This window comes from Callithrix jacchus, chromosome 13 (assembly GCF_049354715.1).
Source record: "Callithrix jacchus isolate 240 chromosome 13, calJac240_pri, whole genome shotgun sequence".
NCBI classification, from domain to species: domain Eukaryota; kingdom Metazoa; phylum Chordata; class Mammalia; order Primates; family Cebidae; genus Callithrix; species Callithrix jacchus.
Window position 1 is genome coordinate 74,763,630 of NC_133514.1, and position 144,179 is coordinate 74,907,808.

Genomic DNA, 144,179 nt, shown 5'->3' on the forward strand with positions numbered 1-144,179 from the left:
GCATTCCTTGGTTTATGGCCCCTTCTTATAGGAACCCTTGTAATCATATTAGGTTACCCAAAAAAATCCAAGATTATCTCCCCAGCTCATGATCCTTAATTTAATCACATATACAAAATCCCTCTTATCATGTAAGGTAACATGTTCACAGGTTATGAGAATTCACATGTGGACAGCTTTGAGGGCAATTACTTAGCCTACAAAAGCATAAATGTATTGATTAATTCAAGCTACATTAATTGAGCACCTACTCTGTTCCAGATGCTGGAACTATAAAGGTGTATGAAGACATAGGGCCTGTTGGCAAGGAACATTCTTAGCAATGGAAAGAATGAAAGGAAGAAAAAAAGAAAGAGAGAAAAAGGGAGGGGGGGAGGGAGCGAGGAAGGAAGGAAGGAAGGAAGGAAGGAAGGAAGGAAGGAAGGAAGGACGGGAAGGAAGGGAGGGATTCTTGCTTTTATTAATATCTAATAAAAAGTAAGGAAAATAAACTAGATGATTATAAAGTTCCCTTCCTGATTTGTGATTTCATGATTGCTACTCAATTTGTTCCCCCAATGAGATTAGTGATTAAAATACTTAGCTTCTGGGCCTGGAAGAAAAAAATTATATTTACTCCCAGGAAATGACTTTTAAAAGAAGTTTTAAGTAAGTCATTACTAAAACTCATTAGTAAAAAATTACTCCATCATTTCCCCCAATGAGTCCTAATATGCATTTGGATAGCTTTTATTTCCTTATTAAAATATACTATAAAATTAATGCCATATTCTTTTCACTTATAAGCAATGAAGCCCTTCAGGTTGCAGACAGAAAAGTCAATCCGTGTGTGTGTTTAAAACTTTAATACCCCTCAGCTCCCTTTGCATGGCTTCAAAGTGCTCCAGTGTATGGGTAAACAGAGATTATTCAACCAATCCTCTCTGGATAGACATTCAAGTGCTTCCAATATTTTGCTAAACAATGCCTCCACACACTAGAACATATGTTGTTTTATGTCTATAGACATGTTTCTTTAGGGTACATGCCTCAAAGAAGACTTCTGGGACAAAAGGTAAATGCTTTAGTAATTTTGTTGGATATTGCCAACTTTCCCTCTACAGACAAGGTGAAAATACCAGGCAATGAATGACCAGCAATGTATGACAGTTCCAGACTCTCCACAGCCTCATCAACAGTGTTTGTGAAACATTTGGATTTTTGCCAATCTGACAGGTCAGAATTGATACTTGCGAGTAATTTAAATCTGCTTCTCTCTTACTGTAAGTGGAGTTGGTCATCTTTCATACAAGACCATTAACCTCTTTTTAAATTAAATTCTTAATTGAGATGATTGTGGGTTCACATGCAGTTGTAAGAAATAATATAGAGAGATCCTGGGTACCCTTTACCTAGTCCTCCTCCTCATCTCGTAAAATTACAGTAGGATGTCACAACCATGATTGACACTGACACAGTCAAGATACAGAGTAGATCCTGATCTTTCTTTTTATGACATTTTTATGTACATTGAATAAGATGGGGTAAATTCAATTTACTTCTCCCAGTAATGACAAAAAAACAAAAAAAACTTATACCCTATACAAAACGCATAGGTAGCCTACCAGAAGACTCTGAAAGGTGCAATGAAGTAAGCACACTTGGAGGAACAACCCAGCTGGGACCTCCTGGAGTTTCTTCCAGCCTCAATACCCCAGCCTGGGTGCTAGAGACATCTGCACCCCAGAAATGCCAATAAGGCAGACTTTTAAAAATTCCCCCATGAAAACATGCTGTAAGTATAAGAACATAGAAAAGAGCAGCCCTTTTTAAAATACAGATATATAAAGTTCTGGGATACATGTACAGAACATGCAGATTTGTTACGCAGGTACACATGTGCCATGGTAATCTGCTGCACCTATCAACCCATCATCTAGGTTTTAAGCTTGCATGCATTAGGTATTTGTTCTAATGCTCTAATGATGTTTCCCTGTGTCCATGTGTTTGCATTCAACTTTCACTTATGAGAACATGCAGTGTTTGGTTTTCTGTTCTTGTGTTAGCTAAGAATGATGGTTTCCAGCTTCATCCATATCCCTGCAAAGGACATAAACTCATTATTATGGCTGCATAGTATTCCATGGTATATATGTACCACATTTTCTTTATCCAGTCTATCATTGATGGGCATTTGGATTGGTTCTGAGTCTTTGCTATTGTAAATAGTGAAGAGTAGCCCTTTTAACCATACCTGTCTGCTCTCCAGTGCAGATCCAGGAAAGAAGCTATGCCCTTCCTCTGCCCCAACCTGAAGTGCTGTGGACGACCTGTTTCCCACTCTGTCTGTGGTAACTAGATGAGGCCCCTTCCTTATACAGCCCAAGGTAGAACTCAGGAAACTTTCCTTCTTTTATAGGACCTGTCCAAGAGTTTTGCCCAATTTTCCATCAGGTTTACAAGTAGGTTATAAAATACTTAAAGGAAAAGGGGGTTGGCCCTTTTGAGAAGCCCATGGCAAGAATCACCCTTTCTTGGTTATGGACTACTTGAAAAAAAACTATCTCATTTACCCCCATCCCCCCAGCGCTAAGCACAATGCCGAGACATAGTGTGTTAATAAATGACAAAAAATTATTGGTGTTGGATGGAATAAAGGCAAGGTACCCGAGTTGCCAAACAGGCTAAAAGACTGCATAATCACCTTATGCAAAATGCCATTTATACCAAGGTCAAGGGAAAAGAGAGTAAAATAAAAGGGAATTCTAGTTACCATAGTGACCCTGTTCTGCTGGAACAAAAACACTCAATGGGATTTAACAAGGACTCCCGGAAAATTAATAGCCATCATGACTGTTCCTGATTCTGACAAAGATGGTGGTGGAAGAGAAGAAGGGAGAAGGAAAAGCAGGCAACAGAGGGGTGGAGGGCGAGAACTGTGTAAAGAACGTCTCATAATCCCTGGAAATTAGCTAGATACATTGTTAAAACTACCTCAGATGAAAACTATGCTCCAGAGATAAAGTGGCACCTTCTCTTTGATAAGCCAAACAGGTGCTTTCACAATCTGCTCTCACACTCTTTCATCGAAATATTAGGATCACATAATACTGTATATTTTGTGGGATGGGCAACTTCACTTTCCATGATTTTTTAAAAAACAAAAATAATCTTGGCAATGAATTTTTTGCTATTTTTTTCTCTTACAGACTAACCTCTATTAACTTTTTGACTTGGAAGATCCCTTTGAATATTAAAAATATATTGAGTATAAAAGAGCCGGGCTCTCTATTCAGATATATTCACAGGTGTGTCACACATTTTGACAATGGCCCTTAACAGTCATAATGAAGGCACTGATGCTACCTAACGTAATCCAGTAAATATGAGGTATATGTTTGAATAGAACAGTAATTTAGAATGCTGTTTAGTTCTTCCCTAATTAGATGGCAAAGTGTTCCCTTGACAGACTAATTCATTCATTGAGCTAGCAGTCTTCGGGAGGAAAGAACATTTGTTAATCAAACACATGCAACAGTGTAGGCCATGCTTTTAATACGGTTTAGGTACTGTGAGCAGAGGTGAAAGAAGTGGCAAATTGGTTGGCCAGAGAAGACTTCTTTCTCTGGAAACTTTCCTTCTTTAATGGGAAAGAGGAGCTTATTGAGTCAAAGAGGTATGTAGGACAGGCTCAGTGGCTTCCACCTGTAATCCTAGCACTTTGGGAGGCTGAGGCAGTTGATCACTTGAGCTCAAGAGTTCAAGACCAGCCTGGGCAAACAGTGAAACTCCTTCCCTACAAAAAGTCCAAAAATTAGCTGGGTGTGGTGGCATGTGCCTGTAATCCCAACTACTTAGGAGGCTGAGGCAGGAGAATTGCTTGAACTTAGGAGGTAGAGGTTGCAGTGAGCCAAGATCGTGCGACTGCACTCCAGCCTGGGCAAGAGAGCCAGATCCTCTTTCAAAAAAAAAAAAAAAAAACACAACACAACACCATGTAGATCCTCTGGTGGAAAGACAGGAAAGACTGTGTACAAAGGCAAAGGGTAAAACACAGGCCTTTTGGAGCAGCTCATACATGGCCAAGAAATGGAAAAGATGGTCCAAGAATAAGAGGCGAGGTATCTGTCCCACAGAGACAAGGAGAATTCAGATCATGAAGGGCCTGGTATGAGAAGCAAAAATACTTGACCTCATCTGTAGGGGGTGGGAAGACCCAAAAAGATTCTCAGCAATGTGGTATTTCAAAAGAAACAATTTCTGTGGCAATATGGAAAACAGCATCAAAGAAGATATATCCTTGCAGTGAGAAAAGATGGAGTGAGGTAGGCAGATCACTTGAGTCCAGGAGTTTGAGTGCATCTTGGGCAATATGTTAAGACCCTATCTCAAAAAAAAAAAAAAAAAAAGATTGGGAAGGTTTGGGCAGTTGAAGAAACAAAAGACCCAGATGGACTGAAGACAGAATTAAGAGATAATATTGACTGTGTGGAGGAGAAAAGGGGAGGATGATGACTCAGATTCATGCCTTGACTTACTAAAGGGGTGGGAACACAGGAAAAGACTAGGTTTTGAAGAGGGATTTGATATATTTGGCTAAGGACCTGGTGAATTTTAAGTTTCTGTGAACAAACAGGTTGGGATGACCAATAAACTGATAATGGGTCAGATGTTACTAATTCCAAGCTGGAGATAAAGGCTTGGGAACATCCTGTATATGCCTAGTGGGTCCATGGAGTTAAAGCTCTAGAAGTACAAGAGATTGCCTGCTGCATATGGCTATTTGATTAAAATTTAACAATATCAAAAATCAAGTTTCTTACCCTTACTACTGACCTCTTAAGTGCGTGAGAGCCACATGTAACTAGTGACTACTATATCGGACAGCATGGACATTGAACATCTTCATCATTGCAAAACATTCTATTGGACACTATTAAAAGTAAGTATTGTTCCAAAGAGGGAGAGAATGGAAGGCAGAGGAAGGAACTTCCAAGGACACTGCAGATATGTGTGAAATGCCAAGCCCAAAAGCCAAGGTAGGAGAGAGACAGCAGGGACTCAGACACATCGGGGACATTTGACTTCCTCCGGTATGATACTGAGAGAAGCTCTGAGTTACTGAATGCCTTCCATGAACTACATATTGTAATGTGTGCCTTCCATGTCATCTATCTAAAAATCACACAACCCTGTGAGGAAAGGGACCCTGATTCCTATTTGCTATATTTCTTATGACTATTAGACAAATTTTAATTGTACACTTTCGCCAGTTTTACTAACTGTTCACATACATCATCACATATAGGGTAATCACTGACTTCATTTTCTAGTTCAATTCAAGAATGCAGTACCATTCTTTAAATATAAGAATGTGCATGAAAGAAAAGCCTGGTAATCTAAAGCTGAAAAACTGACTCAATATGAGCCAAGTTTTTGTTCACTGTGTCAGGCACTGTGCTAAATGCTCTACTAGGGTTAGCTTATTTTTAATCATTTCAATTTTCCTCGGATAGAACATCATCCTCAATTGAGAACAGGAAACTGAGGACAAGACAGATTTGAAAATTTGTTACTGTTTCACAGATAATGGCAGAGCCCTGAACTCAAACTCCGATCAGTCTAAGTTATAAGTAAATATTCCATGGTATTTGCTTATAATCCCCACCTTCCGCAGAGCCCACCTTATGCAAAATCCTTAAGCAAATTTTTAAGGTCTATTGCAGAAGAACAATTATTTCAACAATGCTTTTGAAGTATATGTTTGCAGCTGAGAAATATGTATGGAGAAAAGCTGCTTCTACAAAGATGCTCAATTAGTGAAACAGACAACCAACATTTGCAAAGCACAGAAATAAGCCCCTCATTTGGTGGCATGTGGTTCTTCAGGTGTTTCCGCTACATCAGTTTTACACACAGAAGATGTAAACACCTTGAGGGTAGGTAATATCTGATACCTTTCAAGATCCTCCAGAGCACACACTTAAGATTATATTAGCAAGGGCATGCAATCAAAAGCTGTTAGGGAAATGTTTTGAGAAAGACGCAAGTTCTATTTTTCACACCGTATTTTGTTTCTTTTCATTGTATAGTTGAGTGGTAAATCACTTTTCTGAAGTCAGTTAAATCAAGAGCTATACAGTACATGCTCCTTAAGAACAGCCTTCTCTAAATAAAATTTTGGTCCAGAATATACCCACATCCTTAAATCCTTGTCTAAAGATAGCACAAAAAGTGTTATAATGTGTTTGTCTGTGTGTGTATATATGATATATATCAAGGATATATAAGATCAAATCTATAAAATATTTAGAATACACACACACATATATATATGATCATTAAATGGAGTTATGTTTTTACCAGAGGACACATTAGTACCACAGTGGGGCAGACTAAGCTGACTAAATTTCACGGCTTTAAATGATTATGATTTAATGACTGATTTTAGTTATGACATGCAGTAACAATATCCCTATAGATCTTATTATACATAAAGTAATTACAACGCATTTCACAAATAGTAAGTTGATAAAACTCATGCTCTCACAATCTGGTCTCAAATACAAATCTAGTCCTTAAATATTTTTGAGATTTGGCTCTTTGCCTTAAAAATCTGTATTACCTGATACCTGAAAAACAAGCAGTAAATTGAGCACAGCACACCAGCTTAGTTTATTGAAGTTGTGCAGGGAGAAGAAAATTGAAGCTAAAAATGAATTATTAAATATTTATCTTGATATAATAGATTACTAATTGTTGTACTAATGAAAAATACTTAAATATTACTTTTTGAGATAAAAGGAATAAGGTGTTCTCCAAATGTATTTAAGCTGTGGTTACCTTAGGCTTATATAGCAACCCTAATGTCAACCAAAATAGTCATCAATAATTAAAAATTTAGGATAACAAACAAAAAAAAACCAGATAACAAAAAAGTTCCTGAGAAGAAAATAACTACATCTTCACACAAATTCTTTAGAACATTATATTTCATAAAAGACAATGATAAAAAAGTACAAACATTTCCATGAGAAGCAAAAAAAGAAGTGGGAATACAAGAAATTACTAGCATTTATTTCAGTGCATTTATATAGAAGCCTTTCATCTAAATAAGTAAAATAATCTTAAGTACACTTCCTCTTTCTGATAAATACTATGACCATTTCAGTTCTCTCGACAGGCATACTTGCAAATCCAAGACGATAAATCTATAGTAGTATTTATTTGAAAAATACATAAAGAAATACATCAAAGACAAGCAAAGGCCAAATAAAATGACACAATATCTGCTTTCACTTGTAGGAAGCCTCCAGAAAGAGAATATTGTATTGGACATTCTTCCATTTTGTTTTAAAATAGGTATAAGTATCTTGGCTGGGAAAGGGGTATATAATCAAGTTTTTAAAACATAACTGCATTTACTTAATATTATAGTCTTCTTACTGAATACCTCGTCACAAAAACAAAAATCTAAATGTAGATTTTTAAAATACTCATAAAACCCTAGTTTTGGCAAATAATTAACTATCTCCATGGTGAATTAGATATAACGTCATAGCAAATGCGCACTCTTCCCCTTTTGTTCTCTACAGACAGGCTCATTAATCATTACTTCCTTCTGTAGTTGAAAAGCACCATGTAATTTTCCCAGTTAGTGCCATAGGGACCTCGTATTAGCCCCAGGTCCACATATACAGGTTTCTTGACTTCGAGACTAGGAAATACAACAGATAAGTTATCGGAGGATGTCTTCATAATTTCAGAAAGATCTCAATTTGCTTGATTTCATTTGTTTAGAAATGAATAATACTCTTTCCATAGACATACCTAGCATTGCACGGATATGGAAAAAGCAATCAATATATGCTCATTAATAAATCCTCGAAACATAATATAAAGAAGATAGTTTGCATTTGCAATGTATTTGTTAATCTTTATGTAATAGATTTACTGTCATACAATGGAGATAACTGGGCACAGCTCTGTCAATCTTACAGAAACACATTAAGGTCACTGTTTATAGGCAAAAATAATTTTAGGTCTACACTAAAAAAGCAAACCAAACAAACAGCAAACTAGTGAGGGTTTTCACAGGATAACAAACCATATTCAAAACGGAAAAAAAGCAAAATGTTTATATCTCACTCCTGAAACAAAAATTAACATCAGACTTAAGAAAATAAGGCAGATACTAGTAGTACTAAATTTCCTTGAAACTGTAAAATGCATATAAAAATAAAAAGATACCAATGTGGACAGCTCCACATTAAAAAGAGAAAACAGTGTTTCCTTTATAGTAAGACTCAGAAACAGTCCTAATTTTCCCCACCACTATTTCGGTATTATTGGGTTAATTATGCCCCTATCATATTAGTGATCTACAAATGTTAACATTCCCAGTTTGACTTTTAAAACTATATTAGTAATAGACACAAGAAAATGAACCGATACACAAATAAGGTACAAATATTGTAATTTTCAGAAAGTTTGATTTTTCATTATTGAGTACCATAAAAGATAAATATTTTGGAAATATTTCTAATAAATAAATATGAAAATATTTTGTTGGGTATCATAACAGAGAAGCTATCCATTTTCTCAAAGTGTATAAGAATTTCAATTATTTTATAATTTATTTTGTGGTCATTTGTATTATCAATATTGCCATTCAAAGTAAAACTTATAATCTGAGATAAATAACCATAGTTCTGTTTCAGGTAAACAATCTTTGAGGCAAACATTATACAAACATGTCTCACATATAGATTCCTACTGCTGTTGAAGAGTCATTTTATTTTCTTATTTTAAATTTGTGAAAATATCAAGATATTTTAAAGAATCTTTATAATTGCTAATTTTCAAAAAAGAATACTGTTTGGCTTTGCTGTGGAAAACTTCATCCAAAATTAAGATATGTACTTGGTATCAGGTAGTAAGACCTTTTTCAGAGAACTGTCATATGAAGATAACTGGACAAAGCCCTGACACTCATGGAAACATACAAGATACTACATATAGAAGACATTATAGTATCAGTGCACTTAATAACTGACCATGTATTTTAAGATTATTATATTATACTTTTAGAAAGGAAATTTTAGTAATTAACACCAGATATATAATCTCTTAAAAGTGAAAAAAATATATATATAGTTCACTAACATTCAAGGGTCCCCTCCAAAAGCGAAATTCTATGTCTGACAACTAAACTTAAAATTTGCTTTTATCTGCTAAGTATTTATCTTCATAAAAATAGAACATTTAATTCTTATCTAATAGTATAATTCATTTGTATATTATAAGCACTATTGGGTTTTCTTCCATAGATCATTCTTTTAAAAAAAAACTGACTTGACTTCTTTTTAAATGAAGATACATTTTTTGGCTCTTCTAAACTGGAAATAATAAAAGTGCTGTTCACTGTGAATTTAAAAAAAATACACAGTATAAACACACAACCTTGGAAACATTTTTTGAGGCACAAAATCCCTGACACACCAGAGGTACATGAAAGACATTTAACATAAAGAAGTCCTTTATATCATGACACATCACAACTTTTAAGATTTTCTTGGTAATACTCATGCAATATGCATAAACAATATGGTTGTGATTTCTAGCAAAATCAGACGAGATTGCAAGCAAGGAAAAACATAGGTAATCCTGGTAGGAAGAAAAGCTGTTGAAGTCCTTTCTTCTTTCTCTTTAAAGCCTAAGAAAGCTGTGACTTCTTCCACACAAAAGGCTGAGGTCTAAAGCTCAAAACTAGTATAACAGTTTACTGTATTAGTTGGCTGTCAATTATTGACAGTTCCTTCATTTCACACAAGGGTTAACCTTTGTTTAGTGGCATAAATTTAGTGAGGTTTCTTTCATGCAAATAAAAAATGTCTATAAAAGTCCAATAAAGATATAACGAATTACATGCAAAATTGCAACGCATCTTATTTTTTAACAATTTGCACACATTAATTTGTATCACATATATACAAAATATGTTTAAATGGAAATAAAAGCATTCTCTTGAATTAAATTATAGATTTTAGTATAAAAATTTTCTCTTCGTAGGGAGCTCTCTTAACTTCCAATCTTAAGGAGTGGCTTCTGGTTTCTGCGGTGCTCACCTTGGGGGTATGTGTCAGAGCAGGGAGGACGGGTGAGAGAAGGGTGACTGTATATAGTCCCACTCTGTAAACATTGAGGACAGATGGCTCTTCTCAGAAAAAAGGGCACTGTGACACAGCCAATCATGGACCTCCACTAAGAGTGCATTCCAAATTTATGATCCAGCATTGTGGTCTATATTGCCAGGAGAGCCACTTCTTTTAATAGTCTTCAATTGGAGCTAACTCTGGCATGAGGTTTACAGATATGTTTGTATACAACCTATCAACCAGTATTTTTGGCCTATATATTAAATTGTTCAACCCATCGATGTACTGACGCTCCTTGGAATACCTTAGTAGTTTATACCTAGAGTTTTAGAGGAAAAAAACAAAAAAGTAACAGAAACATGTTCAAAAAGGCAAATTGATCAGGACTGTGTTCAAGGTCATTTTAAATTAAAGCAGCTAATGCTCTTTACAATTTCTGGTTCTTGTGCATAATTTAAGAATATTTAAACTCTTATTCTAAATTAGCAATTTTACTACTCAAAAAATGCCACCTGAAAAAATTATTTTGCACTTTTACAATTAGACATCTTTAATAAATAAAATGTTATGCTTTAAATAGCTAACCGGGCTCTTTAAGGTAAATATGTATATTTATTAATACATATATATGTATATCTCTTCAAAACAAGCACCAAAAATGCTTCCTTCTGTAATGATTCCCTTCAGCAAAAAAATACTTTCCTTCCATTATGAAAATTCTCTTCAGCAGCTTGTTTGGGATTCAACCCATTTTTATTTACCTTGGTATCTGAAGATGACATTCAACTTACCGTCCTAAAAACTGGACTTCACCTCTATGGTGATGAGGAATTGACTTGTATTTTCCTAAGTCTCCCTCTGGTCTGGTTACATTATATCCAGCATAGTGAACTCTATAATACCATATGTGGAAATGAAAATATAAAGAAATAAAATATGAAAATGGGTTATGTGAGTTCAATTTTAAAACACAAAAGAATGATTCAGTCCAGAGTTCCCCAACCCCTGGGCTACAAACCAGTATAGGTCCATGGCCTGTTAAAAACTGGGCCACACAGCAGGAGGTGAGTGAGAATTACTGCCTGAGCTCTGCCTCCTGTCACATCAGCGGTGGCATTAGATTCTCATAGGAGGATGAACCCTATTATGAACTGCACACGTGAGGGATCTAGGTTGTATGCTCCTTCTGAGAATCTAATGCCTGATGATCTGAGGTGGAACAGTTTTATCCCAAAACCACCATCCTGGGTCCATGGAAAAATTATCTTCCAGGAAACTGGTCTCTGGTGCCAAAAAAGTTGGGGCCCACTGCTCTAATCTATATGCTGCCGATAATTTCAGAAAGCAGTCTTAACTAAAAAAAAAAAGGAGACACAGAAAACAGGGTTTATAAACCTCAAACATTTCCCATCCCAAATAATCTTTTCTTGGAATACATAAATACTATAGTTTACCTAATAGAAATAAAATTTATAAAAATTCTATTAGTTAACAATTTGTACCTCAACATACCTGTTCCAAAGGTCATCATCTTCTCCTCCCCATCCCCAGAAGGCATTAGGAAAACCATTGATCTTTCTAAATTGTTCCACTGTCAGCCCACTTACACCACCAAAAAACTCTTTATATGGAAGACTAGAAAAGAAAGATACAGTATTCTAAAAATAAAATCATACTAGTTTGCCATGTGAAATGAAGTCTGTAGTCCTTCATTTGCTTTGCAAAATATGCCCTTATATTCTATACAGATAATTATATTAGAAAATGTAAAGTATACTGAGAAACAAAAGATTTTTATGAAATGAAATTACATGCACTAATGAAACAAGTGCATGTAAATACGTTATGTTAAACATAAAGCACTTATGGTAACTGGAATTTAATATTTAGTATACAAATAAGGCTTAAAATAAAACCTGTAAGGCTCAAAACCCAGTGCCCCAAAACTGTGTATTTTCACAACAAAAGTAAACATGATTAAATATATTAATAACGATCAATGCATGTCAGACGTTCCTAAACGAGTAACATTTTAAAAATTAACTGAATAATAAATGCATTATTTATTATATAGAGCAGGATAAGTATCAATTACAAGAGACAGTAGCATTTAATTTTCTAGCTGTCTACTTTTATAATGATCTTATCTGTTGGGATTATACTCTCAAAACACTCATGGATATTTACAAATATATTCATTTTCAATGCACTGATATTTATTAAAATAACTATATTTTTATTTGGATTTTATTTTCCTTATCCTTCCCTAACTCATACTCCAAGGAATTTGTCAAATGAAACAATGTTTTAAAACTTTTCTAAACTGTATTTTTACTTTGCTAAATTGTTCGATCGATATAGACTGGCTTTCTGATGTTTAGGCAGCGTCCCTAGACCTGCCGCCCTGAATACATTCCTGTGGCCTGAAACATGCCCGTTGGGAGCAGATGCTGGAGCAGAGAAAACATGACCATGCACAGCACCCAAAAATCAAGCAGAGGGAAACATAGCTGCGATCACAGCAAAGCTGTCTCAGAGGAGGAACCTTTTTGTTAGACTCGCCTCACACACTGTGAGAAGGACGTACTGCTTGCCAGCTGGGTTCTCCTGTGGCACACAGACCAGGGAAGAGTAGCTCCTTCATGGAAGCCTAGGGTTGTAGAAGAAAGCAGTCTTGGCCTCGCCCTAGGTCAAAGGTACTTCAAGACAATAACAGTGACCCTGATCCTAAAGCCAACCATATTCTCTCCTGAAACCTCTCAAGGCTCACACTTGGGAGCTTAGTGTTCTGGTATTATAATTAGACTGGCTGGGGGTTCCATAGGGCCAATAAGTGTTCTCGGCACCATGTACCCTCACATCAGATGGATTATTCTTGCCCAGCCTAGTAGTTTAGGAGAAATATGAAATTGTTAGATAGGGAAACATGAATAAATGTGTGTGTGTGTTTACTGACATGTATAAATCAGCAAGCATGTCAATTCCATTTACTAAGTGGAAATAATCAATTGTACCATACAAAGAATGGAAAGTTAGTAGGTAAAGTGAAAGTATAACAAACTAAAGAACAGAAAACAAAATCCAACAAGTAAAACTCCTGCAGTGTTTATCTTACACTGTCCAAAGTGGGAAATACACCAAACCTGGGGGGGTGGATCTGAGTTCTCTGGTCAGCAGGTGTCAGTGTGGCCACCACTGTGGGGCAGGGATGCTTCACCAGGCTTCATCCCACAGCTGATGTCTAAGCACTATGCAGCCTACACCTTGATCTACTGCCATTCTCCCTGAGCTGCATTCTAATTTCTACACAAACGTCCAAGATGCCCTCCCAATTCAGGGATTAATCTAGATGGATACGAATACAGCTGACCCTTGAACAACACAGGTTTGAGCTGCACAAGTCCACTGATATACAATTTTTTTCAATAGAAGTTACACTGAATGTTCCTGTCCTGCCTCCTTTCCATCTCCAACTCTTTCACCTTGCCACCCTTGAGACAAGAACAACTCCTCCTTTTTCTCAGCCTACTCCACATGAGGACGACGAGGATGAAGATCTTTAGGATGATCCACTTCCACTTAATGGACAATACATATATTTTCCCTTCCTTATGATTTTAACATCTTCTCTCTAGCTTACTTTATGGTAAGAATATGGTATATAATACATTAAGTACGTGTTACTCAATTGTTTATATTACTGGTAAGGCTCTTGGCTAACAGCAGGCTATAAGTAGTTAAGCTTTTGGGGAATCAAAAGTTATACTTTTTGATTTTCAACTGTATTCCAGCGGGGGTGGAAGTTACCACTCTAACCCCTGCATTGTTCAAAGGTCAACTGTATTTTGTTCATTAGAAAGTGCTACTTTCAAGTATATCAAATTAATTTAGAATTCTTAGTTTATGTGATCTTTACAATTTTTCTTTTTAGTGAAAATCGGTTACCTTGGGATCTAATTTGATTCCATCAAACTGACCAAAATCAAGTTTCCAGAAGTGGTAAGAATCAGATTGTGAACCTTGATGGCCTTCTTCAAGGTAACCCTATACTCAGAGTTCAGATACAGAGGTAAAAAAGGAAAAAGTTTTCTAATGATAACAATGACCAGGAAAAAAAGGAAGAAGGAAGAAAGGAGGAGGAAGGAAGGAAGGGAAGAAAGGGAAGGAGGGGAGGAGACGGGAGGGGAGGAGAGGGGGTAGGAGAGGTGGGGGAAGGAAGGGAGTGGGGAGGGGGAAGAAGAAAGCAAGCATTCTTTTCTTGCTTTTGTCAGACTTTTTGCTTCTCTCTACTCTGTAGACAAGCACCATGCAAAACTGTAACATAAGCAACACCTTCCTGCCCAAAGCAACAAACAGCTTTCTTTTCTCTCCACTCCCATTAGCCAATGAAAACTGTGATCCTTTCCCAGGATTACACCTGCAATCTTTCATGTCCTTTTAAGTTACTATCTCAGCTCCGATAACTGTTCACATTTTAAATTATCTCCAATTAGAGAAGGAAAAGATTTGTTTTTTTATTAAAGGGCAGGTCAAGAGTGCATAGTTTAGGAAGACAATAAATAGCAGAAGAGAGGGCTTTGTGGCCCTCCAAACCATCACTAGAGGAGAGCAGGCAGGAGTCACGATGAGTTATGTACCTACAAACCCAGCAGGCACAGAGCATATATGATCTCACAACAGATCTATGGATGGCATCTATTATCCCAGTGAACAAGGTGTATACCTTCAGAGATGCAAGTGACTTACCTATAAGTCCTGGAGCTATAAGCGTGAGAACCCAAGTTTAAATCTGTGTGTGCTTGACCACAGAAACCAGGTTTTTTCCACCACACCACATTCAAACCTCTGTGTAAGGAAGCACACAGAGGAACGAAAAGCTACTCTGTATACTGACTCCCCAGGAGGACGTGATGAAGTTAAAGATGATATTCTTGGGATTCTTGAGTTCTCTCAGATTTAGGGATATAAAGCTGCTATCATTTCAATGCTATGACTGTGCAATTATATTGTACAGTATCAGGAACAGTGCATACTACTTACATATACATATATTTATCCAGCTTTGCAGCAAAATGACGTGGCATTTCTCCACATCCGTAATAGTTCCGGTCATTTTCAGGTAGATGATCCACATCGTGGAAGATTACACAGTCCCAGATACTGTCTTTCATGGCCTCTTTGAAGCCCACATTGAAGAGCATCGCACGATTAAAAGGTTGTGTGCCAGTCTTCATGGAGCAGACCCAGAAAAAAAAATAGAAAGGTACTCACACTTCATCATCTGACTTTTTTCTATTATTTTTCAAACCTGTTGCATCATGGTCAAATGATTACAATAATTAGACCCAAATCAAACAGACAAGTAATAAACATACCTTAAGATTTTCAAATACACTGTTTAAATTTACTTACTATATTATTTTATAATAACAGAAGAACACACTTAGTGTCTAGCCCATTGGTACATCAGCACATTTATATAATTTATATTTCTGCCGTACTTGAAATACATCAGTATATAGATTATTTGTGCCAAGAAAAGAAGAGTGATTAAAAATAATATAGGTTTTATTTTTTTAGTGGAGCTTTCCATATGCTGTCAATACTAAGAGAAGAAAACTAGAAATGACCCAACAGTGACCCTTCTCAAGTACCAACACCAGGGAAGTTTAACTTTGTATTATCAATGCTTATAATAAATTCCAAGAACATTTTAGAGAAAAAAACGATTGGAACTTATTACAAAAAGCCCTGCTTTCTTTATTACAAGCATTTTCCTTTATTGTTACAGAAAATGCATTAAAGTATGTGGGCAATAAATAGTTTCTATTATTATTGCTTATGATTAAGGGCATTATTTAAGGGACCAAAAAAAAATAGAATTTTATTATACAGAACCCAACTCCCTAAATTACAACCATTTCCCTTTATCAGTGAACATAAATTAAGGTGCACTGGCAATAAAAAAAAGGAAAAAAAACCTTCATTCTGCATCTAAAGAAAATTAAGGAACATTTACCAATGTCTTAGCAACATCTGTCAAAACCATTCTAAAATATAAAACAAAAAAAAGGATTACAACAGAAGTGAATGAGACACACGTTTTAGTCATCATCAGAGTTCTCCCTCAAGCGTGAAAATGACTAATTTGTATTCCTTGGCCTTGCACTAACTTGAGGTAATAGAAATCACCTTATTTTTTACAGCCTCTTTTTTCACCAATGAAATACAAATAAAAGGGAGTTAAATTATAATGTTATGACTAGTACATCAACATCAGCTTTAACAAAGCTACTTTCCTTTAAGGTTTTAAAAATTATTTTTATTAAACATGGACATAATACTCAAGGCTTATAACAGAAATAAGAAGTTCCATATCTAATCCATCTCCATCCCCCAAGAGCAATACATTTCAACTCTTCCAGTTTATTCTGGTATTTATGTATGTATTTTGAGCAAATGAGAGTTCTGGTATTTCCTGCTTCTTTGACTTTAGACACTGTCTCTTGACTTCTTATCCTGGTAGTGGAGGAGTTAAACCACCATACCTCCTGCTCCTACCGCTATTCTCCCAATACAGTTTTATCATAATTTTTGGTTAAATCAAGAGTTTACATTATTAGGACTATGTAAATATTTAATATTTCTTCAGTGCTGAGTAAATGGATTGTTTTCTTTCATAAACTGGGATTAACTACAGTTTTCCATATAACTATTATTACTTTATATAAAAGGCCCAAGAAATATGCCCTACACCTATTAATAATTGGTATAATCATTCAAACACAGCAAATCACCTATCAATTCCTTCTCCAGCTCTCAAGCCAAACTCTCCCTTGCCCTTTCCAGACCATGTGTGAATATCTCCTGGGTCTTCTTCATTTCCTAAATCACACATGTCTTTTCCTTGGCTTTCTTAATTTGCTGAGGCACATTCTTCAGGAGCTTCCTTAGACCAATGAAAATATGTTTTAGCCAAGGAATGACTGAAAATGCCATTAGTCTACTTTGACATTTGTCATTTTGACTGGGGAAAAAAATCCAGAAAAAAAATTGCCCAGTATCGCTGAGAGCGTTCATAGGTTTCTGGTTCATAATCATTTGTCATTTTTCCTAGAATTCCAAGTAATCTAGAACCTCTGTAATATCTTCTCTTTTCTGTTCATATTCTAAAATTTTAACAGGTTTCATAGCAGATTTGTATCTTATTCATGTGCGCATGCGGGGCCCCTTTAAAGATTTATGTCTTCACTTTTAGGAAATTTTCTCTGTCTTTTTTTGATCATTTTTCTCTCACTCCCCTCAGGATTTTTTCGGCTATATTCTTTACAATACCCTTGATTAGTGGAATGCTGTTAATTATCTACAGATGTGTAATAAATCATAGCAAAACTTAGGAGCTTAAAAAAAGCAATAGTCCTAGCCTGGGCAACATGGTGAAACCCCAACTCTACAAAAAATACAAAAATTAGCCAGGCATGGTGGCATGTGCCAGTAGTCCCAGATATTCAGGAGGTTGAGGTGGGAAGACAGCCTAAATGAGCCCAGGAGGTCGAGGCTGCAGTGAGTTGAGATTGTACCACTGTACTCCAGCCTCGAAAACAGAGAAAGACCCTGTCAAACAAACAAATAAATCATTTATCATGCTGATGGCTTCTGGGGAGAGGGAATGCTGGGAGCAGAGTGGAGATGCCTCATCTCTGCTCCATTAAGTCCAGGGCCTCAGCTGGAAGACTGGAAGGCTAGGCAGCTGGACACGCTGGAAGGCTTGACTTTGGGCAGGAGGATCCACTTCAAAGATGACTCACATACATGGCTATGAGATGGTGCTGGCAAGTCAGCTCCTCTCCACAGGGCTGTTTGGGTGTCTGTATGACAGGGGACCTGGCTTCCCAAGAGCAACTGATCCAGAGATCAAGGCAGAAGCAGCAAGGTCTTTTATGACCTAGCCTCAAAAGCCATGTACTGTTCCTCCCACAGTATGTGGCTCCCCATGCAAAGCAGTCCTTATACACTGTGGGAAAAGACTATACCGGGTCTGATTACAAGGAGGCAAAGACCCCTTGAGGTGGCCACCTTGAGGTGATTACTCCCATGACATACTCTTTGATAGATTCTCTTTTCTTAGCATTGGTTCTATTTCGGAAAGTTAAGTTTTTCTGCCAGCCATTCTACTGAAAGTTTTGTTTTAGTTATTTTCATCTTTCACTAACTTTGTTATTCTCTGATTATTCTTCGTGATGTACTACTTTTGTTCCATAGATTATCTTTCCTTCCCTCACTGTAGATCCTAATTATAAGTCTTTGTTCTTTCCTTTTTGGTTTTTGAAGATTTCCTCTGCTTCCTCCATTGTCTGTGTTTTCTACACTTGCTTTTTTGCTTGGATTTGTCTTATCCTGCGGAGGCTTTCTTCAAATATCTGGAGATTCTTGACTTGCCCATTCATGTTTGAGAATAAAACGCTCATATGCACCTGCCAGGGCATACAATGGGGGTGTGGCTCACTTCTTTGGTGACCCGCTACTCAAACCTCTAGGGGGAGCAGGCAGATGGGCAACGTGTGGGGCTCTGACCCCATGGCAGTGTCTAGGGTGAATGTTCATAGCTGAAGCCCCAGTGGGCATGTGTTACATACAGTATGCTCTTTCAGTTTAACCACCTGTAGGCGGCTTGTGTTTATCAGCTCAGTTATACTCTCTGCCTTATCACAAAGACAGAGGGCTTTCTGTATCCTGGGTTCTTGCCTTGGTATACTGGAAGAATCGGATTCACATGGGTGCTTGGAGAATGAGTGCAAGGTTTTACTGAGTGGAAGTAGCTCTCAGCAGATGGATGTGAGCCAGAAGGCAGATGGAGTGGGAAGGTGGTTTTCCCCTGGAATTGGGCGGCTCAGTAACTGGGCTCTCCTCCAACCACCCCAGCCAAACTTTGTGTTGTTCCACAGGTCGATGGCCTGCTGGCATGTGCTGGTGCCTGTGGTATCTCTTCCACCAGTGTGTTCTTCTCAACGTCCATCCGCTTGTGTCTCTTCCTGCTACAATCTCAGGGCTTTTATAGCCACAGGATGGGGGCATGGTGGGCCAGGGTGGTCTTGGGAAATGCAACATTTGGGCCCAAAAACAGAAATGCCTGTCCTCACTCAGGTCCATGGGACAAGCCCGGGGGTAGAGGTATTGCCAGGGACCCACCATTCTCTACCAAGCAGTTCCCTGCCCACCTCCTTCAGGAGAATATGTATGCCTGGGGGTCCCTAAGGCCAGCATGCAGACTTACTTAATCCCCCTGGTTTTAGGCCCTTCAACACAGCTGCATCAGTACCCTCAAGAGCTTCCTGCTACACTTTTTCCAGAGGATAAACTGGGAAACATTTCTACAAGATACAACAGAGTAATCACCTGGCAATACAAACAAAGATGAGCAACTGGGAATGAGTGTTTTGTAGTCAAACTTTTAAACAATCTCCTTACTTTAGTGCAGTGCTTCAGCCTACCTTCTGTGACAGCACTGAGACAGAGGTGTGTCCAACAAATTGATTCTAGTCTTGTCACATCGCCCTCTACAAGCACATGGGTTTGCACATCCTCTGTTCTGCTAGGCGTCAGCACTCCATCTGCTTCCTGACTTAACAGAAACGTGTGAAAATCTCTCACCCACTACTCACTGTCCTTGAGGTTTAGCAACTTTTCAAAAGTCTTTTTCTTTCACTCTCATTTTAGGAGTTTGTAAAGAAGCAGTGAACCTATGTCCATCCTCCATATTTAACCAGGATTCCTGAGCTGCTCTTCAACTGCTTAGCACTCCCTGGGTACCCGCCTAGCAGAAAAATTACTTCTCTATTTCAAATATGGTGAAGATGTTTCTAGCTCAAAAATCTCACTCTATCAAACACATGGTCCTGAATTAGTATTGCTCAAGGCTGAGATTCAGACTTTAAAGGTTTGAAAATAAATACACAGACCTTGGTTATTTTGCAAAGATTGCTTCATCACACACACCAACTAACTGGTGCTGAACTCTCAGGATAATATGCCTTTAAAAACAGAGACAGCTCTCTCACCTCCCAATACATTATGGGGAATTGAAGTTTACACAAAGGAAACTAGCACTTTCCTAGATGAGTAAAACTGATCTAATCTATAACTACAGCTATCATCAAAGTAGATAAAAATTTTCAGTTGTTAAGTAAAAAAGTCACATTTCACGGTATAGACTGTTACATTCAAAAGTACATAAGGCACAAAACTTAAATGATTTATACACAGAGAAGTATGCTTGTTATATTAAATACCAAGCATTTCCAGGGAGAAAAAGCAGAGGTAAAAAGCTAGGAGAAACTTAAAAAAAAAAAGGCAGATTTAGAATAAAGGAACTGGAGAAACTAAAATCATTTTACGAATAAAAATTTGAGTATTTTCCAAAAATCAGCCAGGCACGATGGCAGGTGCCTGTAATCCCAGCTACTCGGGAGGCTGAGGCAGAAGAATCACTTGAACCCAGAAGACAGGTTGCAGTGAGCCAAGATCACGCTATCGCACTCTAGCTTGGGTGACAGAGGGAGACTCATCTCAAAAAAGTTTTTTGAGTACTTTCTACCAAAAGAAAAGATAAAAGTTTCTAATAATACAAGTCAGGCCACTTTGTCTATCATTTATACTGTTACTTATCTATTGAAAACTAGGGAAATAAAGCCTAGCTGACTTTTTAGTAGAAACTGACAAGCAGTCAATGGAATGCTGAGACCAAAAACAGACCTGCATACATATGACATGTATATATTAAGTGATTTTCAACAAAGGTGCCAAAGCAATTCAATGGTGAAAACAGTCTTTTCAACAAGTGGTAACGAATCAACTAAACAAAACTTTACCCTTGGCCCATATCATATCTAAAAATTAACTCAATGAATTAGCCTAAGTGGAAGAGCTAAAACTATAAAGCTTCTGGAAGAAAGAGAAAATCATAGAGAACAATTTTTCAAATATAATACAAAAAGCACAAGTATAAAAACAAGAATAAATTGACTTCATCAAAATTTAAAACTTGTTTTTCAAAAAACAGTCAAGAAAATAAAAAGGCAAGCCACAGACTATAAGATATTTGCGAAACTTATGTCTTACAAAAGACTTGTATTTAAAATACATAAAGAACTCTTACAACTCAGTAAAACAAAGACAACCCAATTAAAAAATGAACAAAAGATATGAACAGAAACTTCACCGAAGAAGGTATGTGGGTAGCAAATAAGCGCATGAAAAGATGATCGATGTTAGTCATCAGGGAAATAAGATTCTACTACAGACCCACTAAAATGGCTAAAATTAAAAAAGACTGACCATACCAAGTGCCGGCAATGATGTAAAGCAATTGGAAAGGTCAGTATACATTAAGAGAAAATCACCATCTATCACATACACTTAAATGTGAAATGTGAGGTGACAATACCAAAGTGGTACAAGCTGGCATGGAGAACTGGTTTTCAAGTATTATTTCGAGGACCTTTTTTAGGTTTCCAAAACATCACGCTATCCATGTTTAAAATAATGTAGCAAATTAAATTCTTTCTTTATAGTTGCACTTTTATAGTCTTTAAACAAAGACTGACTACAAAAAGTAAGTCTGGGTCATTTCACCTCCATTTGAATTAACTATGTTAAAGAATCACGACCTATTCAGCTTTATAGCACCTGTTCAGAAACAAAACAAATAAGATTTTTTTGACAATATTTTAAAATTCCACTTTCCACCTGGTTATCTCTTCTAAAAGAATCACAGAACTTGGGCATCACATAGTTTAGTCTTCCATGCAATGTAAGCTTATTTTTTTTTTGACCTGTCAGTTCACTGGATTCATATTTATTGACTTACCAACTATAGAGTTGGGTCTATACCCTGCAACAAAAACAGTCAAGGTTCCCTACCAAGAGAGATGACTTTGAAAATGAAAAACTGAAAACAGGACAGAAAATGTTTAATGTATACTACTTTTTGTTTTTAGGTTTACTACCCAGCTCTCATTCAGGTGCCCCAATTACTTAACAAAGTTAACACAATATTGATTTTCAGGGATTGCCAGCAACTACCCCATAGTACAAAGAATCCTCCATTGAGAATTACCTATGCTTTGCTATTACATTAAAAAAAAGAAAAAAACTTTCCTTCCTTTTCTGTAGTAAAGTTCATGGGTCATAAACTGGAATGTCTTTTCAAATTAAACACTGCAAATGCAACTGAGGTAACTGTAGGGTGCTTCGGTATAATTTAGAAAAGAACTTTGAATTGCACCAGTTATGAGTCCAGATGTCTGTACATGAGTCTAAATGCTGACAAATAGCCTAAATTACAAAATAAGCAGTTTCTCAATTAAATGAAATTTACAGATGTTTTCAAAAATAAAGAGCATAAGCCTAATGAAAACATAAAAAGGAATAATACAAGTCAAAGACACATTTAATCCCATAAGGTAAATATCAGCTATAAAGTTATTTTTAAAACCATAGATTGACAATCCAATTTTTAGAATGTCATTCAAATATAACGAGCTATCATACTAAAGTGAAACATGATTGCCAATTAACTCATTTGACCAAATTACAATTATTATAAGAAATATATAGGCCTAATCCAAAATGTAACTTCATCCAACTATAAAACTAAGAATTTGAGTTATCTTATTAATCCTAAACATGTTTAACCATATCTAAGAGTTTAGATTCTAGTATACTTAGTGACACCTATGATAAATATTCTCACCTGTTCAATGACATAAAAGGCAAATTCCAGTCTTTGTTTCTGGAGCATTGGAATCAGATGTAAGAAAAAAATTGGAAGATGTTCATGGCGATTACGGAAAGGAATGAGAACTGCCACCTTTAAAACAAAATAGTCATGTATGTAAATAAATAGAGTAGCACATCTTAGAGGTAAGGATAAAAATTAACCCTTGAAAACTTCTGATGGTTTTAAAGCCACATCCTTATGAACTTTCTCACCACAGATACAACAGTAAGCACACACGGAGAAAGCCCTTGCTGCATGCTGCTATGGTCTTATAAAGCTCAGAGGTAGAAGGAGCTCTGAAGGTTGTTCTAAGGATTGTGGTCTTTGACCCGTGAACACCATAAGAAACTATAGAAGGATTCTGAAAAGAGTGATAAATCAGATGTAGTGACTGCAAAGACTACTTTGGTGGCAATATGGAGAGCAGACTGGAGAAGACCAAAAATTGACTCCAGGAGCTGGTTGGGCAATTAATACAGTTGTTGAGAAAAGAGGTAATGGTAGCTTAAACTAAGAGGAAGATAAAGGAAAAGAGAAGTACATGGGTTTTCAACACATGTAAGAGGTAAGCTAGCAGGATATGGTTATCAACTGGGCATGAAAAGTAAGGGAGGGGAATGTATCATAAGAGTAACTTCTCGGTTTTAGAGTAGATCCTAAATAATAACTTTCCAGATTTTAAATTGAATTTAAAAGACATTTCACTTGAATATCTACTATCTTATACATGGTTTCTCTGTCCTAGATATATTTTTCAGAAATATAATAGAAACCAAAGTTTTCACACATGTATTCCAGCCACAGCATACAAAAAACCTCAATCATACATGATATTGGCCCAAAATAAAGGTGAAGTATGATAATATAATATTTTTCATTTAATCAAAATGCAGAATTAAGTTTCTGATAAATTTTTAAAATTTACTTCAGTGGTAGGATAATATTCAGTTTAAAATGAAATTGGTAACATACCATAACAAGAAAAGATGATGTAAGCAGCACAGAAATTTGTCTTTTATGAACCAAAGAAATTCGTTCTCATCCAAAAAGTAAAAGAAAAAAACACATACATGGAAATGAAAATCGTTTCTTAGTATATTAATCTTTCTTCTAATATGAAATTAAAAACCTAATGGGGCCGGGCGCGGTGGCTCACACCTGTACTCCCAGCACTTTGGGAGGCTGAGGCAGGCAGATCACAAGATCAGGAGTTCAAGACCAGACTGGCCAACATGGTGAAATCCCATCTCTACTAAAAAAATACAAAAATTAGCTGGGCATGGTGACTCGTGCCTGTAATCCCATCTACTTGGGAGGCTGAGGTAGAAGAACTGCTTGAACTGGGACCCAGGAGGTGGAGGTTGCAGTGAGCCAAGATGGCACCACTGCACTCCAGCCTGGGCTACAGAGCAAGACTCCATCTCAAAAAAAAAACAACCTAATGGAACTCTCAAATCCAAACTTAAAAACACCATTTATATAAAACGTTTTAATGTAATACTAGAATAAATGAATGATCATCAGTCATCACTAATTCAAATCCTCTATTTCTTGGATCCAAACTTTGTCATACAATCTAGGCCTCCTTACAATTTAGATTTTGCCCTTGAAAAAGCTAAACTGGTTTCTAAATTACTTTTCTCAGCAACTTCCTAGCTAAGCTGCTTTTATTATTATTGCAAATTTTCTAATAAAATTGAAATTAAAACAAGTTTTCTACAGATCATAAATTCCAAAATGATTAGATTTTCAAAAAAAAAAAAAAAAAACCACAACAGTGAAAGTATATCTAACCAAAATACCTCTGTGTTACTCTATAATTTGGATTTTTTAAATATACAATCTAAACTGGTTGTAACAGAATATTGTGAAAGATTAAATCTATGATTTACTAAAATTTTACCTATACCAAATAAAGTTTATTAATAAATGAATGCAAATAATTGAGAATTAATAAGCTTTGCACCTAATCCTTTTAAAATCAGGACATGACATTAGGTATCATCAACAGAAAATAATATTTACCCATGTATTTTACATTACCAGGATCACAGACGGGAGAAATGTTTAAATTATTTAAAGTTTCACTTACAAAGAGAACAAAAGATGGTTTAGTAAAATTGAAGATATCTGAACTATGAACTCCACCATTCATTTTTCTTTAATGCTGATGGAATACCAAAAAAAAACAGACAATGGCTGCTATGAGGCTGATGTTTTCATGATTATATTAATTACTGCATATCTATCTGGTAAGTGGTAGGAACTAAAGAGGTCTGGTGCCCCTGCCAGCCCAACTTTGGGTCCCGTTCCTGTTTGGTTTTCCCATAAGGTCTCCCTTGGCTCAGGAGCCTGAGGACCATGAGGCTATCCCAGCAATACCAACCCAACACCCAAGACCTCTTTCTTGCCCTCATGCAATGGCTGCTAACTATGCTGGAACTATATACTGAGGGAGACATTGGTATTCAGTGCCAATGGCTGGCATATTCAAGTAATTCCCAAACCAAAACAACTGCCAAATCAGCTCAGGGGCCCCTAGGTTTACTTTTAGGATGGGAAAGTGCTATGAAAAGTAAAAGGAACAAACGGGGTTAGATGGTGAGTACATATCGCACCACTGACCTTATCTAAGGCATATCCATGTGATACCATGTAGCTTAATAAGTCAAGCCTGCTCTTCTTGATTTTGCATTTGGCCACATGTCAATAAGCTGTAAAAGCAGTTAAGACCAATTATAGATATTTGAGGGAAGAAATTATTAAATGGCTGCAGAGTCCTGATTAAAGACAGTGCGTATTAATTAAAGACAATTAGATTGAGTGATGAGCTGAACATATAAGGATAAAGTTCTAGCTCCTAATCATCTCTTCAATGAAGTATTTAAATATCAAGAGTTCTTTTTTTTTAATCTTACAAAGAAACTGGCAAGGTAATAAAAGAAAGAAATTACCAGTGTCTTGGCAAATTCAAATAAGCTAACCTAACGTGTTAATAGCAAATAGATGTCTAAATTTTCATGGGAGGGTTATTAAAGATTGTGAATACGTGACAAATCTAAAGCAAAGATTTTTATTAAAAGAAAGCTAAGCAATATCTTAAAAATTCAGCTGGCTCATCCCTTCTTGTGTCTATGAAAGAATGTTCTCCATAGTTTACAGTTTTTTGTCTAGAAAAGATCTGTGTTCTGTGATCATTTATTTTAAGGCTTAATAGCCTGTTTCAGATCATTCATTCTTCTCTGTGCCCTAATTTGCTGTTTGAGCCACTCTCTTGTTGATATACCTCCAGTGGAGATGGAGAACATCTTGTCATAATCTTCTGATAAAACAACACTTCATCTTCCCGAATCTCTCCTCACCACCTCTTGCTCACGCAAAATTATTCCATTCAGTTTGCTCCTACTTTAAAACCACAAATCTTGCTGAACGTATTCACCATTTTGTCCCTTGCTTATTTTTTCATATATACACCATGAGGAGATAATCAAGAAAAATGTTTATCACATCAATTTCTCCCACCAAGTTTCTGTCCTACTTTCAAATTTTCAGCACACCACCAACTACAGTGTCCCTAAATGACATGGCTTTAGACTCAGTAACCTTAAGGTGAATCTAGCTATCTGCCACTGAGTAAGTAGAAGCTAGTAAGCTCTTGTTCTCCTCCAGTGTTTTTAGTTCCATCTTCCTATTCCTCCTCATTTCCAGCACCTACAGAAGCAGTTCTCAAACTGGAGGCACTTGGTTAAAAATGCAAGTTCTTGTTCCTTCCTACCAAAAGAATCAGAATGTTTGAGGAGTGAGTTCAAGAATCTGCATTTTTTTTCTTCTACAGATGGAATCTCATTCTATAGCCCAGGCTGGAGTGCAGTGGTGTGATCATAACTCACTGCAGCCTCAAACTCCTAGGCTCAAGTGATCCTTCCACCTCAGTCTCCCAAAGCACTGGGATTACAGATATGAACTACCACACATAGCCAAAAATCAGCATTTTTACCATATGCCTCAAGTAGTTCTGAAACAGGGGCCAGAACTCATCTTTGAGGTACACTGGACTAAACTCCAGGCCTCTGGGTAGACAAAAGCATCAAGCATCTGCCTGGTTCTTGAAGCCTGGAAGTTATAGACCAAAGTTGTTCATCAAGCCCTCCATCTGAAATCTGAATGGAAAGGCAATGTCACAGGTGAACAATTCACTTTTAATGACCTGCAAAGTATCCTCATGTTCTTCTTTAGATATATGCTTGCCCCATAAGGTGTCCAATCTGTGCAGAAATCTTCCACTCAAACCTGCAGCACTCACAGATACTGAGGAATTACTGAAATTACCAGTTTTGAAAGAGATCTCAGTTCTAATTAATTTGCCATCAACTAACTTCACTGGTATTTTTTCTCACTTAAAAAAGGGGCCTCAAATATTAACAATCAAGTTGACGACAAATGTTTAACATAAATCTAGTTATTTCTTATTTCCCTCTCTCTCTTCACTGTTCCAATATGAGAATGGAATATTATCAGTAAGCAGGCAGAGACAGGCAAGGGGAGAAACTATTTACTAAATATTTAGTGAGTTGATAGTTATATAATATTCATATGAGTATAGTTCACCTCTGAATAATCTCCAAAATTCCTCTCATACCTTTAGTTGTATAATTCTGAACTAGAGAGTATATTCTGAGAAGGATTTGCTAAAAATTGAAATAAAATCAGTATTATCATATAGTTCCTAAATAAGTTAATTTATTTTTATTTTTATTTTGAGACAGAGTCTTGCTTTTTGCCCAGGCTGGAGTGCAGTGGGGCAATCTCAGCTCACTGCAGCCTCAACCTCCTGGGTTCAAGCAAATCTCTTGCCTCAGCCTCCTGAGTAGCTGGGATTACAGGCATGTGCCACCATGCCCAGCTAATTTTTGTATTTTTAGTAGAGATGAAGTTTCACCATGTTGTCCAGGCTGTCTCAAACTCTTGGCCTCAAGTGACCTGCCCAACTCAGCCTCCCAAAGTGCTGGGAATACAGGCGTGAGCCACTGTGCCCAGCCAAAATAAGCTAATTTTTAGATCCCTGAATTAGTTTTCCAGGAAATCCTTTCAATACTGTTACCTACTGAGTCATATGTAGTTTATAGTCAGTTTACTAATATCCCTAAATAGGAACTACTCATGTGATACAACTGTCTCCTGGAAAATGAGAAGAAAACAAACAAAAAAATTTTAAATCCATCTGGTATAGATGACCGGAAACAGGACAAGTATACTTCACTTTTCCTATCCCAAACTGTTCCACTAGTATGCCACCCAGAGCACACCTGAGCAGTGTGCTACATCCTGTACAAACATCTGTCTAAGCATCAACCACCATGCTATGCCATAGCCTCGGTGACTGAGTGTGCTTCTTTTTCCATTAACATTCAACATACACAATCAGCACCCAACTGTTAAAAATAATTTATCTGCCCAGGCTATTTTTAAAGGGTAGAACGTATGTAAATTGGGCTGCATTTCACAAAGACACAAATGTGAGGAAAATCAATCAAGAAATATGAAGAGATTCATTTATTAAATGAATCCCAAAGCACTGGGATTACAGATATGAACTACCACACATAGCCAAAAATCAGCATTTTTTATTAAATGAATCTGATCTGGGAAACAGCATAAAGCAATTATAAAATAAAATGTTTTGCTAAAATTGGTACTGGAATCCATTTAAGTAGCTTCACAACTTGCTCAAGGCAATAAGAAAGCTGAACATTTAGTGAATCATTTGTGACAAGGCCAAAAAGGCTTTTATTTACCTTATAAAGTCAGTTCAACAAAACTGTGTTTAGTGCTTACCTTACACAAGACAATGCACTCTGTGTTGGGAATACAAATATAAATAATACACATCTTCAAACACAAAGAGTTCATGATAGAGTCAGAGGGTCTTTTTCATGAGTTTAACAGCATATGATTTTCCTTCCTACTAGTGATTTTTTTGTGGGGGTGGTTAACATACAAATATTCTAGAAGCATACTGTTTTAAAAGGGAAAACTGAAACTGTTTCCAGATCAAGGCTACATCACGATCCTTTAGGAAATAACATTTAATCAGTTGTAATTTTCATTTGAATTACATAAATGCTATTTCTTACTCAAGTGTAATGATATTAGATAAATATGCACTTATTAATCAATTTCCTAGTTTTGAGGGCAAGTCTGGTTTAAATTATGGCTTTCAATTTTTTTTAAAGCAGCAGAGACAGACCCACCCCCTTAGTTTTTCAACTAACTAACTGAATAGAACTCTGATAAAAGACTGAAAGCTTAGGCTGTGCCTTCCAAAGCTGAGAAGAGCCCAAAGTCCAACCTTTCAAGTCCAACAGTGATCTCTGAGCAGTCTCTTTAGAATCTTGGATGCTGAGAAACAGAGCTTGAAGACCCCAATGCCAGCCAGACCAAACTGAAAATCAGGATATTAATATCCTGCCAGTTAGTTCTCACAATTCCAGAAATTGGTGACGCTATGCCTGCAGGTGTCAGTAGTCATTAGGGACAGCTGCAGGAGACAGGGAACTCACAGCCTCTCTTCCAGACAGAATAGAACAACAAAAAAAATCTATTTTCCAAGCCAAACTCAAGTCACGTATTTATTACCAGGAACTCAAAGATAACGAACCGAGCACCTATTTTGTATATACACAGGTGCATTTACAGTCTTCACACATAACACTTAAATCACATTTGAATTATAAATAGTAAACATTAAAGACAAAATTTTGATGTTTTAAATGTATTAAGACTTAAAGAGATTTGTCTCTGTATTTTGAATCAAGCACATTCTTTTCTCAAATGCGCAGTAATGGTTAAATTGCTTATGAAAAGAATTTACCTCACCTTCCATCTGGGTTTACAGTCTTTTGGCCTCCAATGACCCCCTGGCTCGATATCTAAATCCTTGGAGAAGAGCTGATGAATTTCATCAAAACTGACTTCACTTACATTGACATTGAGGAATCCTCCTACAAATTCAAAATGTGAAGAACTGTTTTAATATTTTTTGCCTCAAAGATCTAGTAAAACAAATAATCAGCAGGGTGATGGCATAACTAGTTGCCAGGACAATACAGTTTATTCCTGCTACCACCACAAAATTATGAATAGCACCCCTTTCACTTTTAGTTTCAATGATAATATACATGGTCACCCTACTATGTTCGGTAATCAGCCAAAGAAATCAAATTCTTTTTTAAGTAAACCTTTGCTTTTGGGTAATACATTGAATAATTTAATATTCTTTGGAAAATGTTTGCATGTCATTGTAACATTGCAATATAACAACTATTCAAGTATTTTAATACCACTTTTAGTTTTCATATTTTCAACACAGGGGACACAACAGCACAGTACTTAAGAATGAAATAAGCAATCAGATTGACTAGGAACCAACTCCTAGCTTCTCTTGGGAAAATTATTTAACTTCTCTGTGCCACAGCTTCCTCTTCTGTAAAAGGGACAGTGATGCCTGCCTCCCAAGGTGGTTGTATCCACTTGATGAAATTATCTGTGTGAAGGATCACATGCAGTGTCAGGCATTAGGTACAATCAACAAATGTTAACTACTATTACTGTTACCTACTGACATTTCTTAAGAGGGAATTTGCAAACAATTCAAAGCATTGATTCTGAACACTTAACATATATCAGGCCCCTTGGCATACAAAACTGAAAAAGCACTTCTAAGATATTTCTAATAGGAACTCATTCTCCAAATTAACAAATATATGACATTACTGGAGGTGTTTTTACTAGTAGTAAACTAGTAGACTAGTATACATTAGAAATAATGTATACCATTGAAACAGGAATGAATCTTGGCTGGAAAACCACTTCCACTAACCCTAAAACAGAACTAAAAATCAGGAAGCCTCTGTATCTCCCCCTGATTTAAAATAGCTGCATGATCACTAACATCCCTATCTTCAATGATTTCACTGTTAGAGAGAAAAGAATGTAGAAAGCTATTGAAGCAAAACTACAGATCATCTTTTAGCAGTTTTAATGTCATTTGTTAACTTCCAAATAGGTACAAATTGCTCTGGAGCACCCTCCAGTCAAATTCTTCTCTCTGACCTCATCTCATAAAATACCAACGAACAAATGTTGAGGTTTCCATTTCGAGTCTTCTGAATTTCATGTGGCCACAATTTCACATAAAAAACACTCAGTTCCTCTCTAGAGGGCCTCTTTCCTCCTGCTATTCTGTATTTCAGGAGTTTTCACAATGGTCTCTCTTCCTGTCCCCACTTCTTCCTAACCAGGCAGAGCTGTCAGTAGCCTCCAGAGGCATGCTAGAGAGTATTTTACATCGAAATGCCTGCTTCACAGAATAAGTTAGGAAAAAAACTGCAATTTTCTAATGCCTGCCTGCTCTACTGACAACATTTGTGGTCTTTTATAACCACTCAGCCTTCAGTGTGACAAGATACGCATAAACTAGCTAATCTTAGAAAGGTCAGATTTATCCAAAAGCAAGAGAAACCTATGAATTTGCAGAGAAAGAGTAAGTAAAATGGAAGATTGATCAGTCAACCTAAGTACAGACTATCATGACTCAGCTGACAAAGAACAGAATCTAACATTGTAATCAAATAAAATTTACACAAATAAATCTGATACATTTAATAGTATGCATGATTGCTAAAATGATAGTAATTAGGCTAAATAATAAGCAGTTCATATAAGTAACTGAAGCTGACATTCTTTCTGCACTGTTAAACCAAATTTTTTGTCTTTTTTCCAGCTTTATTGCTTCAACAGCTGTAATCATCATTATTGTCAGCAGTTTTCTCCAGCATCATTTGCAGTTTAATTTCCATCTCTAACGCATATGTGCTGGCAAGAGACAGGCTTTATTTCTTTCCCTCAATAAAGAGGGCTTCCTCTGTCCATCACATATTAGGATACCCATGCTCGAGGTATCCTAAGTTCACACTCCTTGGTCTGTGCACTCCCACCTCATCCACACCTTTCAGAGTCCATCAGCAGCTTTCCTATGTGCTTGTTGCCCTTTGCTCTGAAATCCTAATAACGTGCTGATTGAAAGCCATAGATTGACCTGGTGGAATGCTCCCCATGATAATAGGAACATCGCTATACTAGGGAGTGTGGGCAGCCAGGCCTCCCAGGACAGGTATTGTCACCACTGGGAACAGCGAAAGTGTGATCAGAGACAGGAAGAACAAACACTCATCACTGGGGTGGAGTGGTATTAGGGAGAAAATCGGATACATAGGAAGGGAAGGGAAAGGGGCATGTAATAAAAAGAGTGGCCGGGAAGAAGTACCCTGTAGATAAACTAACGGTGGTGTGCCTTCCAAATCATCCTCAAGAAGGACCTCTCTCAGGGATCCTGTGGTTGGAGGAGGGAGGACTCGGGCTCTCCCAACACAATCACTTTCGTGGTTTTTGCGTACTCTTTTGTCCCCTTTAGGTTTCACTCAAGAAAGCCTTCCACTGCTTTACCAACAAAACAAAAAGCATCAGAAAACCTGCTATGAATGATGCCAGGAGAGGAAGCCTCCTTCTTGTAAAGAAGGAAGCCATCAACTTGGCCAGCCTCCTTTATTTCACTTGCTGAGCTTTCAAGGGCAGCTGAAGAGATCCACTGAACTCCACAGAGAGCCAGTCTTCACTCTCCCCTGTGCTGAATCTGAGATTTTTTTGTTGTTGTTCTTAATCCCAGATATGACAGTATAAATCTGAGATATTTAAATGGTACAAGTGGTTTCTTTCCCAGTTAAAGATCAGAAAATAAATATAGACTGAAATCCATTTACCCAGCAATGCAATAATTTACCAAATACTGAATTTCACTATTTTGAAGGTGGTGCTGGGGTCAGAAAGGAAAGAGCAGGAGAATTGAGTGTCTAAAGAATGGAGGGGCTGCCAAGTACCTAGAGGGTCAAGGTGAAGGACAGGGAACTCAAGTCACCTGGAAGCTACCTTTCAGTCGTGTGTGCCAAACTGCTTCTGTCATGTGTGAGAGTAACTTAGTTGCACCATTGGTTATGTAGGACATTTACTATAATTTCCTAATGCTGAATTTGCAAGATACAGCAATGCTGCCCATCTGGGAAAGCTAGGCACGCATGGGCCCAAACAAGGGGCTTACCGTGCCACGGATGATAATGTACATGGCATGATTTAGGATTTTGTTTTTTCAATTAAAATATAATTCTTAAAATAACAAATATTCAAAACATATGAATTATCTATATTTATATGTTTCTAACATTTCAAGTAAAATTTAAGGCATATAATCTCCAGAGAGAGAACTGTTTGCTCTATAAATCAATAATTTTAAATGACTATTTCATTTTGTTTGGAGTCTATATCTATTTTTTGGTATCTAAAACCTAATTCTAGATATGTTGGCTTTTGTCTGTTTTACCCTCAGGGTTTTAAATGTGCACACCTCAAAGCTCTGATGACAGTGTCAGAGAAAGACCTGAATTTCCCCTAGAAAGGTCCCTTAAGGCAAATTCCTCTCCAAAGCTGGAAAAGCATTTTTATGATAAGATGGGACATTCCCTCCCCCATCCTCTGTGCTGCCTTCTGAATACAGCTCTGAGGCTGAACAGTTATGAGTCATCCAGCTATTGGTCACCTCCTGTCCTTTCTGAAGTTAACACCAGACATTTGCCTATGTCAAATGCTTTACTTAAGCTTCTAGAATTTTACAACCTCTGCTTAACAAACTATTTCTTACTCAAGTGTATTCTTGAAGCAACCAAACCTAAGCATTCTAAACATAAGACAGAGCATTAGTCACACATCCCCACTGCCAAAGGCAATGCCTGGACATTGAATGAATGAATGAAAGAATGAGTAGGAAGATTCCTGTCTCGTCCCTGTTTCCACCTTCCTGCATTTCTACTCCCAGGCTCCATCAGGTGCTAACATATTTCTTTAGGACATTTATGCAAAACTATGCATCCAACAAAGGCCTAATATCCAGAATCTATAAGGAATTTAAACAATTCAACAAGCAAAAACAAATAACTCCATTTAAAAATGAGCAAAAGATAAGAAATTCTTAAAAGGAAACATTCAAGTGGCCAACAAACATATTAAAAAATGCTTCAAATAACTCATCATCAGAGAAATGCATATTAAAACCACGATAAGATACCATCAAATACCAATAGGAAAAGCCATTATTAAAAAGTCAAAAAACAACAGAAGACAAGGAGACACATAGACTGTTGGTGGGAATGTAAGTTAGTTGAGCCCCTGTGGAAACCAGTTTAGAGATTTCTCAAAAAACATAAACCAGATCTACCGTTTGACCCAACAATCCTATTACTGTGTAAATATCCAAAAGAAAATAAATCATTGTACCAAAAAGACATGCACTCTTATGTTCATTGCAGCAATATTCACAATAGTGAATTCATAGTGACACCCAGCTCTGTGTCCAGAACCTCAATCACAGTCACCTAAAAATGACTGGCTTTCAACTCTGACACTGTGCCCTTTCATTAAAGCCTCCTTCCCTTTCACCTTCCACCATCCTCCTCCCACAAAAGTCCCTCTTCAATTTCACAGAGACTTGAAGTCCTCTCTGCTGTCTCCACATTTTCCTCTATCTGGCCTCTGTATAAAATGGTTTGCTAATTTTAGTGTGTGCCTAAGAATTACCAGCTGTGCTTGTTTAAAATGCAGGTGACCGACCACATCATCAAAGTTTGTGTCAGCTGAATGTGGGTCAGTTGGGTCAATTGACCCAAAAGTGACAGTTTGGGTCAAGTTTACGGCCACTGGGTTTACCCAAACACATTTCAGCAGCTTAAACTACCCACCATTGAGGAAAAGCTAGAACCCACTCTCCAAACCCCTCTAGCAGGTAGGAGTGCTCATGTGACCAAACGTACCTGTAGAATGGAAACAGTAGCAAACAACGTAAGGACAAGGGTACTTTGCAAAACTATCTTTCAAGTAAAAGTGGTGGCAGAAGCTTCTAGCTTTATGGAACCAAAAAGTGGCACTTCCGGTTCCCAGACCTGAGCAATCCTGGTAGGAGGTGTGAGCCCAGACAAGTAAAAGGAGATGCTTCGAAGTGGTCTGAGTCTTGATCTGGCTGCTCAATCTCTCAACCTAATTCTCTAGACACCCAGGTTGTCTCTGGGCTAATATATTTTCATGAATTCTTTTTTCTCTTATATTAGATAAAGTATATTTTACAGTTTGCAACCAAGAACGCTGACTTTCGCAAACAGTCTAGGGTTTAGCTCAACCTTCACCCAATCACAGTACCTACACATCCACAAACACCTTATCCACCACCCCTCAACCTGCCACACCTGGGCTACAGGTCCCAGCCTCGGAGCAGCAATTACCCATGCTCCAATTCTCTACCTAATAAACAGCACTGAAGAAAGCACATAAGCATATAGATTAATACCATCACTTAAGTAGCAATACCTAACATGCTGCCTCAAGCACAATAAGCTTTCAGCAAAAACAAGTGTCACTTTTTTTTTGTATTGTGACTCCACCAGGATGGGGCAGGGGCTCTCCAGGCTAATCTGTTAGTCGCCTTTTATTTATAATTGGTTGACTCCACTTTTCATTGCCTACAACAAGTTTTTTAATACTTACTCCTCCCGTTCAAGCTGCTCAGTCCTTCCTGGCCATCCCCTCAGGGACATGCAGCCTCCTGCTTTACCAGGGAAACAGTAGCAGCAGGCACAAGTGTCTCCACCTCATCTCCCAATGAACCGAGGGCTTCCTCAGGGGAGGAGGGGTTCCTCAGGCTTTCCACACTCACTCTTCAACCTGAGGCATTGTCTCCTTTCACTTTCTAACCTGGCTCTGTGGAGACCTCCTTTGTGCTTCTCCTTCATCCTGCCCAGCTCTCTTCTCTCCATCCTTTCTTTCCATGATGCCTACAACAGGCTCGAGTCCATCTCTTCTTAAAGAGCTTTTCTGTTACCCCCACCTCCTCCAGCTCTTTTACCCCATTCTCCTTCCCTTTGCGCCAAACTTCTTTCACCTGTGGTCATCACACACATCTGACTCACTTCTCAGGACAGTCTACTTTGCTTCTTTCCCAACCGCTTTACTGAAATCGGGCTTGCTGGGGTCTCCATCCATTTTTTGCACCAATTAATGGCCCTTTCATGGTCCCTCACTCTCCCTGCTGTCTGGAGGTGTGTGACAAGACAAAGCAGTCTCTTTCTGGGATGTGCTCCTCCCTGGCCCCCCAGACACCACCCTCTGGCTTCTCTAGGTTCCTGTCTCGCTTTCTTCTGTGAACTGCCATTCACCCCACAAGTACAGATCTTCTCAGGGACTCACTCTCAGCCTTCTTCCCATCTCACTTCCTCCAATCTTCAGTCCACATCGGACTCCAAGTTAACCCTCCTGAACTTCAAACAAAACAGCCCGAACGTAACTCATTCACTTCCCCATCTTCCAAATGTGATGTTTACCCTGTACACTTCAGTTCATGGTCACCAAGTCAGAAACCTGGAAATTAACCCTCACTCCTCAATTAGTCACCACATCTGGCCAATGGCACCCAATAGGTCATTTTTTGTGCCTCCTCCTCTCTCCAACGCCACCGCCTTGGCACATGCCTTGTCGTTTCCTCTCGGCTCCCTGCAGCAAGCTCCTCATTGGTCTCCTGGCCATCCCAGTATTTCTCCATTCTCACCCATTTTTCAGCTTCTCATCTGAATAACCTTCCTAAAATACAATCCTAGTCCATCATTCACCTGACTAAAGCCTTCGATGGTTCTCCATTTCCCTAAAGCAGTGAGGTTTTTTATTTTTGCTTTTGGCTTTTTTTTTGCCCCTAGACTCTTTGAAAATCATGCACTCTTATCTGTGAGAAATGCACACAGGCTCATAAATCAACCCTCTGCATATAAGCTCACAGGCTCTGCTCCCGCCGAAGCTCACCTCACGGATGCCAAGGAATGATGGAACCCACAAGGCTCTCGGATTCCTCAGTCCTTTACACAAGACCCTTCTGGCCGGCTTCATTTCCCATACATATCACTTACACACCCTCTCTGGGCAGAGCTGACCACTATCCAGTACGGGAATACACACAGTCTCCTCGTGCTGATGCTGTTCTCAGCTATCTTGTAAGACCCAGTTCTAATGACGCATCTCTCTGACACTGTCCTTCCCCTTCCAGAATAAACTGCTGTTTGCCTTTTGTCACAGTCATAACCTTTTCATAACATGCCTTTTCCAAGTGTGTTCCCTGCTCCGAGGTGCCACACACATGACCATGTTCAGCTTTCCCTTTCCCTTGCCTGCTTCTATGAACAACACTGGGCCCACTGCATAGCAGCTGTCGTCCATCAATGACTTGTTGACTCTAAAATGGCTCCCATCTCATTTTTTTTTACGATAAACATATGTATAATGGTTACATTAGCATTACTTGAGTTTTGCTGAAGTTTGTTTATCTTTTCCTTTTTTGCTGATTTTCATTTGAATTATTTAAATTCACCTCAAAAATTCCTTGAAGCTTTTGTTATATTCATAAGGTTAGCAACTATAGAAACTATTAGAGTTAAACCATAAAGGGAACTATTCCACAAATAGTAAGAACAGAATATATAAGGTCACTGCAAATGCATTCTATTTGAATAAGAATTAAAAGATAGGAAAACTAAAGGTAAGTCTATTTTCAGTCTAATGCAGAGTATGCAATTGACATTTTCCATTTCTACCTCACTCATACAAATGAAAATCAAAACATCCACACTAAGCACTTATTAATTTTTAGCCTTCAACAAGGTGAAACTTCTATTTTACTTTGTTAGCACAAAGAATCTTACATAAATCCAATAAAGCTGAATGTGGATTTGCTCTTTGGAGAATCTGTAAATACTAACAAGGAAGAAGTATTCACTCATACTCTTCATATAAAAAAATACACATTAAAATAGATTTCATAGTGTAATTAGCCACTATTGAATATGAAACACTGCTGAAATGTATGAAACACATTTTATCTGAATTCCAATTTGAAAAATTCACTTCATTTTTACAGAAATCCAGTGCCAGTGTTTCCATTGCTATACTAGGTAAAAATCAAAGAGGTTTATAACAGGATAATCAAATACACTCATGTTAAGCTTTAACTTCACGTTTAGTGACTGTAAGTAAATATCACTCATACTTGAATGGTTTTCATCCAAGTAGATCTAATTCTTACACAAATCCCTTCTAATTATTATTTGGGAAAGACTCATATTCAATTTATTTGTGTGACTATCATAATAAGATTTTATACTTGTGCATTTTATCACATTGTTCTCTATTATCAATGAAAACTACCTTTTTAAGTAAAAAAATTTAAGGATGCATAGCTTAGAGTAAAACTTCCAAATTCCATACATCTCTCCTAGGTGTCTCATTCCCTTGACCACTCTAAAGTCCAGCTCTATTATTCAAAGAAGTAGAGAGAAGGAAAGGGAGAATCAAATTAATGCCTCTCAAACTTCAAGCACTGTGCTTCATTCAATCCTTTCCACATTCTGCAGGTGACATCAGAATCCCAGGTTTTACAGACAGGTACACTAAGTCTTCACTTTGTGGAGGTCACAGGACTAGTGAAGTGCTCTGTTGGGCAGCTCATGCAAGGCTCTCTCCGCAGAAGTCTCGTTATGTTGGCTGCACCCCTGGCTCCTTTCTAAAGCCTTATCTGTATGTGGCTGTATTTTCTACCAAATCACCCTACCACCATGGCCAGTACTAACTGGGCACAGGATTGGGGCAGGACCCAAAGTTGGCAACCCATGAGAGGACCTGCTGTGAAAAGATGACTGGCCACACCAGTATGATTCTCTCTTACAAAAGAATGCAAGGATCCCAGGGAAGCAGGAAGAAGGGGCAGTAGCACTGAGGCCCTTCCCCATCCCCTGGTGAAAAGGCAGTGCACAGCGGCCACACATGACGCAATCTCTCAAGCGCCATGACAAAGAAGGTACAATGGGCTGTAGGGCTGAAGGAGAAGAGTACCAGCATGAGGAACTGGCAGACACATGCTTTGAAATAGAGTTTAATTAGTACTCATAAAGCACTAATTAAAGAAAATGGCAACTAAACCAAGAACAGAAAGATTTCCTGAAACTATAAACCTTGAATATGCAAATTATGAAAATGAAATTATTGTAATCAATATTTCAACAGAACATTACCCAGTGGTTTCAGCATTATACAGATAAAAATACTCATTTTTAGGAAAACAAGGCTGCAGTAACAAAGTAACAGTAGCCACAAAAATCACTGAGTTTATATCAATTTATATACACCAATATAAATTGGTATAGCTGCTGCTTTATTATGGTACAGGAAAGAGACAGTAAGATTAGAATAACCTGAAAAAATTTTTTTAATACCAGGGCCCAGGCCTACTACTCTGGATCAGCAGGTCTCAAGACATGGTCCGAGGCTCTGTGGCAGCAACATCACCTTGTGGGACCTGTTAGAAATGTAGATTCTCAGGCCCACTCCAGACCTGCTGAGTCTGAAACTCTGAAAGCAGGACCAGCAATTTGACAAGACAATCCAGATGATTCTGAGGTACCCTCAAGTCTGAAAGCCACAGCCTTAGATGATCTTAAAAGGTCAATATTTCTTTTTATTATTGATATATAATATCTATCAACAATAAACTAAGACAAATCCTACATATATGATAGGCAGAAGCTGATTTCCTCAATTAAAAAAGCTCATGTAAAGAATACAAAATACAGATACAAAATACATCAGAATGTGGATAAAAATGCAATTCAAAAAGATGTTTATTTAAATATTTAATTATCTCAAATCCAAGATACAAACTTATATGTACAAAGTATGCTTAAAAATCATGAGGCAGGGGTAGAAGACATACAAAAAGAATGCCAAAATAATACCTGTGTGACTTCTGAGTGTCGAGAGTACAGCATAGTTTTTTTTTTTAAATAATGATAATGTATTATCTTCATAATTTAAAAACTATATAAAGTACAGTAGCTTTATCATTACCACACATTACACATAAAGGTTAAAAACAAAATAGTAAAATCATTAGAAGGAAATAAATGATCCTCAGGGTACGAAAAGCTTTTAAGACCAAAAAAAGGCAAAACCAGTTAAGTAAAGTGATTAAAACATTTGAAATCATAATTTTAAACTTCCATAAAATAAAAGACAAAACGAGAAACCCAGGAATGTGAAAAGATGCTTATGAAACACACAGCAGACAAAAGGCCACCGCCAGAATATAAAGAATTCCTAGAGATCAATACCAATACCAAATAACCAACCAGGAACTGATAAAGCCCATGATGCAGCAAGTCACAGAGAGAAAATTTAAAATCACAAACACGGAAAACTCACTCAAATCCACCAGTAATGAGGGAAGTGAAAATGGAAACAATAAGAAACCATTTGTTAATCTTTCAGATTAGCAAGAATTTAAAAGTCCATCAATGTCAAAGTGGTACATTCATGCTTGGATGTTAGGGATATAAATTGGTATAGCTGCTTTTGAGAGCAATTGACAAAACCTGGAAAAACTGAGCCAACCTACCCAGCAATTCCACCATGAGCCATCAACCCTGAAGTACACATACATATATGCAAAGGAAAACCCACACTCTGTTGTTCTTTATACCAAATATATATATACATAAATTTTTGTTGTTGTAGCTATTTTGTGATAGCAAAAAAGTTGAAACAACCTAAATGTAAATCAATGGGGAAACAGGTAAATGAGATGTGATGCATTTATACAAAGACATACTACACAGTCATATTTAAGGGAAATAAATTAGGTCTATATGTAATAACATAGGCAGTTCTCAAGAAAGCATATGAAAAAGCAAGTTATAAAAATGAAAGGTACGGTATAAGACCAATTTACATAAATACCCCTTCGAAAGAATATCTATTTTCTATAGAAACATCTACGTAAAAAACAATTTCCATAACCTGTAAAAATACACAGCAAACTCTCAGTGGAAGTAAGGTTACTTCTGAGGAAGAAATGGAGAGCCAGCATTGGAGAAAGTGATCAAAAAGGACTGGCTTAATCAGGAACATTTTAACATATTCAAAAGGAGACTACAGATTAGTTACTCTCTTAAACACTGTTTTAAAAGAATTTGGACATAAGTAAATCAAAGTATTAGTTTTTAAAACTTGGTGGGAGAAGTATGGGTATTTGTCATTTTCCCCTTAGTATTTTTCTTTAGCTTTTCAATCATCTCCCTTCAAAAAGCACTTTGCCAAAAAAAAAAAAAAAATTCAAATAACATGCTGTGTAATATGAACATTAGCACCCACAGTAATGACCTGATCCTGATGTGCTCATATCATGTGGTTTTTATGACTGTACAACACAAGTAAACAGTTAAGTCACAATTAGATGACGACTTACGCATGTAAGGCAGTTTTTCTGGACAGGGGAGGTATGGTAAATACGTGAAGTTTTCCGGAAGATACGTTGTTGTTTGAACAAGATAATCACTTGAATTATTGCCTTCAGGATAATCTTGGAGAGAGAGAAAAGAGTTACAAAAAAAAAAATGCCTTTTGCTTTGTCCCTGGAATGAAATATGTCACTGTCTCTGTGAGAAAACAACAACATACAATCTACAGAAGTACTTCAAATCAATTATCTTTAAAGAACTAGAGAATAGCAAACTGCTGCTGAGAACAGACCTCTCAGCACAATTTCCAGGAGATATCTAGAGAGCAGTACACCCTTATCCTTGCACACAGACATAGCAGTCCCATTTGCAACCACATGAGAACACCTGCTCCCATCCCTCCCCTGGCTGAGCTAGATCTAAAGGGAATGTGAAAGTATACGGAATCCCCTCCACTATGGCACAGCTAAGGGTATTCCAAACCGCCACATGCTGTTACTAGCATCCACAGAGCAGAGGGGTGGGAGTAATGTTTTCTTACCACCTCACCCTGTAGAAATGAGATTTACCCACTCAACTTACTTTTGTAATACAGCTTATTTTAAACCTTTAAATTAGTCATTCCCAGCCTGTGGGCTGCAGCCCCGTGGGAACCCTAGAGCTATTATTACATTAGGTCCATTATCTTTAGAGTCAGCAAGATAAACTGCACAAAGGGCACCAAAGTCAAATGTCTGAGTTCAAATCCTTGCTCCAACGCACAGTAGCTGTATGATACAGGGCAGGACACGAAGTAGGCATCGCTTCCCATCTATGCCTACTTCATACTGTCATTTTTAAACTTCAATAAAAGGAAATGTGTAAAACACAGAGAACAATCCCAGGCCCAGATAAATAGTTAATAATTGTAGCTATAAGTGATTAGAGATGAGCACCTGACCCATGAGACAGTCACAGACTTGGGATTTTTGAACATGGAACCAGAAAGATCACATTTCAGTCCCTTTCTGGAGCAAAGTTCTGAGATACAAATCTAGGAACCATGACAGGCAGGTTTCCTGTTTTGTAGGGAAGCTGGCCTAAGAGAATGACATCAACATGCATGAGTAAGAAATGAGAGATGCAAACAGTTCATTAAACTACTGTCTGTCTCCTGGATCTGTCTGTCTCTGTACCACAGAGAGTGAAACTCAAGCAGACACTTTAGGAAAATGTAAAGATATCCTTTGAATCTTGAGTAATCTACTCCAATGAAAGAGAGTGTAAAAGCTAAACCCTCTGACCCACAGGCAAGTAACAGAATCCTGCAAATTAGATACAAAGTATGTGAGAGGAGCCAAAGAAACTAAGCATCTCCCCTGCACACCTTTACCTCACATCAATACTCAGTCATCATCACAATGGAGTTGGTGGGGATGCAGCATGGGAGCCAGGTCTCTTCATGGCAGAGACCCAGGCCACCTGCAAGCCTGTCAAATGAAAGAGGCCCTACCATGGCTGTTAAGCAGAGGGTGTTGGGGATGGACAAAGGTTCCAGGCTGGGTACCAAGGAGGAAACAGAAGCCACAAGGTCCAATTCCAAAGAACTACATGGAAACCCCAGTTTTGAATTTCACAGGGCATCAGTAAGGCGTTAAGGTAAATGCATTCCCAGAAAACCCCAACATAATAGAGACCAACGATGGTACAACTGCTAAAGCCTATTCTACCAGGAAGTGGGAAAGCCCCAGTTTGACAATTCTCCCCAATGTCTCTCCCTGGAGGAGTGATGGAATGCCCTTCACAAGGAAAACCCTCCAAATGACAAGGGGAGGAGAAATTCAGTGGACAATTAATTGTTTTGTATGCCAAGTGATACACCAAGACCACAGACACTGCTCTGGTAGCCCATGCTCAGTGTATTCCCCATGTGTCTGAAACATTTAAAAATATGAAGCAAAAGCAAGCATAAGGAAGTCCAATAAAGTTCCGATTCTTTTCCTTTAATTTTTTTTTTTTTTTGAGACAGGATCTTGCTCTGTCATACAGGCTGGAGTACAGAGCTGTGATCACAGCTCATTGCAGCACTGACTTCCTGGGCTCAAGTGATCCTCCTAACTCAGCCTCCCAATTATTAATAGCTGGAACTACAGGCATGCACTACCACAGCCAGCTAAGTTTGTAGTTTTTTGTAGAAACAGAGCCTTGCCATGTTGCCTAGGCTGGTCTCCAACTCCAGGGCTCAAGCAATCCTCCTGCCTCAACCTCTCAAAGTGTTGGGATTACAGGCATAAGTCACCACACCTGGCTTGATTCTTCACTTAAGATGTTTTTAATATATATATATCTAGATATGTGTCACATTTCAAGTTTTTTTTTTTTTTTTTTTAAAAAAAGGTTTCCTTTTTATGGGGACTCCTACTTTGCTAGTGGCAGGAGGGAGTGCAACCAGCATGAATTGGGTTTCTGTTCTTCCCAACAAAACTGCTTAAGATTACTATTGTTATGAGTTTTGTTACAATGTCTAGTCAAATTCTTTGATTTATAACTTAAAGTTGCATATTTATCTTCAATATTCCTGGAAAGGAAGATAAGACATTCTTATTTGAGAGAAACAGTAAAAGAAAAAAACAAACAAAAAGAATTCTTAAAAATAAGTTTGCCAAAATTTTAAAAATCAAATCAAAGCACTGTAATAAAGTCAGAGCAATCTCCCAGAAAGATAGAAAGCAAATAAAAAGAATTGGAAAGCAAGAGAGAAATGATAATACATAATAGGAGTTCCAAACAGAAAGAAAAATAGCAAGAAGAAAAATTATCAAAGAAATAATATAAAAACATTTTGGAGAATTGAAGGATAAGACATTCCATATTGATAGGACTGTCTGCTCCCAGCAAGAGAAGAAAAGCAAAGCTCCAAGATGCTCTTTGTAAAATTTAACAATACAAAAAAGATCCCAAAAGTCTCCAGAAAGAAAAAACTGGTCCATGAACAGTAACTGCAACCAGGATGTTCAACAGACTTCTCAAAAGCAGCACTGGAAGAGAGAAAACAATGGCACAGGAATTTTGGAAACCCCCCCTTAGTGTGGTCAACTCACGTGCCTAAGGAGCTCAGGCAAAATCAGTGACAGACTAAGGCGGCTCCACAAATTGGGGGAAAAAAAGAGTTAACAAGTAACATCAACAAAAATAAACAGATCTACAAAACAAACATAATTACAACTAGACTCAGGAAAACAAACAAACCATTATCTACACACTCTTTTAACAACATCAACAATATTGATTTGTACTTAAATTGTGACACAATTATACTGGGGATAAAAATAGGTAAAACTGGGTGAGGCTATACTATGAAATGTCTTTCTTCCATAACAAGAGTAGTTAAAATTGATAAATCAAGAAACAGCATGATAGAAACATAAAGATAAATACATAATAAACTGTTAGTTCTCTGAGGACTGGAACTCAGAGAGGAGTGAACTAGGAGACTGTTATTATACTCTTTTCTACTCTTAAGATATCAAAAGTTCTACTTAAAAATGCAAGAAAGTTATTTAGTTTGTTTTTCAATATGAATAAATGAGCAGTTAAAACAATAAATACAGAATGGCAAGTTCTTCACAAATTAGCTAATATGCGCTCTCTCTCTCTCTCTCTCTCTCACACACACACACACACACACACACACACAGAGTTCATATGATAGCTTTTGTTGCACATACCACCATAAAGAAAAGATGAGCTAGCTATATAGAGATGATAATTTTTCTGAATCTCTTCAATTTTTATTAAGAATATACTATACACTACACAGTCACAGGAATGAGACAACAAATAAGGTTGTCCTTGGATGTTCAACTATGATATAACAATATTTTAAAATACAAAAAAAATAAAATGAGTAAGTTTGTCCCTGGGGGTCATCTTCCTTGAGGTGTTCCAAGGCTCATTTTCTTATAATCCTGAAGCAGAAAAATATTTACATTTTCATGCAATACTCAAATAATTTGTTGACATCATGCATTAACTTTAAGAGTATTTTCCCTGTAATCCCAGCACTTTGGGAGGCCGAGGCGGGTGGATCACAAGGTCAAGAGATCGAGACCATTCTGGTCAACATGGTGAAACCCCGTCTCTACTAAAAATACAAAAAATTAGCTGGGCACGGTGGCGTGTGCCTGTAATCCCAGCTACTCAGGAGGCTGAGGCAGGAGAATTGCCTGAACCCAGGAGGCGGAGGTTGCGGTGAGCCGAGATCGCGCCATTGCACTCCAGCCTGGGTGAAAAGAGCGAAACTCCGTCTCAAAAAAAAAAAAAAAAAAGAGTATTTTCTTATTCTGCATAATTTATTAATTCTTATAATTAATGTTTGGGCTCCTTCTCTTAGCCACATGCTATAATTCTTTAAACCCACATCCAACTCACAGAAGTGCTTGGCTCTCTAGACATTTTACAAAACAATTAACTCCTTCTGGGGAGTCAGATGGCAACAGGAGGGCCAGAGAGAATTCTTCCAGTTTTTATTTTAGTGCTAAAATGGCTGAATCACAAAAATACACATTCCATCACTTTTATCAGTTTTTAAAGAACCAAATTTTTTAAGTGCCTTCAAGTTATGCAATATCATTATATTCATCTGATTGAATACAAAGTTTTAGAGCTAAACATGTGCTGTTCTTGGCCATACTGTAAGGAGTTCAACTCACTGCCAGACTTAGAAAAACACCTCCACACTCCCTGAGTACTCTGTCCAGTGGTATCTGTGTCTTCCCAATGTATTATGCATATATAGTATATCCACCACCCCGGCCACTACTCTGAATATCTTTTAATTGAAATCAAATTGTCTTCAATTTCTAGCACCTAATAAAGTACCTACAACACAGTAGGAACATACTGTAAATAAATACCTCACAAATGATAATACAGTCAATAATTAATCTTTTGGAGATGATACCATAATAAACCCACAAAATCACTGTTCCTACAAAAGTGGTTAGGTAAGCAATGGTCCATCATGTATAACCACTGTTTTCAAAGTCAGGAACCATTTAAAAGGTTGTGCATGACAGATGCATTTGAGATCCACCACAACTGCTATAAAAGGTAGACATTATTTCATCTAATGAATGGATAAAAATAAAATGAGCTCTAGGCCCCTTGCTTTCTTCCTCCCTTCCAGAAACACAACCAAAGAAAAGGGAAACAAAGAATGAAAACTGCCAGATGGATCCCCTACTAATTCTCACTGGACCTTATCACCTAAAGGAGAAGGAGAACAGGACCAAAGAACACCCTTTAATGGCTTTATTTTCCTGCTAAACAGCAGCTTAAAACAGGTGTTAGAAACCAAGGAGAGTTCTAGTCTGTTTCCCACTAACTTGACTTGTCAGTTCGGCATTGTCTGGGCAACTCACTTCATGTATCCATCGAAGAGGAAGCTTGCTGGATTATTTCCAACAAACCTATCCACTCTAACATTGCATGGCCCTTATCTGCTTCAGTAATTAGGTGAATTCACTGAATACATCTTGTTTTCATAATTTGACTGGGCTCTGTGGGCTACATGGCACCATTTGATTATGAAAGTATATGATTTCTTTACAAAAATAGTATACATCTATTTATATTTGATGCCACAGACAGGTATTAAAAACCCCTTTTGAAAATCAAATGTGCTCATAACTATCACAACCTATTTATCATTTAGTGTTAAATTTTAAATGAGCCACTGCATATTAATCAATTCTCCTCTAGAGCTCAGTTCTTTTTGGACACCTTATAGGCCATTATCTTCTTCTTTGGAGATTATATCTATAGAAGTCTATGTAGAAATAACCAGTTGCATTATAAATAACTATTTATGTTTCCATTTCTCCCAGATGCCAAGAGATTCTCATATAAAGGGAAACTGTTTTTCTTAATATTGTGTCTCCAGTAGCTGGTTAAATATACTAACTATAATTATTATTCAGTAAATGTTGGCTAAATGAACATGGCAGAGCCTCATTGCTCACTCAAACTCCATTTTTTCCTTTCCCCTTAGGTAACCCTAGTTTCACTAAAGTTCCAGCATACCCAGGTCAAAGACTGTATTTCCCGGTGTTATCGCATGTGGGCATGCACTTAAGTTCTAGCCAATTAAATGGATGAGGAAATACTGTGTGGGACCTCTGGGAAGGCTCCAGAAAAGGGGGTACCTTATTTGTTCTTCTTTGCTCTCCCTTTCCTCCTTCCTACTGACCCAAGTTCAAACACAAAGATGGTGCTGAAGCAGCCATCTTAGACTATGAGTTCATCGAGCTACATGACAGACAGCAGAAAATGAAAAGTATGTGATGACTTACTTTAAGGAGTCTCCACATCAGCCACATATATCTAGCTTGCAGAGTTCTTTCACATGAGAACAGAAAGCCTCACATGTTTACCCCACCACAGACAGGTCTCTCTTACATCCAAACCCAATTCCTAATGTATACAATGACTGTTTCCTGAGAACAGTTTTACCATCAGTAAAGGAACCCTATGAAAAGTTTTCAAAGGTTCATAAAAGTAAGCAAACTTTAATCAAAGTATGCATTGGTTCTTTGGTCTTTATTGAAACTATAACTTGGTGAGAGAAAGGATTTCTCTGGTCTTTTTGTTTGTTTGTTTGTTTTTGTTTTCGTTGCAGGGTACGATAGGAAAACACTGTCTTGCCCAGGTAATTATTCCTCCTAATCAAGCTCAACATCCGCACATATCCTTTATTCATTCTCCAGGAAAAACAACCTGATATGCACAAATTTTTATCATTCACACAAATACACCAATTCAAAGATGTTTATTTCCTTTCAGCTGAAAAAACTTTCAGTCAACATTTTTACAATCAACTTATTCAACCAACACAAATCCTACAGAAGCTTCTAAAAGGTTTAAATTTCTAAAATTGACCTACTATTCAGAAGACTCATTCATCCTAAAGAACAGTTAACGAGACTTTTACTGTAGTATTAAAACATCAACTATGTTGAGACAGTCCTTCTAAAAAAAATTCCCTCAAGGTTAAAAAATTAAAATAAAACAAGAGTGTTTTGATTTGTGACATCATAAACATTTTAGGCAAATGACTAGAATGGATTTTATAAAAGCACATGTGCTATTAAATTGATATCAATATGTCACAGTCTTAAATATTTAGAAGGGTCTAAAACTACTACCCGCCTTGACATACCTGTAAGAAAGAATACCTACAGTTGGAAAACAGACTTCTCTTAGTAGAACGTGTAGGTTTACAGTGACACAAGGAAGAATTATTAATACAAATTAAATCTTTAATTTTAACTGTTCAAAATGAGACCATAAAGAGTGCGAAAACTGAAAACCCCACTGAATCCCTTAAAGTAACACCTAATAATACTTTGGGATACACTGTGGCAAAACTGCCATAAAAGAGCTTTAACATTCTTCCACAGTAGTTAAATCTATTTACATCGATTCTGCCATCATTAAATCATTTATTCAGCCTATTAGATTTTAGCATCCTGGGATTCTAATGGAGATTCTATTTCCAGGTAACATTTTACAAAGACAATAGCAGCTACCAATTTCCAATTTTATAAAATTTCTCCTTTAGCTCATTAAAAAGGCCATAAAACTATTAACGATCTTCTATAATTAAAAACAACTATTTTCTAGACCTAGTTGGAAAAACAACTTAGGAACTAGAATGAACATAGAGATGGTAGTATGGCTCATGAAGATGAATAAATTATTCTCTGGTTAATTTCTCTTAAATACAATATATGAACTGAAAATGTTGAAGCAGCTTTCTATATTTTAATTTGTTTGTAAGAATTAAGAATCTGCACCAAACCCCATCACTTTTGTGACCACACCTTCATATATCCTAAAATAGGTAACAGTCTTGATTTGAACAGTAAAATAATCTACCAGGATACTTAGGGGAAGATACCTTCATGTTTAACAGGAAGTTACCTGAAGGCAAAACAGACTGTAAAATATTTGGCTGACTGCTTTACGACAAGGGGTTAAGCAGAAAGTAGTCTTACCTGTACCGTTGAGCGTACTGTTTTTATTCGTGTATAGTCTGATCATATGACCTATTGTTTTCACATTTTCTCTCAACATTATACCTCGAGCTTGTACCATAAAGAGATATGTGTTGGCTACAAAAGAAAAATAGAGAAAGAATGTCATAGCTCAGTAAGCTTTTTTTATTTAATAAAATAATATTCAGATTTGGTGAAGTGCCCAATAAATATAAACCAACTCAATCAGCACATTCAAAAGGAAGATAGAAATATAAAATATTGCCTACTATAAAAACTTACAAAAACTGATTTTTAAAAACAAAACAAAAAAATAATGTGGAAATATCTGTCAAATAGAATGAAACTAACTGAACAAAGTGTCATAATGAACCCCGACATCCATAAGTGATTTTCTACTATAAAATATACTTAGATATTTCAAAAAGGCATTTTATTACAAGTACTCAATCCTACAGTTATAAAATTCAGGTTATATATTAATTTCTTCATACCAAAAACTTCACAAAGGCTAGGATTCCTTATAAATCCCATAATATCTAGTATGAATAAAGATCTTGCAATGGTCCTGAAAATTCTTGCATGTGTTTGCAGGGAAGAGTGATCTAGGATCAGTATCTGTTTGGGTCATTTCTAAGAGTTAAAGTTTTACACTCCCTTTCAATCACAATTCTATCTACCAGGATCACTAAAAGCAAACAAAATCAAAATCAATGTGCATTTTTAAAGTGAGTCAATTTAATTCTTCACAGTAAGTGCTTCAAAAATAGTCTCCTAATTTCTTCTGCTGGGAGAAACTGGTAAATTAACAAAGATCACAAAAATCCCTAACTTTTGAGATGTCCAGACTCCCCAGAGGCACGGAACTAAGTTTGAAACTCCTTTCCTGGTCCCAGTTCTGTTAGTGCTATGCATAACTTTGTACAGCTCCCTGGATCTCAGTTTCCTCATTTTCACAAGGCAGATGTGCAAGTAGTGCACCCTTCTTTAAAGCCTCTAAACACACAGCCAGCAAATCATAAACTCCATTCAGATGAGAGGCAGCAACTCGCTACCATGGCAAAAGCAAGAAACTGCAAGTCTCAGTTAATGACTCAATTTTAAGATAAGCTGTCTCTGAACACAGACAGTAATGACACTCTCGAAAGATGAATGCTGAATAAAAAAATTAAGAATGCTGACTAATTTTCTGAGTCCTGCTCTACTTTCTCAAGATGGAACAGCGGGATGAGAGAAATATAATGTTTACTACCCTCTTTTCCACTTTTTATGTAAATGTAAACTTGCTCAAAGTACATATGAGCACAGCATAAATAAAACTACTAGAGAAGCAGAGTAAAATAAAACTTCTTTCAACTTCAATCCAGAAAAAAGAGAGAAACAGAAATCCAGGTTTCACATAAGCTTTACAGATGTCATTTTTAAGAGCATGTCTACAGGCTTTCTAAAAAGTAGTCCTATGATTATATTTAACTTGCTGACGTGTGAATTTACTATACTGGGCTACAAATACAACACATTTTCACATTTTTGTACTTAAGTGGACTTTAAAAGAATGAAGAACACAGTCATAAAAAAGAAAAAAATCATGTGCTTTGCCACAGCATAGATGCAGCTGGAGGCCATTATCCTAAGCAAATTAATGCAGGCACAGAAAACCAACTACCGCATGTTCTCACTTGTAAGTGGGAGCTAGACACTGGGTACTCATGAACATAAAGGTGGTAATGACAGAATCTGGGGACTACCAGAAGAGGGAGGGACAAAGCAGGGCATAAGTCTAAAAACTACCTATCAGGTACCATGCTCACTACCGAGGTGACAGGGTCAATCTCACCCCAAACCTCAGCATCATGCAATATACCCATGTAACAAAGCTGTACGTGCATGCCCTGCATCTAAAATAGAAGTTGAATATTTTAAAATAAATAAATAGGCCATATAGGGAAACACTTATTCATACAATTTATTTAATATATATTCATAAGTAAGGTTTGTGGGTTTTTGGCCATCTCTGGTTTTGTTCTTAATGTTACTTTCATAAAATAGACTATACACATTACAATCATTTTCTGAACTCTGAAATAACTGATGTAGTGTGGCAGATATTAAATCCTTAAAAGTCTGAACTGACCTCTCATAACAACTCATCTAAAAGTTGTAATGTCAGGGTGTGGTGGCTCAGGCCTGTAATCCCAGCATTTTGGGAGGCCAAAATCCCAACTGTAATCCCAACTATTCAGGAGGCGAAGGCTGGAGAAACACTTAAACCCAGGAGGTGGAGGTTACAGTGAGCCAGAATTGTGCCATTGCCCTCCAGCCTGAGCAACAGAGCAAGACTATCTAAAAAAAAGCTGTAATCAGACACCTGTTCCAATTCCTCTCTGTTCATGTATTCAATTTGTTGATTTGTTGAATGCCTGCCCTCTGCCAGAAATTGTATTAGATGTATTTCAGTTTCGACTTATTCTTGATTCAATTTGGAGTAATTATTTTGTCCCAGAGATTCAACAGTTTGAGATATTCAAATGAGGTAAAGCCGTGCATGATCTCATATAATTTTTGAATCTCCTCTACTTTTGATTTTTAATTGTGTTTTCTCCCTTTACTTTTCTATTTAAAATTTGAAAATAAACATGTCATCCTTGAGCAGGGGCCATGCTAATCTTCTCTGCATTGTTCCCATTTTAGTATATTTGCTGCCAGAGCAAGTATTCCTTTTTCTTTTTGATAAGACGTGTCATATTTGTATATTCCATTGCTTATATTTAAATAATTTGTCTTGAATATCTCAATTCTGTTTTCCTCTATTTTTAAATTTATTAGTTCCTGACCTCATTCTTATATGTTTAGACTTTTCTTTTTCTAATTTCTTAATCCATTTTCATTTTTTAATAATGAAAATATCTACAACAATAAATTTATCTTTGATAATTATGAAAAACAATGGAAAAAAGAGATGATGAGAAAAAAGAAAACTAAAAGAACAGCCAAGCAAAAATGTAGAAAAATGTTCAACAAAAGACAAGCTAACATTAACAACTCTGAAATGAAGATCCAAAGTTCAACTGAAATGATGTGGGTGGGGCAGCATCACACAGATCACTAACACCACCTGGTTTGCAGCACCTTGGATTATTCAACCCTAAAGTTAAAATGAAATTTGTTGTCAATAATACGAACGTCTTATATTTGTGCTACATCAGACTGTAAAAAGCAAATCTGCCACAAAGTAGTAGAACTCAGCCTAAGTCAAAAAACTTGGACTTCCAGAACTGATCCTGGCCTAAGAAACAAGATGCTAAGTAGAAGCATTCTATGCTTTATTGTGTTTCCCAGAAAATTTTTTTAGATTATGTAACTTGTAGGTAACAAAACTGTTAAGGAAAAAAGGGATTTTTTTTTTTTTGGAATGAGGGTCTCACTCTGTCATCCAGGTTGGAGCTCTATCTTGGCTCACCGCCACCTCCGCCTCCTAGGCTCAAGCAATCCTCCCATCTCAGACAGGCATGGTCTCCTTGTCTACTCTCATCTTACTACTCATAAGTAGCTGCAACTACAGGCAACTGCCACTATGCCCACCTAATTTTTTTATAGAGATGAGGTTTCTCCATGTTGCCCAGGCTGGTCTTTAACTCTTGAGCTCAGGCAATCCACCTGTCTTGGCCTCTCAAAGTGGTGAGATTACAGGTGTGAGCCACTGCACCTGGCCTTAAAAATGATTTTTTGTGGTACCTCTAACAAAGGTGATTTATCAAAAGAGTGCATATACTATTCAACAGATGAATGAGGACTGAAATTAAGAAAAGCTAGATACCAGTTTCTCCAAACAGAAAATCTGTTCATTTATTTCAAATCATTTACAGCTAATTGAGTTACATTCCTCAGGTTAATGGTCCTCATGGGTTTAATCCCTAAAGATCAGAACCCATTAGGGAATGAAATTGTATTTAGAGAGTGGTTAACAGGAAGAAAGTGCTATGTCAAAGTGTTGCAAGATGCACTAAACCAGCACAAGAATGGATCCAACTGTCTGCTTTCCAAATAGAAGACTATGTTAACCCAAACCCAAAACTTGCTTATTAGTAGTAGCATAAAACGTAATGTCTTATTCACTAGTCCTCTGGGTAGAGAAAATCCTTGTCTAAAATTTCTATTCCAATTTATAAGAAACTTCATTTCAGAAAACAAATAGGGACACCTACTATTGCTTAAAGCCATGCTGTTGTGTTCTCTAATTTCATTTTCTATTAGACTCTGCATTGTGAGATATAAATCAAACCTATTTACCCGTTCTGCTTCCCAGGGGGTAAAAAAAAAATCTCAAAAAAAATTTTTTAAAGAATAAAACCTATCTTCAACAGTTTATGAAAGTTTCTAGGCCAGCAGTTCTATCCTGAGTTTGTGAGGCAGGAGATTTATGAACTTGTCTAATTCTCCAGTTAAGAAAATTAAGAGACACATTTGCTATAAAACTGTGCCTCCCAGCCCCTTTCCACATCCAGCTTTGCTCACTGACAGTGCTGTAAGGATTCAAGACAAGGAAACCATGCCTCTCTGCAGGGATCTAGAACTGTCGCCTGGGCTTTGCAGGACACCAACGCAGCATCCCTGTGATCCTGACATCTCTGTTCCTAGCTGCTATGACATGCTGCCACAGTTTCCAGGTCTCTTAACAAAAGTCAAGTGAATAAAGGATTTTGAAAGGGAGAGGATGATGCTGGTCAGGCAATCTGAGATGCGGTTATAATGTAGGACTGAAGCTAAAAGGGGGCTAGAAATACAATTTGGGGAAATAATAAATGTAAAAGGTATAACTATCGTGATAAATTTCCAGAGAAAAAATTATCCAAAAGGGAGATGAGAAGATGAACACCTGATGTATGAAGACAGACAACAAACAGGCAGAACAAAGATAAAAGACCCCGAAGTGAATTAATCTCAGCTTGAGCCCAGTGAAAAAGCTAATGGACTAAAGAAGAGGGAGAGGTCAACTATGTCAACTGCTGCAGATGCTAAGGAGAAAGACTTAAAAACAGCTTTAAAAATTCAGCATATTCTCTTTGTCAGGCATACTTTACTTATACTAACCTATTTAATCCTGACAAGCAACTCTTAAAGGTAGGTACTATTATTCCCATTTTACAGATAAAGAAATTGAAGCATGGAGTTGAATAACTTGCCACAGGTCACACAGTTGTTGGTAAGTGGTAGAGCCAGAATTCAACCCCCAGCAGTCTGGCTCCAGCAAGCTAGCCCTTGACCATCAACCATTTAGCCTCTTTAAAAAGCCAATAGGAGATCACTGTAAGCCTTCAAGAGAGCAGCTTCAGGAAGCAATGGAAACAAAAGGAAAACAGTAAAGATTTCGGTGGATACTAACAAAGTGAAAGCAGCAAGTTTCGGAAAAGGAAAATAAGCGATTAGCAAGGTCAGGGGAAGGTTTTCTGGAAGAGGGCCCTGAGCATGCCTGCAGCCCGAGTGGAAGAAAGAGTGAATAATTTAAGGCACTAAAAGAACAACAGAAAGGAGGGAAATCCCTTTTATTGGCAGGAAAGTTTAAGCAGAGGCTCTGAGGTGCACAAAGGCAGTGCACAGCCAGGGAATGACAATCCACCTTGAGTGGAGATGGGTAGTAACAGAAGTTAGGAAAGTCCAAGTGGATGGAGAGAACAAGAGGTCACTGTGAGGATGAGACATAACTTTTAACAGAGGTGAGAAAGTTCCATAAGTGGAAGGTTAGGGAGGCTGTGATCTGCAGAGGTGCAAGGCAGAGCAGGCCACAACTATGCTGACACCCAAGGCATGGCCAGGCAGAGTGAGGACGAAAGACAAGAGCTGGACATCCTGGTGGTCAACAATGAGGACAGAGATGGGGGACAAAGTGGAGGAGAACATTCAGAATTGAGCACTGACTGCCGAAATCTTCCAGGAATATAGAATCTTGGCGGGCATAGGTTGCTGATGAGCAGGAGATGAATTAACATTTACTAAGTGCTGACTTTGGTCAGGTCCTGAGCTACAGTCCACATATAAATAAATGTAAGTACACATAACACAATTATACTTCATTTAATTCTTACAACCACCTGGAGTTGGTTAAATGGAAATTCCCAAAAAGGTATGCCCACATCCTAATTCCCAGAACTTGTGAATGTGACACTTGGAACGGGGTCTTTGCAGATGTAATTAAACTAAGGATTTTGAGACGAAGAGATCATCTTGGATTACCCAGGTAACCCCTAATTCCAATGGCAAGTATTCTTCTAAGAGAAAGGCAGAGGGAGATTTCACACACCATCACACACACACACACACACACACACACACACACACGAAGGCAATGTGAAGACAGCGGCAGTGATGTGGCCACCAGCCAACACCAGGCACCTGAAGCTGAAAGTGGCAAGGAAGGATTTTCCCCAGAGCCCCAACTGTCCTGCCAACACCTTAATTTCAGACTTCTGGTCTCCATAACTCAAAAAATACACTTGGGGTTTCAAGCTGATGTGTGGGAGTGTGTTATGTTGACCCTAAGAAAATAACACACCACCCCATGACAGGTACAACTTTCTCCATGAGAAGATGAGAAAACAAACTCGGAAGAAAGTTAACATAGGTAGAATTAAGAACTCAGGATTCAAGCACAAGCCTGAGTGACTCCGAGGGGAAGGGATTTGGAAGAAATATTGGTTCAAGGTGACAGAGGACAGGTAGGGATAAGAAAAAATAAATCTTCATTGTTTATTGAAGATTTGAGGGAAACTATAAGTGATAGTTATGAGATATAAAAGTTATGAGGGAAACTATGAGCAATAAACCAGATTTCCTTTAATACAAAAAGGAGAAAGCCAGAAAGGATCCTTAAAAGTTACAGAGGAGAAAATGATTTCCCGTATTATCTACAGAACCCAGGAAACAATACAGACAAAGTAAAAATCTTAATATATACTCAGTATTAACTACAGACATGTGGATCAGGTTATCTCCAAAAATTTCTAATAATTCACAATAATCTAAATATCTGTTTCAGATGCTGAAAAATTGTCTTCTTTCCACATCTAGCCTCTTGTTCAATAAATCCCCAAGAATTACGCATCCATGTGGGTAAAGGAAAATATGTTATCTTCAGTTACAATGGTGTAAACCCCAAGGTTAGGCCAGATTACATATGACATATTATTCATACTAAACCTAGGACTAAGGAAGGTATTACTTGGATTAAAATTTAAAAATCACAAATGTCAAGGCTGTGCCAGGCTGTTTTCTTAAAAAAAGAAAACAAAAATCTTTTATGTCAAAGTGCTTATTTGTGTAACCATAGTGACAATAATTCAAAACCAGGTATGGACTCAAGGAAATCTGCAATGCAATTATTACTAACCTGTAATATCCTTCCCTCTACTTTTCAAGTTATGAGCTGACTAATGAATACAGAGCCTGCAAGAATTCTGTGTTCAGAGTCCCATTTTATCAAACAATAAATACAATGATCACACACAGATCTATTTCGGCTCTTACCTAACAACTCAACAACTCAAGCTTTGCAGATGCAAACACTAAAAATTAACAAGTAATTCTTTTTTTTTTTTTTGAGACGGAGTTTCGCTCTTGATACCCAGGCTGGAGTGCAATGGCGCCATCTTGGCTCAGCGCAACCTCCACCTCCTGGGTTCAAGCAATTCTCCTGCCTCAGCCTCCTGAGTAGCTGGGATTACAGGCACGTGCCACCATGCCCAGCTAACTTTTTGTATTTTTAGTAGAGACGGGGTTTCACCATATTGACCAGGATGGTCTCGATCTCTTGACCTCGTGATCCACCCACCTCGGCCTCCCAAAGTTCTGGGATTCAGATGTCTTTATAACTTCTACTCCGCATTTTAACAATTTTAAGTTATTTTTGGAGATTATTTGTGTTTGAACACTGATCAAGGTTAAACATTTTTAAATAAAAACTGACTTTTCCAATGATCTTACTAAAAATGTTCAGGGGGGAAACATGTTTATCCACCTGTGTTTATTGAGTGTCTACTGTTTACCAAGCAATGTCAAAATTTAAGGGGCCATTTGGCTCCCTCTGTAAAGAACCAAGATCCACAAACTGCCTAAAACATTAGAAAGACTTTTGCAACAACCAGATCATTAGTTCAGCCTACTTTAACCCTAGTTGATAATTTGAAAAGTAGACTCTGAACCTAGTGATAAGAAAACACTATCTAACAAAAGATAACTTTCAGCCCTGTCATTTGCTAACGTACCACATAATTCACTTAAAATTACTATCTAGGTTTTTTAAAGCATGACAGGAGCCCTATGAGAGTTATGAACCACACTGGGGAAAGTAGAATCAGGAGGAAATGAGGAAATCAGGGAAGGAAGAATGCAAGCAATTAAACAGATCTTCCAAATCTAATCAGGAACCTCACTTAATAACATTACAGACTAAAAGACCAAGCCATAAATAAGCAGGCCCAGGAAACATTGTAAGATTGTTGAAAATTAGTGATATCAGAGTATTTAAGTGTATATATATGTATATATACACACACATATATTACTTATATATCTACATACACATGAGTATATAAGAAATCTGTCAAAATGAGAAAAATTGAAATGTGAACTATTTGAACATGTTTTATAATCATCTCCAATTTCCTTGTGTTTTCACAATTAAAATACCTTTCAGAATTCCAATTTGGTATTCATGAAAGGAAAATGAGCCTAAAACAAGAATCAGAGAAGGGAACCGGGTAGGAAATGAATTTCAGTGACTTCCAAAGCTTATTTTCAAATCAGTAAACAAGGCATCTTTTAATTCTCTACCTTTGGTCTCTCAATTCAAATGAAAATAATGTCCAACTTCTATTCCTATGAGTCAAACTGAAAACTGCACTATAATTAGAAGTCATAATTTCTGAGTAATTATCAGGAAGGCAATATATGTAACAAGATCTCAGTAAAATCATATTAACACTAGTCTCAAATATATAAAAACAGGCCATAGTATTCAATCAAGATATCATTTTATAGTAACAAACTTCATATAGCTACTTAACTATACTACTGTAAAGATATTATAAAAAGACTTTTCTAGCCAAATGCTAGGAAATGTTTTGAAATTACTTCCACTGGGTAACTTATAATGCTATACAGTTTAATAAGTTTTATTGGTCTTAAGTGAATTATGATGTATCTTTCTAATAATTAAAAACACTAAATAACAAATTTAGGATGACCTAGGACTCAACCACCTAGTCACTGCAGACTCAAAGGAACACACTTTCCTGTTTGGCATAAATAATGTATCTGCCCATTTCTCTTCTGAAAAGTTGCTTCACCATGATAGCCATCTCTACTGCCAGTAAAACATGATGTTATTAACAAGTTAATCAGGTTTTCAATAAGATTAGTTCTATGAAATATTAGTTCTATGAAATGATGCAAGATAATCAATTTAGAAAAGTATGTAGCACTATTTTTTCCCAACCATTTGGGGTATTTTTCAGAAACATCATTCCCAATGTGCAGAATCATCTGGGTATGTGTTAAAAATGAATCAGAATCTCCCATGGTAAGACCTGGGAAATAAGCTTATTAAACCCTTTCACCTCAAATAACTCTTAAAAACATATTTGAAAACTAGACATAACCTCTGTAACAAGTAAAATAGTAGACCCTTCCAAATCAGTTTAACTTAAATATATCTTCTTTTACATAGCTTTTGAATATACAATTCATTTAGACATAGGATTATGTGTGTTTCATGTTTAATGAACATGTAACACAACAATTTGGTGAAGCCAAAGACTTTCACTAATTCAAGTAATTAACTATAAAAACAAAGATGCAAGCAAAAATCCGTATTTATTATACTTCCAGAGGAAAAAAATAAAAATTAAGATTTGAAATTACTAAGTATATTTTCCTAAACATTTTGCTGTGCTTCACAGCCAAAAATATAGCTAGTGACATAAACATCCTTTAAGGTAACTCCTATTTCAAAGGAGGAGGGATACTGCTGTATCTTAAACCAAACTTAGGTAAATTCTGCTATGATCAAAACCAATTATGTCCACAGGCAGTCTGACGGTGAAACATAGCAAATCAAACTGGCCCAATACAAGACATAAAGGCTGAAGAAAAACAGAATTGGAGTGCTACCTGAAAGTTTCCAATGGGCCCAAGACATGAGGTAAAAATATCTAATTATAATTGGAGTAAATGCTTAATTTTCCAAAGGCATATAAAAGACATACAGGTATCCTTGGAAAACCTACTCCCAAATCTTCACTTGAATCGATCTTCAATTTGAATCACTGTATTATTTGTATATTATTCTGTTATTATCCTGAAAAAAGGCAGAATTTGATCAAATATGCCTTTTAAACATTAAATCACTGCATCCTTCAAGAATTAAAAAGGAAAAACCAAACAGATTCAGAGGGACAAGGGGGAAAGGATAAAAAAGGAAAGGAAAGAGGTGGGGACAGCCTGCTCTGCTTATGCTGGCAAAAAAAAAAAAAAGTGGTGACAAAAGCCAGCTTGGTCCAAGGCAGCCAAAAAAATGAACTAGAAAAAGAATGCTGCAAACACACAGGCCTGAGGAACTCCCAAGGGCGACCTAAGAAACCCATGCTCTGGAAAAATCACCTCCCACACATCTCACCTCAGCCTCCCCTCCCACCTCCACATTTCTACTTAAGACAAACATGAAAGGCAGGTTTGAAAGGGAAAAGTAGTCACAAAAGACAGTGTGGGTGCGAGGACAGGTGGAGGAGCAGGTCTGCCCCTTTGCAAGGTAAGCCAGGGTGCTGCAGTCTAAGCACACAGTGTAAACACAGCCCTGAGCAACAGAGTGTAAGGGAATCCAAGAGGTCTGTCCAGGCTCCCAAGGAAAGCACCCTTGCCAGGGTAATCACAGCCATAACAGACAGTCATCTACCTCACCTGACAATGTTTAAGGAAAGGAGCACTTGTAAGGCCACTTATTTCACTGATTGAAGGTCAGAAGATTGGTTTTTTTTCCCTTTACAATAAGCCTAAACTCTGCCTCATTGTCATTACCCTCACTGCTAACTTAAGCTATCCAAAAAATGTTTTGTCACTCATCTATACAGTATTCCTTCAAACTGAAAAAGAGAGAACTCATATTATTTCTCCCAAATCTTCGATTTTCCAGGGCAAAAATGATCAGTTCCTCCAACTCAGGCACAGTAGAATGAGTTAGGAATCCTAAGGTGTACATTTTAGCTCTTCCAACAATAATGTGTGACACTTTAGGCAGTGGCCATCTTCCTTCTCTCATTTCACAAACAAGGCTAACCCTACTGGCAGGGGGTGGGGTGTGGCAGGGAAGACGTAGATCTCCAAATATGGACAAGGCAGTGGATTCTGCTCCTGGGGCTGCTCTGCCCATAGCTATGGCTCCAGAAACACCAACGCTTCTGTGCCCAAGCTTCCCCTGGCTTTGGGCCCCTGGTCAGAGGAACAAATCCATGGGCTCTGAGGGTGAGAGGAAGAGCCACAGCTAGAACACCAGAGATGAGGCCCAGAAGGACAAGTGCCCTAAGAAGCCTTGCAGGATAACCCGCAAGAAACAGGCTTTCCACAAGATGGGTTAGGAATTTAACTACTGTGGATGACACTGCCTCAATATGAAAATGCATTCTGTTCCCAACCAAATTACAAACAGTATTTGGAATACCTATTACATATGGATACTGCAAACCTATGTTAGAAGTTTCTCTTCTAAGAAAAGTAAACACAGACATGGCTATTTTTATCTTTAATAAACTTTAAGGCAGTAATGATAAGCACTGCTGCAGAAAAAACACATCACTGCCTCATTCTGCCACGTTAACAAACCTAAAATGTATTCATAAAAGGAAGGCTAAAGTGGAAAACAGCAGTTAGCATTGCCAGATTTCAATGAATCAAGTTTCTCTTCAATATTACCTAATTTCCCACAAGACCATAGGATTTGGATTAGTGTACACTGAAAAGACACAGCTGAGTTACATATGCTACTCAGGAATGGCAATCTGACTGTGGAAACAATCTCTAGGAAGGCCAAATCATCTCTTGAGGGTGGAATAGACCTACTGACTCTTTTGTAACAAAGGCTAGTGAGTGAGAAGGGTAGCAATTCTCATGGGATACTTTCAAACTATACTTGGTCTTGAAGCTCTGTATTCCAATTTAATCCCTGTGATACCATGTTTCAGAGTAAGTAACACGGTGAGTCACTTCCAATTGCAGAAGTGAGTTTTATTACTCAGGTGTGTTGGAGGATAAGTAAATCCCATTCACCTACATGATGAAGACAACCAAATCTCTCTCCTGGGTTGCAAGCCCTTACTTTAATCTGCCTACCTACTGATTCTTCCTGGATATCACAGAGGGATCCCAACTTGATTTTTCTAAAATCAAAATAGTTCCCTAAAAACGTGCCTTTCTATACTCCCTATTAGTAGCTACCTGATTGTCTAAGCTAGAATCCAAGCCTCATCTTAAAACTTTCCCTGTTTCTTCAAACCCACTATTCCCATCTATTCAACTCTGCCCTGATGCAACTACCAACCTCGACAGTTCTAATCTTCTATTGCCTATTGCCCCGTATAACCCATCCCTCATACTAGAAGGTCACTCTAAAACAATGGACTGCATCATTTTCAAAACTTGACATTTCCTGCTACTCACAGGACAAAAAAAACATGGGAACATGTGGCCAGTAAGGGAGGCCTGGGGAAAAGAGTTGCCCAATATCATGGCCCAAATCCAAACTCCTGAAATGGGTCATGTAGATCGGAACACTGGGTGTTCTGGGCACTAAGTGAAAGACCTTTGAAACAAAATCAGACTATAACAGCTCCAAAGAACATGGTCAGGCCCAGTTGCCTGGGCAGAAGGCTAAAGGGCTATGATAAGAAACCTGCAGGGCAACTAGCCAGCTTCTGTGCTAGCCCAGGAAGAACTCCAGCCAAAATGGCAGAGGGACCCTGAGCAAAGGACCTACGACACCTCTCCCAACATACATGCTTGCACACAGACCCCACACCTTGACCACACATTACCATCACCTCCACCATTCCCAGCTGAGCACACACCCCAAGGAGGCCCAAATAACAAAGCACCTGCCAGATTAATTCCTCCAAGGGCCCAGAGGAAGTCAGACCAAAGTGGCCCCATCAGATTTCACCTCTACCCAGGGAACAAAACAGCATGTCAGTGTGTATAGGAAAGGTCAGGACTTCTGGTGAGCCAAATGGACAGTGAAATCCCCACTCCCAGGGAAGTTATGCAATCTCCTCCCATTACACTGCCCTACTGATAAAGGCACTATCAATTTATTTTGTAATCATAGACAGCTTTGATAAAGCTGTGTGAACAAAAATCAGTCTCTCTCTGCCAGGAATTTTCGAGACCTCAAGCACCTGAACACCAGGGCTGGGCACTGGAGCCCCAGAGACCTTCCATAACCCAGCCTATGTGCCACTAAGCAGTAGCTGGATGGAACTACTCCCATTTTCTAAAATCTTTCTTTGCTTATGCTGCTCTCTCTGACTAGGATCCGTTTGTTAAGGCCAGATAAATCTTATGTATCCAGTTTCAACCACTTTCTCCTCTGGAAATCCTTAACCAGCCCTCACTCCCCACCACATGCCTTCCGTTTTATGGAGCTCATACCATTGTACTATGAGGGAAGAAACTGAGTCTTAGTCATCTGTCTTCCATACCTCATATAATCCATAGCCTCTCTTGGGTGGACCACTCTTATTTGCTGAATGAACTTAAAAGTCAGCTCATATTTGATATGACAGCAAGAAAATGAAGTTATATTGGAAGTTACATGGAAAGAGGTTTCCTATTAAGTGCAATTCTATTCTCAATCCAGCCAAGCCAAAACAACTGCACTCATCTTTTTGCAATTATGCCCAAAGGTAGACAGAGAACAAGAAACAATTTATGGCTCCAGCCTCTAATGGATAGCCTAGAGCAATTTGTCCATGGACTTCCTATGGTGTGGTGAGAGGGCAGGTGTCTGCCATCCAGTTTCTCTGAGTACTAAGGTTTACAATGTAAAGACTATCCCTGTGTTTCCTATATCCATTAGACACTTCAAGAAAAATGTTTCCTTGAAAATAATGAGCTTTGAACTCACTGTAGTTGAAGACTCAAATAGTCCAGAAATGCTGAGCAACATCTGAAAACATTGGAAACTAAACAGATTATGCTGCCTACAACTGTGTGGGGTATTTGCTCAGGATGGCAAAGAGGAGGAACTGAAGTGATGGAAGATCTGCCTGGGAAGAAGGCTCAGGACAGAAAAGTAGGAAAACAGAATTAAAGTCTACCAAACAGGTTGCTATGGTAGGATTAATAGGAACGTCTTAACAGAGGAGATTTGAATCGTTTATTTAGGGCACATAAAAATTACTCACACAACATACATTTTAGTCCTAAACACATTTTGCCCCAATATGTAATTCAGGCTAACTTATGAATTATTTTCTTGAAGTTATTATTTCAAGAAAAATCTATGTACATTGAATAAAACTAGTTATAAGAACCTAACGACTTTTGGATATGCCTCATAAATAAGCAATCTGTGACGAAATAGGAAGTATGCATGAAACATTTCTGCTGCATACTAAAGCACTGATTGCTGCAGCAGGAGCTCAACAGGCCTCATTTTTCACGGAACATCATCCTTACTTGAAAGAACAACTGAAAAACTATGGTTATTGAGACTTGTGTACCTGACCTACATTTTCTCAAAAATGAGCAAAGTGAGCCTGACACACCAAGAAAAACTGACAGTATTTGTTGCCAATGATAAAATTCAAACTTTCAAGCGAAAATTTGAATTTTGGAAAACTGCTTCCCAATAAAGATACACAAGATTTAAAAAGAGGTTTTTTTTTTTTTCTTTTTTGGCTAAACCCTGGTACAGGGTTTTGGAAATAGATTCAGCTTGACAAGTTCACAGCGTTTTTGGTTTGCACCCTTCTAACTGGTTTTAATAACTTCTTTTATTATCATTTATATTGCCTACAAAAACAGAGTAGGTTAAGCCATGTCAATCTAATTGCCTAAAATACATTTGCCAAAATTTTTACATTGTATTTTGACTGTTCTATGGCAAACATTAAGCCACTGTATTTTGACTGTTCTATGGCAAACATTAAGCATTTGAAGAAAAATCTATCAGTATTTCATACAAATCAAATTAAGAATCTACAAATAATATACTGACACACTAACTTCAAAAAAAAAAGGATGACTAGAATTTTGATTTCCTTTGGTTAGCTTTTTGAGTAACATAACTTCAACATGTTACTCATAATACTAAGAAAGTGGGAAAATTGTTATCTAAGTGTGAAAAACAACTTTTTTTCACCAAAATCTTTCAAAGTTAAATCCCTGGTAAAATAACATATCCCAAAGACATCCAACTTTTGAAGAGTTACTTGAGAAAGTAAAACAATGCTATAGAATGACGAGTTAATGTATAAGACTCCAAAATGGCAAAAAATAAAGCCCTTGTTGAATATCTTAGATAATATCAAATCCACTAAGCTACCACTGTCATTAGGTACAGGCTTCAAAGGGTAGGTTTTTATGACGTTTTATTTCTGGCCTAAAGGAAAACTGCAATAATGTTAAAATATTCTTCAAACTTTACCCTACAACTTCTACTTGAGGATACATCAACGTTTCAACAATCCATTTCTTCTCAAACATCATCACCTGGTTTATACATCTCACTGAACCCCAAAATTTATTAAAGAAAAAATCTCATAGTAATTTTAAGAAATGAAGCAGTCTGGATGAGGTTTCCATCTTCCCTCCCTGCTGCAATTCATTACAATAATCTACTACACTCAAGACAATGGACTGATAATTCCATCACACAATTCTGCGAGTGTTTTCACTCTGTAAGGGGCATTACATTTGTAGCTAACTCGGCACAAACAGCACTGGTTCAAATGACTATTCGTGTGTAAGGAGAAACGAGAGAAGATGCTCACTGTTAGTAAGTAATTGAACATTAAATACACAGTAGCTAGAAAAAACTCAGAAAAAGTTTTGGAAATATGACGTATTTTAATATTCATGTGAAGTTCCTATTTCTCATTCCCTAGAATTAATGCCGCATTGGCTCCTTTTCAGCAAAATGGGGAAGAGGAATTAGTATATTCAATAAACAAGTTAATTCAAGTAGATTTTACAAAAGTGTGTTTTGCACCAAAGGCCAAAAAATGATACAACAAACAGGTTAACAGTTTAATCTACAAGTCACCTTAATAATGGTTATTTTAATCACTATTTTCTCAGAAGTCATCCTAACAAGTAGCAAAGGCAACCTACCCTTGAAAATCAGACCCAAGCAACTAAAATAATAATGAGGCATTGTTTTTACAAGACAACTCATCACCTTAAAATTCCCGAAGTATGGCACAAATGTCCACTGACCCCATTCTAAAAAAGCGCCACAAGACCCTAGAATACATACACTGTCGGACTCAATCAGATTCCCTGCTGTTGGCTCCTCCATATTTTTACAACCAGTTCTTATACCCGAGGGTGTTTGAATAAAACTACAATTAAGCACTGAGTTTAGGCTTAAAGACAACATTAAATGGATAAAGTTGTCATGAACACTCAAAGCGACTAGGGCATTCCAGGCCATCACACTAATTTTTGCTATGTCTACTTAATGCAATCTTTTAAGATATTAACAAACATACATTAACCAAATGCATGCATTAACAAAACTCACATACCAAAGCCATGCTCTAAAGCAGTTTGACACGTCTAAAATAACATTTCAAACTGAACACTTTTCTGCGGGCCCCTGTTTAAACAGCTTCCGAATCCCAGAAGTAACATCCTTAACAGCCTGCGCTGCCTGTGATGTGACCAGGGTAAGCGAGGGTGTGTCTCGGTGCTTACCGATACCCGGAGCCACATAGATGAAGTACAGACAAGACGAAGAGAGGGAGAAGAAGAAGATGAAGGCGAGAAGGGAGCGATTGGAAACCCGCATCATCCGCCTGAGCATAGACATCTTCTCTTCCCAGCAAGCAGCCCAGGCTGCGCTCTTAGGCCGGACTCGGGGCCACTGTCCAGGCCCTAAACTTCCATAAATGTGCTGAGAACCCCGACACTGCAGCGGGGTCCACGCGGGGAGGCTCTGGAGACAGGGACCGAGCGGAAAGGAGGCAATGGGAAGGAGCTGATGGAATGAATGGGAGGCCGGAGAGTCGGGGGAGGGGAGGCGCGGAGGCCAAGGAGGGAAGAGGTGGAGCGGGGAAAGGGGACGGGGGAATCCAAGGAGGCCTGGGAAGGGCAAGGAGGCGCGTTTTCTCCGCCAGGCAGCGGCGGGAGGAGGGGCTGCAGGTGCGGAGAGGCGCGGGCTGCGCGCCGCGGCGCCCCTGCGGAGAGGGGGCAGCCAACTGCAGCACGCCCGGCTCCGCTGCCCGCGCCCGGTGGGATCCAGCCGCGAAGTCCCGCGCTCAGGGTCCCGGCCGCCCGCGTCCTCTCCGCAGGCCTGCGCCGCTTCCTGCTCCCGGCCGCGGCGTCTCGTGCCTGCGCGGGGCTAGCGTGGGCGCCGGGGCCGCAACCGGCGCGCGCGACGCGAGGGGGCCAGCGGGGGCCCTGGGGGCCGAGGAGCTGGGCGCTCGCCTGCACTGAGCCTCCTCCTCCTCATGCCGCGCCGGGCCCCGGCGCCCCACGGCCGCCGCGGGAGCTGAGCGCAGGCCAGGGCGGCGTCCCAGCCAGCGGCGAACGCGCTCCGACTGCGGCCGCCGCCAGCTGCCTGCCCGGCCGCAAGGGCGGCAGCGGCATTACCGCCGCTCGCCTGGGGTGAGGCGCCCGCGCCAGGCCCGCGGACACCAGGCGATGGGCGACCGGGCGACGCGCGCTGCGGGCGGAGCCTGGGAGCCCGAAGAGCAGGAGGCCGAGCGCCCTCGGAGCAGCGTCTGGTTGGAGAAAGAGGCGGACGTGAAAGGGCGGGGGAGCCGCAGAGGAAAACCGGGACCGGCAGGCGCGCCAGGAGACCCCCGCGGGCTCCGCGCGCTCGCTCGGAACTCGGCAGGCGGCGCTGCGCTGGGCCGGAGAAAACCAGGAGGCCCCCGCCCTCCTCGCGCCCGAAACACCGCGCGTCCTGATAGGCCGGCGCCGAGCAGCCCCCTCCCCGCGCAGGCCGCACCGCGGCCCCGCCGCCTCCTGCGTCACCGCCGCCCCCGCCCGCCCGGGGACCCCGCAGTGGCCGCGCGGCTGGGGGCTGAGGGACGCCTTGCGAGCCCGCATACATTCTGCCCTGCGGGTACATGATGAAGGATGATGTACCTGAAAGGGAAAGGGCATCTCCAAAAGGGGACTTCGCGGGTGGTATTTCCTTCCAAAATCCTCCCTCCGGGAAAAAGGTATATTTCCGACCTGGATTAATGCATCCTCCCGAATCACCCCCTTCTTGTAAGAAACAGTGTCAGGATGTGGCCCGGGCCTATGTGCATCTCTTATACTCGGACTTGCCTTCACCGCTGAAGGTGAATCCTGGGTCGTCCTGGCTGTATTCAGGCAGGGCTGAGAAGACTTCTGGGCAGCGGATTAGGCCCTTGAGGGCGTCAGCCCCGTCTAGCTTCGGTAGGCAAACGATAGGGTGGCTTCATCCACCTCCTAGGCCGTGGTCTACCCTTTGTTCAAATGTTTCTTCCTGCTAGCTGAATTTGTCCAGGTCCTTAGCTATATCACATTGGTCAAACGTGTGTGCGCAGGTGTTTCTTTTTCAACTAATCAGGAAGTGGCGGGATGCCCTACTGCCATTATTTGCTCAGTATTTCCAGATGGAACTGTCGTTGATAGCCAATAAATTTGGCCCGTTATCAGGATGTCCATGCCCTAGATCATCATTGAGCTGGTGCTATGCAATGTGGAGCCTGAAACACCTACTTTGTAAGCCCAAGCCTTTCATTAATATTAGCTGTGAGACCTGTGGAAACTAGTACTTTGTGTGAGCCTGTTTTCTCCACCCTCAAGCAGTAGATAGAATACCCCCTCGCAAGGCTGTGAGATTAAATGGGTAACTGTGTGTAATGCTAAGCATGGTGTCTGGTAAGAGATTCTCTTATATCCCATTAGTTCACTAGGTGGAATCACCAAGTTCAGATTCATTGTTTAATATTTTGTTTGTTGGAGTACTTACAAGTTACTCAACTTCTCTGGCTGATTCATCTTTTTTAATGCGAAAGGTAATGACACTATTTTGTATCATTTTTAGATGCTTAAGGGAAATTCGAAATGCAAAGTGGAACAACATTGAATAACAGGAAACTCACTTGTAAAATAAAGAAAAACAAAACCTATGCTAGCCACGCAAGTCCATGAATGCTGAGGAAGCAAAAATTATGGTATTCCTCTCTCCAATCTCACTGACTTTCATTTCTCTTTATTTGCATCAGTTCAGCTGGTTGTTTATAAATCTAATGCTACCATACCACTAGTCAAAAGAGAGTTCCATATCTTTGCTGACCTAGTGGTAGACGGTTCTTCTCAGGCAAGGTTGACTTTTTCTTATTTTCTTTTTTTGAGACGCAGTCTCGCTCAGTCACTAGGCTGGAGTACAGTGTCATAATCTCAGCTCACTGCAACCTCTGTCTCCCAGGTTCAAGCTATTCTTCTGCCTCAGCCTTCCAAGTAGCTGGAACTACAAGCATGTGCCACCGCGCCCAGCTAATTTTGTATTTTTGGTACAAACGGGGCTTCACCATGTTGGCCAGGATCCACCTGTCTGGGCCTCCCAGAGTGCTGGGATTACAGGCGTCAGCCACCGCACGTGGTCAAGGTTGGCTTTTTCAAAGGAAAGCTTACTATAAAACTGAGAGAGAAGTGTTAACATTATAGAATTTGATGATTCATCTTTTTTAAAGAAATCTGGAGACTGTACAGATGAACCTAGCTGGCATAGATGACTGCCATCCATATCTCTCCTGATTTTAACCCTATCTCTTGATTTATCTTGTTCAGCAAGTGCCCCCATGGTACTTGTTAAGACTGATTGGCTCTCCTCAGGAGTAGATTTCATCTGTTGTACCAGAAAACAAGCCTAGTCGGTGCAGCCATTATTGCTAGGATTAAATTAAATGAATGAATGCCTGTAAAGAGCATGGGAGAGGCTGGTACATGGTAAGTACTATTAGAGTACTTGTAAAATTTATTTTTAGAAATCTCTCCTTTAGGTCACTCTCTGCCCACAGTAACAAATGATGGTTGTCTCTTTCTGTTTAAACACCAACTTTCCTAGTGGGTCACCCATTAAGTCTGTCTCTAATAGTCTGAGGGATGCCTCAGGGTCTCAGCTTATGTTTAAAACAGAGATAGATTAAATACTCAGTGCACAAGAAATGCTAACTGAGCCTTTCCAAACCCACAATACCAACTAATACTTCCTCAGGAGCCAAGTAAGCCCCATAACAAGAATGACCTTTCAGAAATCTAAGTCTGTTTTTTAATGCCATCAAAAAGACCTTAATCCTACAATAGTAAGACATAACTTACAACAGTAAGACAGAAATAAATTTTATTTAATGGCTTTGTTCTAAATTTATTACCACCAAGTATTCCTTTAATTCTGTCCACTGGAGACACCATGCTCTTAAGTATTTGGGCATCAAACTGAATAAATGAAGTCATAATTAATGGTTTTCTAGTTGTATTAATAAGAAGTATACACAGAGATTGCAATTAAAACAAAAAAGGAAAATATACTTGTTAATGAGATGGACGACATTTTGCTTGGTCTGTGCTGTCTGAATGAGGGTGAACAATATACACTGTTTTGAATTTGCTCACAAGCATGGTAAAATAAAAATATCTAATTTTTTTCTGTTAATTGGGGGGGAAGAAATGAAAGAAAATAGCATATAGGATCTCACTTTTAAGGTAACTAAAGATTCAGATCTTTGTGTTACAATTACCAATTAAAAACAGTAATTATGTCTGTTTAAATGTATGGTCTCAGCATCTGAGACCCAGCTAAAGAAAATTATTAGTTTTATGAATTATGCTTATACAATTGTATTTGTATTTATATAATTGTAGATCATATAAAAGACATTGGCATGATTCATAAAATGGAATATTTATATACATATAGAGTATATACATATATATGTATATATAAAATTCCAAAATGTTGTGGTACAGATGCTTCTCATAAATAAAAATTTGTGTGATGAATATGGTCAGATCTCTGCTGAGAAAAAAGATATTGGTCCCTGTATCTTATTTAGATTATATAAAAGAAATTTTAAATAAGTCTTTCACTTAAGAACAAATATCACTGTAAAGCCAAATTTTAATACTTCTCTATATATGAAATGATATAGAATGGATGATAATTCTGTATTGTAGTTAAACTTTTAAAAGAAAACCACTGTAGTGGTAGCAGCCCTACTTCAGCATTTGACCCAAATTTCTTACTAATCTCAAAGTGCCTGAACTCTTTTATCTTAGATCCAAGATCATTCTTTCATATCATACAAATGTCCTAGCATTTTCAAGCCTGTCAATCACTTTGATATCATTTTCACAACATCCCTTTGGGTTTGGTATGGTAAATATTATGTTTTTTTGAGCTGGGGAAACTAAGGTGCAGGAGGTAAAACACCTGGCCTGAGGCCACATAGTATAAAGGTAGCAGAGCTGGAAAGAAAGCCAAGATGCTATCAGCCTAGTTCAGTGAACTTCCTACAAACCACACCAGCGCTTATCTTCACACAGATTGCTTTGCCTATCAGGCTAAGTATATTATTCATGTGTTTTTTCATTTCTTAAGAAATAAATATATGTAATCCATCTTTCAAACTTTCTTTACCAATTTTGCCTTAGACATCTCTGTGAAGAAACTGTATAAAATGTACTACATGGTACATAAAGTAAAGGTCCCACTATGTGGTCCTTGCCTGTCATCAGTTGGTAAGTCAAAATGAGAAAAGGGATGGTGTTAGCTTTATTCATTCTTTTTCTCACCTTAATGCTAGGTTTATTCAATAGATTGCTGGTTTTGCCTGATAGGGAATCTGAGCTGCCAACTAAAAGCCACTAACTGCCCTCAGACTCAAGGCCAGCAAATCCTAGGCTGACTGGAAAAAGAAGCCAGTCCAACAGAAATGAGAATTTGTTCAGAATACTAGGGTTGGAAGGTGGGAGGGCAGACAATGAGAAGCAAAGACAGAAGATTGAGAGTTAGTCCAAGGTGGGCAGATCACGAGGTCAAGAGATCAAGACCATCCTGGCCAATATGATGTAACCCTGTATCTACTAAAAATACAAAAATTAGCTAGTCATGGTGGTGGGTACCTGTAGTCCCAGCTACTTGGGAGGCTAAGGCAGGAGAATCACTTAAACCCAGGAGACGGAGGTTGCAGTGCACTGTACTCCAGCCTGACAACTGAGCAAGACTCTGGCTCAAAAAAAAAAAAGAGTCCAGTCACAGAACATGGTGCCCAGTACCTTCCATGGTAAAGGATGATACTTAAGCACTCACCAGCATAAATAGAAGAGGCTGGGCCAGGCACAGTGGCTCATGCCTGTAATCCCAGCACTTTTGGAGGCTGAGGTGGGCAGATCACGAGGTCAGGAGTTCAAGACCAGCCTGGACAATACGGTGAAAATGTGCTTCTACTAACAGTATAAAAAATTAGCCAGGCGTGGCAGTCACGCCTGTAGTCTCAGCTACTCAGGAGGCTGAGGCAGGAGAATCACTTGAACCCAGGAGGCAGAGGTTGCAGTGAGCTGAGATCGTGCCACTGCACTCTAGCCTGGACAACAGAATGAGACTCCATCTCAAAAAAAGAAAGAAAGAAAAAAGGCTGCCTTCACCTGCCTGAGGCTTCAGCTGTCTGGGTCCCAGGCAGCCCCCTGAAAGTTGTGGGAAATCAATCTTGGCATGTATATAACCCAGACACACAGGACACCTTAGGTATTGTGCACACCAGCTGGGCAACTCAGTCCTACAGAGAAAGTTCATAAACTTGGCTATTGAACAGACAACACAATATCCATAATACTAGATCTTCCTTGAATTCTCCGCAGTGTTACTCCTAAGAATCTCAAGAGATACCTTTCTTGTTGACACATGTATCTTTATTAAAAGGAAAAAAGAACTATTACTTGACAGGGTTCAAAAGAATTAACATTATGGCCAAAATAGCCTACCTTCAGTCATTTAATGTTTTGACATTTTGTGTTTGTTTTATTGAGATGGACTCTCACTCTGTTGCACAGGCTAGAGTACAATGGCATGATCTTGGCTCACTGCAACCTCTGCCTCCCAGGTTCAAGTGATTCTCCTGCCTCAGCCTCCAGAGTAGCCAGGATTATAGGCGCCCACCTCCAGCTAATTTTTGTATTTTTAGTAGAGACTTGGTTTCACCATGTTGGCCAGGCTGGTCTCAAACTCCTTAACTCAGGTGATCTGCCCGCCTCGTCCTTCCAAAGTGCTGGGATTACAGGTGTGAGCCACCATGCCTGGCCCCCAGTCATTTAATGTTTTAAAAGTCATTTTCTTACTATAGAGCTATAAAAAAGAATGTGCTTATGTCCTTTGCAGGGACATGGATGAAGCTGGAAGCCATCATTCTCAGCAAACTAACACAGGAACAGAAAACCAAACACCATGTGTTCTCACTCATAAGTGGGAGATGAACGATGAGAACACATGGAGGGGAACATCGTACACTGGGGCCTGTTGGGGAGTTGGTGGGCAAGGAGAGGGAGAGCATTAGGACGAATACCTAACACATTCAGGGCTTAAAATCTAGATGATGGATTGATGAGTACAGCAAACCACCATGGCATATGTATACCTATGTAACAAACCTGCACATTCTGCACATGTATCCCAGAATTTAAAGTAAATTTTTTAAAAAAGTCATTTTCTGAACATGATTCCATCTTGATGATATACATTACTATCCTAGAACCTAGTATAAAAACAGAGCAATAAATAATTATTGAATGAATGGATTAACAGTCTTAACCTCTTAATTTTATACACACACACACACACACACACACACACACATATATTCCTCTGAGTTTTGCGTAATGAAATACAAGTTAGTTCACCTTAACTCATCCAGAGCATATTATCAGAACAGCCATCTTCATAGGCAAATGACTCACAAAAGATAAAATATATAGATGACAGGTAGTATACTATGCAAGTGTTCTTTTATCAAGACTCTTTTATACCTTGTAGCCAACAGAAACGATTCAACAAATGTAATTATGATACAGAGTATAACTTTTAATGAAGGATATTTTTAGACCATTTTCTATTCATTTATTATCATATTTAATGTCATAAGGCTCATAAAATTTTCTCAGTCTGTTCTTTTAGTGACAATCATTCTGGGGGAAAATTTCTAAGCTTTAATGGGTTAATATTGAATTAGGAAACAGGATTCGCATAAATTTGATAAAGGATTTCAGTGTTTCTGTGTCTGAAAAAGGAATTCTGGAATAGCAAAGTCCTCTCTTAAGCTAAAATCCACAAGTTTATGGTCACAGGAATGATTTAAGTTACTGTAAAAAATAAGAAAAGTATATCAGAGCTAGTCAAAAGAGATAAAGAAACCAACCCTTTCAGTCTGCAAAGTATTAGTAATACCAATTCACCATGACTAATAAGAAATGCCCAGAAACAGAAGCACCTGGCAACATTAAGCAAATTACTAACATAGTTGAACATGTTAAGCCAAAGAAAAAAATATAGTATCTTTTTAAAAAAATAATTATATAAATATTCTAAATATCTATTATCCTATTATTTGTTAATAAACTTTGCTTTTCAATTTGAGCCAATAATAAATTGAACTAGCAGGACGGGTACGGTGGCTCAAGCCTGTAATCCCAGCACTTTGGGAGGCCGAAGCGGGTGGATCACAAGGTCAAAAGATCGAGACCATCCTGGTCAACATGGTGAAACCCCGTCTCTACCAAAAATACAAAAAATTAGCTTGGCATGGTGGCACGTGCCTGTAGTCTCAGCTACTCAGGAGGCTGAGGCAGGAGAATTGCCTGAACCCAGGAGGCGGAGGTTGTGGTTAGCCGAGATCGCGCCATTGCACTCCAGCCTGGGTAACAAGAGTGAAACTCCGTCTCAAAAAATAAATAAATAAATAAATAAATTGAACTAGCATAAACGTGCACATGTGCATGCATTTCTGTTGGTTATATATTTAGTAGTGAGAATTGCAGGTTTTCTGATGGGTGTCTACTGGGATATAAGAGATGCTGGTAAACACTTTCTCAAACTGGTTATACCTATTTATGCCTCTACCAGTGGCATTTAAAAGTTCAAGTTGCTCGCATTCTCATCAGCACTTTCTATAGTCAACCCAATTTTACTATCAGCATTCAGGTAGAATGTAGTGATGTCTCATTTTGGTTTTGATTTGCACCTTTCTAAGAGCTAATGGGATTGGTAATTTTCATACTTTTTTTGGCATACGTTGTCTTTTGTAAAGACTAGGAAGCATTTGAAACAATTAAACAATTTCTGATGTTAAAACACTTCATAAAATAGGGATAAGAGGATGTGTTCTTATTTTGTAAGGAGCTATCTTTTTAATTTTTTTAAATGGATTTTCACTCTTGTTGTCCAGGCTGGAGTGCAGTGACATGATCTCGGCTCGCCCCAACCTCTGCCTCCCAGGTTCAAGCGATTCTCCTGCCTAAGCCTCCAGAGTAGCTGGGATTACAGGCATGCACCACCACACCTGGCTAAGATTTTGTATTTTTAGTAGAGACAGGGTTTCTCCATGTTAGTCAGGCTGGTCTTGACTCCTGATCTCAGGTGATCTGCCTGCCTCAGCCTCCCAAAATGCTGGGATTATAGGCGTGACACACCATGCCGGCTAAAGAGCTATCTTAAACAAGTTGCATCAACATCAAAATATAGAATCATCTCCATTCAAATAACAGAAAAGACACAATTGGTAAGAATTGGCTAATGCATGTAATGAGAAAATTAGAGGTAAAAGTAAGGGAAAGAAAGTTATAATAATTATTGTTATTTGTAGGTTATGCTATTACCTCAAAAATAGTGTTCACTAGAAATCTCGTTAGAGTTAACAGGAGAGATTGATGCATAGTCAATCAAGAAGCATATGGACACTTACCCAGTTTAGCATGGGGATACATTCCTAGATGTTAGGGTTCTAACTGAACTTATTTATGGGATCTCGTGTTCCTGTGGAAATGTAGTATAGACATTGTACTTAAGTGATTGCTCGATCCTCAGTTTTAAGCAATGTTTATAATGTCCTTCAAAATGTCAAAGACTTCTACCAGTCTCCTAATTTTCTTTATTCTCTTCTTCCTCAAATATTTCCTAAAAGCATCACACATTGGCAGAACATGTGTGTCCTCAGCTACCTGTTGATTTTCTGCCCTTGTTGGTACCATAACTTTGGAAGTCAATGCATATAAAAATGATTTATTAGAACTCAAGATAAAAACTGGAAAGAGAGGCTCAGGCAGAGAACACGAAAACACAACACACACTGTGGAACCACTCCGCTCAGGACAGTTTCGACTTTGCTTATTGCTTGTGTACACCAGTACATCACTGGTGGAACATATGATGGCACTTAATGCATGGAGAAAAGTCCTATTAACAGACTATCAGAGATAAATATGTAAGTACCTGTTACATATGCAGCATATTCTACTTTTTAAAGTATCATAAAGACAAACAGCAAATGGGAGATATGACATACCCAATTATATTATAAAATTAATAAAATATTTTAGCTTACTTCATACAAATGTTAACATGAGATCATATAATAACAACAAAAAGATCTCAAGTGCAGTAGCAACAAAATATACATAATACCGATAAATAAACTGAAAAGGAAATGTACAAAACTAATGTGAAGAAAAAACATCAATAAAGTGAAGACAAAAAAGAAGGCTTGAAAAGGAAAAGGACTGGCTGGGTACAGTGGCTTATGATTGTAATCCTAGCACTTAGGGAGGCTGAGGCAGGAGGATTGCTTGAGCCCAGGAGTACAAGACCAGCCTGGGCAATATAGTGGGACCCCCTCTCTATAAAAAAAATGCAAAAATTACCCAAGCATGGTAGTACACGCCTGTAGTCCCAGCTACTCAGGAGGCTGAGGTGGGAGGATCACTTGAGCCCAGGAGGTCGAGGTTGCAACGAGCTGTGATCATGCCACTCTAGCCTGGGAGACAGAGTGAGACCATGTCTCAAAAAAAGAGAAGAAAAAGCCAGGTGTGGTGGCACACACTTGTAATCTCAGCTATTCAGGAGACTGAGGCAAGAGAATCGCTTGATCTGGGGAGGCAGAGATCACAGTGAGCCGAGTTCATGCCATTGTACTCCAGCCTGGGCAGTAGAGTGCCTTTCTTTAAATAAATAAATAATGAAAAGGATAGGAAATTCAATATTATAAAGATGTGAATTCTTCCTAAATGTAACCATGAATGTTGGAGAGTAACCAAAATAGAAAATTACAATTACTTATCTTAAAATAGATAGTTTAAGGCACCACAGTAAGCATGCCTCCATGGCAAGAGACAATACCCTTACTATAACAATATTTACAATTATGACCAATTAGGTTTCCACTCACAGTTCAACAGCCAATCAGCTGAGAGACAAAGTGTTGTAGCAAGGAAAGTGACTTTTAGAAAGCCAGTTAGGTCAGGCACGGTGGCTCACACCTGTAATCCCAACACTTCGGGAGGTTGAGACAAGTGGATCACTGGAGCCCAGGAGTTAGAGACCAGCCTTGGCAACATGGCAAAACACAATCTCTACTAAAAAATACAAAAATTAGCTGGGCATGGTGGTGGACACCTGTAGTCCCAACCACTCAGAAGGCTGAGGTGGGAGGATCATCACCTGAGCACAGTAGGTAGAGGCTATAGTGAACTGAGATTGTGCCGCTGCATTCCAGCCTGGGCAATGGAGTGAGACCCTGTCCCCCCTGGGAAAAAAGAGAGACAAGATGGCAGGCAGACTAATGTCCTAAAGAACCATCATAAGTTAATAGAAATCTCAGGCTTCCTTAAGGTTGGGGGAATGGGGAAGAGGGAAAGGTTTGAGGTACAGAGGTGACCAATGATCACAGACATCTGGATGGCAGCGAGGACTGGAGGTGAGGGTGAAACCTTGTCCTTCCCCCTGGAAGTCCTTAACATAACATTGTTACTTGTGTGTACACCCTCATTACCTCTTCAGATTAGTTTAGGGGGAACTATTATCATCCTTGCTTTAAAGTTTAACTACAAACTAAATTCCTCCCATAGTTAGCTTGGCCTATGAGCAGCGGAAAGCAAAAGCAGTTAACCTAAAAATATCACATGGATGAGAGGGTTAGGAACAAAATGGAGTTAGTCATGCTAAGCCTCCTTTTCACTGTTATATTGTTAGCTTGGTATAGAAATGTAGGTTGTTGGGTTTTTCCCCCAACCTTTGAAGATATTATTTAATTGTCTTATGGTATCTATGGTTGCTATTTGTCTCATTATCATTCTTTTGTAGATAATTTCTATCACTATTACAGGTTTTTTCCCTGATGTTCTGTGGTTTCAGTATCTTATTTCTCATTAATGTGTTTTCATTTATCCTGGTAAAGACTCGGTTACAGTGTCTTTCTTAAAGTCTGGGAAGTTCTCAGCCATTAGTCCTCTGAATATTGCTTTCCACTCATTCTCTCTATGAAGAGGCTCCTTCAGGGATTCTATTTGGCATTTGTTGGATCTTCCCATTCTCTGCCTGTTGGTTGCCTTCTCTTTTAATTTTTTCATTTTTTCATCTCTGTATACTTCATTCTTGTTAGATTCTAAGCTATATATTTAATTCAATTATGACCTCACTTTTCTCTTCTTGTTTTTGACGATTTCAAGGTCTTTACAATGGAAAGGAGGCTTCCCTCTTAAATACTCAGTTTACCATCTTACAAGAAGTTGAAATCTTAAATCAACAGGCTCAAAGAACACAAGATTGGTCAGGTGCAGTAGCTCACACCTGTAATCACAGCACTTCACTTTGGGAGGCTAAGTGGGTAGATCACTTAAGGTTAGGAGTTCAAGACCAGCCTAGACAACATGGTGAAACTGTCTCTACTGAAAATACAAAACAATTAGCCAGGCATGGTGGTGTGCACCAGTAATCCCAGCTACAGGAAGGCTGAGGCAGGAGAATCACTTAAACCCAGAAGTTGGAGGTTGCAATGAGCCAAGATCGCCCCACTGCACTCCAGCCTGGGCAACAGAGCAAGACTCCATCGAAAAGAAAGGAAAGAAAGAAAGAAAGAAAGAAAGAAAGAAAGAAAGAAAGAAAGAAAGAAAGAAAGAAAGAAAGGAAGGAAAGAAAGAAAGAAAGAAAGAAAGAAAGAAAGGGAAGGAAGGAAGGAAGGAAGGAAGGAAGGAAGGAAGGAAGGAAGGAAGGAAGGAGAAAGGAAGGAAGGAAGGAAGGGAGGAAGGGAGGAAGGGAAAGAAGGAAGGAAGGAAGGAAGGAAGGAAGGAAGGGAAAGGAAGGAGAAAGAGAGAGAGAGAGAAAGAAAGAAAGAAAGAAAGAAAGAGAAAAAGAACACAACATGTCCCAAGAAAAAAATAATATATATTGATTACCACCAATCAATATACTCAATAAATAGCAGAAAGGAAAGCATCTTAAGGGCATCCAAACAAAAATGGTCAGCTCATTAAAAAGAAAAAGTAAAGTCAGGTACAGTGGCTCATGCCTGTAATCTCAGCACTTTGGGAGGCCAGGGCAGGTGGATCACCTGAGGTCAGGAGTTCAAGACCAGCCTGGCCAACATGGTGGAACCCTGTCTCTACTAAAATACAAAAATTAGCCAAGTGTGATGATGCATGCCTCTAGTGCCAGCTACTTGGGAGGCTGAGGCACAAAAATCACTTGACCCCAGGAGGTAGAGGTTGCAGTGAGCCAAGATGGTGCCACTGTAACCTGGGTGACAGAGCAAGACTCTGTCTCAAAAAAAAGTAATTCTTTTCTGGCCTTAATGGCTCAGACTTCTCTATAGGAACATTGAGTTCTACAATCATTTTCAAAAGTAGTCATCAGGGAAAGAAAACACCATGTAATAATTTTAGACCCACACATCTGGTTGCTTAGAATAAAGGCAATAGACAGATAACATTTTTTATCTTTTTTCTTTTTCTTTTCTTGAGACAGAGTCTTGCCTGGTCATCCAGGCTGGAATGCAGTGGCTTACTGCAGCCATCACCTCCTGGGTTCAAGATTCTCCTGCCCCTGCCTCCCAAGTAGCTGGGATTATGCCACCATGCCTGGCTAAATTTTTGTATCTTTAATAGAGACGGGGTTTCACCATGTTGGCCAGGCTCGTCTCAAATTCCAGACCTCATGATCCACCTGCTTCGGCCTCCCAAAGTGCTGGGATTACAAGCATGAGCCAACTGTACCCGGCCCAGACAGATACTATCAAACGTGAAAGAAATCAGGAAATATACTTCCCATGAGTCTCTTCTTGAAAAAACCTGCTATACAAGAACTTCTGCTCTCAAAGTGCTGAAGGAGAAACAATGGTGAAGGGAATAATGGTGACCATTGGGTCAATAGAAATTTAGGATAAACAAAAACTGAACAATTAGGTTATTGTATAATAACTGTAATGACTGAACTCACTAAAATTGGGAAGAGGAAGCAAAGAGAAAGGCAGTAGTTATGTAAGGTTATTTGTTTCCTTATCTATCATAGAGGAAAGAAAAGGAATTTGTTTAAAGCTTATTAGTCAAGTTATAGAGGTCTAATGTGTTTGAAAATAAAGAGGAAATTACTAAAGTAATTCTTTAACCTAGCAAAATCAGATGGTGGGAAAGAAGGGAGTTTATATAAAGATCCAAAACAGGCAAAACTAATATACAGATTATTTTTGTCAGGGTACTAACTGGGAGAGGGCAAGAAAGTATCTTCTGGGATCCTGGTGGTCACACATAAAGAATCATCAATCTTTACACATAAGAGGTGTGTCCTTTACTATATGTATATTACAACTCAACACATGTTTTTAATTCAAAGGAGCTCTTAAAAATTGTTCAGCAAAACTAAAGAAATGAAAAAATAGAACAGTAGAAGAAATATAATTTATTATTCTTAATCTAAGAAAGCCATGTAGACATGAATAATATATAGAGGAAGCAAATGATATAATTAAGCATGTTGATCTAACTAAAATATATGTGAAACTTCATACTCTGTGAAAGAGAATATACTTTTGCTTCAAGTGCTTATGGGAAATTTATAAAATTGACCATATTTTAGACTACAAGGATGGTCTTTGGTGTCATAAGATCAGTGGTGTGTGTATCAACCTGGATCTCTGAGTGACCATATGGAGCACACCCATTTGTAGCAATAATCCACATTGCCATAGAGTCTGAGGGAGAACTTGACCTTCATTTTATTAATCAACTGATAGTTCAGGCATAGCATAGCCTATGACAACTAATAAATTAGATTAACAAAAACAATGGAACAAAAAAGAAATTCCCCAGTGTTGGAGGTGGGGCCTGGTGAGAGGTGATTCGATTATAGAGGCAGAGTTCTCATGAATGATTTAGCACCATCTCCTCAGTGCTGTTCTTGTGTTAGTGAGTGAGTGAATTATCACAAGATCTGGTTGTTTTAAAAGTGTGTAGCTCCCCTCTTCCTCTCTCTTGCTCCTGCTCTGGCCGTGTAAGACATTCCTGGTTCTCCTTCACCTTCCATCATGATTGTAAATCTCCTGAGGCCTCCTAGAAGCAGAAGCTACTGTGCTTCTGTACAGCCTGCAAAACAAAACAGTGAGCCAATTAAACTTCTTTTCTTTATAAATTACTTAGTCTCAGATATTTCTTTATAGCAGTGCAAGAACAAACTAATACATATACAAAAGTGGTGTTTTTTCAAGTCATGGAGAAACATAAGAATAGTCATTAAGTGGAGAAGGAACAATGCTAACATCAGGGAGAAACTAGACCTGCTTAATTTTTTATACCAAAAATGTCCACAGTTCAATGTTTAAACATAAAAACGTAAAAAATAAAATAGTTAAAATACTAGGTAAAGTGTGAATCTTTCTATTGTCTCAGAATGGGGAAGGTCTTGATAACAAAGAAAATAAATGATTAATAAATGCTACTATACAAAATTTAAGTTTTCTTTATTGGAAGTGTTTCAAAAGTAAAGTTATAAATCAATGCAATATGAAAATAAAAATTTGAAATGCATGAGAGAAAAAGAATTAATTTCCTTATTATTTAAAAAAGCACTTATATAAGAAGAATATATTACATAATATTTTGAAAAGCACTTACATAAGAGAAATAGAGAAACGAGCTTCTCAGGGGAAATAATCATTATAAGTATATGGAAAGTTGTTACGAATCTTAAATTTGAATATGCAAATTGAAATGGCAAAAAGATACCTTCTTGCACCTATTGGTCTGGCAGATAATACACTATACTGGCAAGACACTGTCAATGGCAGTATAGACTAATGCAAGCCTCTAAGTGGCACACTTGTCAGTATTTATTAATATTTTAAATACAAATACTCTTTGGCATAGCAATTACTATTTTTAAAAATTATCCTGCAGTTAATACTTACACATATGTGCAAAGACACAAACACGGGGATCTATGTTTGCAGTAAAGTTATACATAGTATGACCGGAAACAAACTATTTGCCACCAATAAGGGACTGGGTAAATAAATTACATCAGTGGAAGTGGAAATTATGCTTATAAAGGCCTCAGGTTGATTGCATGCAAGTTGATATGGCCTGACAGCTAAGCTCCAGAAAATCATACATGTGGTGCTCTGCTTTGTATTTTTGGGATTCCCTCAAGGCAGCATATAGCACAGTCATGCTGGATGATCTGAGTTTTAAAAGGAGACTGTTTATAAGTTCCGGGTCGGGTGCAGAGAAACCTCTAGAGAGAGGATGAAGCACTGTAACCACAAAAAGGCCTAAACAGGTGAAGGAAAGGCACAAATAGCATACATGGAAGAGAAGAGTCACCAGAGAGAGCCACAGTGGGATCTCAGGAAGCCAGGCCAAGGCCCCACCTCTCTTCTCCTCTCATCTTCCAACGTGAAGCCCACAGTGCAGGAGCCTGAGGATGCATCTAAGAGGAACTCTGAGTGAGGAAGAAAAGGTCAAAAGTGGATATACAGCGGAAATGGGAGGTACACAGCACAATACTTTTCAAAACATGAGGATATAAACACACTTATGTACCCAGGAAACTGGCACAAAGATACCTTTGAGGAAGAACCATGAGAATTTGGGCATTTGCAGTATGGGGTGGGAGAAAATCACACTTTCTCTGCATTCTCTGTGGAAAGTTTTAAAATCTTATGCCTGCATTATTCTTTTGATTTAAAAAAATTAGCTTGTGGCAGAATTTCTTTTAGAGGAAAAACTCTTTGGTTTAGCAAAACATCTTGATAGTCATCCTAGCTGAAGAAAAGGAGTTCTGAAAAGCAAAGGAGCAAGGAAAAGAGGGAAAAAATTCTCTCTTCATAAGAATGGGCAGAAAGTGAAAAAAGTGAAAAATTTGAGGAGAGATACAAGGGCTCAGAAAATACTGGGTAGCTGGGGCCTGAGGAGAAAAAAAAATACAAGAATGACACAGATTTCTAAGGACAAGCTTTCTCAGTTTTATATTATGCCTATCCTTCAGAAAAGCCAGCCACATCCACTGCCTTGTTTATGGTATGTGGCTAGGATCAGTGGGAGAAATTAATGGAATAGGGACTCTGCTTCCTGTTTTGGATTGTTTTAGGACTGAGAATCAAGAAGAACTACTGTTAGAACAATATGAAAGAAATTTCATCCTCAACCAGAAATTGGGACAGAACCTGACTTCAGAAAACATAAGCCCCTAGAAAGTCTTCAGCAGTAGAAGAGAGATGCAGATTTTCACCATATCTGAGGTTGGAGGTTCGGCCAGTATTAGGAAAAGACTGAGTCTAAATAGCTGGTGCTTTGAGCATGCCGGGGGAGCCGTGTGATATATACAGAATTAAGGCAGAACCAAACAAATGCATTCAAGGACAGATATGACTCAGCTGTTTCCACAAATGTCTAAGAATCCATATGGAGAAATACCTAAAGCTCTGAGCTCAAGTATTTTGCATTGCTTCTTTTGCACATATATTAGCAGGGGTAAGAGGTTTAATATTATTGTGAAAGTTAATAGTCAGTGCTTTATGATTCAGAAGAGGCTAACCATCACACTGTCTTTGATCCCAATAAATCCAGGATTTTAACCCTTTTTTGTTATCTCCAATTTCCACAAAACCAACATTAATGACAATAGCAAAAACTGAATGTGAAAAATTAGTCTTGTAAGTTTTGCAATAAATGTGAAAACATCAAGTACCTATAATAATAATAATTTTATAATTAGTTACAAATCTGAAGAGGACTTCAAGATATCTAGAAATGATAGAACTGGTTAGGCAAAACCAATATCTTTTTATGAAAGAATATGAGATTTTTCTTTCTTTTTTTTTTTGAGACAGAGTGTCACTCTGTCGCCCAGGCCAGCATGACCTCAGCTCACTGCTACCTTTGCCTCCTAGGTTCAAGCGATTCTCCTGCCTCAGCCTCCTGAGAAGCTGGGATTACAGGAATGCGCCATCACACACCCAGCTAAACTTTTTTGTATTTTTAGTAGAGATGGTGTTTCACCATGTTGGCCAGGCTGATCTCGAATTCCTGACCTCAGGTGATCCTCCTGCCTCAGCCTTCCAAAATGCTGAGATTACCAGCATGCGCCACCACGCCCAGCCAAGATCTTTCTCATATCAAAGATCTGCATCTATTTTTAGTACAACGTTTGTCATACCATTTTCCAAATATATGAAATCTCTGATACACTGTCAGGTATTTGGGCTTGTTTTTCTAAAAGTAATGATGGGTTGCATTTTTAGAAGATTACCATATGTAGGGTTTTGCTCTCTCCTCATCAACAATACATACTTGTGAATTAACCAGTTGGTTTAAGGATGCTAGCAATGGCCATGGAAGTGTTTTTTTCATATTAAAGTTAAACAACCTACATACAATAGGCTCATTTGTACAATACATACAACCACCAACCAGAGGAAGTGGTTCAGAGTCTTAGGAAAATGAAAAGACTCACATGGTTAATGAGTAATTTACAGTTTGAGAGATATATGTAGAGCAATGTACATAGGCATACGAAGTTAAATATTTATTGATATAATCATATTAATATTCCATCTACCTACCAAAAGAATTTTACCTAATTTATAATTTTTTTTAAAAATCACAGACACAATATAATGCCAAATCAGGCAGAAGGAAACAACACAGAGAAACATACATTACCTCTACTATTCTGTCCTTTTTCTCCTTTCATGGGAGTGACCACACTGCAGAGTGTCTGGGAAATTATTTACCTTGCAAATAAAATTATAGACAACTTTTTCCAAACTTTTCACTCAGGGACTCAAAATTATTAACCATGTCCCATCTGTGAGAAAAGGTAAATTGATTTTTAAGTGTCTGTCTGTTTTGTTTGGTTTTTTTTACATTTAATGCCATGTAGAAAAACTGAACCTATTCTCCCTCTCCAATAAAATATTCACTCACTCTTCCGGTCCAAGGTACCTCGGGAACCGCGGCTTAGGTGCAGACATGGCCAAGTCCAAGAACCACACCACACACAACCAGTCCCGAAAATGGCACAGAAGTGGTATCAAGAAACCCCAATCACAAAGATACGAATCTCTCAAGGGGGTGGCCCCCAAGTTCCTGAGGAACATGCGCTTTGCCAAGAAGCACAACAAGAAGGGCCTAAAGAAGATGCAGGCCAACAATGCCAAGGCCATGAGTGCACATGCCGAGGCCATCAAGGCCCTCGTAAAGCCCAAGGAGGTTAAGCCCAAGATCCCAGAGTGTCAGCCACAAGCTCGATCGACTTGCCTACATTGCCCACCACAAGCTTGGGAAGCGTGCTAGTGCACGCATTGCCAAGGGGCTCAGGCTCTGCCCGCCAAAGGTCAAGGCCAAGACCCAGGCTGCAGCTCCAGCTTCAGTTCCAGCTCAGGCTCTCAAAGGTGCCCAGGCCCCTACAAAGGCTTCAGAGTAGATATCTCTGTCTGCCAACATGAGGCCAGAAGGACTGGTGCGACTCCCCCGGGACTGCCATCTGCATGGGGCTGGGGTCCTCCTGTGCTATTTGTACAAATAAACCTGAGGCAGGAAAAAAAAATATTCACTCATGTTCCAAGATACTCCAGTGTTAGTATGTAGTAATATATTTCAGGAGTGCCTGTGATGCAAACAGCGTATCTCTCCAGAAAGTGATCATTTTATTCTTTCTCTTACGAAAGCTAGTGAACTAACCTCACTACAAGTTGTGGCTTTTGCCACAAAACAGGTAGGCAGTAAATTTTGTTTTCTTTCCTGTTCTAGATGAAGAAGTTAATTTACAAGATAAGTTAAACATGCGCTATCTGTAATTTAGAATGGTTGAAAAGAGTAAGCTCAAGGAGAAGATGAATAAAACATTTTTACAGTGGTAAATTATTTAAAGTGTTAATTAATTTAATCCTCATCAGAAGCTTCCCTGACCTTGTCATTTAAGGACAGAAGCTCCTAGGCTGTTTCTTATTTTAACACTCCCCCTCGATACGTTATGCATGCTTCATAATTGATTCAATATAAAAATTCAAAACTGGAGCTATAGTGGGCGGAAAATGGAAGTCCCTAACACCACTGTAGAACACTGGCTCCATATTCTTTCTGATATTATACATACATACACACATTTTCACAATATGCTATAATTGCAGGTATATGTTATATGATATATATTACAAAATAAATGAAATAATCTTAAAATTATAATTCTTTCACTTGACCTTTTCACTCAACATATTATGGACATTCACCAATGTCAATTCATATAGATCTACATTATCCTTTTGGTGGCTGCATAGTATTCCTTTGCATGAATTTATCATAATATAATTTGGTGTGTACTTAGCAGACTTCAGTCTGCATTATGATCACCTATGAAGTTTGGTCATTCTCCTCTTGCCAATGTCCAGCTTGTGCAGAAGGTCTGGCATGAGGCTCAAACATTCATATATTTAGGAGTGTCTTCTAACCAATGGAACAAATAAAAATAAATAAAATATAAAAATTAAAATTAAAAAATAGGAGTGTTTAGAGGAGACTCTGAAACACACCAAATATTGAGAACTACTTATTTAATGACTTTGTTGTTGATAGGCATTTCGTTTCTTTCTAATTTTTAAAAACACAGCACTAGGGATAGACAAGGTAGCTCACACCTATAATCCCAGGACTTTGGGAGGCCGAGGCAGGCAGATCACTTGAGACCAGGAGTTCAAGACCAGCCTAACCAACATGGTGAACTCCCATCTTTACTAAAAATGTAAAAATTGGCCAGGCATGGTGGTGAGTGCCTGTAGTCCCAGCTACTCACAAGCCTGAGGCAGAATAATTGCTTGAACCCGAGAGGCAGAGGTTGCAGTGAGCCCAGATCATGCCATTGCACTCCAGCCTGGGAGATGAGCAAGACACCATCTAAAAATAATAATAATAATAAACAAAACAAAACAAAAACACTAGAATAATATTGACACCTGAAAATAGAAAAAATAGCTGGGAAGGAGAAATTATATTTTTCTCTCTTCCCTTTATTTCTTTCCACCTTTCTTCCTGTTTCCCTCCCAGAGTCTGAATTTTCTATTTCTTCTCATTCCATGGAAGGAAAAGTAAAACATTAGATAGTTCTGAGAAGAAAATTAGAAAAATGTAAAATGGTGACAGCAATGGGGGAGAGAGGTCATCCTCAGGTTTTGGAATAAGTGAATGAAAAAGGATGAGGCCAGGTTTCTCATTCTAGGTGCGCCATTAGGAAACAGGAATGCCAACTTTCATTTCATCAGGGCTTCTATCTATGTACTTGATTTTCACAATTGTTGCAAATTTAAGCAATAGAGGTGAATGGAGGAAGCACTAGACTTTAATGCTCTCTCCTTCACTCTCTGGCTATGTGACCTTTGATATGTCAGCCTCTCTGTGCATCAGTTTCCTTGTCTGTAAAATGTGTGAGCTGGTTAATCTACAGTCCTTTCAGTTCTGTCATTCTTTAATTCCATGAAAGAACAATTTGTTTCATTTTGTAACCAACCCCATTTCAGAAAAAGAACTTTTTTAAAATTCTCATTTATTTATTTTTAGAGATGTGGTCTTACTATGTGGCCCAGGCTGGTCTCAAACTCATGACCTCAAGCAATCCTCCCTCTTCAGCCTCCCAAGTAGCTGGGATTACAGGCATGTGCCACCTCACCTGACTTAATGCTAATTTTAAAACCCATGGGTATTAGAGTATGTGACAACGAGCATTCTTCAACCCATATATATATATATATGTATGGCCTATTCTCTTGGCACTCTGTGTTTCAGTAAAACATACGGTATCTGATGTACCTTGGATGAGAAAGGTTACAGTAGGATATATATTTATACACATATCCTTCCATGTGATCCTTTGTCGATTGCATGAAGGTTTTCATACATCAGTGGAAATCACTCTGCAAAGACTAATAAGTGAGAAAATGATGCTCTAAGATATCGACAATTTAAAACAATTTCCAGCAAATAGAAAATTTAGGCTAAAACTCAAAGACTGTAGTCAGGGACTTTTCATCTTTCAGAAATAGGAAGTGCAGCTGAGTGTGGTGGCGCACGCCTGTAATCCCAGCACTTTGGGAAGCCAAGGTGGGCAGATCACCTGAGGTCAGGAATTCAAGACCAGCCTGGACAACATGGTGGAATCCCCATCTCTACTAAAATTACAAAAAAGTAGCTCAGCGTGGTGGCACCACCTGTAATCCCAGCTACTTGGGAGGCTGAAACAGAAGAATTGCTTGAACCAGGGAAGCAGAGGTTTCAGTGAACCAAGATTGTGCCATTGCACTCCAACCTAGATGGCAGGGAGGGAATTTGTCTCAAATAAATAAATAAGAAAAAAAGAAATAAGAAGTGTGTTCATGAGAACTATGCTTTTCTGATTAAGACAATCATCTGGTAAGAATAAACCCAAGCCACACAATTATGAAATGAAAGTCTGCCTAGGCTAAAATAGACACCAAGTAAGTGACAAATACTTGAATAACAGTGAACCATAAACTGATATAAATAAGAAATTCAGCAATTGGCTGATATCAGCTAGGAGACTTCTGCCTAATGTCTTACCATGACTCCTCTTATAGTGGGTTAAATGGCAGCCTCCCCAAAAATATGTTCGCCTTGAACTTGTGGATATTACTTAATTTGAAAAGAAAAAAGGTCTTTAGAGATGTAATCTGCAATTTAGAGTAGCCCCATATCCAATGTCAACTGTCTTTATATCAGAGAAGGCAGTGTGAAGACAGAGGCAGAGACTGAATGATGCACCACAAGCCCAGCAGTGCCAAGGACTGCCAGCAGCCACCAGAAATGAGAAGAGAGGCCTGGGCTGGGTACTCCCTCATAGCCACCAGAGGGAACCAACCTGCACACACCTTGATTTGAGACTTCTGGAATTCTGGCCTCCAGAAACATGAGAGAATAAATTCCTGTTTTAAACTATCCAACTGTGGTAATTTGCCCTGGTAGCCCCAGAAAAATAATACACCTCTTTAAAAATATAGTTTCCAAAAATACTAACCTACTCAGTTTCCTGAGCAAACTACACACACACACACACACACACACACACACACACACACACATTATAATCCCCAAATCTTTTAGGGATTAGGTGATCTTGGCCTAAATCCTATTTCTATGACCTATGACGGTCAAAACCCTCCTCCATGTGTCCTGTAAATTTCCACACATACTTCCTCATGGTTGGAGCTGCCACACTGAGTTGTACAGACTCTCTGGCTAGAAGACCTTCTGTGGTACACAGTTTGCAATCTACCAGCACTCTACCCTCAAAGCTATGCACCTGCCATGGGGAGACAATGCCTGTTTTTCACCCAAAGGTACCACTGTGTCCCAAAGAGGTGTCTCTTAAAAATTTGTACAAAAATGGCATGTCAACAGCAGTGGTTCTCCCTGTCCACTCTCTTGCCACTGATCCTTGCCAAAGCTCTCCCAGGACTGGTATCCACAAATAATTCTTTTATTTTTAGTTTTTAAATTGTTATTTTAGGTTCAGGGTACATGTACAGGTTGATTACCCAGGTAAATTCATGTCAGAGGGGTTTGTGGTATAGATTATTTTGTCACCCAGGTACTAACTTTGTAACCAATGGTTATTTTTTCTGATTCTCTCCCTCCTCCTGCCCTTCATCCTCAAGTAGACCCCAGTGTCCCCTCTTTATGTCCATGTGTTCTCATCATTTAGCTCCCACTCATAAGCGAGAACATGCAGTATTTGATTTTCTGTTCCTGCATTAGTTTGCTAAGGATAATGCACAAATAATTTTTTTTCAGTTACTGTAGTTCTAGGAGCACAAGTAATTCTTAAACCTAGTGAGATTACTAGAGGTTGCACAGAAATTCCATCACATACCATACAATTTCACCATCATGTTCAGTTTTCCATTCATGTTCTCTCCTTTCCAATGTCCTGAAATTCTTACACCTGACTTTGCTACTAATGTAAGTCATACCATCAACTCTGTCTGTGCACCACATTCTGGAGAATAAAATTTTCCCCATCTTCTTTCACTATTTTAAGTCTCAGAGCCTTTAAACATGCTGGCTCCTTATCCCTTTGTCAGAAATGAACTCTTGTCTATTTATCTTTCAAACACTATTTCAAAATGAAAGAAATTGAATTATTAAAAAGTAAAGATTGTTCAAAACCAAACTCACCAGTCAGTGTCTATCTCTCACAGATGAGCCTCTGCTCTCTCCTATCTCTCCCCAGCTGGATGGGAGCTCTTTAAATGCTCAGCCCTGACTACTGCTCCTCCCACCCCGCATTTAATCACACACTCAAATGTTTGTTTTCTAAGCACTTTTCTCATAATCAAATATCCTAAGAGGATTAGAGTCAAATGGCTATAATCAAGTTTAAATTCCTGTCATTTTCCGAAAATTGATAACATTAAAAGTCTGAACAATTCTGCTGGCTACCACTCTTTCTAATGACTTAGACACAGGCTAGAGAGGAGTCTTTCTTTTCTACATGAGATTTTGGCAGTAGTTTGGGGTTGCCCCTGGTTTTTGCACTTCTACTGGAACATCATTTTTTTTTTTTTTTTTCAGACAGGGTCTCACTCTGTCGTCCAGGCTGGAGTGCAGTGGCGTGATCGTGGCTCACTGCAACCTCCACTTCCTGGGTTCAAGCAATTCTCCTGCCTCAGCCTCCAGAGTAGCTGGGATTACAGGCACCTGCCACCACGCCCAGCTTATTTTTGTACTTTTAGTAGAGACAGGGTTTCACCATGTTGGGCAGGCCAGTCTCAAACTCCTGACCTCAAATAATCTGCCTGCCTGATCCACCTACCTCAGCCTCCCAAAGTGCTGGGATTACAGGGATGAGCCACTGCACCTGACCCACTAGGACACCTTCTTTCCTCTTGCTTTGCTTTGTAGTATCTTTCAGCAAGAACATTTTCGTTTCTTCCTTCCTAATCCTTTGGTTGTGCTCACATTTACATTCATTGCCCTATTTTTCAAGGCTCTTGGTGCTTTATGCACCCTCTGAATTTGATTTCTTTTGCCATTTCTGGTTCCTTTCCAATTCCAAATTAAGAATGCCGCTAAGCAGCAAACATCATCTTGACAAGCTCAAAATGCAATCTATTTCTACATGGTTTATTAGATTGTGACCAATGAGATTAACCCAGAAATCATATAAAAACAATCTTTTATTCCTTGTGTATAGGCTGCAGCAATTTATTTTCAATCTATTTTTTAAAAGCGTGTTTTCTTTACACTGTTTGGTTCTTACCAGTTTCTTTCCAAAAGTGACATTCTTGTCTAAATATAAAAATTATTAATGGGCCAGGCACAATGGCTTATGCTTGCAATCACAGCACTTTGGGAGACCAAGGAGGGTGGATTACTTGAGCCTAGGAGTTCAAGACCAGCCTGGACAGCATGGTGAACCCCTATCTGTACTAAAATCCAAACATCAGCCAAGCGTGGTGGCATACACCTGTAGTCCCAGCTACTCAGGAGGCTGACATGAGAGGATGGCTTGAGAACAGGAAGTAGAGGCTGCAGTGAGCCAGTATCATGCTGCTGTACTCCAGCCCAGGCAGTAGAGTGAGGCTCTGTCTTTAAATATATATGTAAATAAGTTACTTTCTGAATTTTAAGTTTACTACAGAGCATAGACCTTGAGCACTTTATACACCTCATTTCATTAGGGCCGCATAACAGCAATGCAAGGTCCCTACCATTACAGGTTTGATGCTACAGATGGAGAAACTGAGTTTCTGAGAGGGGAGGGGACTTGCCCAAAGTTGTCCATTTAGAATGTGATGGATCCAGCATGCAAGCCTGCTCACATAGTTTGAAGCCTCTGCCTTCCTGTACTTGGCCTTTTTTTAGTCAGTCTGAGAGAAGCACCTTCTAATTGATATCTATCTCAGACACCTCCTAAGGTCCAAATTCCTAAAGCAAAGTTAGGAGCTTAGTCTTTTCATAAAGATGAAATGGAATTTTTTTCAAATCGAATGCCTGTGGCAGCCAGGCAGGTAAGATAAATCAGGAAAACAGAATACAAAGCAAAACAAAAGCAAAATAACCACTGGCAAGCTCAAGTTAATGGAGGCACCAAAGTATTGCTAGCCTGGCATTGCCAGGTAGCCTATTATTTTCAAAAGAAAACAGAAATTCATGTTTTCATTTGAAATCTCTCAATTATTAAACATCAGCATCTAAATGAGATTTGTTTTTCTAACTGTACAAACTAAATATGTCTCTGCAGCCCATAAATTACCAGCCAGTGAGTGGCTCCAGTATGGACTTGACCTTGGCCCATAAAGCACATGTCCAATATGGTAGCCATAGGCCACATGCAACTATTTAAATTTACATTTTTATTCAATGTAAATAAAACTAAAAATTCAATTCTTCAGTTACACTAGGCACATTTCTGATGTTCAGTAGTCACATGTGATGAGTGGCTACTATAATGGACAATACAGAACATTTCCATCATTGCAGAAAGTTCTATCAGACAAATTACCCAGCCTCAGGGAAGGATCCAAGATGGCCGATTGCTAACATCTTGGGATTGCAGCTCTCAGTTAAAGCGCAGAGAACTAGAGAACGCCACACTTTCAGACAAATTCAGGTCGCTCACGGAGCAGAAGATCCCCAGTGGAGGAGTCACACGGGTCGCCAGCAGGACTCCTGAGGCCGGCGCAGCAGCTGTGATGGCACCTCTGCGCGGCAGCTCTCGGTGCAGAGTAAACAAGACTGGTTCCCCTTCTGACCGAGGTTTGGAGCCTCGGGAAGGCAGAGTGGCCTATTTCGGACACCAGAAGGAAGCCAGACAGGAGAATCCTGGGCAGAAAAGCACCATCAGTCTTAACGTCGCTGTTCTAGCCCTGGGAACTAATAACTTGGACGTCCACTCAAGAGACCTAATCTGAAAGTTGGCAATTTCAAAGACATCAGGAGGATAAATTTACAATGATGGGAAGAAACCAGTGTAAAAAGGCTGAGAATACTCAAAATTAGAACACCTCTCCCTCTAAAGATGATCACAGTTCCACATCAACTATGGAACAAGGCTTGATGGAGAACGAGCACATCCCAATAACAGAATCACGCTTCAAGGAATGGATAATAAGAAACTTCTGTGAGTTAAAAGAACATGTTGTAGCCCAACATAAAGAAACTAAGAACTTTGAAAAAAGGTTTGATGAAATCCTATTGAGAATAGACAACTTAGAGAGGAATATAAGTGAATTAATGGAACTGAAGAATACAATACAGGAACTCCGAGAAGTATGCACAGGTTTAAACACTCGAATTGTTCAAGCAGAAGAAAGGATATCAGAGGTCAAAGTCCAACTTAATGAAATAAAACAAGATGACAAGATTAGAGAAAAAAGGATAAAAAGGAATAAGCAAAGTCTACAAGAAATGTGGGACTATGTGAAAAGACCAAATTTACGTTTGATAGGTGTACCTGAATGCGATGGAGAGAATGAATCCAAGCTGGAAAATACTCTTCAGGATATTATTCAGGAAAATTTTCCTAAACTAGCAAAGCAGGTCAATATTCAATCCCAGGTAATACAGAGAACACCACAAAGATATTCTGCAAGAAGAGCAACCCCAAGGCACATAATTATGTTAGATTCACCAGGTTAGATTCACTTAGGTTAGATTCACCAGGGTTGAAACGAAGGAGAAAATACTAAGGGCAGCCAGAGAGAAAAGTCAGGTTACCCACAAAGGCAAGCCTATCAGACTTACAGCAGATCTCTCAGCAGAAACTCTACAAGCCAGAAGAGAGTGGGGGCCAATATTCAACATCCTTAAAGAACAGAACTTTCAGCCCAGAATTTCATATCCAGCCAAACTAAGCTTCACAACTGAAGGAAAAATAAAATCTTTTATGAAAAGCAAGTACTCAGAGATTTTATTACCACCAAGCCTGCTTTACAAGAGCTTCTGAAAGAAGCATTACACACAGAAAGAAACAACCAGTATTAGCCTTTCTAAAAATATACCAAAAAGTAAAGAGCACCAACATAAAGAAGAATTTACATCAATGAATGGATAAAACAGCCAGTTATCATCAAATGGCAGTAACCCTAAATTTAAATAAACTAAATCCCCCAATCAAAAGACACAGCCAAAACCCAACAGCATGTTACATCCAGACCTGTTTCACATGCAAGGATACACAAAGACTCAAAACAAAGGGATGGAGAAAGATTTACCAACCAAATGGAGAGCAAAAATAAATAAATTAATAAATAAAAAGCAGGAGTTGCAATTCTCGAATCGGATAAAATAGATTTTAAAGCAACAAAGATATAGTGGTAAAAGGATCAATGCAACAACAAAGCTAACGATCCTAACACCCAGATATATAGAGACTTAGATTCAATGAGACAGAAAATTAATAAGGATATCAAGGACTCAAACTCAGATCCAGAACAAGTAAACTTAATAAATATTTATAGAGCTCTCCACTTCAAATACACAAAATATACATTCTTGTCAATACCACATCACACCTACTCATAGGTTTAAATGAAACATTGATTGGCCATTATTAATACCCATTTTTTTTTCAGAATAAAGCAATATTTCCGTTCACCCTCCCTGTTTCTCTTCCTCTTTCTCCCTCTCCTTTACTCAAAAAAAAAAAAAGAAAAGAAAGTTCTATCAGACAGCACTGAACTGGAGCAACAAGAAAATCAGAGCTGTTTTTTTGTCCTCCATCATGATCACCAGCTTGTACTAGAATGCTAAAGTCACTGCTCGCCCAGGACCACTCCAGACACTTCTCTTTCATCTGAACAGACAGAGGTTGCACAGACAGCCCCACCTGTTTCTCAGGCTTGCCCTGGGTCTGACATGAAGCCAGGTGGGGTTGCACAGACAGAAAAGCCTGGGAAGAAGGCAAAGCGTGTTTTTAGCATTTCCCAGTCTCTGCTTTGAGACGCTGGGACTTACCAGTCAGGCCACCATCCTCCCCTCTCTACAGAAACCAGGGCCTAAGAATCTCTGCCCACTCTGGAAAACTTATTTCCAAGTCATTAAACTACAGTAAAGCGTAAATAATGGATATGTACCTGAAGTTTCTACCTCTGCCTTGGAAGTTGGTATTTACAATGTTTAAAATTCTAAGAGTTGGCCAGGCCCAGTGGCTCAGGCCTGTAATCCTAGTACTTTGGGAGACTGAGGTGGGTGATCACCTGAGGTCTGGGGTTCTAGACCAGCCTGGCCAACATGGTGAAACCCCATCTCTATTAATAATATAAAAAAAAAAATTAGCCAGGTGTGGTGGCGGGCCCATGTAGTCCAAGCTACTTGGGAGGCTGAGGCAGGGGGATCGCTTGAACCCAGGAGGCGGAGGTTGCAGTGAGTCAAGATCAAGCCATTGTACTCTAGCCTGGGCAACAAGAGTAAAACTGTCTCAAAAAAAAAAAAATTCTAAGAGTAAGATGTCAAGTCCTAGGGGTGATGGCCAAGCAGGATTTTATATTCTCATAGCAAAAAACCACTATCATCTCCCTGAAGCATCTGAAATCTTACCATGTGGGCTGTCAGCTCATTTCCCTGGCTTTACGGCAGGCCCTACTCAGGATCTGGGTCAGCGGTCTCAAAAGCAGATTGCTCATGAGGATCACCTCTGTAGGCTTGCCAGCTGTAACAAGTGGAAATACAAGATTCCCAGTCAAATTTGAGTTTCAGATAAACAGTGAAGGATTTTTTAGTATAAGTATGTCCTGTGTTTATGCAATGTGTATTTTATCTGGAAATTTTATATGACCCTTTTTATAAAAATATTTTCTTACTGGAACCAAAAATTCTCAAGCTTGCTCAGGTTTGGTAATCCTGGTCATATTCAACTCACCTGCCTCTGGGAAGTGTTTCACTTCTTAGTCAATTTCTGTCTCCTTACAACTGCCTTTTTATTTTATTATTATTCATTTATTTATTTTTAGAGACAGGATCTCCCTCTGTCACCCAGGCTGGAGTGCTATGACATGACCACAGCTCACTGGAGCCTCGAACTCCTGGGCTCAAACGATCCTCTTGCCTCAGCTTCCCAAGTAGCTGGTACAACAGGCATGTACCAGCATACGTGGCTAATGTTTTTTTATAGAGATGGGGTTTCACTATATTGCCCAATCTGGCCTTGATCACCTGGCTTCAAGCAATTCTCCAGAGTGCTGGGATTACAGGCTTGAGCCATAGCACCTGGTATGGAACTGCCTTTTTAAATGGAATCACAGTTTCCTCTAGTGAAACATCAAGCTACACATGACTATTACCTTTATTGTGTTATCTGATCATCACAACAACCTGATAGAGTAAGAAAGGCAAAAAGTCTCCTTACCTTGTCAATGAGAAAACTGAGGCTCAGAGACTTAAATTTTTCCGGTAAAGCTACTCATAAATGGCATACCTCGGCCCCAAACTCAGTTTTTATGGGTTCCCATTTCAATATTTATTGAACTATTCAGTGCTGTGAGTGAAAGGAGATGGCAATAATGAGGGAGAGAAAGAAAAGAGAATTTTTCATAGAAAGTATGGCTACCTCACCAATTACCACCCTTTTGATTCACACCTTTCCAGCCCACCAATCAATTCTGAAGCAGAAGACCAGGGACCCAGAATTCAAAAAGTCCCACATCTCCAGGAATCAAGGAGTCTGAGAGAGAAAAAGTTCAAACTGGGTAATGCAATCAAAACAATCTAGAAATTGGCTTTTGGACTGGTTATGGCAGTGACAACAGAGAATGTTTGAAAGAACTGTTGTTAAACTATGTAATGAGATACCATACCTGTAATTTACCTCCACCACCTAGTTCATACCCTGATATTTTCTTGGAGGAACGTAATGAGTAGCTCTATGCCTCATCTGACTCCACGTACTACACTGCAGTGAACAGGGTCAGAGAAAGGTAACCACTATAAAAGGAGTAGAAGTAGAGAGAAACCATAAATCCAGGCTCTAAGCTCCAGAGGGCAGATAACTAACTACCCTGCCCCAGTGGAATGCCTGGGGGTAGTGGCTGAAGCTGACCTGTCCTGGAACTCATCTCAATAAGCTTCTTGCTGTTGAGAACAATTTCTTGGAGGTACCCCAAGTCATCCACAATTACATGGGGTATTACTGTGCTACCAGAAAAGGTTCATTCAACTCTAAAAAATAAAATTAGTAAACCAGGCACCAGTCACACCTGTAATCCCAGCACTTTGAGAGACTGAGGTGGGTGGATCACCTGAGGTCAGGAGTTCAAGACTAGCCAGGCCAACATGGTAAAACCCCGCCTCCACTAAAAACACAAAAATTAGCTGGGCATGGCGGTACGCACCTGTAATCCCAGCTACTTAGGAGGTTGAGGCAAGAGAATTGCTTGAACCTGGGGGTTGGGGGTGGGGGCAGAGGTTGCAGTGAGCAGAGATTGTGCCACTGCTCTCCAGCCTGGGGTGACAGAAAAAAAAAGAAGAAGAAGAAGAAGAAGAGAAAGGTTTATAGCAGTTTTATTCAAAATAAGCAAAAAAATGAAAATCCAAATGTTCAACATAGGAGAATAGATAAATTATGACATTCATATACAAAAGAATACTATTTAATCAAGTACACCTTAATAAAGATATTAAAAACAAAAAATAAACAAAATAATACTGTTTAGCAATAAAATCAAAAAATTAAAATAGTAGTTATCTTTTTGAATGAAAAGTACCGTGTGGAATTAACTGGAAAGAGAAACAAGGGAAGCTTCTGGGTGCTGCAAATTTCTACATTTTGATTTGGGTGATGGTAACTTGAGTGCATATACTTGTAAAAACTTATCAAATTGCGTTTTCTGCATGTAAAACACATACCTCAATAAAGAAAATAAATGGCTAGTTTAAAAAATAAAATTACAACATATTCATAGAATGAAATAGCATGCATTTAAAATTATGATGTAGATATATATTTATCGACATAGAAAGATGCCTACAATATATTGTTCAATATAAAAGCAGAATCCAAAACAGAATAGAGAATACCATTTTTGTAAAAAAATATGATATTAAGTATCAATATGGGTATGCACAAATGAAACTGCCAAGATATTAAAACTGGTTACTAGCGTTTTATGATGAGTTTCACTACTTCAAACAGAAATCATTACGATAGCTCCACATTTCTTAAAAGCACAAAATTGCATTGCAACATCAAAATAAGGCCAAGGTCTAAATTAGTGTATCTCAACAGGGGTGATTTGTCCTCCAGAGGATATTTGGCAATGTCTAGAGGTATTTTTGGTTGTCTCAACGAGGAGGGAGTGATAGCAACATTCCGGGTAGAGGCCAGAGATGCTGCTGGACATCTTACAATGCACAGGACAGCTCCAATAACAGCCATCTGTATTAAAATGTTTACAGTGTCAAGGTTAAGAAACCCAGGTCTATGTAAATGGACATAAGATAGGGCCTGTTTATAAGACAGAAGTAGGATAGTGTTGACTTGTTTCTTTTATTTCAAACAGTTCAGAAGTTGCCTCTCATTCAAAATCTCCATAAATCCCAGTGGCAACCAGCCTTCTTTTGCACCTCACATAACACTCTCCACATATTGGGAGGGATGATGCTTGGAGAATCAGTTGTACAAAGTTGCTAAGAGTCAGCCCCTACTTCTATATCAGAAAAGAATACTTCTGGAGACAGAAACCTCTGAAGTGTCCATGAATAGCCAAAAGAGAGGGTGTGATATTCCACCCCCTGCCTCCTCTTCCCTCCTGAGTAAAGAAGCCGCTAGCAGGAAGGGCACTCCTTCCTGGAAGGACCAAGTCCATTGCATTAACCTCTTTATGGGCCCTCATAACTAACTGCTTCCCAGAAGAGAGACTGAGATGTTGGGTTTTTGATAACATAAGTAGTGTTTTTTGAATCTCTAGCAAGATATTACCAAGATAGATAAGAGTTTTGGGGGGAATGTGAGGGTGATATGGTTGCGACATCTGTCACCCCATTAATCCCCAGAGTTGATTTGGCTGACCTGGCTGGCTAGGCAGGTGTCCCCTTCCTCCCTCACCACTCCACGTGCATCCCTCCCGAGGCTGCACACTTGGTTGAAAAGGATGACCATCCCTGATAAAAGAGAACCCGTCTTTGTGTATATGACTAGATCACCCCCCCAGAACCTCCAAACAGCTCTCAATGTAAGTGTTTTTTGGGGAGATAAATAGTTTTCTATATTCTTTAAATTCCAATCACTATATCAAGATTTAGACCCTACTGACTTCATCATTAAGCCAAGAATAAGGAGAACTCAGGCTATGCTGTAAGGGAGACCTCTGTCATGTGGGAAGGGTAGAGCTGACATACTTTATTCATTCTCAGAGCAGGGGGCAAAAAGAAAAGAGATGGGGGAGCAAAAAGAGCCAACTCATCCAGCAACCTGCTCCAGGGCAAATTTCCAGAGGGGAAAAATCAATGGACACATCTAGACAAATATGAGGAAAGCTTGGGGCTAGTTGTTTTCTTCACCATGTATAACCTAAGGGAGCTGAGAGCCTCCAGGAAAAGATCATGTCCTGTCTGATGGTGTAACTGCCCAATCAGTTCACCTTGCCCACTGCCTAGACACAGCCAATTTACCAAGACGGGGGAATTGCAATAGAGAAAGAGTAATTCATGCAAAGCTAGCCATGCAGAAGACCAGAGTTTTATTATTCCTGAAATTAGTCTCCTCGAGCGTTCAGAAATTCGAGTTTTAAAGATAATTTGGAGAGTAGAGACAGGGGAAGTGGGGGGTGCTGATTGATCAGGTTGGAGATGGAATTATAGGGAGTCAAAGTGAGTTTTCTTGCTGTCCTCTGCTCCTGGGTGGGTTGGTAGAACTGGTTGAGCCATATTATCAGTCTGGGTGGTGTCAGCTGATCCATCAAGTGCAGGGTCTACAAAATATCTCAAGCACTGATCTTTGGTTTTACAATAGTGATGTTATCCCCAGAAGCAATTTGGGGAGGTTCAGAATCTTGGATCTAGAGGCTTCATGACCCCCAAAATGTTATTTCTAATCTTGTAGCTAATTTGTTAGTCCTGCAAAGGCAGACTGATCCCCAGGCAAGAAGAGGGTCTTTTCAGAAAAGGGCTGTTACCAATTTTGTTTTAAAGTCAAACCATGAACTGAATTTCTTCCCAAAGTTAGTTTGGCCTATGACCAGGAATGAATTAGGACAGCTTAATCATTAGAAGCAAGATGGAGTTGGTTAGGTCTAATTTCTTTCACTGTCATAATTTCCTCAGTTATAATTTTGCAAAGATGGTTTCAATACAAAGAAAGCCAGGTGGATGAACCTGAAATACTGCCCCTAGTCCCTCACTTCTGAGCAGAGTGTGCTCTGGATCCAGACACTGGTGTGTTTCCGGGGAAGGGGCAAAGAGATGCTGAGATAACCAGTGGGCTCCCTGAGGCCTGGGCTGGAGAGATGTCAGGAACTACAAAACTGTGGGCAAATGGCAGGACTTCAGCCACGGGTACCATTGTGACACCAAACACCACCAGGTACAACTAGTCAGTGCACTTCAAAGGACACCAGACCTGGAGCAGGAACCAGGGAGGCCCCAGAAGGACTGCCCCCCAACTCATGTGGATTAGAGATCTCTCAATTCCTTGTCTCTATGAGGCCCCTTGAATATTTCCTTAACTCTGAATGTATCCACATGCCATTTTAGAGACAAGAAAGGGGAGTGGGGGGGGCAGTGGGGGAGAAATCTGAAAATGGAACATTGACCTGAAAGAGACTGTGGATTGAAAGGGATTGAAATAATGTGAATTGGCATGTGTGTGCCCTGCTCACCTTTGCTATCCATGCCATATGGTCCTCATGACCAGGGTTAGGCCTGTCAGCGTAAATAACAAACAGAAAGAAACTCTCCAAAGATTTGCAAATCTGAGATATGCAGGCTTTGGGAACTACAGGCACATCCAAAGAAGCTGAGGCAGGGGGAAGTGTTGAAAGGCAAAAGGGACTGGTACACATCATTTGTGTTGGTACACATCATTTTCCAAGTTTAGACATGTGTGAACAGTACATGGATGAACCTGGAGACCATCAATCTCAGCAAACTGACACAAGAACAGAAAATGAAATACCGCATGTTCTCACTCATAGGTGGGTGTTGAACAATGAGAACACATGGACACAGGGAGGGGAGCACTACACACAGGGGTCAGTTGGGGGGAATAGGGGAGGGACAGCGGGGTATGGGGAGGTGGGGAGAGAGACCATGGGGAGAAATGCCAGATATAGGTGAAGGGGAGGAAGGCAACAAATCACACTGCCACGTGTGTACCTATGCAACTATCTTGCATGTTCTTCACATGTACCCCAAAACCTAAAATGCAATAAAAAAAATTGGAACGACCTCGAATAAAATGTTTTTTTGGTAAATTAAAAAAAAAGAGAGAGAGAGAGAATGTTGGTTACAGGGGCTCGTCACAGGAGTTGACACCGGTTCATTCATGAAGACAGTGTGTCAGGCAAGTGCTCTTGTGCTTCCTGCTAGCTGTCCTTGTGACTCATGCAGCAAGCTGCAGTTTAGGAAGTTCTTGGCAGAAGTTCTTGTTACAGGCATATGTGCATGAGAGTCCTTCAGAAAGTCTTTGTAATAGTGTGTGTCAACTTGGCTAGGCAAGGGTATGCAGTTGTCTGGTTAAACACTAGTCTAGGCATTGCCATGAAGATATTTTGTAGATGTGGTTAACATCTGTAAGCAGTTGACTCTAAGGAAAGCAGGCTACCCTTGATAATGTGGATGGGTCTTAGCCAATCAATTGAAGGTCTTAAGAACAAAGACAGGGTTCCCAGAGTAGGAGGAATTTACCTCCAGGCTGAAATAGAAGGAATTTACCTTCAGCCTTTCCTGGGTTCCAGCCTGATGGCCTGCCCTACAAATGTCAGACTTGAGAATACAACATTAACTCTTGCCTGAGTTTCTAACGTGGCAGCCCGCCTTACAGTTTTCAGATTTATCAGCCCTCACAATTGTGTCAGCCAATTCTCTCTCTCTCTCTCTCTCTCTCTCTCTCTCTCTCTCTCTCTCTCTCTCTCTCTGTGTGTGTGTGTGTGTGTGTCCTATTGGTTCTGTTTCTCTGGAGGGCCCTGATTGATACACTTGGCAGTATCTATCAAGTTGAAAAGGCACATGCCCTTTGAACCAGCAATTCTACACCAGGATTTTCACCCTCAGTTGTACTCATGCATAAGTGAATTATGCATGAGCAAGATTCTGTGGTACTGCAGAGATAATTAAATGCCCTTTACTAAAGTATTTTAAAATTATGGTACACACATAGCTAGAATAATTTGTAACCATAAACAAAAAAACTTCCTGTTTTCTCTTGTTGAATTTCATCCAAGATAATATTAAGTGAAACCATGATACAGAATTGAGTATATGGATACTACCACTCATAAAAAGTGAGGAAGGAGCAAGGGTGTTATATACGCACCACACACACACACACACACGTATTCTTTGGAAGAAAATATAAGGAATTGGTAATATTGGGTAATATTGATTGTGGAGAAAAAGAACCTCTTTTTGTAACTTTAGAGCTTGGTACCACATATCATGAAAACAAAGCAATTGTGAGTGGAATTAAAAGGCACATCACATAACATTTATAAAGAAAGGATGCAGAATCCCGGGTGATTGCTCATATTACAACGAGACCCTCAGTAGCGCTCTCGGGTTTGTGATTGCTCTGCCCTCTAGAGGCAGCTTTCAGAAGTGCTTGAGATGAACGTCCCCTTGACCCCCTCATCAGCAGGCTCCACTGAGTCTAGGAGCACAGGCCTGTAGTGGGTGCTCACAGGATGGTTTTCCACTGGCTACCTGCCTTCATTTCAGCTGGCAACAGTGGTTTCAGTAATGTTGGTAGTCAGTAGTTATTACAGTGGGAAGAATCAGAGCTTGAATAAACCACAGCGCTACTAAGATCCCGTTCTTAGAGGCAGAACAACATAATAAAAGAGAATTTGAGGTCTTCAGTCACTAATGAGATACCAAGACCTCTTTATTACTCAATTTGGGTCAAAAATATTAACTCGAAAAAAAATTGGGGGACGATTATTCACGTATATTTATGAGTGTAGCCTCTGACATGTAAATGAATTATATCTTAACCATGAGGTTGGATTTTAAATCCTGACATACTCAGAATGCACAGAAAGGACTTCCTAACCACGTTTCCACTGCAGGCTGCAGCTGAATAATGAAATACGGAAAATACATTTTTTAACTAATTTTTTGAAATTTAAACATATAATTTAGCAATATAACATACGTATTTGACTATCACAGAATGTTAATATTTTTCTTTTTGGCTCTAATTTCTTTTTTAATTATGATTTTATAATACATACCTTTTATTCAAAGCTCACTGTTTGCAAAGCAGTCTACATTCATTATCCCATTAAATCCTCAAACAATTCTAAAAGGTAGGTATCAGTACCACCGAACTTTGTGATTGTGTCAGACAATGAGTAATAAAATGGGTAAAAATGGCTGTGGGGGAAGTCAGCTGGGTTCTACTTACAGTCGCATTTCGGAAAATTATTTAACATGCTGACTTTAAGCGTCTTCTCCATATGTGCACACAGGGGAGACCTCTCAAGAGTGGCGCTGTAACTTCTAGGGTAATGGCTGTGTTACAGGATCACGCCTGTAATCCCAGCACTTTGGGAGGCCGAGGAGGGGAGATCACCCGAGATGGGGAGTTCCAGACCAGTCTGACCAACATGGAGAAACCGTCTCTATTAAAAATACAAAAAATTAGCTAGGCGTGGTGGCGCGTGCGTGTAGTCCCAGCTACTTGGGAGGCTGAGGCAGAAGAATCGCTTGAACCCAGGAGGCGGAGGTTGCAGTGAGCCGAGATCGTGCCATTGCACTCCAGCCTGGGAAACAAGAGTGAAACTCCGTATTAAAAAAAAAAAAAAAAAAAAAAAGAGTGGCGCTGTGACTTCTTAATGGCTGTGTTGTCAAGGCGGGATGACAGTTCAGACTCCTCCCAGGCTAGTGCAAAGGGCTATTCACTGGGATTAAAGCCCTCTCTCCCAGACAGAATTACCCACCTCCCAAAATCCCTCCCATAGAAAATTAGAGTCCTCGCTTATTCCCTGGCAGCCCCTACGTAATAGGGTGGTGAATTAATGATCAAACATACAACAAAGGATATGGAAAGTTTAGCGAAAATTGCAACATTTTGGAATAAATGACTGTACTGTGTGCTCTGCCTGCCACCCTAACCAGCGCACATTTTGCAAGTCAGTTGCTTTCCCTGGAAAGAGGAGGAAGATAGATACTCCTTCCTATGGCCAAGAGGAGGAAGAATATCTCTCGGATTTCAGCTTGGAGGAGGAAGAGTTCAGGCTGCCAGAACTGAGCTGGCCCTTCCGAAATCCCGAAGCGAGGTCCCGTAACTTCCTTGGGAAGCTGTGCCGCGCCCCACCCCACCCCACCCCACCCCACCAGGCTGCTGGAGTCCCGGGACCACGGGGTCTGCGGCCCAAATCTTTCCTCCCTAAGGGGAGGGGAGGGATGTTCCGGCGGGGCGGGACGGGAAGGGAGGCTTGGGCGGGATTGTGGAATAAGATCCACCTGGTGACGCGGAGCGGCTCTGGACCCGAGCCTCATAAAGGCTGCGTAAATAAAGGTGACGTTAATAAAGGACCCGCCGGCGCGCAGTTCCCAGGGACTAGAGCGTCTCGGGGCTGCAGTAATGACTCCTGCTCAGGGCGCGGCGCCAGCGCGCGTCCGTGCCGGCTGCGTCTCTGGGCCACACGGCCCGTCCCCACGTGGCAACTATTGTGGCTATTAGTCCAGGCGGCCCAGTCTCTGCAGTAGCTCCAGGACCCGCTCCAGCTGACCTCTGAACCCCCTGGGGCCAACTGAGTCCTGGTCTTCCCTTTCCTCCGATCTCCCACCTGAATCGCCCCCATGGACTACCCCCCACTTCCGGGCAGACCGGGGACTTTGACTGTCTGGGGTCCTCTGCTTCCTCCCAGATGTCAGCCCCGCCTCAGGAATTGACTGAGTCTTTGGCCCAGGCTTTGGTTCCGTTCCAGGACGGGGATTCAGCTGGAGCGCTGCCCCAGGGCCAGAGCAGTTGGCCGCTGCACACCGGGATCTGAATGACAAGCTGACTCGGCAAGGAAGGCTCCCAGAGGTGGCTGCCATGCTAGACTGGGGTCAGAACCGGGCCCTAGCTCGGCCTCTTCGCCTCAAAAGTAAGTTTCAAACTGTAGATATAGATCAGGCTGCAGATCATCAGGCATATGAAATACGTGTTCCACCTCTAGATAGAATTCAAAACGAACGATCTTTAACTGTTTCGCCCAAGAACCGGAAGAAAGATCTAGCACAGCGTCACGGGCTTGCCAAGGTGGTTGTTAGAACTCCACACCGATTTGTATCAAAACCTCAGTGTCAGAAACAAACTCTGCAGGACGAGTATTTAGATTCAAGTATGGATATGCTGTATCTGGTCAGCCTGCCTCCAGGACTCCTGGTGAACTCAGATGAGCCTCCAGGGCCCCCTGAGCAAGTTGGACTTTCTCAATTCTATCTAGAGCCTGAAACTCAACATCCAAAGACCCTTGAAGAGATCCAGTCCTCTACATCAGCAAGAAGCCCCAGCGCAGCTTCCACAGCTCCCTGGGGAGGTAGAACCTTCTTCAACCCAGCAGAACGCCCCAGCTCTGCCTTCAGAGTCCCTTGAGGAGGTCTACACTTTAACAGAGCACGAGGCCCCAGCATAGCAGCTCCCTGCCTCTGAGAGATTGTAGCTCAGCCATTACTACATCATCAGGTAAATATTCCATTAAAAAGTTGGAGTGAAGCTCAGCACTCACACTTGCCCAATGTCAGTCAAGCCTGTGGGTGTGGAGCTTACAGTAACTCCAGAGCCAGGCAAAGAACTTACGTCAAGCCAGGAACAGGCCCAGCTCAGCCTCCAGAGCACCCTGAGGAGGTGGACTCTTCCTCAACCCAATTAGAGGCCCCAGCTGAGCCTCCAGGTCCTCCTGTGGAGTCTGAACTTTCCCCTAGAGAAAGAAGAAGCCTTCTGAGTTTCCCAGGGAGGTCCCAGCCCAGCCTCCAGAGTCCTCTATGGAGAGAGCAGCTCAAATTCGACAGTTCAACCTCCAGATGAGGATCAAGCTCCTTATAACTTGTCCAATGCTACAGTTAGACCTGCAGATGTGGAGGTTACCATACCTTCAGAGCCTATCAAGGAGACTGAACCTTCTCCAGCCCAGCAGGAGGCCCCAACCCAGCATCCAGAGGAGGCAAAAACTTCTGCAACCTAAGGGGAGGCCCCAACTGAGGCTCCAGGTCCTCCTGTGGAGCCTAACTTTCCTCCAGTGAGTAGGAGCAGCCAGCTCTGCCTTCTGAGTTTCTCAGGGAGGTTTAACCTTCTGAGAGCCAGCAGGAGGCCCCAGCCCAACCTCCAGAACATCATGAAGTAACAGTTTCACCTCCAGGTCACCATCAAGTTCATTCGGATTTGCTCAATGTCACTGTTAAGACTCCAGATAGCCACAGAGCCTACTGCAGAGGTAGGAACTTCTCCAATGCACCAGGAGGCTACAGCTCAGTTCTCAGGGCCAGTTAATGATGTAGAATGTTCCGTCACCCAGCACAGGGCCCACCTCTATCTCCATAGTCATCGGAAGAGGCTGAACCTTTACCAGTTTAGCAGGAGACTTCAGTTCAATCTCCAGAACCTGCTAAGGATGAGAACCCCTCTCCAACACAGCAGGAGGCTGCAGCTGAGCATCCACAGACCTCTGAGGAGGTTGAATCCTCTCTATCCTCGAAAGAGACCCCAGCTCAGCCTTCAGAGCTCCCTAATGAAAGTGTGGTTCAACCTCCACAGCATCATGAGGTAACGGTTCCTCCTCTAACATTACACAATGTCACTGTTAAACCTGTGGATCACATGGTTACCATGACTCCAGATCTCACTAATCAGGTTGAAATTTTAACCCAACAGGAAGCCCCAGCTGAGTCCTTAATGTCCCCGGAGCAGTTTCAACATTTGAAAGACCAGCAAGAGATTATAATTCAGCAGCTAAATACCCCCGAAAATGATGGACTTCCTCCAGGCCATCAAGAGCCCACAACTCAGCCTCCAACTCAGCTCTCCTTAGAATGTGTAAGTTCACTGAAAGATGAGATGGTATTTTCACCTCTAGATCTGACTTCAATATTCAGAAGTAATTCAACTTTGCCTAATACCGCAGTTAAAAATGTGGATCTGGAGCTTACATACCTACAGCAGTCACTGTGGAGGCTGAACCTTCTCCAGTCCAGCAGGACAACCCTCCTCTTCCCACTGAGCAGGCCGACTTTTCTCTAGCTCAGCCTGATCCCCCTTCCTCACCTCTGGATTCTTCAGAAAGGTCTGAATCTGTAGCCCAGCAAGAGGCCCAAGGTCAGACTCCAGACCCCCCCAGAAGGAGGTACAACCTTCTCCAGTCCAACAGAGTTGCTTGACTGAGAAGCTCCTTTTAATTCCAACACTATTTAGTGAATAAATTTGCCCTCCAGCTCTGCCAGTCTTGGCATCTTCTATGAAGAAAACTTCCTATCTTTGCCCAAACCATGTATCCAGCCCTTGTGCTTCTTAGGTGAGAGAAATTCACAGGAGACCTCAGTATTACCCCCACTTGCCTCCTACCACCCAGCAATGTACTAAACGTCTATCCATTGTCAGTTGGCTGCTAGAGTCTTTCATTTTTGTTCAAATTGTGTTTTACTCCTGTGGTATATTGTCTGCTCTTCAGCACATTGTTACCTTCATCCCAGGTATCATTTTCTCCTTTGTTATTGCTTCTTCGGGGAATTTTCAGTAGCTATAGGGAAAATATTTATTTGATCATCTGTTAACACTAGCATCTTTCTCCAGACAGCAGTTTTTAGAAGATAAATCTCCTGACAGAATCATTTCATTATTGTTTGTTTATTCTCATCTCAAAGAACTAGTTACTGACCAGAGATACGCAGCCTCTGTGGCAGTACATCTTGGAAGTCTCTGGAAGGAGTTGTGGCTGCCTGGAAGGCACAGGAGGCCGCAGGTCAGAAGGCACGCTGCAGAACACCTGTGAGTGATTCACATCCAAAAAGATTTTTATCTCCAAACCTGAAACTCAGATGGAAGGACTTTTGCCTGCAAAGACTGCCTGAGAGCAGCCCTGCTGCTGAGTGAAACGTTGTGGGACAGGCAGATTTAGACCTGTTTGTGAATTTGGGAGTGTCTTAGACTCTGGTCAATACTGACATCGGGTAGTCTTATTCATAACATCATTATCACCCTTTTGAGAAATAAAAAAATATCTTGAGACAAATGAAAATGGAAACATAACATACCAAAACTTATGGGATACAGCAAAAGCAGTTCTAGGAAGGAAGTTTATAGAAATAAAGGCCTACATAAAGAAGAAATGAGAAAGATTTCAAATAAAAAACCTAACTTTATTCCTCAAAGAACTAGAAAAAAGAAGAACAAACTAATACCAAAGTCAGCAGAAGGAAGGAAATAATATCAAGGCAGAAATAAATGAAAGGGTAGAAAAACAATAGAAAAGCTCAATAAAACTAAGAATTAATTTTTTAAAAAAGATAAGCACAACGGACAAACTTTCAGCTAGACAAAAAAGAGAGAAAGTGCAAATAAAATTATTAATGAAAGAAGATACAGTATGACTGATATCACAGAAATAAAAAAGGATCATAAAGACCAGGCACAGTGGCTCACACCTGTAATCTCAGCACTTTGGGAGGCCAAAGTAGGCAGATTACTTGAGCTCAGGAGTTCAAGACCAGCCCAGGCAACATGGTGAAACCCTGTCTCTACAAAAAAATTAGGCATGGTGGCACTTCCCTGTGTTCCCAGCTACCAGGGAGGCTGAGGTGGGAGGACCATGTGAGGCCAGGAGGCAGAGGTTGCAGTGAGCTGAGATTGCACCACTACAATCTAGCCCCTGTGTCAAAAAAGAAAGTATCATAAGTGACTACTATCAGCCATTGTATGCCAACAAGTTGGATAACCTAGAAGAAATGGATAGATTTCTAGAAACACAAAACCCAACAGGACTGAATCATGAAGAAATAGAAAATCTGAACAGATCTATGAGCTAAGAAATTGAATCATAATCAAAAACTTCTCAACAAAGACAAGCCCAGGACCCAACAGCTTTACTGGTGAATTCTACCAAACCATTAATTAAGGAAGAATTAATGCTAATCTTTCTCATACTCTTTCAGAAAATTGAAGGAGAGAGAAAACTTCCAAACTCACTTTAGAAGGCTATTACTACTCTGATACTAAAGCCAGAAGGACACTACAAAAAAATTACAGACCAATATCTCTGATAAACATAGATATAAAAATCCTCAACATAATACTAACAAACCAAATTCAACATCACATTAAAAGAATCATATGCCATAGTCAAGTGAGATTTATCCCAGAGGAAGGTTGTTCAACATATGCAAGTATATAAGATCACATGAACAGAATAAAGAACAAAAAATGTATGACAATTTCAATAGCTATAGGAAATGCATTTGACAAAATTCAATATCCCTTCATAATAAAAACTCTCAACAGATCGAGTATAAAGGAATATACCTCAAACTAATCAAGGCCATATATGACAAGCCCACAGCTAATATCTTTGTCCATGGCAAAAACTGGAAAGCTTTTCTTCTAAGATCGGGAACATGATGGGAATGCCCACTGTTACCACTGCTGTTTAATACAGTACTGGAAGTCATGGCAAGAACAGTTAGGCAAGAAAAAATAAACAAAAGGAATCCAAGTTGGGAAAAAAAGTAAAATTGTCTCTGTTTACAGATCATATGATCACACACAGAGAAAATCCTAAAGACTCCATCAAAAAACCTATTAGAAAAGACAAATTCAGTAAAGCCGAAGGACACAAAATTAACATAGAAAAATTAGCAGTATTCCTGTATACTAACAACAGACTATCCAAAAAAGAAATCAAGAAAATAATCCCATTTACACTATATCAAAAAAAAAAAAACTTAGGAATAAATTTCACCAAAGGGATGAAAGACCTGTACATTGAAAACTATGAAACATTGATGAAAGGATGAAGAAGACACAAATAAATGGAAAGATATCCCATGTAGATGAGGTGGAAGAATTAATATTGCTAAAATATTCATGCCACCAAAACAATCTACAGATTCAATGCAGTGCCTAACAAAATGCCATGACATTTTTCCCTGAAATAGAAAGGGATTCCTAAAATTTGTATGAAACCACAAAGGACTCTGAATAGTCAAAGAAACGTTGAGCAAAAGGAAAAAAGCTAGAGACCTCATACTACCCAATTTCAAATTATACTACAAAGCTATAGTAATCAAAAGAGTATGGTACTGGCATAAAAACAGATGCATAGACTAAAGGAACATAATAGAGAACCCAGAAATAAGTTTATGCATTTATATTCAGTTGATCTTCAACAAAGGTACCAAGAACATACAATGTTCATGAAAGCAGTCTTTTCAACAACTGGTACTGGGAAAATTGGATATCCACATGCAAAAGAATGAACTTAGACCCCTGTCTCACCCATAAACAAAAAATATGAAATAAAGACTTAAATGTAAGACCTGAAATTATAAAACTACTCAAAGAAGCCGGGCACGGTGGCTCACACCTGTAATCTGAGCACTTTGGGAGACCAAGGCAGATCATGAGGTCAAGAGCTTGAGACCATCCTGGCCAACATGGTGAAACCCTGTCTTACTAAAAAATGCAAAAATTAGCTGGGCATGGTGGTGCAAGCCTGTAATCCCAGCTGTTCAGGAGGCTGAGGCAAGAGAATCGCTTGAACCCAGGAGGCAGAGGTTGCGGTGAGCCGAGATCTCACCACTGCATTCCAGCTTGGTGACAGAGTGAGAATCTGTCTAAAAAAAAAACAAAACAAAACTACTCAAAGAAAACATAAGGGAAAAACTCCAAGACATTGGTCTGGGAGATGATATTTTGATCATATATGGCCCTCAACACACAAGCAACATAGTGAAAATAGAGAAATGGAATTTAATCAAAATAAAAAGCTTCTGCACAGAATAAGAAACAATCAAAATATATAAGAAACTGAAACAACTCAATATTAAGAAAACAAATAATTCCATTTTAAAACAGGCAAAATACATGAATAGATATTTCTCAAAAGAAGACATTTGCAAATGGTCAAAAGGTATATGAAAAAATGTTCAACATCATAATGATCAGAGAAATGTAAATTAAAACCACAAAGAGATGTCACCTCACACAGTCAGTATGGCTATCATCCAAAAGACAAAATAATAAGTGTGGGTAAGGGTGTGGAGAAGTCGGGACCCCTGCACACTGTTGGTGGGAATGTAACTTGGCACAGCCATTATGGAAGACAGTATGGGGCTTTCTCAAAAAAGTAAAAATAGAACCACCATATGATCCAGCAATTCCATTTCTAGATATATATTCAAAGTAAATGAAATAATTATGTCAAAGAGATATCTTCATTCCCATGTTCATTGCAGCATTATTCACAATAGCCAAGATATGGAATCAACCTAAGTGTCTGTCAAGAGATAAATGGATAAAGAAAATGGGATATAGCTATGCAATGAAATACGGTTCAGCCTTAAAAAAAGAAAGTATTCCTGTTATTTGCAGCAACATGGATGAGCCTGGAGGACATTATGCTAAGTGAAATTGGCCAGGCTCAGAAAGACAAATACTGCATGATCTCACTTCTATGTGGAATCTAAGAAAGTTGAAATCAGGCCGGGCGCGCGGTGGCTCAAGCCTGTAATCCCAGCCCTTTGGGAGGCCAAGGCGGGTGGATCACGAGGTCAAGAGATCGAGACCATTCTGGTCAACATGGTGAAACCCCATCTCTAATAAAAATACAAAAAAAAATTAGCTGGGCATGGTGGCTCATGCCTGTAATCCCAGCTACTCGGGAGGCTGAGGCAGGAGAATTGCCTGAACCCAGGAGGCGGAGATTGCGGTGAGCCGAGATCGCACCATTGCACTCCAGCCTGGGTAACAAGAGCGAAACTCCGTCTCAAAAAAAAAAAGTTGAAATCATAGAAGTGGAGAGTAGAATGTTGGTGGCCAGGTGCTGGGGCAGAGTGAGGCTGGGATGGGAATGAGGAGATTTTGGTCAGAGAGTATGAATTTTTATTTAGACAGGAGGAATAAGTTCTGGAGATCTCTTGTATAGCATGGTGACTATAGTTAATGTATTGTAATCTTGAAAATTTCGGCTGGGTGCGGTGGCTCACACCTGTGATCCCAGCACTTTGGGAGGCCGAGGTGGGTGGATCACTTGAGGTCAGGAGTTCAAGACCAGCCTGGTCAACATGGTGAAACCCCATCTTAAAAAAAAAAAAGAAAGAAAGAAAAGAAAATTGCTAAGAGAATAGATTTTATAATGTTCTCACCACAAACTAAGTATGTGAAGTGATAGATATGTTAATTAGCTTGGCTTAATGGTTTAACAATGTATACATATATCAAAATATCACATTGTACACCTTGAATATATATAATTTTATTTATTAACTATATCTTAAAGCTGGGGAAAATCAATAAAAAGTAAACACACACACAGGACAATTGAAGATCACTTTTTATTTTGTAGAGACAGGGTTCTAGCTGTGTTGCCAGGTTGGTTTCAATCTCCTGGCCTAAGTGATCCACCTGCCTTGGCCTCCCAAAGTGCTGAGATTACAGGTGTGAGCCACCATGCCCAGAAGAATATCACTTTTACTTAGGAATATAGGTCAGAAATATTTTTCTAACTAGCAAATCAAATCTATCAACATATGAAAGAATCAGTGCAACAAAACAGGATTTAATTTAGAAATTCAGGAATAGCTTGAGAACTGGAAGAACATGATTTAAAATTTTAAGAAATGGAAGGAGAATAAAAACATGATCATAACAACTGATGCTACAAATTCAACTAGCCATTCTTCATACTTCAAAAGTCATTTAAGATAAAGAGAAGCTTCCAAACATGTTGATGTTTATTCCCTAGAAATCAATAATCATAAACATTTAAAATAAACAAATTATTTTCATTAAAATAGAAAAAGGAAGAATGCTGTCTACTGCCCTGAATAGTCAGCAGTCATTGGAGGAAGTGTAATAGATAATGTGGTAAGGCAAAAGAAATAAGTAGTTCAGATATGGGGGAAAACTTTTTGATGTCATTTGCTTTCTTTTTTTTTTTTTTTTTTTCTTTTGAGATGGAGTCTTGCTCTGTCACCCAGGCGGGAGTGCAATGGCGCGGTCTCAGCTCACTGCAACTTTCACCTCACGAGTTCGAGCAATTCTCTGCCCCAGTCTCCCAAGTAGCTGGGATTACAGATGCCTGCCACCATGCCTGGCTAATTTTTTGTTTTAGTAGAGACAGGGTTTCACCATCTTGGCCAGGCTGGTCTTGAACTCCTGACCTCGTGATCCACCCACCTCAGCCTCCGAAAGTGCTGAGATTACAGGCATGAGCCACGGTGCCCAGCCGTACCCTTTTCAATTTTGATTATAAATGTGCTCACAATCTTCAAAAGCTGTGATCTGAGGGTAGCTCATATTAGGGTCATGTCTTATTACTATAGGCGGTTCCAGAAAAACAGGCCAGGGGCTTTCTCTGTTTATGGGACAGCTGAATATGATTAAAACTGGATGGGTCAAGTGTGTAGGGCCTGTGCTGCCAAGACATGCCTTCAAAAATAGGAGTGAAAATCCAGTCCCATGCTTACATATAAAATATAGCATTGGCTCTCAAATTCAAACTGCTAAACTATACTCAAATGGCTTCATTCAGCTAACTACGGGAGTAGACTAATGACCAAAGGGTGTTTTACTATAAAGTGACATTTGTTAACAGAGTTTCAGACTCCAAAATGTGGTTTCCAGGATACTCATAACAGAACACAGGGTAACCTAATAATTCTACCATTCAGTCACAAACCTACTTAATCCAACATTTTTTCAAATTCATTTACTTAAGAAATTAGATCATTCATTACAATTAATTTGGCAAGCAAAGACAACCAGCTGCTCAACTGATATCCCAAATTTTGTAACAAATTGAGTAGACACTAATTTGTTTATTTGTTGATATAATTATGGAATTAGCAAAATGGCCTGTTCCTCAGCATGAAAAATTCAGGTCCAAATTGTTTCATTGAGGTTTATTTCTGTTACAAGTTAAATGAAAATCTATTATTCATAAAATTTTTAAAAATTGTTCTTAAAAATAAAGACCAAAATTGTTTCATTGAGGTTTATTTCTGTTACAAGTTAAATGAAAATCTATTATTCATAAAATTTTTAAAAATTGTTCTTAAAAATAAAGACCATCTGAGAATAGTTTGCAACTTCTAACTGCAGGTTGTCATCTCCACATGGTCCTCACTTTTTCTCTTATGTGGAGCACACGGAATATTTTAAATGGCACACATTCTGAGACCTCTAGTGTAAAAGTGCCTTCCCCACATTATAGGATTATTTATTTATTTGTTTGTTTAAAGACACAGATTCTTGCTCTGTTGCCCAGGCTGGAGTGTAGTAGCACTATCAGAGCTCACTGAAACCTCAAACTCCATGGCTCAAGTGATCCTCCCGCCTCAGCCTCCCAAGTAGCTAAGACTGTAGGCACACATCACCATGCTCAGCTAAGGTTTTTATTTTTTGTAGAGATGGGGGTCTTGCTATGTTGCCCAGGCTGGTCTCAAACTCTGGGCTCAAGAGATCCTTCCACCTAGGCCTCCCAAAGCTCTAGGATTACAGGCATGAGCCACCGCACCAGCTGAAATCTTATTTATTTATTTATTTAGAGACAGAGTTTTACTCTGTTGCCCAGGCCGCAGTGCAGTGGCGCAATCTCAGCTCACTGCAACCTCCGCCTCCTGGGTTCAAGCGATTCTCCTGCCCAGCCTCCCAAGTAGCTGGGATTACAGGCATGTACCACCACACCTGGCTAATTTTTGTATTTTTACTAGAGCTGGGGTTTCACCATGTTAGCCAGGTTGGTCTCAAACTCCTGGCCTCAGATGATCTGCCCTCCTCGGCCTCCCAAAGTGCTAGGATTACAGGCGTGAGCCACCGCACCCAGCCTTTATTTTTAATAGAATAAATTGTCATGAAGACCTTAGGTTGTATACCCTCTATACACATTACCAGTATTTGGAATAGCTTTTCAGCATTTCAGGCAAATGCTAAATAAGTTAAGCTTTATCGTTTTCTTGTTGTTTACATTTAACTTACGTTAACTTACAGAAATAATACCTTTTGCTCCAAAACATATTTTGTGTGCAGCTGAGGAAAAGGAAATGTTATTTTCATAAAGAGAAGACACAGTACTGAAGAATATTTCAAACTTCTTTTTAATGCCTCTAACTCCCTGCTTTCCTTGAGACAAAGACAGACTTACCTGTTTGGAGATAGAGGGGCAAATACTGGGTTCATGTCTGGTTCTCTCTCAGTCTTGCTGCAGATTCATTTCTCTTTTAGCTCACTGCCAAGATATGAACAGCGAGCTACACAGTGAGTGTACCAGGGAAGGGCCTAGGGCCACTGCCAGGGGTCCAAAGCCCTGTGCAGTGGATACATCTTGAGAGAGCTAGGATTCTCCATGTAGCTGGAGAGACAAGTATCTTAATCTCAAATCACGGCAAATGGGTGCAAAAGCTCTAGATTTGTGGTAGGACAGGAATACAGGAAGATCTAATCCAACTTAGCATACTAGAGGCCTTATGTCTGGGGATAATGATTCGATGTTGCTCTTTCAGCCTCATATGGCTCCTTTGTCATTTTTTTTTTTCAAATTTATTAGAAGGCCAGAAGAAATATATTCATGTTGACACAGGCCCACCCCAACTCCCACACAATCACTAAATCATCCACTTCATAGTCTTGAAGACTCTGAATTAAAAGACTACTGGAAATTTTATCTCTGCATTTAACCTTAAAAAACATTGGCCAAAGAGGGAAAAAAAGATTACTGAAATTCTGAGTAAGCATCTAAATTCAACTCTAGATGTCTCTATCCTGATATTTTGAATTATACATAAAATTTTTTTTTTCTGTTTTACATTCTTCTTAAAACAAATAGTAATAAATGCCAAATATGTCATCCTAAATTATCAATAGCCAGATGACTTTTTTTTTTAATGCTTCTCCTTGCCATTCCTCTAGGCTCTGAGAACATAAAGTCTGAATCACTACAACCATGTATGTTCTAGAGCAATGGTTCTGAATCTTGATTACACATTAAAATGTTTCACGCCTGTAATCCCAACACTTTGGGAGGCCGAGGCAGGCCTAACACGGTGAAACCCCATCTCTACTAAAAATACAAAAGTTAGCCAGGCATCGTGGCATGCACCTGTAGTCACAGCTACTCGGAAGGCTGAGGCAGGAGAATCGCTTGAACCCAGAAGGCAGAGGTTGCAGTGAGCCAAGATCACACCACTACACTCCAGCCTGGGTGACAGAGTGAGACTACATCTCAAAAAATAAAAATAAAATAATAATAATAATAGCCTGGCAAGCTTTTAAGAAATACTGTGCCTGATTCTCCGCCAAAGATCTGATTTAAATGGTGGGTGGTAGAGTTTGGACAGAAGTATTTGTTTAAAGTTCTGTAAACCAAAATCAAAATTCTAAGCACCCCTTTCCTCCACCCCCAACCATCTGAATGCAATATGGTTCTGTTGTCTGGAGAATCACCCAAGGTCCTTGGTCTCAAACCAAAAAAATTAGTGACATGGGCAAACGTGGAGTGGTTTTAAGAAGTGGAAAGTTTAATAGACAAGAAAAAAGAAAACAGCTCCCCTGTATGGAGGGAGGGATGCTCCAAATGAAAAAACCGCAAGTGTGGAGGAAGCAGTCAGTTATATTGGGAGGCTGAAGGAGACTGTGTCTGATTCACATGGGGCCCACGGGATTGGTTTGACTGGGTGTGTCATTCACATAGCCCAGAAAAAACTAGCCCTGCCACCCTAATCTTTTAATATGCAAATTCAGGTTGCCACGATGTCCTGCACATGTGGCTTTAACTAGAGATTGCCGCGACACCTGGCACACGTAGTCACAAGGTAAAGAGGGCAGGAGGCACCATATTGAACGTACCTGGCTTCCAGCCACCAGCATTTGCATAGCAATGCTTGCCGGTCTGGTTTTTCAAGTCGCTTTCTGTGAGAAAAGAAATGTTTTGGGGGTTGCTTTTTATTAAAGGAAAATTCTACTGAGAACTTTCACTCTTGCCTAAAAATTATTTCTAAATAACTCCTGTATTTCCCACCTCTGGAGAAGTAAACCTAACTGCTGTTAGAGCATGTTGGGTGACAATTCTTTCTGGCTACTTCCTGCTGAAAATGGGGTGTCATGTGAGGGGCAGCTGTTGGGCCTCCTCCTGATGTTGATCCAAGGATTCTTAGAAGAATGGCATGTCCATGTGTGATTCTGTCTGCAGTACCATTTGGAGTTTGATTGCTTCTAGATGAAAATAGATAAATTTTAAAAGAAGGTTTAAAATACAGGGTTAGAACATGAATATTAAGATTACCACTGTTGGCTGAGTGCAGTGGCTCACGCCTGTAATCCCAGCACTTTGGGAAGCCAAGGTGGGCAGATCACCTGAAGTCAGGAGTTCAAGACCCAACTGGCTATTAGATGTAGTTAACTCCAAGATTCTCTTCATAGAATCAATATGTCAGTATTTTCAGCTCTCTTATCCTTTAATTCTCCATTTTAAAGTTTAACTTCCTTGTAGTTTCAGCAAACAACGTTTTCCACCAATTCTAATCAGTAGTTCACATCTGTTCCCCCAGTCCCCTGCTCCATCCTGACTCATCCTGGTCACCTGCCCTGGTCACCTGCTTTGACCCCTGGTTACCTGCTCTGACCTGTCTCATAACTGTCCTTCCCACCAAACTACCACCCCACCACTCAGGCTAGTACCTCTGCTCTCTTTAAAATAGCCAATCAGAATTAGCCTAAACTGTGAGGTTTAACCCTAGCCAATAGGGGAACAACACAGCAGTAGGGTCTACCTCTGTCAGAAATAAGAACCCTCTTCCCCTCCCTTGTCCAGGTGTGCACTTGCCATTGTTCCATCTGTGAGCCGCACCCTTCTATAGAAGTAAATTGCCTTGCTGAGGAAATTTGTATTCGAGTGCTACTTCTTTTGCGGCACTGAAAATTTTCATATAACACTGGCCAACATGTTATATGGAAATACAAATAAAAAATTATCCAAAATACAAAGAAATTATCCAAAAATACAAAGAAAAACTTATCTGAGCATGGTGGTATGCCACCTGAAGTCCCAGCTACTCAGGTGGCTGAGGGAGGAGAATTGCTTCCTCTCAAGAGGCAGAGGTTGCAGTGAGCTGAGATCATGCAACTGCACTCCAGCCTGGGTGACAGAGATAGAGTCTGTCTAAAAAACAAACAACAACAACAACAAAAAACCCACCAAAACAAGATTACCACTGTCAGTGGAAGTCCTATAGAGCCTAACAATAACACTCTAATTTGATACCTTACACCAATGGATTGTAATACTGACTTTCATCCACTAGATGTCGCTGTACATTACCAGCAACATTAATATAAAAGTAACATTTTCCTTGAGAAAAGTATACATTCCCCCCATGACTTACCAGTAGAGAATAATCTTAGGCTTAGGCCGTTTTATAAATTGCAATATTATTAGGAGAAATACGTTATTGGATGGCCAAGATAACTTTAGTGTTAATCTTGATAATTCCTTTCCTTTCACTATTAAACTCTTTCATGATTTTCACAGACCCTCTTAAAACATACTGAAACTTTCTGACCTGTTCTAAACACCCTTCCTTTAAACAACCAGTTATTTTCAGCTGCAAAGAGGGTCTGACTTGGGAGCAATATAACATCCCTCCAGTGAGGTCAAATACCTGAGTTAAATTTGAGAAAGTTTCTATATACCTATCAGGATCTTTAGAAAATCGGCCTGTCTCCCTTTATTTGCCTAAGGTCTTGTAATAAGAAGGGAACTTAAAAGGGCCTCAAATAAGGGGGATCCTCAGATGGCTCCTCTGGAAGTTGCTTCTCTAATTTGGGGGAATTAATCTCTTTGGGCCTGCCTGATATGATTCCTAAAAGAGCTGGGTTTATCTTATAACACTTGCAAAGGTTTAGTAAAAATGCATGCCCTTGTGGGAAAGAAAATGAGTTGCTTTTCTCTTCAAAGTCCTGAGGCTAAAGAAGTTCCAGTGTTTCAGAGTGCACTCCAGAGGGGTATGTGCTGAAGATAATCTGTTACCCATCTAGAAAAAGAAGTGAGAGAAGGCATCCCTCTAGTCTCCTTCCTTTCTGTAAGTGACCCAGGGTGGAGAAGACAGTGGGAACATCCCCTCAACTGTTTTCCCTCCCTGGCTCCTGGGTCTCAGCCCCCCGTTAAATGTGCCACCCATGGTTATAGGTGTGACCCTCTAAGCCATGGTACCAGAGAAACTAAGTGTGGGTGCTAGTCATGCTTACCCAAGTAACTCTAGTCCTCTACCTATGATTTCCCTTTGACTTCCTAGACTTGTGTGACCTGTGTGGCTCCCTAAAAAAAAAAAAAAAAAAATGGATCTTGGGAAAGACTATATAAAAGGCAAAGCTCTCAAATTTGGCTGTGGAGGACATTTTACTCCTAACTGCTGAAGGCAGGATTTTCTCATTTACAGGCACAGCATAAAACTTGGTTTCCAGTAGAAAGGCACAAAAAGGAAAACTGGGGACATGGCAGTGTACCACAGAGGACCAGCAATGTGTCTTATAAATAGGATCTCTAAATTTCTACTAGGTTGCACTACTGGCTTAGAAATACCATGTACTGGACTGGGCATGGTGGCTTACACCTGTAATCCCAGCACTTTGGGAAGCAAAGGCAGGTGAATCACCTGAGCTCGGGAGTTCAAGACCAGCCTGACCAACATGGAGAAATCGCATCTCTACTAAAAATACAAAATTTGCCAGGCATGGCGGCGCATGCCTGTAATCTCAGCTAGTCGGGAGGCTGAGGCAAGAGAATTGCTTGAACCCAGAGGCAGAGGTTGTGGTGAGCTGAGATGGCTCTATTGCACTCCAGCCTGGGCAATAAGAGCAAAATTTCACCTCTAAATAAATAAGGGAAATAAGAAATACCATGTGCTCACCAGAGGAATATTAGCAAGTAACCTCACTATAGGGGAAGGGGAGACCTCTGTTCCTAGATTACAATGGCATTTCCCTGAGTTATATCCCTGGTTACTACAGCATTTCCTGATTTTGCCTAACAGGATTACTTCCCTAGGCTGTAAAAATTTCCATACATTTGACACACAGAGAATAAGACACATAATGACTGCTGATTAAAAAAAAAAAGAAACAAAGTTTTGTAATAGGATAGCTGGGAATCATTTATCAACACCCAGAGCAGGCTGTCAGAGGCCAGGTCCAGTCCAGAAGCCTTTGAATAACACCAGGGTGTGTCCCAGCCAGGAATTCTCCTTGCTTTGAACTTTTCCCAGCCTCACATGATGGCTAAGTTTCCCCATGAAAAGAAACTGGTTTGAAGTATGGTCAACATTCTCAATGACCTTTGGGTACTGGGAGGATTCTCCATGTCCTCTCCAGCAAGCCTGATATCCTTTAAGTCTTTAAGAATGGCAGCCAAAATAAGCATATCTAGACAGCGGAAAGATGCCCATTAATTGATTCGATTTGATTTGATTTTAAAATAGAAGCTAAGCGCCTCAAAATGATAGGACAGATTTTCAGTTTGCTCCTCTACTCACCACTCCAATGAATGTTGTACCTTGGAATTCCAGCCAATGCACCAAAATGATACAGCTCCATTGTTTGGAGAAACACCCAGAGTCCTTGGTCTTGCACCAAGAAAATTAGTGGCACAAACACAGGTGGAGTTTTTTTTTAAAGGAGCGCAAAGTTTAATTGGCAAGAAAGAAGAAAACATACAGAGGGAGAGGGGGCTCTGAACGGAAAAACCCCATATGCAGCAAAAAGCAGTTGGTTACATTCGGAGGCCAGAGGAGGTGGTGTCTGATTTGCATAGGGCCCAGGGGATTGGTGTGACCAGGTGTGTCATTCATGTAGCCAGCAAAAACTGGCCCTCCCACCTCAGTCTTTTTAATATGCAAGTGCACATCGCCCTGATGTCCTGCACAGGTGGTTTTATCTGGAGGCTGCCATGACACCTGGCACACAAGTTGACAAAGAAGAGGGTGGGAGACACCATATTGAATGTACCTGGCTTCCAGCCACCACATTTGCATATCAATGCTTGGCGGTCTGGTTTTTCAAGCCACTTTCTGTTAGAAAGGAAATTTTGGGGGTTGCTTTTCATTCAAGGAAAATTCCACTGAGAACTTTCCCCCTTTCTAGCTGCCTAAAAATTATTTCTTAATAACTCCTGTATGAAATGGACCTCTCCTCTCTGCCAAGAACATTCCCAAGTTAACCTGAAGTGCTAGTTTAGACCATGATGAGAAGGAAATGGTCAGACATGCTTCCTTATACACTCTTCCCTTTTGGAATCCAGGAAAAGCTGATCAGCATTAACATCAACACAGAACTTAAGCTGGACAAACATTTACAGTCTGTTCACCCTAGAGCCTGCTATCAGAGGCTTCATCTGCATGAGAAAGCTTTGTTCTCCACAAACCCTTATCATCATAACCTAGACATTCCTTTCTATTGATTCTAGGTTGTTAGAAAATAATGAACTCTTTCAAACCATTGCCAACCAGGAAATTTTTAAATCTGCCTATAATCTGGAAGCCCCCACCACCTTGCTTCAAGTTAATCCTCCTTTCCCGATGGAACCAAGGTACATATTACATTGTAATACTGCAGGGAATAGGCCGGGCGTGGTGACTCATGCCTGTAATCCAAGCACTTTGGAGGCCAAGATGGGTGGATCACTTGAGGTCGGGAGTTCAACACCAGCCTGACCAACATGGTGAAACCTCATCTTAAAATTAAAAAATAAATAAATAAAAATACTCCAGGTAATAATGATGTACAGGTAATACTACAGCAAAAATAAATAAATAAATAAAAAGCAGGAGTTGCAGTTCTTGCATCTGATAAAATAGATTTTAAAGCAACAAAGATATAGTGGTAAAAGTATCAATGCAACAAGAGCTAACGATCCTAACACCCAGATACATAAGACCTATAAAGAGACTTAGACTCCCTAGACTCCCACACAATAATAGTGGGAGATTTCAATATCAATATTAGATAGATCAACAAGACAGAAAATTAATAAGGATATCCAGGACTTGAACTCAGATCCAGAACAAGTAAACTTAATAAACATTTCTAGAACTCTCCACTTTAAATATACAAAATATACATTCTCGTCAGTACCACATCACACCTGCTCATAGTGTTATACCGGACCAAGCATAGAAAGTCAACACCAAGACAAAAGTATGCCAAATTGCAGGGTTTATTGCCTGCGACCACAGAGGACTCACATCTCTCCAACCCGTGGCAGAAAAAGAAGGGTGACAAGACCTTTTTATACCCGTAAAAGCACCTTGGGAGTGGGGGTGAGGAGCGGGGATGGGGATGAAAGGCTTCAGACATTCCGAGGGCCAGGGGACTATTTGACATTCTGATTGTTACTTAAGTGGTTCACAAAAGCTAAGATTAGCATTCACACATTGTCTGGGTAGGGAGGGAATCACAGTCCTCAATTACTTATTCACATTAGGGTTATAGAGAGCAGTTTCAACAGAAAGCCGAGGTATGGTTGAGGTATGTAGTTTGATGGGGCTTTTTACCATGTCACAATAGGTTTAAATGAAATATTGATCGGCCATTATTAAGCACAATTATTGGCATAAAAGAGGTTTTCAATACCCATTTTTAGAATAAAGCAACATTCCCATTCTCTCTCCCTCTTTTTCTTCCTCTTTCTTCCTCTCCTTCACTCCTTTTTTTCTTTCTTTCCTTCTCTCCTTTCTTTAAAAAAAAAATCTACAAAAAAAATAAATAAAAATAAAATAATAAAAATACTACAGGTAATAATGATGTGCATGTCTCCCTAAAAAGTATAAAAACAAGCTGCACCTCAACTAGCTGGGGCACGTGTCATCGGGACCTCTTGCGGCTGTGTCATGGACGTATACTTAACTTTGGCAAAATAAACTTTCTAAATTGGTTGAGACCTGTCTCAAACACTTTTGAGTTCACAGTTCATTGGGTGGTTCTCATGTGAACCAAAGACTGAAACCCTCCAAACTGGTGGTAAACGGCTTCTAAACTTAAGTATACATTCTAATCACCATTGAGGTCCTCAACAGACCTACTGTATGATTGGAAAAACAAACACTGTTTTTCCTTGTTCTACACTCACACTCAGTACACTTCTGTGACCAGATGTGTGAGGTTTTTCCCACACTGATCAGTTCTCTGACACCAACTGGGTGTCCTACAATGCAATTCAATTCTGACACTAACTGGAGTCTGTGCAGACCCCAAAGGTTAGGGATCCAGTCCCACACAACTGTCCCCAGTTCAGATGACTATTCCTAGTAGGTACCCAGGTTACCCACAATTTCTCTGATTTGGTTACAAATCAGAGGTTCCCATAATCCCCTTCTTGGGTTCAATAATTTGCTAGAGCAGCTCACAGAACCCAGGAAAATAGTTTATCTATAACTGCCAATTTATTACCAAGAAAATATTATTTATTTCTTTTTTATTTACTTATTTTTGGGAGATAGGGTCTTGCTCTGTCACCCGGGCTGAAGTGCACTGGTGTGACTATAGCTCACTGCAGCCTTGAACTCCCAGACTTAAGCAATCCTCTTACCTCAGCCTCCTAAGTGGCTAGAATTACAGGTGCATGCCACTGCACCTAGCTAATTTTTTATTTTATTTTTGTAGAAACATGGTCTCACAATGCTGTCCGGGCTGGTCTAAAACTCCTAAGATCAAGTGATCTTCCCACTTTGGTCTTCTAAAGTGCTGAAATTACAGTTATGAACCACCATACCCAGCTGCAGAGGATATTTTAAATGATATACATAAATGGCCAGAAAAAGAGACCCAAAGGGCCCAAGCTAGAAGGGTCCCAAGCACAGGAGCTTCTGTCCCGGTAATGTCGGGGTGTGCTACCTTCCAAGCATATTGATGTGTTTCCCAACCACATAGTCTCCAAATCCCATGGTTCAGGAAGTTTTATGGAGTATTGGAAACAGGTCTGTAGCACTGGGAAAAATCCACACCAAGACATCACTCAGCAAGGCTACTTTATTTCCTACCATGAGAGCACACCTAAACAAGGAGACAGGGACATTTATAAATTTCATAACCTGATGCAATTGCCCTACTGCTGTGTTCAGTTTCCATTGGCCAGAACAGGACCTCACACTCTATGCTTGTCACAATTGGCTAAAAAACTCGGAAATTTCCTGAATAGGTAAGGAGGAAAGAAGACGAGGAAGAAGACAAGAAAAAAGAGAAAGCTAGCCAGGAGGTCAGGAGATTTCCCAAACAAGGAATGGCATGCACCAGGGTTTGGAGCTTGCCCAGTTCAGTTCAGACATGCTGGAGCAAGTCAAGGTAGATTATTTAAGACATAGCTGATTTAGAGAATATATTTACGTGGGAATATGTTTATGCTAATAGTGGATAATGGCCATCAAGCAAGAGATTGTAACTCCTTAAAACGTAGTCTAAGATATAAACTTTGAAGAAGATCTTTCTCATCTCTCACATGGAGGCTTCATCACATAGGCACAATCAATTACTACTTCAAATCTCCAGCTACTCTCCCTTTCCAGAGGATGTGGTTGGCACTGAAACTTCCAAGCCTTTAATCATGGAGTCTCTAATCTTTCCAAGCCTCTAATCTTTCTGAAGTCCTGCCCCCATCCAGGAGCCTACCAAGAGGCACCTAGTTAAAACAAAGACACTCCTATCACCCAGGAAATTCCAAGGGATTAGAAGCTCTATGCCATAAACTGGGTCAAAGACTTATTAGAACAAAAGATACACTTAGCACCACTATTGCTCAGGAAATTACAAGTGCTTTAGGAGCTCTGTGCCAGTAACTGGGAGCAGAGAACAAATATATACATTTTGCATTATGTCACACCTATTTAATCAAAATTTCTGGTATGAAACCCAGAAATACATATTTATAAATGATCCAACTGAGACATGCCCCAACATTTAAGTCACCAGACTGATTTCCACTTTAATCTATCTTCCATGATCTTTTCAGATTAGCTGTCATCACACCTTCTATTGGATCTCCAATTTAAGTCCCAATCTCTTCATATCTAGATTATTCTAATGAGTCAGTGTTTTCCTTCCTTCAACTCCTCTTGAATGCTGCCACAAGATTTGCTCCAAAAATGTGACTTGGCTGCAGATATTTTGACAGAGGATACATTTTGCCAATGTGCCACCTCAAAGGATGCTATCGAAGCATAAAGTCACTTTTTGCAAAGCAGTTTAATACTAAGTACAGAACTTTACCAGGCAGCCCTGCCCCAGTCCATTTCTGACCTTCAACAAGTTGGCTCAGAGCCTTATTCCAGCTCTGATCCTTATTCCTCACCTGGACCCATCACTCCCTCCCTAATTCCATTTGGAGCCACCTCACTCCCGATTCTCACCCCTAACCTCCATCCCAGGGGTACAAGTCAGCAATCATGCAAGGCTCAAGGATGGAGTGATTTACATTTTGCACAATTGGCAGTGACCTAAAAGCCTAACATTTGTGATTTTTTCCCCTCTAGATTATACGAATGGCCCCCCTTCCACCACTATCCAAGGTTCAGACTCTACAGGTCCTATCAAAGCCATCTGTACTCCAGGGAATAATTCCAGGGGAACATCTGCCACTCTTTGAGGGGTAAAGCAAGTCATAGTATGAGGGATGTCTGGTCATAGAAGTAGAAAAGACCATTTTCAAAAGAGAGAAGCTAAGGGAGCACGGGAACTCAAGCCAATGATGATGTCGGCCATTGCAGCAGAAAGCTATGTAAGTGATAGCTTAGTTCAACTCCTTGCACAAGACTTACTCAGGCTTCTCACTGCAGGGAGCCCTGTGTTCCTGTGGCCCTCACTCTCTGGTCCACCAAGAGCAGCATCTGGTGATCCTGAGACAGCTGCACCATGTCTCAAATGCTCTGGCTGCCCATGGATTAGCCTTAGCTCCTGCACAGCCTGATGATTTGCTGGTTCTGTTTACTTCTCAGACACACCTCCTATCGCATGCAGAGTTCTTTTAGGTCATATGGAATGGGAGGAGTAAGAGAAGGCATCCTTGTCTTGTGCTAGTTTTCAAGGGGAATGCTTCCAGCTTTTGTCCATTCAGTACAGTGTTAGCTATGGATGTGTCATAAGATGGCTCTTATTATTTTGAAGAATGTTCCTTCAATGCCTAGTACATTGAGAGTTTTTAACATGAAGGAAGTTGAATCTTAGCAAAAGCATTTCTGAGATTATTGAGATAATCGTGGTTTTTGTCTTCCATTCTGTTTATATAAATCACATTTATTGATTTGCATATGTTGAACCAACCTTTCATTCCAAGGATAAAGCCTACTCAATCATGGTGGATTAGCTTTTTGAGGTGCTGCTGGATTTGGTTTGTTAATATCTGGTTGAGAATTTTTGCATCTATGTTCATCAAGGATAGTGGCCTAAAGTTTTCTTTATTTGCTGTGTCTCTGTTAGATTTTCTCTGTCTCTGTCCGGCCTCATAATATGAGTTGGGGGAGGAGTCTCTTCTCAATGTTTGGCAATAGTTTCCGTATGAATGGTACCAGCTCTTCTTTGTACATCTGGTAGAATCTGGCTGTGAATCCATCTGGTCCTGCCATTTTCTTGGTTGGCAGGCTGTTTCTTACTGATTCTATTTCAGAGCTTGTTATTGGTCTGCTCAGGGAATCAATTTTTTCCTAATTCAATCTTGGAAGTATGTATGTGTCCATGAATTTATCTGTTTCTTCTAGATTTTCTAGTTTGTGTGTGTAGGGGTGTTCGTAGCAGCTGCTGATGGTTATTTGTATTTCTGCAGGGTCAGTAGTAACATCCCTTTGTCATTTCTAAGTATGTTTACTTGGATCTTCTCTCTTTCCTTTATTAGTCTAGCTACTGGTCTATGTCCGACCTACCTTCTGCGGGAGGACTGAGCTCGTTCAGAAAAAACCGGACCGCAGGTTAGAAGAAAGTCTTAAGATCAGGCTTTATTGAGAGGAAAGAGACTCCAGGCGGACCAGCAGGGAAGAAGAGGAAAATGGCCGCACGTGCTCAGAGGAGCAGGGTTCTTTTATAGGGGGCTGAAGGGCTGAGGGAGTGGGAAGGCCAGGAGAGCCGAGGTGGTGGGCAACGGTTGGTCAGTTTGAAATGCCGGGCGGCGAAGCCGGGTGGCGGGAAGCTGGGGAGTGCTGATGAGGCAGGCGGTGATTGGTCAGCCGGTTGCTGGGCGGGAGGTGGCTGCGGCTGGGCGGGAGGGCCAGAGCGGTATGTAGAGTGAGAGATAAGGGAGCCTCCTTGTGGCGGAGGGAAAGAGAGCTTTCACGATAGGGGCAGAGTTTTCCAAACAGTCTATCTTACTAATTTTTTCAAGTATCCAACTCCTGAATTTATTGATCTTTTGTACGGTTTGTCGTGTTTCAATCTCCTTCAGTTCTTCTCTGATTTCGGTTATTTCCTGCTTTCTGCTAGCTTTAGGGTTGGTTTGCACTGGCTTCTTTAGTTTTAGTTGTGATGTTAGGTTGTCAATTCGAGATCTTTCTAACTCTTTAAAGTGAGTGTTTAGTACTACAAATTCCCCCTCTTAACTCTGCCTTAGCAGTGTTCCAGAGATTCTGATATTGTACCTTTGTTCTCATTCGTTTTAAAGAACTTCTTTATTTCTGCCTTAATTTCATTATTTACCCAAAAGCAATTGAGGACCAGGTTGTTTAATTTTCCTGTAATTGTATGGTTTTGAGAAATTTTCTTTGTATTGAATTCTATTTTTATTGTGCTATTTTTATTGTGTCTGAGAGTGTGGTTGGTATGATTTCAGTTTTTCGTTTGTTTGTTTGTTTGGTTTTAGTTTGCTGAAGATTGTTTTATGTTCTACTGTGTGGTTATTTTAGAGGAAGACATACATGCAGCCAAAAAGCATATGATAAAATGCTCAACATTACTAATCATTAGAGAAATAGCAAAGACATGGAGTCAACTTAAATGTCCATCAACAGTAGACTGGATAAAGGAAATATAATGCATAGGCCGGGCACAGTGGCCCACGCCTGTAATCCCAGCACTTTGGGAGGCCAAGACAGGCAGATCACCTGAGGCCAAGAGTTCGAGACCAGCCTGGCCAACATGATGAAACCATGTCTCTACTAAAAATACAAAAATAAGATAGGCATGATGGTGGGCACCTGTAATTACAGCTATTTGGGAGGCTGAGGCAGGAGAGTCACTTAAAATTGGGAGGCAGTTTGCAGTGAACCGAGCTCGTGCCACCGCACTCCAGCCTGGACAACAGGAGAGACTCCATGTCAAAAAAAAATATGATACATATACACCGTAAATATTATACATCACTGTAGAATAGTATGCAGCCATAAAAAATAACAAGATCACGTCCTTTGCAGCAACATGGATGGAGCTGGAGACCATAGCAAACTAATGCAGGAACAGAAAACCAAATACTGCATGTTCTCACTTGTAAGTGGGAGCTAACTAATGAGAATTCATGGACTCAAAGAGGAGAACCACAGACACTGGAGCCTACTTGAGCATGAAGAATGGGAAGAGAGGAGGATCAGAAAATATACCTATTGGGTACTATGTTTAGTACATGGGTGACAAAACAGTCTGTACATTAAACCCCCGTAACACAAGTTTACCTATATAACAAACCTGCATTTGTACCCCTGAACATAAAATAAAAGTTAGAAGGAAAAAAGAAGGTTATATTGCCTCACTTTCCTGGGGTAGTGACCCCTTCTGCCTCTCCTTCACGCATTTCCTTTACAACATGGAACTTTCCAAATTTGCATGATTCTTGTTTTTTCTCTCTGTAATGCCACCTGTTCCTCTCATTTCCCTCTACAGAGTCTTCACGTGTCTTTTCATTAATGATTTTCTGATCTGTATTCTCACCCAAATTTCTTCACTACTTCCTCTTGGCAAAGTAATCTGCGTCAGAATAAAATAGATGTAATCTAGCAGTCTTTCTTATGCTGATTATGGTTGTATGATTGAAGCACATTTTATCAATCTAACATAATAGGAGGAAGAGTCATCATATGCTGACACGACACAAAGTCTGTCAGCAAGGGATTGAGAAGAGCAAACGGTCTGTTCTAATTAAAACATACTGTAGAGCATTTCATACCATAGTTTAATGTTGCAAATACAGCATAAATTCTGTGAAGACAGGCAGTAAAAGAAGCATATTTTTATCTAAAGTACATTAATGCTATTTCCCAAGTAATTATCAAGGGTTATAAAACTCCAAAATTATCAGGCAGATTGCAGCATATTAGTCATTAAGAAATTTCTTCATTATTAGTGAAGTTCATTATTAGATCCGACAATAATTGCTCTATGACATTCTATAATTAAGCAGCACAGGGGATGATGATAATACAGAGTCAGTATACAATTTACTAGATGTAAATTCTCATGCACACTCCAATTCCCCACCATAACAACTTAAAATCACATGCAATTGAAAACAAACTGCAAGTAAGTTGAAAACTACACTGATCCTTAGTAATGTTCACTTCTTAATAAACTTTGAGGAAAAAGAATGAAATGAAACCTCTTCCATTGATTTTACCTGGTACACAGTAGTCACTAAATAACAATTTTTCACATAATGTCTTGAGCCTCATGTTAGCTAGCCGTAACATCATTTCATTCTCCCTAGAAGAGTAATATGGGCCTCCTCTCTTTCTGGAGCTGAAATTAACTCTTCAAGGACCAAGAGATTACCCAATTTTTTCTAGTTAACTCCCCTTTTTAGACACTGAGTGATCACAGGTAACTGTCTTTTCAGTTCTGCCTATATTTATAGAGCTTTAGGCAAGTTTTCTGGTTTTCATATATTAAACAAGAAGGTTCAACTGGAAGGTCATAACTCTAAAGCTTTAATGTGCTACACCTTACAGTATTTTGGTACATATCAGGAGGTACCATGCCCAACTACCTGTCTAAGTCCTCTCTATCACCTCCCTTCTCCTTTTACCCTTCACTCTCATGCCCTTTCTTCCCATTTTTCCCTACTCCCAAAATGGATAAAGCTAAATTCTTAACATACAGCAATACAGACCCACAGGGGCCCTGAGTTTTTCTGGGCATGAGCTCTGAGAAAGAGAACAGAATTCCTGCTCTGATTCCTAAGACAACTGTTATAAAATCAAGAATTTGCCCAGGAGTGATGATCACCATTAATAGGGTGATGGTCAGATCGAGACCATCCTGGTCAACATGGTGAAACCCTGTCTCTACTAAAAATACAAAAAATTAGCTGGGCATGGTAGCGCGTGCCTGTAATCCCAGCTACTCAGGAGGCTGAGACAGGAGAATTGCCTGAACCCAGGGGGCGGAGGTTGCGGTGAGCCGAGATTGCGCCATTGCACTCCAGCCTGGGTAACAGGAGCGAAACTCCGTCTCAAAAAAAAAAAAAATAGGGTGATGGTGGGAGGGGTACGGGTGGTAAAGAGGAAGGTGGAAGGTGATAAACGCAAACTTGGGACACAGTTTGAATGAACTGTAATGCAAATCCCTGGGAAGCAGGAGAGTGCTGGTTACCTCTGACAGGTTGCCAAAGCTTCAGTGAGAACTAGGAGACAAAGCAAAATCATTTTATAGAAATGCAATTTAATGAACTCATGATTTTGCCTAGAGCCAGCTGTAATAACATCCATTCATGTCTATTCAAAGTTAAGCAAATCCCAAGACTATTATCAAAAAGATAAGAGATAGCACATGTTGGAGAGGGCAGGGAGGAACAGGAGGCCTCACCCGCCAATGGTGGAAATGTTAACTTGGTACCACCATTATGGAAAATGGTGGCATGGAGCCTCCTCAAAAAAGTAAAAAGTAGAACTACCACATGATCCAGCAATTCCATTTCTGGGTGTATTTCCAAAATAATGAAATCAATATGTCAAGGAGATATCTTCACTCCCACATTCACTGAAACATTATTCACAATAGCCAAGATATGGAATCAACCTAAGTGTTCATCAACAGATGAATAGATAAAGAAAACGTGGTATATGTACACATGGAGTACTGTTCAACCTCAAAAAAGAAGAAAATTCTGTCATTTTTGACAACACAAATGACCCTGGAAGACATTATGCTAAGTGATATAGGTCAAGCACAGAAAGGCAAAGTCTGCATGATCTCACTTGTATGTAGAATCTAAAAAGCTGAGCTCATAGAAACAAAGAGTAGAATGGTGGTTACTGAGGCTGAGGTTGAGGGTTTTAGGGAGATATTGGCTTAAGGACATGAAATTTAAGTTAGGAGGAATCAGTTCAGAAGACTATCATACAACATGGTGATCATACAGTTGACCCCATGAACAACATGGGGGTTAGGGGCACCAGCCCAACATGCAGTCAAAAATCCATATAACTTCTGACTCTTCAAAAACTTAAACTTAACTACTAGTGTCTCACTGTTGACCAGAAGCCTTGCCCATAACCAACAGTTGATTAAAACATATTTTGTATGTTATATGTGTGATATACTATATTCTTAAATAAAGTAAGCTAGAGAAAAGAAAATGTTATTAAGGATATTATAAAGAAGAAATGGAAGGAGATCATAATAACAGCCTTCATCTTCCTCTTCTTCATGTTGAGAAGGCTGAGGAGGAGGAGGAGAGGAAGGGCTGGGGGTTGGTTTTGCTGTTTCAGGGGTGACACAGGTAGAAGAAAATCTGCATGTAAGTGGACCCATACAGTTCAAACCTGTGTTGTTCAAGGGTGGATTATGGTGATAACAACATATTGTATACTTGGAAATTGCTAAAAGAGAACATCATAAATATTGCCACCACACAAAAATGATAGATTATGAGGTGATAAAGATGTTAGTTTGATTTAATTATTTCACCATGTAAACCTATATCAAAACATCATGTTGCACACCATAAATGCATACAATTTTTATTTGTAAAGTAAAAAAAAGTAAAAATAAATTAAAAAAAATAAGATATGATATTCTGTAAGATGGGGCTAAGTATTTCTTCTCATTTAAAAGGAGGATTCTCTACAAGAAGCAAATGGTAAATAAAGGAAGTCCTTAAATACACATAACTACCAAAAATATACAATGAATTAGGCACTGTTGAACTCCCCAAAATATCAATATTTAATAAATCAAGCTAAAGTTGATTTATTAGAACTTTCTGTTCTAATAAATAGACTGTCAAAGAAAGAATACATCTTTGACACTCTTGGCAGCACTTCATAAGAGGAATCAGAAATGGAATACTTACAGGGCTCTGGGGACTGAGCCCAAGTGTTTTAAAACCAGTCTTTCAAGGAATATATATATTCTATTCCTTAAAAGACCTGTTTTATATACAGGACATATATATATAGAGAAATATATATATATATATTTCTGTAATATATCAACACAAAATGTATTATATTTCTGTAATGTATCAATACAAAATTTATTATATGTATAATATATAAAAGTTGTTTATTGTAAATATGATTTTTTATATATTTAATAATATATAAAAATGAATACATGTAAATATATATGTTTATATACTAGTTTAAGTTGGTGGTCACAGCAAAACAAGGGTCTTGAATAAGTAAACTGTGGTTAAAAAGCAAGGGTTTGCCCACATAAGTAAGCAATGTATTGTCTCCAATAAATTGGCCTCTGCATTTGTGTAGCCAACAAACATATGAAAAAAACTCATCATAACTGGTCATTAGAGAGATGCAAATCAAAACCACAGTGAGATACCATCTCACGCCAGTCAGAATGGCCATCATTAAAAGTCAAGAAACAACAGATGCTGGAGAGGATGTGGAGAAACAAGAATGCTTTTACACTTTTGGTAGGAGTATAAATTAGTTCATCCATTGTGGAAGACAGTGTGGTGATTTTTCAAGTCTCTAGAACCAAAATACCATTTGACCCAGCAATTCCATTACTGAGTATATACCCAAAAGAATGTAAATCATTCTACTATAAAGACACACGCACGTATGTTTATTACGGCACTGTTCACACTAGCAAACACTTGGAACCAACCCAAATGCCCATCAATGATAGAGTGGATAAAGAAAACATGGCACATATACACCTTGGAATACTATGCAGCCATAAAAAACGATGAGTTCATGTCCTTTGCAGGGACATGGATGCAGCTGGAAACCATCATTCTCAGCAAACTAACACAGGAACAGAAAACCAAACACCACATGTTCTCACTCATAAGTGGGAGTTGAACAATGAGAACACATGGACACAGGGAGGGGAACATCACACATTGGGGCCTATTGTGGGGTGGAAGGTTAGGGGAGGGATAGCATTATAAGAAATACTTAATGTAGCTGACAAGTTGAAGGGTACAGCAAACCACCATGGCACGTGTATACCTATGTAACAAACCTGCATGTTCTGCACATGTACCCAGAACTTAAAGTATAATTAAAAAAAAATTGGTCTGTGAATTTTGGAATTCAATGTATTGTCTCCAATTAATTGGTCTTGGGATTTCCTGAAGCACAAAGTAAAGTTATTTATTGGTATGCAACCTTAAACTTTCTGAATAGGTGTTTTCAGGAACAAAAAGCAAAGTCATGTTGACATAGTTAGTTTTCTTAGACCATTTTCTCTTGCTGTAACAGAATACCACAGACTGGGTAAATTACAAAGAACAGTATTAATTTCTTACAGTTCTGGGGATCGGGAAGGCCAGGGTTCAGGGGTTGCATCTAATAAGGGCCTTCATGCTGATGGCGACTCTGCAGAGTCCCAAGGTGGGACAGACCATCATACCAGGTCTGTCCCATACCAGGTCTTCCAGGATGGAAGAGTGTACCAGCTCAGGTCTCTCTTTCTCTTCTTATAAAGCCACTGGCCACATCAGGAAGGCTTGATCCTAATGGCCTTATCTCATTCTAATTACCTCCCAGTGACTCTAACTCTTAATACTATTACAATGGGATTACATTTATAACACACAAATTTGGGGGAAAAATATTCAAACCATAGCAGTGGCCTATAGTCTTTCATAAGAATTGATATACTTGTAAGGTATTTGCCCTTATTAGAATTAATGAGTATACAAGGTGAAGAGAAGACATGGAGAATATAAGAATGGCTGAATTGTTTCATACAAGAGCAAGTGTAGAGATACTCAAATAAGAAATTCGAGAACTGGAGAAAGTAGGAAGAACTTGGCAAAGTGAGTACTGGGGAGAAAAGTAGAGAACTAGTTTGGTGGCGTAAAGGGAGAACGTACAAAAGAGACAATAAGACAGGAAAGAGATGGACATGAGGCATCTGTGAAGATTGGAACTGTGGGGAGAGGGAGAGTTGTCTAAATATGAGTACTAGGAAGTTATTGTGGGTGTACATGCACTGCGCGATATTAATTCCCTGCTTCCAAATCCGTAAGAACTGTTTGGTAAAGACTTGCATGAAAGTCCAGTCTGTGTTTCTTTTATATGTGTAACTATTCAGAGATTGGCTCTCAGAGGAACTGGGACATTTAGGTTGTTCTTTAAAAACAGGAACTGTTGCCTGTATATTCCAAGTCATTCTTCAACAAATAACATGTCAACTGGCTGCTTCTAAGATTATTACCCTGAGATGGCCTGACAGGGAAGGAGATGAAATTTGATGTCTAAAGTTAGAAACTTCAATCACAGTTATCAGTATAACCAGTCAATAAGAAAAGAGACCTCAGATAGCAGGGGAAATAAAATAGGCAAAATAAAGTAAAGTTACTATATCCAGGCAGTGAAAACATTAGAGAAAAAGCAAAATAACAGGTCAAATCAGAAAGGAAGAATTCTATGTTTGAAAGGAAAAAGTAGCCAAAGATGAAAACAGAATCAACACTGTAAATGTCAAATGGAAGCTACTGCCACACCAAAAAGATCAGGAGAAATACGAAACATGAAATAAAAAGAAGAAAAGAAAATAATGATAATAGTTTTGTGTCTTGAAAGCCTATCTGTAGATGCCATCTTAAGTGGCTTACTTGGCATTTTATTTTATTAATAATTAAAAGCAACCATTTGCAGTAAATATGTTATTTTTCAGGTAAAAAAAAACAAAAGAGTCACTTACCTAATGACAGATAACTTGTCAGTAGCAGAGTTAGAGTGTGAACACGGGTATATCTCATTCTAAAGCAGATATTCTTCACTACTTGTGGTCTATACTGTTATTCTGGTGTGTTATTATAGAAATACATGGGTGAACTTTATCACTATTAGCTACAAATTCTGACGGGAGAAAAAAGCTTCGTTAGTGCAGAATATCAGACACCTCTATACCGACAGAAGGTTAACTAAGGCTCATGTGAACCCACAGTCCTACCCATCAAACCAAAATGTAGAAGTAGTCTGAATAAACTCCCATGCCACAACTGCCTGATGTGTGAGAAGAAACCCTTTTAAAGCAAATATGGCAATTTCTTCTAAATAAAGTGGATAAAATTAAAAGCACATTCATCCAAAGATCCTAAAACAATCAACAAATTCCTAGACATTAAATGGTATAGTCACTACAAGTGTTTCTTAAATCACATAACCTTCTCCATGGACACCATGAAGATGTGTTCCCAGTGGATTTCCTAAGGAAATGTCAAACTTTTAAAATATTATTATTTTTTAAAGTTAGTGTACACACACAAGAAAAGTGGGTTTTAGTGTAATCTTTCAGAAGAACAAAACAAACAAACCTGATATCTAAGAGTACAAAGGCACAAAAGCTTAAGTTCCATAGCCACTCAAGCCTTGGAGTACTGTATTTTCTTGAAAGGGAAAAAAGTAGGTCAGATGCAGTAGCTCACACCTGTAAACCCAGCGCTTTGGGAGCGGGAGGATTGCTTGAGGCTAGGAGTTTGAGACCAGCCTAGGCAGCATAGCAAGACCCGTCTCTACCCCCATCCCACCAAGAAACAAAAAAACAAACAAAAAAGAAAAGAAAGGAAAAAAAGTAGATGGTGCTGGGCACAGTGGATCATGCCTGTAATCCCAGCACTTTGGGATGCCAAGAGGGGCGAATCACCTGAGGTCAGGAGCTAGAGACCAGCCTGGCCAACGGGAGAAATCCTGTCTCTACTAAAAACACAAAATTAGCTGGGCATGGTGACATATGCCTGTAATCCCAGCTACTTGGGAGGCTGAGGCAAGAGAATCACTTGAACCCAGGAGGTGGAGGTTGTACTAGTCAAGATCGTGCCATTGCACTCCAGCCTGGGCAACAAGAGGGAAAGTCCATCAAAAAAAAGGAAGAGAGGCCGGGTGCAGTGGCTCACGCCTATAATCCCAGCACTTTGGGAGGCCGAGGCGGGTGGATCACCAGGTCAAGAGATCGAGACCATCCTGGTCAACAAGGTGAAACCTTGTCTCTACTAAAAATACAAAAAAAATTAGCTGGGCATGGTGGCGCGCACCTGTAGTCCCAGCTACTCAGGAGGCTGAGGCAGGAGAATTGCCTGAACCCAGGAGGCAGAGGTTGCGGTGAGCTGAGATTGTGCCATTGCACTCCAGCCTGGGTAACAAGAGCGAAACTTTGTCTCAAAAAAAAAAAGGAAAGAAAAGAGAAAAGAAAGAAAGAAGGAAGGAAGGAGGGAATGAAAGAAGGAAGGAGAAAAAGTAGGTGATGAGAAGTAAGATGAATAAATGGTTTTTATAAAACGTCTGTACATGACATGAAATTTTACTGGGAGGAAAGTGTCTAAGGTTTTAAGAGGCATACATTAAATAACCTTGAAACCCATTTTCCTCTAGGACTATCCATATATTTTCTAGAGTGACCAACGTGTATGTATATTCCATGTATGTGTATAAGAGATGAAAGGAAACAAAAATAATTTCCCTCCCAGGAAGAGTGGAAGGCTTCAGTCAACAAAGTATGCCACAGCATCAGACTATATCTTCTGCTGATATAGTATGAAGTACTGCCTGGTTTTGAATGAAATCAAATGACAGCTTCCTTGAGATCAAATGACGGTTTCCCTGACCATCATCTTAAAGCACGGCTGTGATGGATTGTTCTAGAATGAACCATCAACCTCGAGTTCTCTTTAAGCTTTTGTGAAACGAAATAGTAAAAGCTTTTCATGGAAGAAGAAAGGAGTCGCCAGCATTTATACTGATTGATTTTGGCAGTCATGTCTTTCATTAGAAATGTAATTGCTGGTTATGTAAAAATTAGCACTGTTGGGGCTAAACAGATCTTTCTTTTCTTTTGCTTTGCTTTTTGCCTAATATTAATAGTGGTTTCTCGGTTTTGCCCTTCTGTCAAGATACTGGCAATCAGAACGTCATGAAAAAACGAGAATGCCCTTTCTCGCATTTATTGAAGAGAGCCTATGGTAAGACGACAATTGCTTTGTTCCAATCCATCCTCCACACTGCAGCCAAAGTGATCATCTTAGTAACAAATTTGACCACATTTCCCCTTACTTAAATCTTTAAATGATTTTACATCTGAAGGACAAAGGTCCCCCATGATCTGAAGTTTTCCTACCCTTGGCGCCATCTGCCTTCATATTCCCTTTTTTTTTTTTTTTTTTTTTTGAGACGGAGTCTCACTCTTGTTACCCAGACTGGAGTGCAATGGCGCGATCTCGGCTCACCGCAACCTCCGCCTCCTGGGTTCAGGCAATTCTCCCGCCTCAGCCTCCTGAATAGCTGGGATTACAGGCACGCACTACCATGCCCAGCTAATTTTTTGTATTTTTAGTAGACCCCGTTGACCAGGATGGTCTTGATCTCTTGACCTTGTGATCCACCCACCTCAGCCTCCCAAAGTGTTGGGATTACAGGCTTGAGCCACCGCGCCCGGCCATATTCCCTTTTTTTTTTTGAGACAGAGACTCTGTCTCCCAGGCTGGAGTGTAGTGGAACGATCTCAGCTCACTGCAAACTCTGCCTCCCCGGTTCAAGCAGTTCTCTGCCCCCGCCTCCCGAGTAGCTGAGATTATAGACCCACGACACCACACTCAGCTAATTTTTGTATTTTTAGTAGAGACGGGGTTTTTAACTAAAAAGTGTGAAGGCCAGGCTGGTCTTGAACCACTGACCTTGTGATCCACCCACCTCAGCCTCCCAAAGTGCTGGGATTACAGGCGTCAGCCACCACACTCGGCCTCACACTCTATTATTTATGTCCATTTTGAAAAGATTTTGTTTTCAAAGTTTTTTTACATCCTTCTTGAAACAGCCTCAGAGTTACTCTAAAATATTCCAGCCTTTGGCCGCCCTCTGCAGTGCAGTTCTGGAATCTCAGTGTTTGTCCCTCCATAGGTGATTAGGCCCAAAGAATATTGTGTTACAACATACAGGCTCAAACTGGATTAATCTGATACAGAAAGCCAATTTCAACACTTATGGTTAGAAAGGTCTCTTTTCACTGGGAATCTACTTGGAAAATGCAATTGAGATGGTTTTTTAAAACAAAATCAGAACCCATAAATGTATGTACAAACGCATGTTCTAACCTCTGCTCATCTGCACACCCTTCTCTCCCTGCCTCTCACACTCAGGCTCACCATGTCAGAAAATCTGTCTTGCTTCTATTCTCTACTTTCAGTATTTTAAACGGCTATTTCTACTTTTCTAATCACATACTCAGCTCCCTAATTGTTTCACAATAATAGAACCAGTTATCCTCTTGTCTTCCAGCAAGAACGCAAGGGCTGTAATCCCTACCCTGGGGAGCAGGCAGGTTAACATTAACAAAACTTCCAGATCCTCTTCACCCATTTCTCTTAAAACCCAGATCCTGTTGCCAGGTCTGTGAAACCAACAACCTGCCTTTTCTTCTTTCAGTCCCACCCAAAACACCAAAATCCCAAAATCTTTTCCATGTTAAATACCACGTCACCATACAAGGCATGAGGAAGGGAGGGATTTGAAGGAAAAATGGAAAATTCCTATTCTGAATATATTAGAGAAAAATGGAGAAGACAGGAGTCTCCCATCTTCTATTTCAAGGTTAGCACTGGGGGAAAGAGATGAAGAGAGTAGAGGGAAGAACAATTCCCCATCCCAGCCTCATTGTCCGAGTCTCTCTTGCCTTTTTTCCCCATCTGTTCCCTTTGACCACTCTCATTGCCTTTACTGAATTTTCCTTTGCAGTATTCTGCCCCTTGAGAGATCTTCACTGGTCTAAGCTAAGCAATTCTTTAAATCTCTCTTCCTCAATGAATACATCATCACTGAGAGCCTAATAGCAGAAGAGGAACTCATAGCTGCTTATCCTATCAACATCACCGCCACCAACAACAAAACACCTCTGTTCTGTGTGGCCTGTGGACGACGCCCAGCCCACGGTGATGTTCCACTGCTGTTAAGAATGCACTCACTGCCTGCTGTTGCTGTCAGTGTTTTTTTTTTTTTTTTTTTTTTTTTTTAAAGATGGAGTTTCGCTTTTGTTACACAGGCTGGAGTGCAATGGCGCCATCTTGGCTCACCGCAACCTCCGCCTCGAGGGTTCAAGCAATTCTCCTGCCTCAGCCTCCCGAGTAGCTGGGACTACAGGCTCGCGCCACCATGCCCAGCTAATTTTTGCATTTTTTTTTTTTTAGTAAAGATGGGGTTTCATCATGTTGAGCAGGATGGTCTCAATGTCTTGACCTTGTGATCCACCCGCCTCAGCCTCTCAAAGTGCTGGGATTACAGGCGTGAGCCATCGTGCCCGGCCTGCTGTCAGTGTTTTGACTCTCTTCTCCTCTATGTTGCTGCATTTCTCTTTTATTTCTAGATGTCCTTTTTGAGTCTTCCCTCTGCAATCCTCCCCTCACCTCTACCTTCCTTTTTCTGAGAATGTTCATACTCCCTGCTTCTGCTCCTTGGCCGCAGTTGATTGGTCAGGGGTGCAGACTTACCTCAGGTGAGGACAGTGTGGTCCATGCCTGGGATTTGGGCTCTTGGTACCAAGAAAGAATCACATACAGAATCAACATGATCACAGAACCAGATAGGTACAGAGAATCCTGTAGAATGTGTATCAATACATAGAATATGGATACACAGAGCCACAAAGAAACTCTAAAAGGTAAGGGACTTGGAGTTGTTGATAGCCATGTTTCCAATGACCCCTGATTAGAACTGATGTGGTTTTCTCACTTGCAACAACAAAAGAAATACAAATAAATACATTCTTCATGCCAGCCCCACACAGCCTCAATAAAAACCATCCAAATCATGTTTTATTTCAAGGCTCCATTAGCCAGTAAATATAAAGTAGACTACAACTTCTCACTCCTGGAACATGGTCATTCTCATTTCAAAAGGCGTATGCCAACTAGCATGTTTGGTCAGTTAACACATTACCTACAAACAGAATCTTCTACATTGAGGTAGTAGGTGTTTCACTTTGTTTCACTCTCGAGCCTTCATAGATTATACAGGAAAGAAAATGTCACCTACAAAGGAACATAATCTTTTCGTCTTTCAAAAGAATCTCAATTTTTTAAAACAACATTGTTAATTTTGTTAACCCCCATGTCTAAACTTCCCATGAGCATGCTTTATAGGTCTTATTTCTATAGAGCATACAGCGGAGCTTGCTCTGAATTTATATGTTGTAGACATGCCGGCTACTAGACAGAAGCCACAACAAACAGGACTTGAGCTCTAGAGAATATGGCTCATTTATCAAAATGTCAGAAGCACAATTAAAGTAAACTTTCATGCACCATGAGTCAACTCAAAACTCAACTCTTGTGACGGGCTTTACTCTGCTTCTAATGTACCACCTATTTCCAACAGGGTGCTGGCCAAGATAAGGCCTCAAAGGGCCTGCCAGTTACCCTCTCTCTTCTTGAGATAGCAGCAAAATAAGGTTGCCTTATTCTTTGGGTTGACCCTACAATCTGAACATAACGAATTAGACCAAAAATGCATGCCTGATGCAAATACAGCCATCTATTGCAATATTTTGGAATCATCTAGAGCATTTCTTATAAACCAGTCTTGTGGGAACCAGCCCAGAGCTGGTTCAAATTACCCAAGAAAGGGGTATGAATTCTGTATTTTAAAATACCTACCAGGTGATTCTGATGATTAACTAAGTTTAAAAACCTATAATCAGAACACAAAGGGACATACTAAGTGACCTGAGACTTCTTCCCAACAGGGCTGTGAGGAAGACACCCAATTAGATTTTCCCTTTGGGGTGTTCAAAGGTGACACACACAGATAGAAAACAGAGTCCTGGCCCAGCTCAGTGGCTCATGCTTGTAATCCAGCACTCTGGGAGGCCAAGGCAGGTGGATCACCTGAGGTCAAGCGTTCTAGACCAGCCTGGCCAACATGGTGAAACGCCATCTCTACTAAAATACAAAAAATAGCCAAGTGTGGTAGTAGGCACCTGTAATCCCGGCTACTCAGAAGACTGAGGCAGGAGAATTGCTTGAACCCAGGAGATGGAGTTTGCAGTGAGCTGAAATCACACCACTGCACTCCAGCCTGGGCAACAGAGCAAGACTCCATCTCAAAAAATGTAGAAAGCCAGAGTAGCTCACCTGCTCTGGGGGGGATCAGCAGCAAGGCTGCTGTGAACTTCAGGTGAACTCCAGAGAAGCGAAACCATGTGTATGTCTCGGAGATGAGCAGTTGGACCTAGCAAAAGATAACCAGCTTTCACTGACCTTACTACAAGATAGTTGTTAGCTGAGGTATGTTAACTGAAGTATGAAAATTATAACCACAGGCTTTTCTGGGTAACTGCACCCTCCCTCTGCTATGTGCTTTGTAAATATGTAAAATAAAGTACTCTGAGACAGGTTGGGGCCACAAAGACTGACACCATCAGCTTTTCAGACCGCGTGGCCCAGCTTTATGTATGTCTGTCTGTATGTCTTTCTTTATCCCCGCCATTCCCTTAGGTCTTTGAATGCTTGTGCAGTGCGGGACACAGCACACGCCAGAAAAAAAAAATTTTTTTTTAATAAAAAGAAAGAAAGAAAACAGAGTCCTGAGCAGCAAAACCTAAGAGATTCTCAGAGAGACAACTGTAAACTCATAGGTAGAGACCATGGGAAAGATAGAGTTTAAGCAAAGATGGTATCACCTAGAGTCATTAGAGGGATTGGAAGCAGAAGCAGCACTAAAACAGAAGTACCACTGGAATCTGAAGCAATAGTGGAGCTGTAGACGGACGAGCTGCCCCCGTGATGCCCAGATGCAAAATGGCATGCTAGGTCCACAGTACTGAAAGCCCAGTAACTGGGGTGGCTTCTTCTGCTTCTTGACTTTCCTTTGGTTTACTACGATAAACCCAAATCACCTGAGATACCCTGAAACACCTAATTCACTCACTGGTTTTATTTCTTGAAAAAGAAGAAAGGATTTTTAGAGGAACATGCCCTTTCAAGGGCCATAGCAAAGGCTTCTGGAGTATGATTTCAGTCATTACACTGAGGTGAACAGATAATGTATCACATCGATTAATCTACAAAAGCAACATCACTGATGTGTGTGTGTGCATGTGTGTACATGTGAGTGTGTGTGCTTACCTTATTCTATACAAGTAATAAATCTTTGGCTGTGACAGAAAACTAGGAAGAGATTTATTTCTGAGAATTAAACACTTTAGAACAGTTTCTTGAAAGGAACAAACCAGCCCAGGTAAATACCATTTATGAAGGCTCCTCCAAGTGACAGCCAGGCTTGGTCTGGCAACACCTAGGCTTCTCTCTCTTTTGAAAAATTTAACATTAAATTTACATAAGCAGGCTCATCTCTTAACATTCAAAATGGCAATAGTATAAAATGTACTGTATATTTAACAGTAGAAAAAACAGTAGAAAATTTAACAGGTGAAAACTTGAACTTAAATTAACAAATTGAAGAGCTTCCTTTTTATAAAACTTTATTAGGGGGACATTGTTTTGATCATTGCAAATAATTTTAATTTTCAAAGTAGCCCTTTTTATGGATCACAAAATAAATATACACATATGTGTATTTTAATGTTACAAACTAGGAAGTATCACACACACACACGACATTTTCTAATTCACAAATGGAGAACATGTAATTTTAAATCCCAATCCTACAATCACTTTAAAGTCAATATAAATCAGAGTTTAATTTTTTAATTCAGATCAGCTTTTCTTTCCTTTTTTTTTTTTGAGACGGAGTTTCGCTCTTGTTACCCAGGCCGGAGTGCAATGGCGCGATCTCGGCTCACCGCAACCTCCACCCCCTGGGTTCAGGCAATTCTCCTGCCTCAGCCTCCTGAGTAGCTGGGATTACAGGCACACACCACTATGCCCAACTAATTTTTTGTATTTTTAGTAGAGACGGGGTTTCACCATGTTGACCAGGATGGTCTTGATCTCTTGACCTAGTGATCCACCCACCTCGGCCTCCCAAAGTGCTGGGATTACAGGCTTGAGCCACTGCACCCGGCCTTTTCTTTCTTTTTAAATTGCATGCTCCCTATCATATCATTCATTTTGATAAAAAAAATAAAAGAAATAATTTACAATGCCACAAAACATAAGCGTTGTGATATCCCTGATAAGGGTCTAAAAGTAAAACTAATTTTTCTGGAAAGAGTTAAAAATCCTTTATAGGCCGGGGCCAGTGGCTCACGCCTATAATACCAGCACTTTGGGAAGCCAAGGCAGGCAGATCACCTGAGATCAAGAGTTCAAGACCAGCCTGACCAACATGGAAAAAACCTGTCTCTATTTTTAAAAATGCAAAA

The 144,179-nt window shown here is 39.5% G+C and overlaps 1 protein-coding gene, 2 long non-coding RNA genes and 2 pseudogenes across 11 annotated transcripts; 1 reads left to right on the plus strand and 4 right to left on the minus strand.

Moving 5' to 3' along the window:
* Window positions 1-6,956: 6,956 nt before the first annotated feature.
* On the minus strand, window positions 6,957-67,473 carry B4GALT6 (beta-1,4-galactosyltransferase 6). Of its 3 annotated transcripts, XM_002757150.6 has the most exons (9): window positions 66,335-67,473; window positions 49,376-49,492; window positions 41,348-41,461; window positions 29,791-29,915; window positions 22,888-23,004; window positions 15,177-15,364; window positions 11,649-11,771; window positions 10,928-11,029; window positions 6,957-10,455 (listed from the first exon to the last, which is right to left on the minus strand). In XM_002757150.6, exons 1-9 carry the CDS (start codon window positions 66,447-66,449, stop codon window positions 10,308-10,310), a joined length of 1,149 nt encoding a protein of 382 aa, XP_002757196.1. In that variant the 5' UTR covers window positions 66,450-67,473; the 3' UTR covers window positions 6,957-10,307. The 3 variants fall into 3 exon arrangements, with proteins under 3 accessions (XP_002757196.1, XP_078204058.1, XP_078204059.1); XM_078347932.1 differs by lacking the exon at window positions 41,348-41,461; XM_078347933.1 differs by lacking the exon at window positions 29,791-29,915.
* Window positions 51,994-52,086, minus strand: LOC118147008 (U6 spliceosomal RNA; annotated as a pseudogene).
* Window positions 67,474-80,845: 13,372 nt separating the features above from the next.
* LOC108588085 (uncharacterized) lies at window positions 80,846-121,257 on the minus strand. Of its 4 annotated transcripts, XR_008476039.2 has the most exons (4): window positions 103,713-104,087; window positions 95,696-95,807; window positions 82,454-82,589; window positions 80,846-81,235 (listed from the first exon to the last, which is right to left on the minus strand). It is a non-coding gene; the product is annotated as an uncharacterized LOC108588085 (long non-coding RNA). The 4 variants fall into 4 exon arrangements; XR_013525830.1 differs by lacking the exons at window positions 95,696-95,807; window positions 103,713-104,087 and adding an exon at window positions 121,028-121,257; XR_013525829.1 differs by lacking the exon at window positions 103,713-104,087 and having other exon boundaries at window positions 95,696-95,877.
* Window positions 104,866-108,129, plus strand: LOC144579038 (leucine-rich repeat-containing protein 37B pseudogene; annotated as a pseudogene). 2 transcript variants are annotated; one of them, XR_013525828.1, is made up of 2 exons: window positions 104,866-105,983; window positions 107,169-108,129. The product of XR_013525828.1 is annotated as a leucine-rich repeat-containing protein 37B pseudogene, transcript variant X2 (transcript). The 2 variants fall into 2 exon arrangements; XR_013525827.1 differs by having other exon boundaries at window positions 104,866-107,060; window positions 107,169-108,124.
* Window positions 112,819-121,020, minus strand: LOC144579040 (uncharacterized). Of its 2 annotated transcripts, XR_013525832.1 has the most exons (3): window positions 117,520-121,020; window positions 117,348-117,410; window positions 112,819-115,731 (listed from the first exon to the last, which is right to left on the minus strand). It is a non-coding gene; the product is annotated as an uncharacterized LOC144579040 (long non-coding RNA). The 2 variants fall into 2 exon arrangements; XR_013525831.1 differs by having other exon boundaries at window positions 112,819-117,410.
* Window positions 121,258-144,179: the final 22,922 nt, after the last annotated feature.

Excerpts from the sequence above, each read along its gene's own strand:
- B4GALT6 (XM_002757150.6), bottom strand. The coding sequence starts at position 66,449 with ATGTCTATGCTCAGGCGGATGATGCGGGTTTCCAATCGCTCCCTTCTC. Across the intron at positions 29,916-41,347 it reads AGAAAAACTGCCTTACATGC|GAGGATTCCTCAATGTCAAT; the intron begins GTAAGTCGTCAT and ends TTGAATTTGTAG. Across the intron at positions 23,005-29,790 it reads ACTGTAAACCCAGATGGAAG|GTGGCAGTTCTCATTCCTTT; the intron begins GTGAGGTAAATT and ends TTTGTTTTAAAG.